This window comes from Orcinus orca, chromosome 18, assembly GCF_937001465.1.
Source record: "Orcinus orca chromosome 18, mOrcOrc1.1, whole genome shotgun sequence".
NCBI lineage: Eukaryota > Metazoa > Chordata > Mammalia > Artiodactyla > Delphinidae > Orcinus > Orcinus orca.
In genome coordinates this window covers 15,036,861-15,161,432 of record NC_064576.1, presented here as the reverse complement: position 1 = coordinate 15,161,432, position 124,572 = coordinate 15,036,861, and the positions used below count along the sequence as shown (strand labels likewise).

At 39.3% G+C, this 124,572-nt stretch overlaps 2 protein-coding genes, 1 long non-coding RNA gene and 1 other non-coding gene across 9 annotated transcripts; 2 read left to right on the top strand and 2 right to left on the bottom strand.

The window, feature by feature from the left end:
- Positions 1-3,960: 3,960 nt before the first annotated feature.
- Positions 3,961-21,758, bottom strand: LOC125961912 (uncharacterized). The gene is made up of 3 exons (XR_007473025.1): positions 21,581-21,758; positions 5,144-5,196; positions 3,961-4,186 (listed from the first exon to the last, which is right to left on the bottom strand). It is a non-coding gene; the product is annotated as an uncharacterized LOC125961912 (long non-coding RNA).
- A 5,085-nt stretch (positions 21,759-26,843) lies between these two features.
- Positions 26,844-26,916, top strand: TRNAF-GAA (transfer RNA phenylalanine (anticodon GAA)). Its single transcript has one exon. It is a non-coding gene; the product is annotated as a tRNA-Phe (tRNA).
- A 10,065-nt stretch (positions 26,917-36,981) lies between these two features.
- TGDS (TDP-glucose 4,6-dehydratase) lies at positions 36,982-55,958 on the bottom strand. Of its 2 annotated transcripts, XM_004273660.4 has the most exons (13): positions 55,809-55,957; positions 53,775-53,841; positions 52,655-52,723; positions 51,347-51,437; positions 48,124-48,266; positions 45,809-45,907; positions 44,784-44,843; positions 43,396-43,439; positions 42,624-42,789; positions 41,143-41,201; positions 40,292-40,389; positions 38,847-39,071; positions 36,982-38,625 (listed from the first exon to the last, which is right to left on the bottom strand). In XM_004273660.4, exons 1-12 carry the CDS (start codon positions 55,892-55,894, stop codon positions 39,001-39,003), a joined length of 1,053 nt encoding a protein of 350 aa, XP_004273708.2. In that variant the 5' UTR covers positions 55,895-55,957; the 3' UTR covers positions 36,982-38,625; positions 38,847-39,000. The 2 variants fall into 2 exon arrangements, with proteins under 2 accessions (XP_004273708.2, XP_033291037.1); XM_033435146.2 differs by lacking the exon at positions 52,655-52,723 and having other exon boundaries at positions 55,809-55,958.
- A 3,557-nt stretch (positions 55,959-59,515) lies between these two features.
- On the top strand, positions 59,516-99,277 carry GPR180 (G protein-coupled receptor 180). 5 transcript variants are annotated; one of them, XR_007473021.1, is made up of 11 exons: positions 59,743-59,958; positions 62,165-62,323; positions 68,657-68,857; positions 75,337-75,517; positions 75,660-75,709; positions 78,743-78,900; positions 82,070-82,261; positions 84,187-84,264; positions 85,293-85,616; positions 91,459-91,544; positions 98,007-99,277. XR_007473021.1 is itself a non-coding variant. In XM_004273659.2 (9 exons), exons 1-9 carry the CDS (start codon positions 59,591-59,593, stop codon positions 85,449-85,451), a joined length of 1,323 nt encoding a protein of 440 aa, XP_004273707.1. In that variant the 5' UTR covers positions 59,516-59,590; the 3' UTR covers positions 85,452-86,979. The 5 variants fall into 5 exon arrangements, 3 of the variants coding, with proteins under 3 accessions (XP_004273707.1, XP_049556982.1, XP_049556981.1); XR_007473020.1 differs by having other exon boundaries at positions 91,459-99,277; XM_004273659.2 differs by lacking the exons at positions 59,743-59,958; positions 91,459-91,544; positions 98,007-99,277 and adding an exon at positions 59,516-59,735 and having other exon boundaries at positions 85,293-86,979.
- The last annotated feature ends 25,295 nt before the right edge of the window (positions 99,278-124,572 follow it).

Below are 124,572 nucleotides of genomic sequence, written 5' to 3'. Positions count from 1 at the left end.
TGCAGACAGCTGATGCAAAACTGCTTCAGACAGTGTCTAAGAATGCTTTCTATTCGGGCATGAAGATACAGAATGTTATGTCCCAAAGCAAATGCCTAAGTTAAAAAAATTTTTATATAGCTGTTCCCACCCCATGTACTTCTGTGTCACCCCTATGATATTAAGTTGCTGTGACTAATTAACTGTTGGACTTACACAGAAATGTATGTTCTCAACTCTGACTGTAGACCGTTGCCAGTTTGTAGCCCAAGCCCATTGAAGTGGAATCTCTGAGCGTGTGACCCAGACGTCAGCATTTTTTCTAAGTTCTCTAAGCCATTCTAATGTGCAGTCTGAGGTGAGAGTCACTGGATCAGAATAAAGCAAGGCTCCAAAGGAAATGTTGGAATCAAGTCAACTGACATATTCCATGTGTGTTCATTTCCTCGGGCTGCCTTAATAAATTTCTACTAACGGAGTGGCTTGAAGTAGCAGAAACGTGTTCTCACACAGTTTTGAAGACCAGAAGTCCAAACTCAGCGTGTCGGTAGGACTGCGCACCCTCTGAAGGCTCTAGGGGAGAATCCTTTTTGCCTCTTCCAGTTTCCAGTGGCTGCTGCCCTTCCTCAGCTTCCTTGGTTTGAGGCCACATCATTCTAATCTCTGCCGTAGGACGTGACCTCCTCCTCTCTGTGCTTTAACATTGCTACCCTAGATGGAAGCCCTAAGCAGGTCAGAAGAGAGTTAAGAAACCCTCATCTTGATACAGGAGCCCAGCTAAAGTACTAATTTGGGGTCCCTCCTCCCATTACATTAACTGAGTTAACTTTTAGTATCAAGCCATAAGCCTACATTAAGGCATGTCATCGCAAAATACCGTGTGAAACTTGTAAGGCGTTTTTCTATCATCTCATATACGTCACAATGTCATTTTTATGAGGATCCATGGGAGAGATTTCTCTCAGGGTTCAATTTCCAGAAAAACGGTGCTTCCCCGTAGCAACTAGCTTGTCCTGAACTTTTAGATCCTATGAATTTTAGGATAGTGTCTCTTTCTTTGCCTTGACCATTTATGACGCTTAGAACCAAATTCATAGCCCCATGTCTAGCAACTGATTCACACAGTGTTTTGTTTGATATTTGCTTTCCCATATGTTCCTAGATATGGAAATTCTTATTTTATCCTTTTGTAAATTTATGTATTTCTCCAGTCTATCTCAAGTTCCTTGAAAAAGGAGGCGGAGAGATGTATAGATGCACACATACATTTCTGTGTAAGTCCAACAGTAATAAACTCCCAGCCAAGTTGTTTGTAAACAAGCCGAGGCTTAGAGAAGAATTCAAAAAGAATTCCTGAGACGCTGGTGTAAGTAATCAGACATCTAAGGACACGAGCCTAGAAGATCTCAGATCATGAGTATGGCTGTAATTAAACATTGCCTTATTTACAAAAAGGAAAGTCTTTGCTAGAAACCGAAGAGCAGAATCCAGGAGGAAATACCTCCTGGGTGCATTGAGACCGTTTGTTGTCACCGGAAGCCATAAAATCAAGGACTATTCTATGGAATGTTCTGAAAGCCAATAAAGAGAGGCAGCTGTATATCACAGAGGGAAATAATCTGAGTAGAAAAGTGCCTTATCAGAAAGCAATATATTTTACCCTTTTCTTTTACAGTTGAGGCAAGAATCTGAATGAAAATTGATGTTCTGCTCACTTTGATTTTGCATCTCAGCATCTAGTACCATCTTGCACATAAAAAGGACTCAATGCGCAATTCTTTAGAGAATTTGTGGACAATGCAGGGTGGACATGCAAAACCTTGGAGGTAGGATGCAAACCATGCCTTCGCTACATTCAAAGGAGGAAGAGACGGCTCAGAGCCTGGTAAGCAATCCAATGGGGTGGTAAACATTTTAGAGCCATAGCTAAGATTAATACAGAGAAATCAATCATCTGCCTCTTTCTTCTGCTTGTCAGCGAGTTGCCTGCTCCTTTTCCATGCCCCTGAATGTGAAAATCCTCCTTGTTTTCAGCCCTGCTGGACTCCTCTGTCTGATGCTTTTTGATCTATTTTCTGCAGCCACATCGTGGGGAAAAGAGATTATTTTTTTCCCCTGTGTCCAAATTGTTTCGTAAATGCTGGGCATCTGTCCTGATAAGGTTTTGCATTCTACATCTAAAAGCTTTTCTTTTCTTCGTGGTGTGAATTGTTCTTCAGAGGAATCAAGGGTTAGGAACGGGCTGTGTGGTTTCTGGTTATTTCAGTTGGATGCATTTTTTCCTTCTTGCATGTATTTTTTGATAGTCTATTCTTAAGGCTGTGTTTATACATCAAACAGGTTTTTTAATTTCAGATTTTGCATCACTCATCTTTATATCCGTCTCAGTTCCTTGTTATGCACACTTGTGCCTTCTAATCTTTATTTTATCATTTTGGCTTTTATCCTTCATCCTGGTAATGGGTATTCAATATGGATTTTTTTATGTGTACCTCTATAATTTAATGACTGACTTGGGTAAGTAATATAGCTACTCCCCCTTCAAAATACAGATCTGTGGAAGGGAGAGATTCACTCCCCTTTCTGCCCACTTCTGATCAAACCCAGCAAATACTACCTATACATTTGTAACAGGTTGTATGGCCTGAAAATGTAAATTTTTTAGACAATTTTAGTACTAACAGATCTACCATAATCTATAAATGTACAATTAAGACAGTTTGGGATCTGCAAGGATCACCAAAATATAATGTCAAGAGAAAATCATAAGATACATAACTGTGAATTCTCTATGCTAACACAGTGAGGGAGTGTATGTGTATGTGTGTGTGTGTAAATATGTAGAATATACACAAGAAACTGGTGGAGTGGCTTTCTCTGGGAAGGGGGCCTAAAGAGCTGGGGAACCAGAGAGAAAAAGAGATTTGTTTTCATTCTATATTTTTGTACATTTTGAATATTGAACCACTCACATGTAGTACTTACTTTTTAATCATAAATTTTAAAATTTAAGTTAAAAAATTTAGAATGATGGGTACTTGTGAGGATGACACTATATAAAGGAACCTCCTGTAAGTAGTAGAAACAATATGGCTTTGGCACATCACGATTTGTTTTCTCGGTCTTGGTACCGCTACTTATGAATTCAATGGCCTTGCACAAAGTAGTTATCCTCTCTCAGCCTCAGTTTCCTCATCTATAAATCACACTTACACACATACACACATCTAATCCAAGAATCTAATTAGAAGTCCTTTTCATAATATGTTTCCTCTGGAAACTAAATCAATACTTCTAACTTCAGCACATGGAAAATATTCTTATCTTTTATGCAATATTACTACCCAGAAATGAAGGGAACTGTTCTTTCCTAGATTCTGCTGAATTAATTAAATGATGATGTGCTATGTTTACAGGTATGCTATTCTCTTAGCCTTAGAACTTAGGAATCTCCATCATTAATTATAACAAATATATGTGTGGACAAAGCTTAAATAAGCCACAGAGACCGGGTAAACCAGATTTGAGGCAACTCATTAATTTCAAGAGCTGACAAAGATGAATTCTATCATTAAAAATAAAAAAAAATAAAATAAAATAAATCTTCAAAAAATACTTGACCTGAATCTGATACTTTATACCAAGCTCATTATTTTATCACTGCTGTCCAAAAGCATCTAACCATGGTGCCTGACGCCATCTTTGGAAAAGATTTCTTCTTATTTAATCTCATCTAAATTAATTTAGTTAATTTTAATAGGCCAAGTGCACACACACACACACACACACACACGAACACACAAATATACATAGCCCAAAAGAATAACTCTAAACTTCCAGTTCATTTTATAAGCTACAAAAAAGAAATACGTTCTTACAAATCACGGCACACAGCAACCTACTAAATTTAAATTTTGTTGTTATGAATTCTTCTTCTTTAAAGTGTTCTAATATAAGAAGAACAGACTGAAAAGTGTGCAAAAAAAGATGATTTATTGGAGATTTTGGTTTACTTCAATTATAAGAGGTGCTTATAATGACATAATATTTTATAGTCATAAAAATCAATTGAAATTTATGAACACCAACTGTCCATTTATGCCACAGAAATGGATTTCATCTTAGCAGGATTATTCGAAGCCCAAGTCAGAACTCAGAAATGATGGAGGGGTGAGCAGTCTTCTTGGTGGATACATGTGTTTCCTCCCTGAAGACTCAAGGAAACACAAAGCTGTAAGTGAAGAAGCAAAGTCATGGTGCACATGGGGACTGGGAACTACAGAGGGTGAAGCATTAAGGACTAAAATACACTTTAAAATGCCTTCCTGAAGCAGCAGCTGAATGCAGTTGGCAGTTTTCCCGCAGTCACAGGATGGCCTCTTCAGGTGCCCTCCAGACACTTGCACCAGCTGAGTGGCACCTCCTCCGCAGAACTTTGAGTTTCATTTCCGTAGAGCCCAGCTCTAGGCTCCTAATTTTAATAATCTTAACTTATTCCTTTTGCTACCGATACTGCTTCCATGATACCTTAGGGTTGTGCTTTTACCCTTTCAAGTACCTATCTCACAAGTTTCTATCATATTAACAGTTCTCTATATTAAATTCTCTCTGTTAAAAAAAAAAAAAACTTACCTACATTAAAAAAAAATAAATCTCCCTCTATGTCTTCAATTTTCACTGAAGAAATTGGACCTCACAGAATTTGTCTGAGTTGCCCAAGATCACACAGATAGTATATTAGCTTGCTATCATTGTCATAAGGAACTGTGAAAAGATAAGCTAAAGCATATTCAATTTTTTAAGGGTTTATTTGAGCAAACAGTGATTTGAATTGGGTAGCCCCAAACCGGAAGTTGTTAGGAGTGCTTCACCAGCAGGAGCTAGGGGCAAAGGTTTTTACAGAGAAGGTGCAGCAGCAAAGCAAGGACATTATTTGATTGGCTATAGCTTAAGTGGTTGCATTTTGGGGGAAAGCCTAGTTGGCTGTTTGTGATTGGGTTGTTCTTAACCTTGAGGCTTTTACAGGAATTCACTCTGGCTTAGGTTCTGATTTGCTTGCGTTGATGACCAAAACATTACAGCCACCTCAGACCAATGGCCTCCTTGTTTGGTTACTTTAAACACAAAGTACCACAAACTGAATGGTAGAAATGTATTAACTCACAGTTCTGGAGACTTGAAGTCCGAGATCAGGGTGTCAGCAGGGCCATGCTCCCTCTGAAAGCAAGAGGCAAGGATGTTTTTCAGACTGTATCCCAGCTTCTGGTAGTTCCTTGGCTTGTGGCAGCCTAACTCCAGTTTTCACATAGTGTTCTCCCCGTGTGTGTGCCTCTGTGTCCAAATTTCCCATTTTATAAGGACACAAGTCCACCCTAAGTCCACACAAGTCCAGAGGTCCCCCCTAATCCAACATGACCTCATCTTACATCTGATTAGATCTGCAACAATCTTATTTCCAAATAGGGTCACATTCTGAGGTACTGGGGTTAGGACTTCAACACATAAATTTGGTGGGGAAACACAGAGGGAGCACGGTTCAACTCATAGCAGATGGTAAATGGTGAAACTGGACATCAAAACTCATAAACCCAATATCTTTTCACAACCAGGTCACCCTCAACCATTCACATTTTGGCTTTTGAAGGAGGGTTGGTGTGGGTCACATGGGTGGGAGAGAGACACTGAAGAGATGTTGGGGAGACACCATTTTAAGCCTTAGCTGCTTAGCTGCTTTCTAGTGACGAGAAGAATTCTGCTTAATCTCATCGGAAATTCCGAACTGGGTGTTGGCAGCCTACTTCTTTAAAAGTTAGCATTTGTCGGGCAGTACCACTCTTATTATTCTACAGTTAGTCCTATACATGATCTCTTTGAGCCATCCTACCTCATAAATAATTCAGCTGATGAGAAGTTTAAAAATTGTTTGGGCCAATCATCTGAGAAAACCAATGCCCACACAGAGTCAAAAATAACTTACCCAAGATCACAGAGCTAGTTAGTGACAGAGCCTCAGTCTCCTGACTCATAGTACAGTGCTCTTTCCTGACGCTAGGCAACCAGGATGAGTAAAATATAAGATATCTCTTTCCTGATATGGACACTTTTTTCCCTCTCATCTTTGTCTCAAGTATCTTTTATTTAACAGTCACTCTTGGGACTTTCCTGGTGATCCAGTGGGTAAGACTCTGCACTCCCAATGCAGGAGGCCCGGGTTTGATCCCTGGTCGGGGAACTAGATCCCACATGCGTGCTGCAACTAAGAGTCCACATGCCACAAGTAAAAAGATCCCGCATGCCACAACTAAAAGATCCTTCATGCCTCAATGAAGATTCCGCGTGCCACAACTAAGACCTAGAGCGGCCAAAATAAATAAATTTTTTTTAATGCAATACCCTCAAAAAAACCCCCAAAAAAGTCACTCAATTCTCATCTTTCTGCCAACTCAACAGTTAGGGATGGACAGATAAAAAGTGCTCAGTAATATTTATTAAATTCGTGAATGAGAGCAGGGAAGCACTGTGCCTTGAAGGATAAACTCGTCAGCTGAACATCCAGATGGTCTCCTGACTTACTGGCCCCTCCATCTCTATGGAAAGGTCCAGGGAGCTCCTTTTTTTCCTTCTGAGTTGGGAGGTGCGTTGGGCTCCTCCTGGGAAAACTTTCCATCTCTTCCCCTCTCAGATTTTTCCCTTGAACTTAAGTCTTTCGAATCTCTGAACACGGCTGTTCCTCTTCTTGTAGAAGCAATAGAAGCTTCCTTGTATATGGCACTGTGGCTGGAGATTACATTCACTTCCAGGTGCCCCTGTGAAGGCCCCTTTGAGGCTGTGCACTGCTCAATAGTCTTCCGCCCATGGCTACAAACATCCTTACTGTTCATAGGTTAAGTTTTCTGTTCACAGGGTCCCCATAACCTGATGACTAAATGCTGTTCCTTCACATTTATATACTAACTTCATTCAAGAAAATAATCTAATTTAAGGAGATACTTGAATGTAACCCTTTAAGGAAATACTTGAATATTTTAAGATATAAAGAAAAAAATCTATCTTCAGGGAGGCCTTTACTAAAGTGTAAGAGAAAAAGCCAATGTTGCAGAATCCTGCCAAGAATGGCAGAGGTACCAGCTATATAGGAAGTTTGGTAAGGAGCCAGACCGGTCTCTTCTTCATTTTCCTAGGTATTAAAATCCTGAGAATGTGTGATATTATAATATAGTTTTGCAAGATGTTACCATTAAGGGAAATTGGGTAAAGGGCACATGGAATCTCTTTGTACTATTTCTTACGACTGCACGTGAGTCTACAATTATTGCAAAGTAAGAAGTTAACTTTAAAAAAATCTCTAGAATAATGGAGTCAGAAAACACATTGGTAGAACTGCAGTTGCTACTACACTCAAGTATTTAATGACCCTTCCAGTTCACTGATGGAGGCGCTAATACAATCATGCTGAATGACATTTGTCATTGGAATGGATTCCACAGTCTCGAGTACCAAAAGCAATACACTTCTCCTTCTCTTTCAAAACCAACTTCCTAGTTGAATTCTTAACCACCACCCGCCTCCCAACCCCCAACTTGACCAACCTCTTCAAATCAGTACACTGACCTGAATAACTAATCAGCTGAAGAGGGATCTTTCCAATGGAAGGGGATTACTGTTGTGTTCATCTTTGTATCCAATATCTAACACAGAGCCTAACACGTAATAACTGAGTAATAAATGTTTGCTGGAGGAGTAAGTGAATGAATGATAAACAGTGACTATTGCTACCTTAGTGTTGCAGGAAGGGGGACCCCTTCCAGGGCCCAAGAGTGCGCTCTTGTCTAACACTTGGAAATGAATTGTCCCAGGAGACAAATGTGCTGACAAAGCAAGAGACATTATTGGGAAGGGGCAGCCGGGTGGAGAGTAGGAGGGTAAGGGAACCCAGGAGAACTTCTCTGCCACGTGGCTCGAAGTCTCAGGTTTTATGGTGATGGGGTTAGTTTCTGGATTGTCTCTGGCCAATCATTCTGACTCAGGGTCCTTCCTGGTGTCACACGCATCACTCAGCCATGATGGATTCCAGCGAGAAGGATTCTGAGGGGTTGGTAGGACATACGGACTGGGGTCTCCTTTTGACCTTGCCCGAATTTTTCCGGTTGGTGGTGGCTTGTTAGTTCTGTGTTCCTTACCAGGATCTCCTGTCATAAAATAACTCATACAAATGGTTACTGTGGTGCCTGGCCAAGGTGGGCAGTTTCAGTCAGTAGTTCCCCTAACATTAGGGTTCAAGTTAGTTGGGCATGGGAACTTACTCCAAATAACTTGGTAATTTCTTGCAAATCAAAAGCCCAAATTTGGGGTTTCATATAAATTTTTTCACACTATTTCTGATAACAATACACACATTCATTTCAGAAAATTTGAAAAACATGGAAAAGTACGGAGAAGAAAATTTAAGTCACTCATAATCTCACCATCCAGAAGTAATTCTGATTACTCTTTTGCTGTTTATCATTCCAGAGGGATGTAATGAGTCATTCCTTCAATAGTCTTTTTTTAATCGAACTGGAATTATAGAATACACATTTTTATAATCTACTTTTATCCTCCATGTAATTATATGTCAAAAACGCTTCTCCATAATTTGCGGTTGTTAAAACAGAGAGCGAAGGAAGGCTGAAAGCTTCACTCCATCAAAACCAGGTCAGTCCTATCAAAAGACATCAGTCACAGGGAGTGGCAGTATGGGGGGAGGGCAGGGCGTTGTGCTTGGACGGCTCACTGCATGAGATTGTGACAGTGCTGCGTGTGTGGACTCACGAGAGTGGAGACTCTTTTGCAACATGACTCTGAAGGAAAGAACAGTTTGGGCTATTTTCATAACTAATATAGTGTATAAGGAGATATTGCATGGAGGGGACATTTGACACTAGGGCAAATCTCTGGCTGCATCTTCTTAGTTACCATCCTCAGGAGACATGCCAGCTTCTTGAAATTTAGACTTCTACAGAATCCAGGGGAAATACCTGCCCTCACTTGTGCTGAGTGAAGGAAGCAAGACAAAAAGACACGGCATGATTTCATTTATATAAAGTTTAGAAGATGCAAACTAATCACAAGTGACAGAAAGATGAGTGTTTGCCTGGAGACAGGGTGGCAGGTAGGGGTATGAGGAAGGGATTACAAAGGGGGCATAAGGAAACCTTTGGGGGTGATAGACACATTCATTATCTTGATTTTGGTAGTGGTTTCACTGATATATAGGTGTGTGAAAACTCATCAAATTTTCGACTTGAAATATGTGCAGGTTATTATATGTCAATTATACCTCCATAAAGCTGTCTTAAAAAAAAAAGGTACCAGAAGCAACCAAGATGCCCTGCAATAGGTATATGGATAAGCAAACTGTAGTACATACATAAAATGGAATAGTATTCATCAATAAAAACAAATAATCTATCAAGCCATGAAAAGACATGTAGGGACCTCAATGCATACAGCTAAGTGAACAAAACCAATTGAAAAGGCGACATCCTATATGATTACAACTACATGACATTCTGGAAAAGGCAAAACCGTGGAGACAGTAAAAAGATCAGGGTTCAGGGAGAGAGAGGGAGGAATGAACAGGTGGAGCACAAAGTGTTTTTAGGGCAGTGAAACTATTCTGTACGATACTGTAATGGTGGATACACATTATTACACATTTGTCAACACCCATAGAATGTATAACACCAAAAGTGAACCATAATGTAAACTGTGGGCTTTAGTTAATAATAATGTATCAATACTGGCTCATCAATTGTAATAAAGGCACTGCACTAGGGCAAGATGTTAATAGTAGGGGAAACTGGGGGGCAGGTGTAAGAGGGTATATGGGAACTCTGCTTTCTGCTCAACTTTTCTATAAACCTACAACTGCCCTAAAAATATAAAGCCTATTAATTTTTTTTAATTTTAATGGCCAACATTTATAAAATTAGGAGATCCCACTTAGAAGTTCAAGCTTACTCTGAAAGACTAGAAGCTCCAGCAACTCTCCATTAAACCCACCCCCAATACCCCAAACTCTCCCGGCCAGTTGCCCCACCTGCCCCCCCTAGGTCTCACGGTTGGTGACACCTGCCTTCTGGGGGTGGATGGCCTCTCAGGATCCTGACTCCTGGCAGGCCCCAGGAAATATTTCCTTAGAGATCTCTTCTTATTCCTTTGTCACTTCTTCCTCAGTCTCCATCCTTTTGTTTGGGTTCTGTAAGTCTCTTTTAGGTGCAGTTCGGCTCATTCATTTCACTGGGGGTTCCCTGAGACTAGTTCTTCCTCTTTGTCTTTGGAGAGTTCCTAGGCTGGGTCCTATGCCAGAATGCCTAATTGATACTGTTCATTGATCTTTGATTCCTTCCGCCATCACTCATGTACTCTACCCTGTGCGGCAAAAGTGGAGCAACTATGTGTGAAATCTTGTTTAACCCTTTGCTGTCTGGCTTCTTGGGGGTCTTCCCTAGCATTATCCTAGCATTTATCCTCTTATGAAGGAATGATCCATTTCATTACAGAAAGTTTCTAAACTGTTAAAGAGACCAAAGAAGAAAGTCATTCATGGATAAGTCCTTTACTCAGAGATAGCCATGGCTTACTATTTGACATTTATATGTTCAATCTGTTTTTGGTACATACACATAAATTTAAACAAAATTGTGATATCACGTTCTATATTATAATTTTTCCATTTAGCAATATATTATTCAAATTTTTCTCATGATTTTTAAAGGTACATAATAACTCACTGCACCATAAATAATTATGATATTATCATAATTGGTGTAATCGATTTCCCTATTTTTGGACATTTAGAGTTGTTTAGTTTTTCACCTGTATTAAGAATTCTGCAACAATCATCTTTGTTTAATCTTTGTACTCATCTCTGACCATTTCCATGGATTAAATTCCTAGAAGTAGGACTGTTGTGTCAAAGTACACGTTTATTTTAATGCTCTTTTTACACGTTCCCAAACTGCCTTCCAGAAAGACTGCAGCATCTCCACTCCCAAAAGCATAGCATGCAAGTGCCCAAGAAATAAATTCATCTTTAAGGCCAAAACTTGCAGAAAAAAATGTATTACACACGTCATTACAGTTTACATTTTAATGGATCAGGGACTGTGTGTCAAAATGCAAGATGCAAAAATTCGAAGAGAAAATAAGAATATAACGTGAGACCTTCATCGAATATGTCGCCACACTCATATTATAATACTTCTCTTAAATGTTCACGGTTACCCATTCTCTAACTATATTAATCACTCCACAATTGTAGAGGAGAGAGGATAGGACAGTAGCTCAAAAGAGAGAGAAATGTGGTTTAGCTGTATAAGTCTTTTTGGAGTAATAAGAGGTTTAACATGATCCCATATTTCAATTATGAGGAATTTCTTTTAAATCTGGTTACACATAATTTACTATAGCACCTACTCAGAATTCATGCAAAGATTACTCTGTAAGGCGTAGTGACACTGCCTGGTAAATCTGTTGTATAAAAGAAGCCAGATGGCAGTCACTTCTCAGAAAGGAACAATATACTGCCTGCCTCGGAGCATTGCCAACTGACTCTCCTCTGCCTTTCTCATCCCCCCATTCACTCTGTCGTCAATATTCACTTATCTTCAATGACACGTTGCTGTTACCCAACCCTATCTTCTCATCTTCTGAACCCTACAAAGTGCAACCCAGATGAATCACCTTGGAACTTAAGAGGTGTATTCTATACGAGCTGTCTTTGGAACGGATTCTGGTGTGTCATCAACATTTCCACCCATCTCAGAGATCTTACAATGGCAGGAACAGACCTTGTTGATCTTCTTCAAGTATGGACTGGTGGTAAAATACAGAATTTGGATGTGCTAAGGCATAGATGTGAAGGAGAAAAAATATTTTGTGTGTTATATTTTGATATGCTGAGCATCCCTTTTACCTGCTAAAGCACTAAGATTACAACGTTGTGTGAAATCAGGTTGGCTTTCAATGATCAAAATAGAACCTACTGGGCTTCCCTGGTGGCGCAGTGGTTGAGAGTCCGCCTGCCAGTGCAGGGGACACAGGTTCGTGCCCCGGTCTGGCAAGATCCCACATGCTGCGGAGTAGCTGGGCCCGTGAGCCATGGCCACTGAGCCTGCGCGTCCGGAGCCTGTGCTCCGCAACGGGAGAGGCCACAACAGTGAGAGGCCCGAGTACCGCAAAAAACAAAACAAAACAAACAAACAAAAAAAATAGAACCTACTGCTCCCTACAATTGCTCAGAGGTTTCCAAAGGTCACCAATTCAGTAGAATGACTGGTTGTATACCAGCCAAACTATCTCAGGATGGTTTCCCAACAACCCCAGATCACCATGATACCGAGGGCCCTGGGCCAGCCAGCCAGGCTCCAAAACCACCGTGCCAAATGTTGGCATGCTGTTTGCCAAAACATAGGTGGACCCTTCAGATTATAGCTAGAGCTAGATCCCCAAATTTTACAAAGAAAAATTCCCAAGCTTCCTTGGAAGTAGTCCAACTTGCAGAGGTGTTAGAAGATCTGATGAAGAGAGAAGAAAAGACCAGAGCCAGGCCAGCCCCCAAGAAAATCATCCAGAATGAGAAGGATCTCAGGAACGGAGCCAACTGGACTTGCCCATTGCCTGCATTTTCCTTTCGTTCAACTGTTTCCTTCTCAATACCTTTCTAATAAAATATTTCTTGAGTAATTTTCTCCTTACTATACCCATCTTCTCCCTTAGTGATGTTTAAAGAGAATCAACAGACCATAATATACTGGCTATTCACTCATTTATTCAGTCAACTAACACATACAGAGAGTCTGGTATGTGCCAGGCACCGTGATGGTCTGATAAGAGAGAAAAACACATAACAGTACAAAAGTGAGATGGCAAGACCCTCAAGTAGAAGCACATGAGAAGGGCTATGGGAGCCCAGAGGAGGGGGAACAACTGCCCATGTTTTGCTATTTATCCCCTCGTGTCTCTGCCTGAGATTCATGGCATTAAGGTTTGTTTGAAATAGCCAATCAGAAGTGAATATTGAATTAGGTTAATTCAGGGAAAAATACTTATTTTACCCCCATTGCAAGCAGACATCTTAGGCTAAATTTAGAATTAAAGTATCATTTACAAATTTCTTCCCAGGCACACTTTGTTTTAGTGCACTTCACAGATATTGTGTTTTACAAATTGAAGGTTTGTGACAACCTTAATTGTCAGATGATGGTTAGCACTTTTTAGCAAGAAAGTATTTTTTATTATAAACTATGGCTATATTCATTGGCTGTACAATATACCCTTGTAGCTTATTTACTATATATTGGTACATAGTAGTTTGTACCTCTTAATCCCCTATCCCTATCTTGCCCCTGCCCCCTTCCCTCTCTCTGCTGGTAACCACTAGTTTGTTCTCTATATCTGTGAGTCTGCTTCTGTTTTGTTATATTCATTCGTCTGTTTTATTTTTTAGATTCCATATATAAGTGAAAACACATAGTATTTCACTAAGCATAATACCCTGTAGGCCCATCCATGTTGCTGCAAATTTCATACTTTTTTATAAGTAACATTCCATTTTATATATATATATATATATATATATATATACACACACACATATACATGCACGCGCGCACACACACACACACACACACACACCATATTGTCTTTTATCCATTCATCTGTTGATGGACAATTAGGTTGCTCTCATATCTCGGCTAATAACGCTGCTATGAACATTGGGTGCATGTGTCTTTTCAAATTAGTGGGGTTTTTTTCCCCCTTCAGATATATATATATCCAGGAATTGCTGGATGATATGGTGGCTCTATTTTCAGTTTTTTGTTTTTTTTTTTTGCGGTACGTGGGCCTCTCACTGTTGTGGCCTCTCCCATTGCGGAGCACAGGCTCTGGACGCGCAGGCTCAGCGGCCATGTCCCACGGGCCCAGACGCTCTGCGGCATGCAGGAACCTCCCGGACCGGGGCACGAACCTGCGTCCCCCGCATCGGCAGGCGGACTCTAAACCACTGCGCCACCAGGGACGCCCCTATTTTCAGTTTTTTGAGGAAGCTCCATACTGTTCTCCACAGTGGCTGCATCAATTTACATTCCCACCAACAGTGTACGAAGGTTCCCTTTTCTCCAAATCCTCAACATTTCTTATTTGTGGTCTTTTTGACAATAGCCATTCTGACAGGTGTGAGGTGATATCTCATTGTGGCTTTGATTTGCATTCCTCTGATGATTATCGATGTTGAACTTATTTTCAGGTGCCTCTTGGCCATCTGTATATCCTCTTTGGAAAAATGTCTATTCAGGTCTTCTGCCATTTAAAAAGATTTTTTTTCTTGATATTGAGTTGTTTATAGATTTTGGATATTAACCCCTTACAGGTCATATCATTTGCAAATATTTTCTCCCATTCTTTTCATTTTGTCAGTGGTTTCCTTTGCTGTGCAACAGCAAAAAGTATTTTTAATTAAGGAGCTACATTGTTTTTTGGGCATAATGCTATTGCACACTTAACAGACTACAGTATAGTGGAAACGACTTTCACATGCACTGGGAAACCAAAAAAATTGTGTGAGTGGCTTTATTGCAGTATTCACTCTATTGCTGTGGTCTGGAACCAAACCTGCAGTATCTCTGAGCTATGCACGTATTTTGCCTTTCCTCACCCAAGTGACAGAATCCCTTGAGCTACACCCATACGAAGTACAATGTGTTCTTCTGCAAAAGACTAAGGACTTGGCTTTTGATGAACATCGTGTGGGAAATTTCTAAGACTATCATATAATGTACCAGTAGTTTTGCAGACAATATCCCAGTCTTGTGAAGCATCTAGTTCTCAAAGTCTTTGACAAACAATGCATTTCTCTTTGCCATGATACACTTAGCTCCCCCATACATTAGGCATTCTGTTACTATGTACACATTGTTTTCTCAGAGCAGGCCGAGGTGGCATTTTTAGTCTTTTATTTTATGATATTGAGATTATCCATCATTGTTTCCACAGTGAAATCGGCAATCTTTGGGTTATCTCAGGAAAATATTTAACCCCTAGGACTGAGGATCACCTTCTATGTCTACAGTTCCTTCAATTTGGTGAGATTATGAGTTGACTCCCCTGCAGGAGCTTGAGGCAAATGCATCTTCCTTCAGGCAATATCCTGCCCTTTCTATGGCGGCTCCTGCCCCGTGAAGCCTTGCGTTTCACGAACACACAGGTGAGCCTCAGAAGCAGATCAGCCCATCATGTGGGTAGAAAAGGCCAGATGCATGCTCACTGTGGGAAAACCAAAAACAATTGCAGGCTTCAGTGCACTTCTGGATGTCAGGGCTTCAGAGCAAGATGGACCAAAGGGCTTCTGCAAGTTCTGTGAAGGTCAGCCCTGTGGGCTGAAGAGGACAGCCAAGTCCTGGGCCTCCTTCGAGACACACGGGAACACACGAAGTGTGGGACCAGTTAATAAATGCTCTTCAGTCTGGTCCCTGGAAAACTTGCTGTGATGGTTAATTTTTTGTGTCAACTCGGCTGGGTGCCCAGATATTCAATCAAAAGTTATTCCATGTATTTCTGTGAAGGTGTTTTTTGGATGAGACTAACATTTAAATCAGTGAGCTTGGAGCAAAGTAGATTATCCTCCATAGTGTGAATGGACCTCATTCAATCAGTTGACGACCGTAACAGAACAAAGACTGGTCTCCCATGAGCAAGAAGGAATTCTGCCAGCAGATTCAAGGCCTTCGGACTTGAACTTCAACATCACCTCTTCCCTGGGTCTCCAGCCTGCTGGCCCACCCTGCAAACTTTACACTTGTCAGCCTCCATGATCACGTAAACCAATTCCTTTAAATTTCGGTCTCTCAGTCTCTCTCTCTCTCTCTCTCTCTCTCTCTCCCCCCGGCCCCCATCTCTCTCTTCCCATCTCCCTCTCTCTCCACTGGGGAAGATTCAAAAATTGTCAGAACCACAGATGAAAGAAATTAAAGATGATGCAAACAGACGGAGAGATATATCATGTTCTTGGATTGGAAGAATCAACATGGTGAAAAGGTTGATTACCCAATGTTACTACCCAAAGCAATCTACAGATTCAATGCAATCCCTATCAAGCTACCAATGGCATTTTTCACAGAACTAGAACAAAAAATTTCAGAATTTGTATGGAAACACAAAAGACCCCGAATAGCCAATGCAATCTTGAGAAAGAAAAATGGAGCTGGAGGAATCAGGCTCCCTGACCTCAGACTATATTACAAAGCTACAGTAATCAAGACAGTATGGTACTGGCACAAAAACAGAAATGTAGACCAATGGAACAGGATAGAAAGCCCAGAGATAAACCCACACACATATGGTCACCTTATCTTTGATAAAGGAGGCAAGAATATACAATGGAGAAGAGACAGCCTCTTCAATAAGTGGTGCTGCGAAAACTGGACAGCTACATGTAAAAGAATGAAATTAGAACAGTTCCTAACACCATACACAAAAATAAACTCAAAATGGATTAAAGAACTTCGGGAGAGCCTGGGCCTCAGCTTGCAGCTCCGGTGCAGGTCATGCCCAGGAAGTGGCCCGCAGCTGCACAGCCAGAGCATGTGGTAGTATGTGCTCATCTGGGAGCTTGGCTGGGGAAGGAAAAGTTGAGTTGGTATGTGCTGTGTGATCTCCTGGTGGGATGTTTGGTCTATGCATCCAGACCACAAGAACAAGCTCTGAACTAAAGGACAGATTTGAGAGTTGTAGGGCTGAAAAGTGACCTTTCCGAGAGAGACTGTAGAGAGGAAAATGAGAAACAGGACAACATCCATGGTGGCTGGAATACAAGGCAGTGATACGCAGCGACCCAAGCTCTTGTATGCCATCCACCCACCCTAACCACAAGAGCACCTTCATCTCACAGAGCAGGACTCAGGAACCAGATTCCATTGGTCCCAGTAGCTCCCAAGCCTCCTATTAACCAGGCCTGTGTATGGGAAGGGATGTGCTGATTTAGCGTTCCTGCCAGATACTGTGAGCCTGGCTTAGCTCAAAGGAGGAAGAGATGATGGTCAAGGGTGGGTGGGTGAAGAAGAAAACTGGCAGAGTTAGGGCTTGAGGTACAAGCTGGGTCAACTAAACCCTCCTAAAACTGCCGCCCAGAAGAGAAACATGTCTGATGAAAACCACATGATTCAAGCTAAGGGAACTAAGCAATGCTTCTTTGTGCTCAAGATTTCATGGTTTGTGTCATTTGCAGTGGAGGGAACAAAAAACTTTTCAAAAGAATAAATCTTTAGAAGCGATCCATGTTAATACCAAGTAATTTATGAGCTCATTCAAAGAAAGACAAAATAAACCAATATCAAAACTGTGTCCAAAAAAGCAAAGTTTTTACAAAGATTCGCTGTTGCAAATAAATGTCAAGGCATGCTAATTACATAGTTTCTAAAGTTTCCCCCCTAAATGTGATCATTTGCTAAATCACAAGAGGGTAAGTGGTGAAATAGGGGATCGAGGGGAATGATATAGGTTGGAAATAGCTTCCAGACAATTTCTCTTCTGCTCTTTTAGCTTTATTCCACCTGCCAACATCTCCTCCTTTTCTGTCCTCTTCTGACTTATAATAGCATTTCCTCATTCTCTGAGGACCTTGACAATTGGCCACTGATATTTCTGCCATCGTCCAATGTGACTTCAAGGTTTGTGTGAATGCCCATCTGGTATCCGGGCTCTCATCTCCTTGACCTCATCTCCAATATTCCTCCTTTCCTCTAGCTTAGACACCACCCTCATGGTCCTGTTCTTGCCTTTAGTATCACTTGAAACTGTGTCGCTTCCAAAAATGACAACTCTGTGTAATTTTGGAGGTGAAGTCCTGAAAACATGCAAATACCCAATTCTGTGATCATAACCTCCCATCCTTCCTGCTTCCTTGCTCAAGTACTCTGCAGTATGCTGAGTAATGCCCCCCAAAGATAACAGGTTCTAAGCCCTGGAACCCATAGACGTCATCTTATTTATGTTTGTTAACCTTTATTTGTCACCTGATGATACATTAGTCTATGGGACTGCCAGACCCTTGGCTCACTGGCCTTCTCCCTCCCTCTTCACTTTCCTTTTTGTCTTCTCTTCCCTCTTCATCCATCCTAAATTCCATTTTCCATCATTATAACAACGCAGATGCTCATAATTCCCTTTCCATAACCAGCTGACTTACTCTCCACCCTAGATCAACCTAACCATTGGCCATCTCTGTGCCAGCACCTGAGCAACTGTTAAACGATGATTCAACCAGGCAGACTGATGCCACCAAAAATTGTTGGTGTGAGCCTCAACCGGGCCTTCCACACTACCTACCCTCAGTCACGTGCCAGAGCGTATGTATTTAGCTGCCAGCTCAACCTGGAGGACACACAGGGACTTTAAATCCAACGCATCCAAAACCCACCTCAGGATCTCACTCTCCAAACCTACTTCTCAGGGTCCCACAGTTCAAGATGTGGCACTAATACTGTCCAGTCACCCATGCCGAAAGCAGTGGGTCACCCTCGGCACTTTTCTCCTCTAGTGCTCTTGGTCAATCCAACACCAAATCGTGTGGATTTTAATTTCTCAAGGTTTCTTAAAACTGTTCCCTTTCCCCTACTTTCCACCAGTGCCACGTTCAACTCACCAGGGTCTGTTGCCTGACCTGGGGTCATGACCTCTGCACAGATCTCCCTGCTCCCTTCCAGGTGGTTCCTTTTTCATGACCAGAGTTATTGTTTAAAAGACAAGTTTGACCAGCTTATGTTTGTGCTTAAGACTGAGTATCTGGATAGATTCCAGTTCCTCATAGGATACAAGTCCCAAATCTTTAGCATGGACTCAGAGCGCCCCCATGATTTGTCCTCTTCCCCTCCCTGCAGTTTCTTCTTGCCTCGTGCTTCTCCCTGATCTCCAAGCTTCAATTTTGCTGGTCTTATTTCAATTCCTAGAATGCACCAAATTCCTTCCAGCTTCAGTCTTTGCCCACACTCTTCTGATCGAATGGAAAGTCCTTTCTCCTTTGCCCCATCGTCACTCCCTCCCCCAATCTGGTTATTTCTTGGCCCTAGTAGCTGCTTATTCAATTTGGATAGAAGGAAAAAACTAGAAGGTCGGGGATATGAAAAATGAGCACAGCCTGGTTTTGCATCTAAGGAGTTCGCATCTGGACACACCTGTTCAATCTCATCTAACCTAATCTCATTTCAAAGAAAAGAAATTCTTTTACAACAAGAAGCATATTGAGACACATGGCTAAGAAATTTAAGACGGAAAGAGTCCTTTGACTCATGGCCACTGTCATCTGTTGTGTGCGTTCTGGCCAGCTCAAGGGAACATAGTCAGGAGGTGGGTAGGAGCTAAAACCCAGCCACACTTGACTTTCCAAGCTACGTGTCTGCGGGGACTGCATCGGCTGAAGCTGTGCCCTTCCTAATTTGCACAAAGTAGGGCAGGGGCTGGGGTCTTCCTTGATTCACACGCCAGAGATGTAGGTTTTCGGTGATGTTGGTGGTATCCAAACAAATGGAATAGCCTGGAAGCCAACCAGGGAGTAAAGGAACCAGGAAAACTCCAATGCTTGTGGCAGATCCATTAATCAACCATGGGACAACTCAAACAGTTAACTGTGAGGCACAACAGAAGAGCTCTAAATTCCTATTGAGTTCTGGGACGGCAATTAAGGACATCTAATAGAATCTGTAAGTGGTTCCTATCTGACTTTAAGATGTCTCTCAGAAGTCAAGAAGGATCACACGGAGCCTCCAAACACAAATCCTGCTGTTTCACGTTCCCAATAATCTCAGCGTTCACCACTCAACAGCTTTCAGATATCACACCACTGGCTGCAAATTAAAATTAGAATCAATACAATGAATACTCAGTTGGTAAAACAATTCAAGGCTCTATTGCAGCCTGAAGTTTCATTTAAGCTGTCCAAATAAAAAGAAAAGACAACCCTTTGTTCTCTCCATTTCACAGTCCTGCAAAAGGCCTCAGCTGAAATAGCTCCTCTAATCTTTAAGTTTTAATTAGCTACCCACAATTCATAAACTATCAGGAATTGAAATGCTGATACCTCATTCTCCTGAGAAATGGCACACAATTAACCTCTTTTTTTCTGGTCAAAGGCAGAAATTGAGAAAGGGTAATGACAAAATTAATCTATTCTAGTGGCAAGGGCTGCCACAGTGCTGGGACACAGCCTCCGACCCTGCGTCAAAGGGGAAAGTCATCTGGAGCGTGTGGGGAATGGCAGACGCCTCGCCGATAGCCTTCCGGGTTCACGACAGGGTAGATCACAAAACCATACTGGGCCCCCAAATCTTACCAAAATGTTAAATGATTCCCCAGTTAATTGACCTAACCCCCCACCCCGCGCTTTTTTTTTCTCTGAAAACAGATACATACACAGGCTTTTAATAATATCTGAAGCTCTGGCTTTCTAGGAAGGTGGAAGAAAAGGCTGAGAAACAAACACACACCTTCCTGGCATGATCTCAAGATCAAATATATGCCCGGCAGTAAAGTCAGATGGAGTCACTGGTACTGAGTTTATGCCTTTCTAGAATAACTATTCCCCGAAAGAGTTAGACTCTGCTTTTTTTCCCTCCCAGATGGCAAATTACATGGTAAATATTTAAATAGGACTAGCCCAAACCATCTAAGTTTAGTGGAAAGTTCATGGAGACAAAATTTTAGGGGAAAGTTCATGGAGTCCCAAACCTTTCAACATATGCTCTCAATGAAGATATGAGGAGGTGAGGGGCAGGATGGAGGCAGTGGAGCCCATCTGCCTGCTTTCAAACCCCAGCATGGCGACTCACTAGCTGTGTGATCTAGGGCAAGCTGCTTCACCTCTCTGAGCTTTTGTTACATATTTCTAAACTGGGGACCAAAACTTGTGTTGTGAGGATGAAACAGAGAGCCTGGCACCTCACAGTGCTTATCAAGGTGAGCTGCTACTATCGTTGATAGAGGAACCCAGATACCTTTAATGAGTACATAAAGAGAAAGATACTGTTTCATGTTCAGAACTCTTGGGTGATTGCAACTGCTGCTGTTTGTTTTTCAGGTAACAGTTTTATTGAGACGTAATTCACATGCCATTCAATGAACCCACTGAAAGTGTCCATTTCCATGGTTTTTAAGCACATTCACAGAGCTGTGCCACCATCACCACGATCAACTTTAGGACATTTTCTTTACTATACCAACCCCCATAGCCATTGGCTATCATTCCCCAATTCGTCCTTTCCTCCTAGCCTTAAGAAACCACTAATCTACTTTCTGTCTCTATACACTTGCCTATTGTGAATATGTCATATGAATTGAATCATATATAGTAAGTCCCCTACGTACGAACGAGTTCCATTCCGAGATCGAGTTCGTAAGTCCAATCTGTTCGTAAGTCCAACAAAGTTAGCCTGGATACCCAACTAACACAATCGGCTATATAGTACTGTACTGCAATAGGTTTATAATACTTTTCACACAAATACTACATAAAAAATAAGCAAACACAAAAAATAAAGAAAACATTTTTAATCTTACAGTACAGTACCTTGAAAAGTACAGTAGTCCAGTACAACAGCTGGCATCCAGGGGCTGGCATCGAGGGAACAGGCAAGAAGAGTTACTGACTGGAGGAGGGAGAGGAGGGGGGAGACGGTAGAGCTGAAGGATCGTCAGCAACAGGAGACAGAGGGCGAGCTGCAATGTCGCTCATGCCTGACGCTGATGGCACAGGTGCTGGTTCCTTGCTGGATTCAATTCTATCTACCCTCTTGAAAAAAGGATCCAGTGATGTCTGGGTAGTAGCTCTTTTTTTTCTCATCATAGATGATACGGTAGCACTGGATCGCATTCTGAATGGCTGCTGCAACCTTCGTGTACCGTCCTACGTTCCGGTCCTGTGCCTCAAAGACTAACAGTGCCTCCTCAAATAAAGAAAGTCCCCTTGCCATTTCCTGCATCGTGAGTCTCCTCAGTTCTTCAGTTAATTGTTCTTCTTCTTCTTGTTTCTCTTCGTCCTTTCTCTAGGCCTCCAGTTCCATCAGGTCTTCATTAGTAAGCTCCACGTTTGCATCTTTGAAAGTTCACAACTCGAAGGTCCGTATATAGGGGACTTACTGTAATATCTAGTCTTTCTGTGAATGACTGCTTTCACTTAGCATGTTATCAAGGTTCATTCATGCTCTAGCGTATATAAGGATTTCATTTCTTTTTATGGCTGAATAATATTCTCTTGCATGGATACACTACATTTTGCTTACCCATTGCTATTATTCCTTGATAGAATAATTGTAAATTCAGTGTTAAATAATAAAAGCATCATAACACATAGTACCAACAGTCACCCATACAGAGGCACTTTCTCTCTGGCAGGGTGTGTTGACACACATGATTTCATTTGAACAGGAGTGATTTTATCCACAGCTCACAACAATCCTGGGTGGCAGGCATTGTTTTCCATTTTATAGATGAGCCCAAAGAAATCAGGCATCTTAGCAAAGATTATGTCCTCACGCAGTTACCAGCAGAGCTGGGACTCAAACTCAGACCTTCTGAACAGAGTCCCTGTTTTTCCTCATACAGCTGAGCTGCAGTGAGCGTCAACCTGTCCCACGGCGAGGGGTGTGTGAATGGTCCACAGCCTAGGACACACTTTTTGTGCCGTGGAGGGAGTGGAGAGGAGATAAAAGATCTTCTCCATGAACTCTATTTGCCCCCCAAGTGCAGTCACCAGCGACCACATGGACAGGGGTGGAGGACCTTAGCTTTCCAACTTTTAGCTTTCCAACTTCAAACTGAATGTATCACAGCTTCTACAGGGGTTGACCCATTCCTTGAGGAAGCAAAACAATGGCCCCTCTGTTAAGTGTTCCATCGTCATATCCCCCTGGCCAGGCCCCTATCTGAGGTTTTATAACTAGGCCATTTCTAAGCAGCCCCATTGTGAGCAGACACGTATTTGCCCTGGCCTCACGGGGGAGGGATCTGTTCCTTCTTCTGTATTTACACCCCCAGTTGAACCCCCTAAGCTTTGCTGCAAACACATATGATAGCCTGCTCCTTCCTCTTTTGTAAATTTTCCCACCCCTTTGACTAGGCAGAAATGACCTCAAATTATTTTAGTTTTCAGAAAATGTTCTAAAAACTTCATTTTTTAAAATCATTTTTCATTTCCCCAAAGCCCAAATCAAAGTCACTTGTTAACACTAACCATTCATGGACCCAACTCTAATGCGTATGGATGTGTATACAAACGCTGGAAACCACTTTGGGAGAAGTGGAGAGGGAGGGAAAAAAGGGGGTTGGAATCCATCTGTGGATTTAAATTCAGCAAAATGAGCTGACCCCTCCCCCTTTATACCAGGACAAGATGATTTCCTTCCAGACTGTTAGGAGGCCCAGACATTAGGAGGCCCATGATGTCTCAGTGTCCTTCATTGGTGAGGTTCATCTTGGTGACCAGATCAAGGATTTGTCCAGTTTCCCCACTGTATAGTTTCAATTTCCCCCTTGAAACTATTGAGCAATCTGTGGAGAGATACTTTGAGACCATGCAATGATCCTCCTCATTATACAACCTTCCCCTCATACTTAGCATCCATTGATCAGTCTTGACCGAACCAGCCTTTACTATGATGCTTGGAAAATGGCTATTTCCAATGCAACCACTCCTTCCACATTTATCAGTTGATGACAGTTACCACCTGTAAGCCAGAACCCTCAATCTCATTCTCCCCCCATTATTGTACTCATGGAGTTTTATTTTATTCAAGGGGTAAATAATCTATTACTTCTCTTATTCATTTTGATACTGGGATTATCCTAGATTTGGCCAGTAAGAGCCCCTTTAAACTGGCTCCTATGTCCTTTTGATATATTCCCATCTTTTTAACACTTCTGAGAAATACTGATTGAAATCAGAGGCAAATAAAAATAAGTGCTACTTTTTTGGACTGTGGGGTCCCAGGAGCAAAGTTCAGGATAGATAATCAATTGATAGCTGTTCAAAAATCTATTCGTTACTACAACTACATGCAACATATTCTCTTCAGTTTTGTTATTCTTAGATCTTCTGGTTAGTTCTCATAATTAGTCTTTGTGGTTATCATAGGTAATTAGACTGGAGTTGGCCAGAATCCTTGGACTAATTTGGAAGACAGGACTACAGCCAAAGCTTCTTTTCAACATGGAGTCCTTCTTCAACATCCTTTCCCTGATTTGAATGCCAATTTCTTTATCATCTGTTCCTTCCGACTGTGAGTGTGTTCATAGATTTTTCACTTCACTTTAGCCCTTGGCGTTTGGTCTCTGTGGAAGTTCTGATGGCTATTCTTGCCTCTGTAATCTTGCTGAACAAAGATTTCCTCCCAAACTCAGTAATAATTTTCATTCCTGCTGTCAACACTAAGGTGCTAAGCTAGAGGTTTCCAAACCTTCTCTGTTCATAATGCTCTCAGTGTCTCAGTAAGTTTTTCCAATGCTCCCAGGCCAAAAGAAATACCGAACAGTTCCTTTTATGAAGTACTCAGGCCCAAACAATTTATTAAGTATTCATGTCCAATGACTTTGTTTGGAAAAACTTAGACACATAAAAGAAAAGAAAGGTATATTTTTATTTCATTCTTAAACAACCAACATTACTTACCAATGGGCTGTGTGTACCTGTTGGGGAGTGCACAGTTTCTCCAAACTTGGAAGCAGATTGGACACCAGTACTCTCATTTCCTGTTACACATTTATTTTCACGTGCACTTGCTTTTTATCACAACTGCTGAAAACCTAGCTTTGCAAAGAGATGATATCACTGAAAGAACTGTAGAGTGACCTATTGCTGAAACTATGAATTACCTAGCAGTTTGTGCAGTGTCCCACAGATGTCCAGTATCACTGCGTTTCCCTCAAAAATCTAACATATTCTGCAGCCCCCTGTGAAGGCACTGCAGCGTCCCAGGTTGCTTTCCTGCACAGAACAGAAACTATGACACTAAGTCCTGAAACCTTTCAGTCCCCTTTGTAAAACGCCAATGACAAATATTGAGTTGATTGTTAAAAATCTTTTCTCTTGTAGTGAAACTGGTAGAGTTCATTATGTAGCCCCAAGCTGTGACTCTTTTTCATAGTTTACAAGTTGGGTGATCACATCATTGATTTTCCCTTCATTCTAGGATACTTTTAAGAGTGAAAGGGGTGCTACCATGACAGGATTCTAGGAGGTAAACAGGGACTGTCCTGGGCAAACCGGGCTGTGTGACCACCCAGTTAATTCATGACATACGTCATAACACATATTCTGAAATCCACTTTTAGTCAATGAATGGTCACTATTACAATGTAGTTTCTCTTATCTTGTAATTTGCTGAAGGATCTTACATTAAATTCTGATAAAAGAAGTTTATTGGTTGTGCTCTTCCTTCTCTTATCTCTCCAGTCCTCTTCCTTCCATTTCCCTTCAGACACTGGACCTTTTCCTCACTCCTACCCGTACCCCAAATCCCATCAAAACTTAACTTTCCTAGTCACCCAGGTTCAAGCCTTGCCTGTGGTATTTTGAGAATATGAAAGGTAGTTACATTCACGACACACAAGAAAGGCTATAAAAGCCCCCTCTTTCCCCATCTCTTTACGTTTGACCCGCACAAGGCAGCTGCTCCAAGTTTCTTCTTCTTCCATTCTAACGCCCCTGCCCCCAAGCCTACACAGAACTTTGTTCATCCCCAAGCTCTCTTTGGTCCCTTTTCCTTCCTTAACCAATGACTTCTTTTAAATCTCAAGCTCTTCTGTTTGGATATGACGCAACGAAGGAATTCATAAAGTGACTCTACACCTTAGAGATTGCAAACACTTCCCATGTTCAAAACTTTTTTCTTTTTCTTTCATATTCGTACGCATGCATGCATCCATCCCTCAAAACTGGCTGTGAAACTTCCACTTACTTGGGTGAAAGGTAGGTGAGATTAACACCCCTGCCTTCAGAGAATTACAACTTAATTGGAGACGGAAAAACAACAACAACAACAGACAATAGGATGTTCGGACATTGCAGAATGTCTGTGCTCGGCAGGTAGTTGGTGCTTCAGAAACATTCGTCAACTGGTGTAGGAAGTAGTATTGACATTGGATGATCGTCCTCAGTGAGTTCGCCAAGCTTTTACGGTGCGCCTGGCTCTGTGCGAAGTGGTGGTGGGAAAGGGAGCATTTCGAGGACCCAGGAACACAGGGAGATTGCAGTCCTGCCTCCATGCCCTGGTCCACTTCTTGTCCACCTTAATCGTGAAAAGTGAGAGGTCAGAGCGGGAAGGGCCGACTCCTTGGGCAGAGGGCAAGCCAAAGGGACCACCCTGCACGGGGCTCGCGGGGACCAGCTGGGGGAAGACGAATCCACGCCCCGAGGAGCCGCGGAGCCCTGGGGGCGGGGAGTGGTGAGCTAGGGGCGCGCAGGCGTCGCCCCGCCGCACTGCCGCCGTCGCTGCTTTTGACTTCGCTCCGCCGGGCTGCGGGCCAGCCCGACCCCTGCCCCCCCAATCCCGCAGCGGGGACACCGGGTCGTTCACGACGCCTGCTGTCGATGATTAAACCAAAGGTTTGGATTATACTGAAAAAAGTAACGTACAGTGCACTTAGTCATGGCTTGTAAAAAGCAGGCAGAAGAATGTTGATACGGATAACCATTTAAATTTTTTTTTCTTTTCTTTTTAACATATAACCATTTAATAGGACAAGGAAGAAACGCTGTAAGTGATTAGTAGGAAAAGACGGAAGGGGCGGACGCGAAGAGTTCAGTGATAGTTTACTCCAAGCACAACAAAGCAGACGCCGAAATAGCTCAGTTGGGAGAGCGTTAGACTGAAGATCTAAAGGTCCCTGGTTCGATCCCGGGTTTCGGCAGGGTCTTTCTTTTTCGATTGGAATTTCTCGTAGGATCACCCGTTTAGAGTAACCTGGCTCATTAATTCCACCGCAGGTAAAAACTGGGACTTGAAGGGCGAGCGAGAAGTGGAAACAGCCGTTCTCAGTCACCCCTGAGAATGTGGCCGCTACTCACAGCTACTTCCGAGGCGCCTCCGTGGGAGACGCTGCTGCGCTTGCGCAGTGGGAAGCGTGGGGGTGGGGGCGGGGCCAGAGACGCCCTGCTGGAGATCCGGAAGTGCGGGGTACGGGACTCACGCCCGGTGGTGAGAGGGGCAGCGCGCTGGTGCCAAAGGAATAGTTCCGTGTCGGAGGGCGAGAAACAAAACTTCGTTCCAAATCTCATTCCCAAAGCATCCCAATTTGAAAAGCAAAACCCTGCTGTTTAATCAAATGGTCCCCCTCTGGCCTTGCCCGAGGAGGGAACCGGGCAGCTAGGTATTTTGGGTTAGAAGCGCACGAAGCGCGGCCCCCGGGGGTGGCATAGCCAGGGTTACTTAGACAGTGGGTAAAGGCATGGCAGCTTTACAGCTCTGTAAAATTAGTCTTGCATCGCAACAACTTTCATTAGAGTCTAGATCAGTGGTTCGCAAAGTGTGGTCCCAGGACCACCAGCAGTCTCGGCTTCACCTGGGAACTACTTGGAAATGCAAATTCCCGCCCGTGCTTCACACCTACTGAATGGGAAACTCTGGGGTGGGCCCAGCCTTAGGTGTTCTAACAAGTCTTCAGGGGTTTCTGAAGCAGTCAAAGTTTGAGAGCCACTTATCTATAGACATTCCTTTCAATGTTTAAAAGAGCCCTTTCCTAAGACCTTTTTTGTGAACAAGCTTTTACCTTGTGCAGTCTTTTGTCCTGCAAGTCTGAAATAAAACTTTGGCACGTGCTCGGAATTAATTTTTCTGAAAATTTTTGCTTTCATGGTGAGTGTGTGTGTTGGTGGTGGGTGTGCTGGGGCATCGACTCTGGTAGCTATCTGTAGGACCCACCCCAAGGCTAACCTAGGCGCTGTGGAGTAAAGAAAATGGAGCCCAGGGGCCTGATTATGTATTGTGTTGGCTCCTGGGAGCTGAGCCAGGACCCAGAGGTAGAAACTGAAGGATTAAATTAAATTTAAATTGAATTGAATTGAATTAAAGAAGGAGGAAATTTCAGTCTATTTTGGAGTCACTAGAAAAGGGAAGATTTAGTTTAGTGAGGTGATGAGTTGCTGGTCAGCAGATGAGAGACAGTCACTTGTGGGATTTATGCATTAAATCTTGCATATATTCTGCTTCTGTTGGTTTGAAAGGGAAGGCTGCTCACATTTATGAAATCTCGTGTGCCCTCAGGGTATTAATTCACTCGTCAATTAGACCTCAGTTATGTGCCTCCCGTTATGTGCCAGGCATTATGTGATCTTTGTAACTACCCTATGAAGTTACCTATTATTAGCATCTTCATTTTACACATAATAGTCCTTGTAGGAACGCAAGTATTTAAACATATGTCAGGCATCTAACTTCTGCCACGTCCTAAATGTTATGAAAAGTTAATAGTTATTGGGATGTTTGTGTGCATAAATATGAGAATAGTTTTAGGAGGAAATAAAAGCTTTTGCTGGTGAATCAGAAAAGGCTCTATGGGCAGAATATGCTATGTTCCTTTTACAAAATGAAGGCCTGATTTGTTGAGTAGTTTCAGCTGTTGAGTAAGCACGAACGAAGTACGGGTACGCACAGCATAGAAACATCTCCCTTGTAAGCATTTTCTTAGGTCAAGTTGGTAAACTGCTCGGAGAAAAATATAATCAGGTGCCTGTTTATTCCACATCTTATTCTGTTAGTGTCTCCTCAGTTCATGGCCATCTTTCGATTTCTCTCTCAAGCTTTGCCTCCTCTTGAAACCTTTCCCCGCAGATTGAGTTACTGTTGATCTCCCCATTTTGACCGCCCAGTGCACTCTGCACTCTGCACTCACTGGGCATGGGATTCTGTCCCATCTTTCATTACCTGTTTTGAACGTGTGCTCATTTCCTTATGGCACAATGCCACCTCCTCAGAAAAGGTGGTTTGGACGTCAGGAAGACATACTTCAGAGTCTCCATGTTCCAACGGGAACATGTGAGTATTATCGAGGAGCGGGCTCTGAAAGAGGTCGTGTGACCGGGAATGGCTGGCGGGATGTGAATTGATTCCCGGACAGGTTGTAGGAGTGCTGGGCTCGCAGAACAAAAGGAAAAGGGCAAAGACGACAGGGAAAACCAGGCAGGCTGGAGTAGGGGATGTCAAATCCTCCCCCCAGTGGCAGTGGGAGTGACGGTGGAGGGCGGACGGGCAGCTGGGACAGTTGATCTCGCCCCTGAAGGCGGGGAATCCTAAGAAGACGGCTTTTATCCCAGACCTCGAGAGAAATTTCAGGAGGGCCTGAATGCAGCTTTATCCTTGTAAATCTGACTTCTCCATCGTGTTCGTGGTAGCAGTGGAGCGCCCGTCACCGTCAACCAACCCGGCTGAAGGATCTGAATTGAGAGTCCCTGCAACAGTTTCTGGTTTATAGCCTTGAACTCTCACATTGTAAAAACAGACGGATGGTGCACCAAAGCCATGTGCTTTTTCCTCTGCAGTGGGTGAAGAGGAGGAACGCGGTCCAGCAGGAGGCGGAGAAGAAGGCTGAAACGGCGGCGCGGGCCGCTGCTCTGTGTACGCACGTGGCGTGGCGGGTGGCCAAGAGCACAGCCCCTGCAGGCAGGCTGCCTGGGCCTGAGCTCCGACTCCATCTGTTGGCTGTGTAATGTTCATAGGTTCTAGAACCCTGAGGTTTCAGCTTCCCCGTCTGTAAAACAGAGGGGGGTAAAAAATTACTTCTATTATAGGGCTCTTGTGAGAATTAAATGAGGTGATCCACGTACGGCGCTCAGCCTGTGGCACAAGGCATAGACTTCGTGCTCAGTCAGCGCCCCCTGCGGGCCGCTCTCTTCCTTCAGGAATGGGTTCAAGCATCAGCTTTTCCTGTCTCCCCAGGAAATCTTCCATGTTCTTTCCACTTGGTACTTCCCCGCACCTTATCTGTTTATCCATCTATATTTCCCGACTGGCTGCTGTCACCTCCTTAAGGTCTCCATCCATTCTGTGTATACATAGAGCTGATTCACTCCACTGTACAGCAGAAACTAACACAACATTGTAAAGCAACTATACCCCAATTAAAAAAAGAAAACTACCCATGTGCAAAGCAGAGAGCCCACAGTAGGTGCTCAATGCACGTTTATCCAATGAATGATAATACACCTCCCTTTTCATCCTCTCAGTGGTGACTCATCACCACTGCCATAGGCTCTGACTATACTTGTTTTTATTATGTTCGCTAACAAGAGAATGAACTATTTTGAGGGTCTGGACTGAGATTCCTGTTCCTTTTCTATGCCTTATATCATCCAGCCCTGTGCCAGAAACGTTTTGGGTTCTCAAGAAATGCTTCTTGACATCTATTGATTTGTCAATAAGCAACTCTTTCAGAAGGACTAAAAAGAGTTTGTAGTTAATTTAAAATTCCGGATGATTTTTAGTGTTTTCTGTTCATGTATTAAATTTTTTTTTCCGCTGGCATTATTTAAAAAAGGACGAAAAAAAGGGCTCTAAACCCCCTTCAACATAGGAGAGCAGGAAGCTGGACCTCTGAGTGAGTGCTCCAGAAAGAAAACGGGGTTGTCTTAGCCTAACGGAGACAAGTTGAAGCATTTTGGGACCAGGATCCGCCAGGGCACTAACCCGCATTAATGCAGGTCATAAACCCATGAGCTGGGATCACAGTCACACATTACATGGTTGACGTTCAATAAATGTCTTAACAACAACAATAACATTCTCTTCATCTTTCAAGTCCCTTAAGATATTCTGACTGCTATTCTTAAGTGGAAGATTTACATAACTTTCTAGATAAACAGGTTTTAGAAAACCTTCCAGATGTAACAGAGATTAAGAGCTAAATAAAGGTTTTGTGTTCTGAGAGATATAAAGAAAACAAACAGTCCAACACAAATAGAAACATGTCTTAATAATGGAAACGTTTTACTTAATCCACCAATTATGAGCTCATTCATTCTTGTGAGTTATGAGGCTGTGCAGGTGTTGCCCTTCAGTAGGTGTGCTTGGGAGCTCCCCTTTTTCTTATTTTTTTTTTTTTTGCAGTACGCGGGCCTCTCACTGTTGTGGCCTCTCCCGTTGCAGAGCACAGGCTCCGGACGCGCAGGCTCAGCGGCCGTGGCTCACGGGCCCAGCCGCTCCGCGGCATGTGGGATCCTCCCGGACTGGGGCACGATCCCGTGTCCCCTGCATCGGCAGGCGGACTCTCAACCACTGCGCCACCAGGGAAGACCTATACATGCTTTTTTATGGGCATGTTTATGCCTTTTGAAGTTCTCTGCGTATAGAAATAATTTCTTTCTTGATAGATAGAAAGTGATTTCTCCAAAACATATATATTAAAGTTATAACTTAGGGGAGAAGTGTTAAAAAGGTAATAGATTGTAAATATCATCCGTATACTGAATTGATCCAAAAGAAGTTAATTTATTTAAAGCCATTAAACCACAAGTCGATAAAGACCTTATTGGTTTTTGTTTTTGCTGAATCACAGACATCAATATTAAGCCTCCGGGTATACTTACAAGGCCAGAAACAATTAAGTAAATTATACTCAAGAACAACCTACAGAGCTTTTCCTATGTGCTAATCCAATCCTCCCACATCCATCAAGCAAAAGCCTAACTAACCATGTGGATTTTCAACAATGCCCTAAAGGCCAGGAAACTTGGACTCCAGAGCTTGAGTTTCAGAGGTTTGGGCGTTCGGCTTAATTGCCTGTCTTTTGTTTTGTTTTGTTTTGTTTGTTTGTTTGTTTTGCGGTATGCGGGCCTCTCACTGTTGTGGCCTCTCCCTTTGCGGAGCACAGGCTCCGGACGCACAGGCTCAGCGGCCATGGCTCACGGGCCCAGCCGCTCCGCGGCACGTGGGATCTTCCCGGACCGGGGCACGAACCCGTGTCCCCTGCATCGGCAGGCGGACTCTCAACCACTGCGCCACCAGGGAAGCCCTGTCTCTCGTTTTGGATGAACTGGGCCAGCCTCCCAACTGCATCCCTACTCCATCTTCCCCCCCAACCCCTATCCAGTGATTAAGGGGTAAGGCCTGGTTATTCACCCAAAGAAATAAGGCAGAATAAACTTAAGTCAGGACTTTCCTAAATCCCTTGTTAATTAAAAAAAAAAAAGCCAGAACCAAGAAATAAATCAGTCTCTCCCTCTGCACCACTGAAGATGCACAAGATGGTGTTAAGTGACCAGAAAAGGAGGCCACAGAGGCACCTGTGTTATTTGGTCCTGTGGCCCTCCAACCTCCCAGGTGCCTCGCACTCTTGACTCTACCCTGCTTCCATCCACTTCTCTAGTCCTGTTTGTTGTATCCTTACACCCCCAGCTCCGTGTGCCAGCATTGGCCACTTCCTGACACAACTTACTCGGGATGCTTGGCGACAAGTCAGCTCTTCTCTACCCTTCTCCCCTGTCTTCCTTGCACACACAGGCCGGAGTTTCTCTGGAGGACGTTTGTGGGCAGGAGGGATGCAGTGAGAGGGAGAGCTGAGTTTTGCTGCTTCCTGTGCTCAGGCTCCCCCAGTGGGAGGCCTCCTGGGACATGTCTCCTCTGTCCTGCAGGTGGAGCTGTCAGGGCATGTCTCCAGGGCTCTCCTAGGTTACAGGGACAGTAAGCAGGGCCCTGACCCCAGATTCTCCCACTCAACTATCCAGCCCCTTTCCATCATTAGCAATTGGAAAATTGACTACACCCAGTTTTCCCCAACGACACAAGGTTGCATAGGATTCAGAAGGCGCTGAAGCTCCACGTGTTCTCACACAGATGGTCCAGTGTCCAGAGCTTCCCTGAGGGACAGGAAGGAGCCCACCGCACCACACACAGAAGCGTCCTGTTCAGACTATTAATCTATTGCCCTTTAATAATGATTGGGTGATTGGAAAAAGAAGAATGCTTTGACTTGGGAGTGACTGAGTCTCCCCTGCTTGCCCCGTAAGGAATGTGAGAAGTAAAGTCAAAGTGTTTTTTTCTTGTCTCCACAAGAAATAAACACTGCCATGCAATCACATCGGTGCTTATGTAATAGTTACAAAATGATCTCATTTTGATCACCTGGGACAGCAGCCTCTATCCTATGTGTGAGTCAATAAAAGCCCAGAGCGGCTAATGATTCCCAGTGTTACACAGTCATTTGGTGACAGAGGTGGGACCAGAACCCTGTTCTGAGCCCCCAGGCCAGGGCTGTCACAATGCACCATGCTTGTCCCTATATTCGACCCGCTTTATTGAAATACGGCAGTTCTTTTAAATCTATGGTCCACATGCACTTTGGGGATGTTGGGTTTTGAGGCAAATGGCCTTCTTGACCTTAATGCAGAACCTTGCTACTTACACTAACCTGGCCCATTCCCCCAGCACAGGAAGAAATCTTATGCCAATGTTACTCTGAGAATCTTGAGGCCTAATTGCTTTCAATTCACTGTCTCCTGATAAAACTCTGGGTTCAGAAAAGGGCCTGCTAGGAATCATTTATACGTCAGTATAAATAGAAGTCCTTCAGCCAGTTTTTATGGGCCTCCTAGTCCTATAATACAACGTGCATAGAATCACCTACGAAGGCTTCTTGCCAAAAACTGTTTGCCCTGAAACTACTCAGGCTTCTAGGTAGACCTAACTTCCAGTTTATAAGAAATTCAGAAAATGGTGAAATATGTTAGATGACACCATGAAAAAATAACTAGACAAATCTAGAGTATGAGACATTCTCTAAGACATCTGACCTGCTGTCTTTAACATACCAATGTTATGAAAAACAAAATCAAAAAGATGGGGATAGAGCCCTATATTTAAGAGACTAAAAAGACATAACCCAAAGTAATGTGTGGACCTTTATTGGAGCCTGGTACAGGGAAAACAAAACAAAACAAGACAAAGAAAAAACAACCTATAAAGAGAATTTTGGGGATGTAGAGGGGGAAAAAATCTGTTTTCCCTTTACCCATTATTTTAGGTTCCCTGGATGGAAAATTATTCTAACAAAAGACAGATTAACAAGAGAAAAGCAAACAGAAGTTTATTAACCTATGCATTGCATATACTCATGGAAGTACCCAGTGATGAGTAACTCAAAAAGGTGGTTGGAACTGGGGCTTATATCTTACAAAAGAACAATAAATTTGTAGAGAAGTAACAAGACAAAAGAAAAACACCAAGTTTCTAGGGTAGCAAATTGTGGGAAGGTAAATATATAGATAGGGAAAGTAATGGATAAGGGGAACTTATCTTAATAGATAAGACGGGTTAGCGGACTTCCCCGGTGGCGCAGTGGTTAAGAATCCACCTGCCAGTGCAGGGGACACGGGTTTGAGCCCTGGTCTGGGAAGATCCCACATGCTGCGGAGCAACTAAGCCCGTGTGCCACAACTACTGAGCGTGTGCTCTAGAGCCCGTGAGCCACAACTACTGAGTCCACGTACCGCAACTACTGAAGCCTGCGTGCCTAGGGCCCATGCTCCGCAACGAGAGAAACCACTGCAATGAGAGGCCCATGCACTGCAATGAAGAGTAGCCCCCGCTCACAGCAACTAGAGAAAGCCCACGTGCAGCAACAAAGACCCAACACAGCCAAAACTAAATTTAAAAAAACAAATAAAAAAAAACTGGTTAGTAAAGTTTGTTACGTAGATTCCTCTGGTGCTATTTGTGGGCTGATCAGGGTGTACAGTTGTCTCTGGGGATTAACTTCTGTCCTTCCTGGTAGGGAGGGAAGGGGGGACATCTTTACAACTTTATGTCCTGCTTTTAAGCAAATAGAGAGAGGGCAGAGACTGGTCTGAATTCCATTTCTCCATTCCTCCATCCTAATCACTACTCAATTCTTTATTATCCAGATGCTCTCCCTCTCCCTCACCCCACACTCCACTAAAACGACCCTAGAAAATTTGCCTGCAGCGTGGCTGCAGCAAGTGGGTGCTTTTCAAGTCTTTGCCTTACTGAACTTCAACTGGACACCTGCTTGTTATTATATGTCTGTCCCACTGGCTTCTGTGGTGTTATTTCCTCCTGTTCTCTTCTACTTCTCTATTTTTATTTATTTTTTAAAAACGATTTCCTCTTAATCTCCTCCCTGGCTTCCTTGCCTGCAATTAAAACCCTGGTATTTCTCATAGCTTGCCTATGAATCATGCCGCCCACCATCAACTTTGTCATTTTGTAGGTTCTCTTTCGGGTGATTTAAACCCCTCTTAGGGTTTTAATTGCCATTTAACTCCCAAATATGTATCTGTAGATCTCAAACCCTGCCCACCAATTTGAACATCAGATTCATGAGTTTGTTTGCTAAATACTTCCATTTGGATATCCCACAGATCCCTAAAGCTCACCATCTCCCAAACGTGATTTACCATTCTCCACTCTTTCCAATTCGATATTCAAAACCTTAAAATACCCCCCAGGAGAGTGCACCTCCCACGTATCATCAATCAACGAGTTTTTTTAATCTGAAGAGTTCCCACGTCTGTCGCCGATGCTACCTGTTTGCAGTGCTGTGCTTCCGGCCTTATCATCACCAGCCTGACTGACTGCAATAACTTCGTACCTTGGATCCCTGCAGGAGTTCAATCTTGCCTTCCTTTAAATTTATCTTTCATACTGTTGCCAGAATGAGCTATCAAACACGTAAAATTCTGCAGTCAAAAAAAATGGCAAAAGATCTCATAATATGTAAAAATGTTCCTGATACACTGCTTAGTGAAAAAGAGCAGGCTCCCAAACAGTACGTCCATTAAGATCCCATTTTGGTTTTTTAAAATGTACATATATGTTCCAGGAAATGAAATGAAGAACATACGTCTGAACATTAGCAGAGGTTATCCTCCAGTGGTAGACAACGGCTGGTGTGCATTTTTTATTGATTTAATTTTCCAAGTGTTCTGTAATGAGCACGTTATTAGTTTTGAAAATAGGAATTAGATAAATCTCACAAATCTAACGATGTTGATTTCTTCCTTAAGATCCCAAAATAACTCTTTGCTGGCAGAATGAGGTCCAAGCACTTTTTTCATGGCAGACAAGGCCATCCATGACTGGGCCACCACATTTCTCTCTGGCTTCATCTCTCCATATTATAGAGCAGGGTTCTCAAACGTTAGTGTGCATCAGAATCACTGGGCCCTCTCCCCAAAGTTTCTGATTCTGTAAGTCTGGGATGGAGTCCAGGAACTTGCAGCTCTAGCAACTGATAAAAATGCTGTTGGTCTAGGTACACATTTTTAAAAATTATTATGCTAAAATATACATTAAAAAATGTACCATGTTAACTATTTTTAAGTGTACAATTCTGTGGCATTAAGTGCATTCAGTGTTGTGCAACCATCACCATTATCCACTTTCAGAACTTTTTCATCATCCCAAACAGAAAGTCTGTACCCATTAAACGATAACTCCCCACTTTCCCCCTCTCCCCCAGGCCCTGGTAAACCTCTATTATCCTTCCTGTGTCTATGAATTTGCCTACTCTAGGTTCTTCATACAAGTGGAATCATACTATTCCACTGTTTGTATAGACCACATCTTATTTATCCATTCATCTGTAGATGTACATACGGGTACTTTCCACCTGGCTATTGTGAATAATGCTGCAATGAACATTGGTGTACAAGTATACCTGTTTGAGATACGGCTTTCAATTCTTTGGGATATATACCTAGGAGGAGAATTGCTGGATCATATGGTAGTTCTATGTTTAAATTTTTGAGGCCCTATCAAACTGATTTCAAACTGGAGATCAGAAGCTCAGAAAAGAGATCCTGGCATAGAGATAAGGAATTGAAATTGGAAAAAGAAAAAAAAAAAGATGGTAATTAAAGCGATGAGAGTAGATGACATTTCTCAGGAGGGTTTCTGAGGCTGGCAACTACAGGGATAACTCTTGCAGCGGAGGCGGAATGGAAGCAGATGGCGGCAAGTTGAGTAGAGAGCAGGGAGGAAAGGGCAGCTTTCAGAGGGCTCTTGGAGACCAAAAGCTTTCAACTTAGCTGATTTCTTTTCTAAGGTTGTTCTTTTTTTTTTAAGACAATTTTTTTAGAGTTTTAGGTTTATCACAAAATTGAGAGGGAGGTAGAGATTTCTCATGTACTCCCTTGTCCCTACATATGCATAGTCTCCCTCATTATCAACATCATTCACCAGAACGGTGCTTTTTTTTTTTAGCCAAGGATGAATCCAAATTGACATACCATAATCACCCCAAGGACACAGTTTATCTTAGGGTTCACTCTTGGTGTTATATATACATTCTGTGGGTTTGGATAAATGTAAATTGACATATGGACATCATCATATTATCATACAGAGTATTTTCACTGCCTGAAGGATCACAAAAATATGTGCAAGAACAAATGACACAGAACAAGTGTTTTTATTTTGTCAGCTACCCTCAATGACCAAACTCCACCAAAGACTATTTGCTCTCAGTTGCTCCCATTTTCTGCCTGTAACTTCCTACAGTTGCCTCCCTGAGATCGTACCCCCGCTCCCTTCGGCCCTCTCCCCTCTCCATTTTCTCTAGAGCTACAGACTACCTCCAAGAAGCATTTCTTCCCTACACACCTAAGACCAGGGGACCATCATTTCAGTCGATCTCACTCAACTCTAGTCCCTGGGCCTCACACTGAGCCCAGCTCTGGCTCAATCTATTTCGACACATAGCAGAATTCTGCAATTACAGTGTTCGGCCTCAGTTTGTGTTTCACTCCTGTTTGGCAAATCCCCTTACTAATTTTCAATCTGCTTACTACACTTTTCCCAGGCCATTATGCCACTCCTATCGCCCTCCTTCAACCACCTCTGAGTTAATAACCTTGCTTCCTACTCCACAGAGAAAACAAGGCACCAGTCACACACTGAGGCCAGAAAGCTGGGCATAGTCTTTGACCCTTTCCCTTTTCTGAATGTAATATCTAATCAGTTACCTTTTCAAATCATCTTAAAGTCTTTAGGGAAGAGAGGAACTAAAAATACATGATAATCAAGTATTTAAAAAAATTTTTTACAGCAAAACAAAAACATACATTACTTTTAAAAAAGCCACATAATACATTAATAAAGTATCGATAATTTTATAAATAAAATCATTTTAAACAGTAAATACATGATAAAATTTCTCTGATACAAGATTACTTACATAGTTCAATGACCAATTTTGAAAATATAAAAACGACATCCTTCTTTCAAAAAATATTTAACTTAATTGTACAAAATTATCAAATAAAAAGTGCTAGATATGCTTCCATTTGTTCCATTTTTAAAGCAATTGTAGCACATCAGACCTTAAAAAGATAAATTAGGGTAAAAGGCTCATCCTATACTGCCTAAAAAACTTCAGAGACTGTCTAGGCAGTGGGAAAGGATGGGAAGCTGAGTTCAATGCCAGCGAAGGCTGTCATCTGCCCAGAGCTATTACCTGTCCTTGTTCTCAGAACCAGGAGATTCCTCCTTCCTGGCCCACACCTACAGAAGAGTCTTTCTATGCTTACTGGTTCCTAATTTTTAGGAGGGAAGGTTTCTGAGAGAATTTTGATATTTAAATCCTATGCTAATACTGAACCTCTTCTAAAGACTGAGGCACTTTACATTTGAATTTTTTTTTTTTTTTTTTTTTGGTATGCGGGCCTCTCACTGCTGTGGCCTCTCCCGTTGCGGAGCGCAGGCTCCGGACGCGCAGGCTCAGCGGCCATGGCTCACGGGCCCAGCCGCTCCGCGGCATGTGGGATCCTCCCGGACCGGGGCACGAACCCGTGTCCCCTGCATCGGCAGGCGGACTCTCAACCACTGCGCCACCAGGGAAGCCCTACATTTGAATTTTATACAAAAAGTCATAATCTAATTCCAAATGAAGAGGACACTTCATTTGGTCGCTTGATTTCATATCATTTGTTGAGGTAGGATAAGTTTCTTCTTTCTCTGAAAACTGTCCCGACTATACAAACGGTGGTTATACTGGAAAGGGTTCTAATGCCTTTTCTGCATTCTTCCAGTTGTGAAAATTCTCTCTGTACCACTCAACTGATAAAACAAAAAGACAAAAATAAAAAACCAAACATCAGTTAACCAATATTTACTGAGTTCCTGCTAAGTAAGAAAAGCCTTGCCCATCAGCTAATGTGTAGGCAAGGATTGCCTAATGACGAAAACAATTTGATTTTGAACTAACCAATGATGTTAATCAGAAGATATTTCATCACCTGAAAATGTAGATTTAAAAATCAACAATTTTTTTCTTTTGAACTTCAAAAGTCCTTCAATACTGAATTTGCTGGTACAAGTATTAAAACATTCGAATTTTAGGGAATTCAGGGGGAAAGGGAGATAAGTCACTTGTACTGGTTTTAAAGTCATAGGAAAAAAAGTGTAGTATTTTGTTCATGTAAACATCACAATACTGCATTATAGGCACAGTGAGATGATGTCAACTTCCTTTTGTTAATATGTAAAATTATTTTATGTTGCTATCCTATTAATAAAGTTTTTTTAGTTGAAAAATAATAAATTATCTTTGAATTTGCTTTTTTTTTGGCTGCGCTGTGTGCGCAGCTTACAAAATCTTAGTTTCCTGACCGGGGCCCACAGCAGTGAAAGCACGGAGTCCTAACCACTGGACCACCAGGGAAGTCCCTGAATTTGCTTTTTCAAATTCAACACAAATATTTTGTATGTCAAGCTCTGAACTGAGACTTTTTCCTACACTTGGGTATCTTTTCTCTTGAGTACATTTCTAAGCAGAATTTAACATATATGCACAGACTATATATACACTTATTTTAGTGGCTATTTCTGCACATACTAAATTTGCTTCCTATTTGTTTCAGTATAAAAAGACTCAAGACGCTCAAAGATGGCAACTGTCTCTATTTCACCAAACCTCAGATGCCTGATCTTAAGATGGACCATTACTTTACATATTAGTAAGAAAGAAAAAAAGGTGAGATAATAAGACACTAGTGATTGTAAAACACATACCTCTCAAGGATGTGAAAAAATGTGCATCTGAGAATCAATGAAATAGGCATCTGACAAATGCTAGTAAGACAAAGGAAGCCTAATCAGAAGTTAGCCTATGAAATTCAGGATACTTAATTACTATCGTTAGAAATACATTAAATGTAAACATTTGAAAAGTGAAAGTGATTCACCGCAACACTGTCCGTAGCGTCCTAACATAAATTACTGTGCCTTAACATTTTCCTGATTCTCCCCCTCCCGCAAACGATCAACTCATAACATACTTGTTTTCTTTATTCCTTCTTTCCACGGCACTTTAGGTCTCCATCCTAAGCCATGTATCTTTTCTGATTTCATTGGATATCTCATGTCATTGGTAGGTCTTGGAAAACAAAACAGATTTAAAATGATACTGTGGATGTAAATTTACAAATGTATTTATTTATTTATTTTTGGCCCTGCTGCATGGCTTGAGGGATCTTCGTTCCCAGACTAGGGATTGAACTCAGGCCCTCGGCAGTGAAAGCGTGGAGTCCTAACCACTGGACCACCAGGAAATTCCCTATTTACAAATTTAAATATTGAGAGAAATAATGTGTGTCCATAATTCAAATTTTCTCTCAAAAAATTCTCCCTGCTGACACACTTATATATTTGTAAAATAAAGTATATGTTAAAAATCCTCTATAACCCGGAAGCCTAACCCTCTCTGTGGCTTACCCTTTTCTCATTTCAACCACAATCTAGGTATGAATGCAATGTCTCATACCTAAATGTTTGATGAATTAATGAATAAATACACATAAACTTGTTAGGACTCATGTTCCATGCCCTGGGTCTGGTAGTTTATATACATTATAAATTAAATTTTAAAATACTTCCATAGGCAAGATATTTTTATCCCTATTTCACACTCAAGGAAATCTCAGACTTGGAAAGGGTCAATAACTTTCTTTAAGTCACACAGCTAATAATAATGCTACAGTTTATTGTTATGACATTTATTATCAGGAAAAAACATTCTAGCAGAAAACTCAAAAAAGGTAAACTTTTCTGGCTAAGTCCATACATTTTAAAATCTTATAAGTACCTAAGATTTCACAACCTTTCCCCAATATTTTAACTTGTTACTCACCTATCATTAACATAATCAACCCAGTTTTCCATTTCAGACTCTGAATTGGTCTCTTTGATCTGTCAAAATGGAGAAGACCTTCGAGTCAAATTATAAAGTGAGACCAGAAAATGGTATTCAACAACTGATTCAAAAGACAAGAAAAACAACCTCCTCCAAGTGGGGAAGACAGCTAAGACGAATAGCATTTTATTAACACTTTCCATACTTTATAACCTGAATTCCATCTGAAGCTCAGAGAGAATACACATTATATAAACTATAGGAGAAAATGAAATTTTTTGGCTTTTGGTTATTACTCAGTGTGATATTGTGATTTAAAATAAATATATATTTGGTGTTCATCCCTGCTCCTGGCACAGAGTTCCTAAAACCTTTGGAATTTCCTGGTGATGAGAGATAAAGGTGTCTTTTGCTGTTCATAAGTTCCTTTCAACCACACCAGAGTTCAGGTTAATACGTGATTTTTGGAAAGCACCTAAGGATGAAGACTGCTTGCCAAGGGAACCAACCATGTGATTGGAGAGATGGAACTCAGCCTCCCTGCCCCCACCTCCAGGGAGGGGAAGGGGACCAGAAGTGGAACTAGTCATCAGTGGCCATGATTCAATCAATCATGGCTACTTAATGAAGCCTCCATAAAAACCCAAGAGGAGAGCTTCCAGGCTGCTGAACACACGGAGGTGCTGGGAAGGCGGCACACCCGGAGAGGGCAGGAAGCTCCACACCCTTTCCCTCAGATCTTGCCCTATGCATCTCCTCCATCCTTTGTAATAAACTGGTAATCTAGTGGGTAAACTGTTTTCCTAAGTTCTGTGAGGCCCTGTAGCAAATTACCTCAGACTTATACCTCGTTGATCAAAAGCACAGGTGACAGCCAGGTCTTGGGGTTGACGTGTGAAGTGAGGGCAGTCTTGTGAGACTGAGCCCTTAACCTGTGGGATCTGACACCATCTCCAGATAGATAATGTCAGAACAGAGTTAAATAGTAGGACACCGAGCTGGTGTCTGAGAATTGCTGGGCGTGGAAAACTCACACGTTTGGAGGACAGAGTGTTCTGTGAGTAGTGTAAAGGAAAACAAGTTTTTTCCATTCGTTCAGTCGCTCTTTTTACTGAATCCTGAGATTTATAATCGATGCTCACTAGTACATAAAAACACTCATAACTATTATCTATATATCAATGTTCCTTGATTCTAGGACACACAATTTAACATTCGATTTTCTGAAACTGAATATGTCTTACAATGGGTATGCACATTTAACGTTGTGGAATTGTTTTCCTGAAAAGCTGCGACTAAATGAGTGATGCAGTTTCAAATAATGACACATCTCTGCATACATATGGAATTATGAAGTTCCTTTTTTTACCGGTTCACTTTTCAAAGGTGTAAATTGTTGATTTTGACAAAATTAGTGATTACTGCCACTAATTTAGTGACAATTTTGAAAATACTACCCTTTTATAATATATACATACCAGTTGTATTAGTTCTTTGGCAAGCTGGAGAACTGACATTTCAAAATTGGTTCCAATGTTATAAATTTCACCGGGTTTTCCCTTTTTGAGGACAGTGAGAAATGCTTCTACTACATCAGTAGCATAAAGGAAGTTTCTTGTTTGAAGCCCTGATCCATGAATGCAGCTAAAAAGGTGAAATGAAAGGGAATCATAAAGTGTAAAAAAAAAAGTAAGCTCTCCCAAATCAGGGTAAGGCAATGATTGGGTACAATTCCAGAGAAGGCAATTCCCATGAAGATCCTAGACACATCTCTTACTGAAAATACAAATTCTCATGACTTCCAGATTTTATCCATAATTCTTAACTGACCTCCAAACCCACTGTGGGTGCTCACTAGGAAAGCGGCAAACATGTAAGTGACCCCTGCAGAAATATTTATTCATCAATTTTATACCTTAAGTTCACTTTGAAGACTATCTACAGTTCAGTTAAATCTTTTGAAAAAGTAAAATTATATAAAGATAGATGACAAATTTTAATGCTATAACTCAAAGTTTTAGGATGGATTATTTAAGAATTAAAATTATCTTAGTAATCAAATTATAAAGATGAATTATACTTTATAATTATTTTTTAAACTATTACACTGACTGTAGAAGGAATTCTTAAGTTTGTTGGGACATTAAATCCTAAGGCCTCCAACTCTAACACTTTATGATTTTCAAGAAACACTGACACTAAATACTCTAGCATACCAGAAAAACATGGGTACAAAGGTAAATAACATACCATTTCCTGTTGTGTTGAAGTAAAGATATAAATTTTGGAATAACCTAAAAGAATATTTAAATTATCATTTCAGACTTTGGAAATTCATTCATTAATATAAACCTGAACTCATCATAAGATTAAAAGATTATTATTGTTAAGAAATACACTTATGGGCGAATTCTAATTCTTATCAGGAGTTCAAGAAACACTTATTATAATTTTGATAAGTAAAAGAACTGTAAGATCATTTCTAATTCACAAATACGAGTTATTTGCTAGATAAAAATGAAGATAAAATGATATAAATAGTGAAAAAGTTCAGAAGAAATCTTCCTGAACAGTTTTCTCTCACTGCAAGCTCACTTTTGTGTTGATTTCATACGAGCAGGAATCATATACTTTTTACTTTACATACAGTACTTATTCAATAAGTGCTTGTGAAATTAATAAAAAGTAATTCCAGTGCCACTGGATTCAAAGAAAATTTGTGTCAAACATGGTGAGATAAGAAATTATTAAATTTATAGTAAGTGTTAAAAAATTAAGCCAAATATATATTAATATCAACAGATCACGATCTGGCCCTTTCCTTTGGGCAGACAGATCAAGGCAACCAGCAGCTAAGAAGTGAGAAAACCCAGCTCTAAATTTAGGCAGTGAGATATATGTATAACTGATTCACTCTGCTGTACACCTGAAACTAACACAACATTGTAAATCAAGTATACTCCAATACAAATTTTAATAAATAAATAAATAAGTAAATTTAGGCAGTGAGACTAGTAGTTACTTAACATAGGGCTTAATGATACAGAATCAACCACACACATTTTCCGCCTTTTAACTACATTTCTTTATTTGCTAAACTACTTTCTGGATGACATTCAGGCCTGCAACAATACAGAGGAGTTGGGGAACAGCTAATCGGCTGCCTTTAAGACAAGTTTATGTACAAGCTTCCTGCATCACTCTCTAACTAGTGTCTACGTTTCTGTACAGCCTGACATATGGTCTGACTGCATACTAGGAAGGAGTCTTCACTGGTGTGACAGTAGTGATGGGAGTACTCTATAGTGTTTTAGAATCCTGCAAAGTACAAGGCATTTTCACATACATCATCTCACTGGACTCTTGAAAATCCTTCCTAAGTATTCTCATTACCCGTCGATTTAAAGACAATGCTCAAAGGACCTAAGGTCATCCCAGCTGCTGAGTATCAAGTTGAGACTTAAACTCAAGTTTTCAAACTCTAAACATGATGAGATTTGCATGTGGCCTATAAAGTATTTATAATTACGCTTAATTGCAACATAAATTCTTTGGACAAATAACTGAAGAGGGATTATTTTGAATAATGAGAAGTTACAATCACTAAAACACATCAGGAATTCAAAAGTAAAATGTACCTTTTCTGGATATTGATGTGGTCCATAAACATTACTGCTTCGTGTGATGACAACTGGAAACTTAAAGAGAGTTCGACATGAAGGTAATGGAAGGGTCCAATAATAATGATTATCTAAAGATAAGCAGTTTTAACATATGGGCACTTTTGACTGAATAATTCCACACACCTTAAGGACAGAAGCAAAGGGATTTTTTTTCTAATGTAAGGTTCCTGAAAAGACAGGAGAGGACGGGATTCAGATAAAGGCAGAGGTTCCAAAAGGAAGAAGAGGAATAGTGTCTTCACTGAGACAAGGGAAGGATGAATACAGATGGAGGCGGGTTTGTAGGTCTGATAGCAGGAAATTAAGGACATTTCTACCTGATTCTTTCAGAGACCACCTGAGATGTTAAACTTCAAGTTGGCTTTCTCTGTTGGACCAACCCTTACAAATAAAAAGAGCATCCGTGGAGGGAAAAGACCAGTGCTACTGGAACACAAAAGGCTAGAGAAGCTGAAGCAATCCCTTGGTTCGCCTTTCTGACCCAGTCCCTAATAACTCTGGAAGATCAGTGGGAAGCCAAGTGCAGGGGTTCCAGCTGATGATTCATAGTGGGCAAGGCTCCTGCACGGACACTGACACAGCCACTGGGGTAAATCTATCTCCCTTTCATGAGGGGCCGAGAGGAGCAGTGGCTGGTAAGGGAATCTGCCCTCCCACTGTCTTCCTTCACTCAGAGGACTCCTGGGAATCAGGACATTCCAACAGGGCTTTTCACTCTAGCTGTAACACTCTACCTATTAGTGAAGCAGAAAAAAATATATACATAAATTATTCCTTTAAATGATGAACTGGATAAGAAGAAGCAGGCCCCTGCTTTGTCCACACAATATTGGAAATCAGTTTTTAAAATTCCTTAATATATAACTTTTCTTAATCTATGTCTGCCATCCTAAAAATGAAATGTTGCTAATGCTAACTTGGAGTTTTAACACCTAAGTCCAAAGAAAAGTGATTCTAGAGTTTCTGAGGTCAGTTCTTACCCTGTATCGTTCCCAGTAAGACTGTACAAAACACTCAGCAGCTGCTTTAGATGATGCATAAGGATTTGTAGGTTGTTTGGGAGAAGATTCATCAAATTCCTAATTTTAAAAAGACATATTAAAAAATAAGTATAAGGTATACTTTCTAAGTAGAAAAATCGGAGAACATATTACAAACTTGAAATGTAAATCAGTACATTTAAAAAACATTTATTGAGGACGTCCCTGGTGGTGCAGTGGTTAAGAATCCTGCCAATGCAGGGGATACGGGTTCGATCCCTGGTCCAGGAAGATCCCACATGTCGTGGAGCAACTAAGCCAGTGAGCCATGACTACTGAGCCTGCGTTCTAGATCCCATGAGCCACAACTACTGAGCCCACACGCCGCAACTACTGAGGCCTGCGCACCTAGAGCCCACGCTCCGCAACAAGAGAAGCCACCGCAGTGAGAAGCCCACGTACTGCAAGGAAGAGTAGCCCCCACTCGCCGCAACTAGAGAAAGCCCACAGAGCAACAAAGACCCAACGCAGCCAAAAAAAAAAAAAAAAAAAAAAATTTATTGAAACCCAACTATGTGCCTGGCATTTTTCTAAGCACTTTACATGCAGTAACTTCTTTTAAGTTCATAACAACCCTGTAAGGCAGACAGACAGAACAGCAAGTGCAAAGGCCCTGAGACAGACTGTGTCCAATGGAACTACAAGGAGGCTTGTGTGAGGGAAGAGAAATGTGAGATGAGGTCTGAAAGCCAGAGGCCAGAGCATGTGGAACCTTGAAGGCCACTGTCAAAACACTGATGGGTTTTGATGACAGTAATATCATGATCTGACTTATATTTTAAAAAGCATTCTGGCTACTGTGTCAGATCTGATGTAGGCTGACAGGAGTACAAGCTTACCTGATAAAAACTGCAAAGAGAGTTTGCAAATGGTTGTTCCTCAGAAGTGGGATTGGGCACTGAGGAGAAGTGGTCAGGGTCTGCTTTTACTCATTATAAGTCTTTTCAAACTACTTGGTTTTTTTCCCACTATGTACGTGTTTTGGTAAATAAATGCATTTAAAAAATAAAACAAAACAAAATGAGGTCATCGTAAACACTGACTATGAAAAATACAGACTGGAGAATGGAGCCTCTCTTTGCATAAAAAGTATAATGTTTACAAATGATTAACAAAGGAGAACAGATTCCAGTTTCTACAACAATTTCACACTCACTCCTTGACAGTACAATATGCTTTGCTGAGTGGAAGAGAAGGGAGACAGGCCTTATGCTGCAGCGTAGCTTACACATGCTTTGGCCCATGGGAATGACATTCATGATGTAAGACTGGGTGATCAGGGAAAAGCTGCTGCTCGCTTGCAAAATATGTCGGTCAAATTACATATATAAATTTGTACCAGACTAGGCTGTCGTTCCCCATTTGGGGTGGTACTATTTGATTTGAACAGAAGACACAACGGAATAATATTCTGGGGAATCCCGTAAGTGTGTATAATCAGAAGATGAAAAAAGTCCAGAGTAGGTTTTCATAAGACAGGTTTGTATGGTGGTATGGGGTAAGTAGGTGAAACAGTCATTTTCTTTTTATAATATCTGTTTTATTTATTTTATTTATTTTTGGCTGCGTTGGGTCTTTGTTGCTGCGCGCGGGCTTTCTCTAGTTGCGGTGAGCGGGGGCTACTCTTCATTGTGGTGTGCAGGCATCTCATTGCGGTGGCTTCTCTTGTTGCAGAGCAAGGGCTCTAGGTGCGCAGGCTTCAGTAGTTGTGGCACAGGGCTTCCCTAGTGGCTCAGTGGTTAAGAATCCTCCTGTCAATGCAGGGGACATGGGTTTGAGCCCTGGTCTGGGAAGATCCCACATGCTGTGGAGCAACTAAGTCCATGCTCTGCAGTTACTGAGCCTGTGCTCTAGAGCCCGTGAGCCACAACTACTGAGCCCACGTGCTGCAACTACTGACGCCCACGCGCCTAGAGCCCGTGCTCTGCAACAAGAGAAGCCACTGCAATGAGAAGCCTGCGCACCGCAATGAACAGTAGCCCCCGCTCGCCACAACTAGAGAAAGTCCGTGTGCAGCAACAAAGACCCAATGCAGCCATAAATAAATAAATAAATAAATAAATATTAAAAGTTATTTAAAAAAAAAAGTAGTTGTAGCGCATGGGCTCAGTAGTTGTGGCACACAGGCTTAGCTGCTCTGCGGCATGTGGGATCTTGCCGGACCAGGGCTCGAACCCATGTCCCCTACATTGGCAGGTGGACTCCTAACCACTGCGCCACCAGGGAAGTCCGAAACAGTCATTTTCTAAGCTCACCTTATCAAGACTGCCTCCATAGACCTCATCTGTGCTGACATAAATAAATTTCTCCACTCTGGCTTCATGAGCAGCACTTAGCAAAACGTTAGTGCCATAAACATTAACATACGTAAACTCAAAGGCACGGACAAATGAAAGATCTAAAAAAAAAGAAGAAAAAGCTAGAAGAATTCCACTCAAGGGACAAAGCAAATATTAAACAGTAGACTCAGGCTTAAGGAAAGCTCTATTCACTTTTCTTCATTCACCACAACTGCAATGGTGTTAAAAATAACATAAGGTGCATTGCTACTTATGATTTCTTTAAACACAAATTACATAGTACATGTGAATTCTTAGAACCTAGAGAACTATCAGTGCTATATTGCAGGAAACACTTTTTTTTAATTCAAAAAAGAAATGATACATCTAAAATTTAAAATGCTCTTAAATTTAAAAAAATTTTGGAACTAAAAGGTAGGAGGGTTTGCTTTGCTGGTATCAAGAATTATTATAAAGTTACAGTAATTACAGTGTGGTCATGGCATAAGGATAGACAAAGACCAATGGAACAGAACAGGAGCCCAGAAACAGAACCATGCATATATGGGTACTTGATCTCCAACAAAGGTGGCAATGGGGAAAGGTTGATTCTTTCAATAAATGGTGCTGGGTCAAACTGATATTCATATGGGGAAAATATCTGAATGTAGAAGGCAAAACAATAACTTTTATGAAGAGAATATAAGAGAATATCTGCATGACCTTGGAGGTAGGAAAAGAGTTCTAACACAGAACGCAAAGAGCACTGACCATAAAGGAAAAGGCTGATAAACTGGACTACACTGAAATGAAGAATTTCAAATCATCAAAAGATATCATTAAGAAAGTGAAAAGGCAGGGAAATTCCTGGCAGTCTGCTGGTTAGGACTTAGCACTCTCACTGCCAAAGGCCTGGGTTCAATCCCTGGTTGGGGAACCCAGATCACACAACGCAGCTGAGGTGAGGTGAGGTGACGTGACGTGAGTTGAGGTGGGGTGAGATGAGATGAGATAAAATAAAATAGAAAGGAAGTGAAAAGGCAAATCACAGATTGGAAAAAAGGTAGTGGAAAAGGTTTGAATTCAGAATATATAAAGGACTTATAAAAATCTGTAAGGAAAAAACTGACAACCCACTTGAAAATGGTAAACAGACTTACACAGAAACCTTCTAAAGAGATATACAAATAGGAAAGGGAGGAGGATAATCCAGTAAACAAATGCAAAGGTTTTTAACATCATTCATAATCAGGGAAAAATATAATAAAACCACCAAAGATTGACAACAGGAAGTACTGGTAAGCATCTCATAAATTGTTGGAAGGAAAACCACTTTATCGTTAACCAAGTAAAAGGGTTTGTTCTACCAGATATGAAAACACTACATTAGTCAATATACTGTGTGATCAGCACAGGCACAGACAGATAACACAAATGGGGAGTTGAGAAACAGATACTCATATAGATGCTTGATACATGACAGAGCAGTGGAAACTGGTGAACTTTCCCATAAGTGGTAGAGGTCCAACTGGCATTCAAATAGAAAAAAATGAAATTGGATTCTTATCTAATACTGCATATAAAAATGAGTTTCAGATGGATTACAAATCTAAATGTGAAAGGCAAAACTATAAAGCTTTTCAAAGATAACACAGAAGAATATCTTCATGACCTTGGGGTAAAAGAGAATTTCTTAAGACCCAAAAAGCATTCACCATACCATAAAAGATATATAAATTCACTGAGAATTTATATAAGAACATCTGTTCATCAAAACACACTAGCAAAAAGATGAAAAAATAAGCCACAGAGTGGGAGAAGATATATATATAATACACATAACAAAGGACTAGTATCCAGTGTGTGTGTGTGTATATACACACACACACACACACATATATATACACACACACATATATATATACACACACATATATATATATTCCAACAAATCAATGAGAACTGATTTAAAAATTTTAAAATGGGCAAAAGGTTTCAACAGCATTTCACAAAAGAAGAAACTGAAATTATTAATAAACATATAAAAAGTACACAGCTTCATCAGTAATCAGGGAAATACAAATTAAAAGCACAATCAGATGCCACTCTACACACTACTCAGATTGACAAAAATGGAAAAGACTGACACAACTAAGCTTTGGTGAGATCTAGAATAACAGAAGGCCTCATATACTCCTGCAGGAGAAGAAACTGGTATAACTGCTTTGGAATACAGTTGGAAATTATCTCCATGTTGAAGTGTGCAGATCTTACAATTCCAGTTATATATTGAGAGAAATGTGTATTTATGTGTACCAAGATGCATGTGTAAGAATGCTCATGGTACTATTGTTCAAAATTGCTCCAATGTGCAAACAATCCAAATGTCCATCAAGAGTAAAACAGACACAGGAATTGTGGTATATACTTAGAATGGAATATTGTATGTCACTGACAAGGAACGAATTACACCTACACCCAACGGCATGGATGAATCTCCAAGGATGAAAAAGCAAGACCAAAAACCTTCATGTTATTTTATATATGCATTTTTATAAAATCTAGAAACAGGCAAAACTAACCTATACTGTTTAGAGATAAATACAGAGACAGTAAAACTGCAGAGAACACCAAGGGAAATTATAACTTAAAAATCAGGTAATAAGGCAGTAGTAATACTACTACTAAAGAGGGTTCAGGAACATTCTTTTGTTTAGGTGATGGCTACATGAGTATTCACATTATCATTATTCATTTAACCTTACTTCTAAATTCTTCTGAATATATATTACATTTCACAATATAAAATGTTAGACCAATTATTAGAAGATATCTTAGGACAAAACAGTACAGATAACAATATAATGTTCAACTGTGTATCTACCACCCACCTTAAGAAAAACAACATAAAAATATAGCTGAAGGCCCATTTCCCCAGAAGTAATCACTAATTCTGGATTTGGCTAAACTCAGTTTTAAGATAACATTCAAGGTTACATTCTACCCTATGCTAACACAAGGGATCTGAATAGCACCAAGTATCTAGATGACAGAGTGACTATGGGCTTTTCTGGTAAAACATGGTATATGTTCTTTCACATACATTAAGTACCTACTTGTTCAACCCCATTATTGGACCTTGATTTTGGCTAGTTAGCCACTGGAAAAAAACATCTGCCCATCATTAAACAATGCTTACCTACATGTGTTTGTGCAGCAAAATGTAGTACTATGTCTATTTTCTCTGTTTCAAAAAGTAGTTTCACGAAGTGAGAATCACATATGTCACCCTATATAAAAAAACAAACATGAAAAATCTAAGTTTCATTGAGCACTCCCAACCATAATAACCATTTTACTTCATGAACAAAAACATGATAAGAAAAAAAATTAATCCCCTCCCCCAGGTATAAAAGAGAATATCTTGAAAATTCAACTGACGGGTCAAATACAGTAATGAGGTATTTCTTCAGCATCCTAGGATACCAGATATTCAATTCAAAATATGTTTTTGCAAATAAGTGTCTAAAACAGTATTTTTTTGAGCACCAACTACTTCTGTGGACTGTGCCAGCTTTTTTTCTTAACATTCTTGCCAACCTAAGGTAACTATGTTAACAGGAAAAAATTTAAACATACTTTTAAAAGTTTGAGATAACCACTATTGAAATATATTCAAAGTAAGTATAACAACTGGAATGATGGATTTCACCACAACTAAGTAAACTTATGAGTATTTTTAATGTTATATGTACGTTTAGTTCTAAAAATACGTATTCTCAACAATTCTTCAGTGACTAAAGGAGACACTTTGAGATAGAAGAAAAAAATTATGAAATGTTTGCTTAGTATATTCTTTAAGATTTGTGGTTAAAAAGAGAGTTTATAGAATCACTTTAAAAAACATAAATCAGGGCTTCCCTGGTGGCGCAGTGGTTGAAGAGTCCGCCTGCCGATGCAGGGGTCACGAGTTTGTGCCCCGGTCCGGGAAGATCCCACATGCCGCGGAGCGGCTGGGCCCGTGGGCCATGGTCGCTGAGCCTGCGCATCCGGAGCCTGTGCTCCGCAACGGGGGAGGCCACAACAGTGAGAGGCCCGCGTACCGCGACCTGGCTGCTTGGTTTATACTTTGGACTACCATGGGCTTGTATGGTGGGGTTTTTGACTACTGACTGGCCCACGTAATACCCTACTTTATACAAATCTCTTTAAATACCAGCAAGGCCTTATGAAGAAGGCTAGTGAGGACCTAAAAATCACACACCATGGAATTTCAGTCAGCTACTCATAGATCTGCCAAGGCACCAAAAATAACATGTAGCTTTATATGCAGTATCAATCTACAAGTAATATTCTCTATAGCACATGGTACTACTGGAAATTAAAAACGTCTTTAATAAGCATGCTTCCAAGCCCATATTACACAAGTTTACAAAGTAGAAAGATATAATGTCTAAATGACTAAAGAGGCACAGTATAAAATAATTATATAAGAATACTTCCATACCTGTATAAATTTGTAATTTTGTTTATTAGAAATGGTTTCAAGATTCTTCAGGCTTGCACAGTAATCCAGCTTAAAATAAGTAAGGATGGGGGAAAAACAACACAAAAAGTGATAACAGCTTTTCCTATAAAATATCAATTTATTTAAAATACTATAGATTTCTGATCATAACACAAAAACGTGTCTTCTTAAAGTGTTTGCTCTCAGTGTTTTTAGAAGTTTCTGATATCTTAAAAGTAAAAAAAAACAAACAAAAATATGTAAGTTTTTACCTTTTCAAAATACAAAAAAATTAATTTTTATAAGCCTCTCCTTTAAAAAATTTTCCTGCCCAGATTTGCCTTCAGCCACTGGGGGCTGTAAGAGTTCACCATTCCTTACTGAAAAGGAATTAGTGATTGAATACAATTACACCTGTGTTACACATATTGTAACTCATTATGCTTCTTCCTGAGTTAACTGTTGGTAAATCAGTGTATACAGATGGAGGAAAAAATTACTGTCCATGATATTATGGCAGGCGAAAATTATTAAGACTTACAGATTATTTTTTGTCTCTCTATATTTTTTACTATTATGTTTTATAAAATTAAGGTAACTAATTGTATCTTGTGTTCAAAGTCAACAACACAGTGATTACCAATCATGGCTTTCAGAATCTCCAGGGAACTTCCAATTATTACAGAAAAATTCTCAAAACTAAATTAATTTACGTGCACTTTAGTTTTTAAAATAAATATATAATTTTCAGGAGGTGGCAGTTATCAAATCATATAATAAAATAATCAGAGTATCTCAATGCCAAAAAAGGTTAACAATCACAAGATTACACTAAATACTGAATTCAGAGTGAAGATTTTCTTTTAGTAAAAATACTGTACTTAAAACCTTTACGTTATGGGCTATCATAACAAATTTAAAAGTTTCAAGACTTTATGTAAGATCTAAAACTGTATGAACACATGACTATATAGGCTCCTAAGCTGCTAAAATGACTAAATAAAAAGCTAAGATATCAGCAGGACAGGATTCTAATACTTTTTTAAAATATAAATAAGTATCAGCACACAGGGCTCTTTTTTTTTTTTTTAAACACAGAGCTCATTTTTATAAAACTTACCTTGTCTAGATTTATGATCATATAGTTTGGATAATCTTCTACTAAGGAGACAATCACATGTGATGCACTATAGAGAAAAGCGTATCTTGTTAGCAGAAAATTTAACCTTTTCCTTAAATTCTCAAACGTTATCCTAAGTTGTTGAATATTAGGAAACTATTCAAAGATACCTTCAAATTGTTGCAAGATAACAGAAATGATATAACTATGCTGAATACATACACATCCACACTTTTCATTAATCTTCTCAACAGTACTGATATACAAAGTCTTACACTCCCTTTACACTATGGTGAAGAGAGAATTTACTGGTCCTGGGTATAAGAAAATAATTAACCAAATGATGCTGTCCATGCATACTTTGAGCGTGGTAGTAAAGCAGTATCATAAATACAATGGGTGGTGTTCACTGCAGATGGACTTAAATGACAATGTGCCTTTTCAGAGACTGCAGGTATAAACTATGTAAAAATTAAGCTGTTATGAGCATAGGAGTTGTCCATGTTCACAGTAGCCTATTGCAATTGCTATTTCTTGGTATAAGAATTTGGTGGTGTAAAGTGGTAAACCTAGGTTTCCAAGGCTAAGAACTGCTGAAACCATCCTGAAGTTAGTGGCACAGAGGGTTTTAGAGGACCCTGAAATGGAGCCAGAGGCATCTCTCAGTGAGATGCTCCACCAGATTTTTATCATATACACCAAAACATTGGGCTCCTAGGAACAAATTATGAATTCAGAGTTTGTACTTGACAGCCCTTTCACAGAACTTTCTAGGACGTACCTTTCCTGGACCAGCACTGTTCCACCCTTTTATGCCCACACTCCCCTCTTCATTAAGTGAAACTTGCCTGGTACCCTCCTCCAAACCACTGTCAGATTGGAAGAGGTGATCTAATATACTAATGGGGGAGAGAAGCATTCTTCCAGGTGTTGAGGGAACCACAGTCTCTGCCCTCACTCGGTTTACATCCTAGGGTTGGGATGCAGGCAATAAGCAAGTAAACACAAATATGCAATATAGTTTCAGGTAGTGATAAGTGTGTTAATTGGGAGAGGGGCTATTTTAGATAGGGTGCTCAGCTAAGGCTGGGAGGAGGTGACCTCTGCGTAAACATCTGAACTGAGAGATGCAAACAGCCTAAGCAAAGAGGAAGCAAGTGCAAAGGCCTCAAAATAGGGGAAACTAGCCTCCTGGGTTCCAGGAACTGCAAGAGGCTCAGAAAAGCAAGAGGTGGAAGGACAGGAGATCCGGTTTGAGCTTTGACACCTGAGCGTCTTCCAGACATGGTAAAGAGTTTACATTTTATTCTAAGTCCGACAGGAATCTTTGGAATGAAATTACGCACTTATTTACTTAATAAACACTGACTTGTGCGTGAGAACAGGCTTTAAGGGAACAAGAGTAGAAGCAGTGTGACCAATCAGGAGGCTACAGTAGCAGTCTAGGCAAAAGCAGACATTAACAGGGGCTAGGGTAGAACAGGGGAGGAGGGTGAGAAGTGGTCTCTTCGGAAGGAGTGAGAGAAGACTTGCTGATTAAATATGGGTGTGAGAGGGAAAAAGGCTTCAAACGACTAGTACAGGTCAAAACACCGACAGAGGATTTTTTTAAGTCTGCTGAATAAATGAAACCCTTATAATCCCAAAACCGGTTCATGGAGCCTATATGTCCAAGGCCTGTGTATCGTGGGCCCTTGGCTCGGGTTGAGGCAGTTGGTGAGAAGCTTACTGCAAAGGGGGCGCACTCAGAAGAGTGACAGGTACCTCTCGGGCCAGATAGAAAGGTGGACAGTACCACAGCACTTCTGCTTAGTTTGGGAGGCGTTTAAAAGACGTCGTTTCAAAGGAGCCACGCACGTCTTCGCAGGCCGGGAAGTGGAGAGAAAGTGGGATGATCCTAGTCGTGCGTTAAGACCCTCCCCCTGTCAATCAGATCCCCGAAGCTGATCCCAAATTACCAAGGGCAAGCAGAGGCGCAGGGAAAGGTTGGGGTTTCTGGGGAGCCACTACTCTGCCAGCGGCGCCGTTACCTACATGAAACCAGCACCCCCGGTCACCAGGACCCGCTTCGCAAAGCCGTTGGGAGGACGCAAGGGCTCGGGCCGTCCCGCAGCCGACATCTCCCAGCTCAGCAGGGACTGGAACCGTAAAACGCCACGTTTGTAGATCGTAGGGAAGTTCCACTACGACTTTTTGCGACGCGTCTCCCTCCCCCGACACGTTAACGGGGCAGGCAGCGGTCGCTTCCGGAGCTCGGGCTGACTTGTCCCCGCCCACTGACGGCTGGGCGGGGCCTCCGGGTGTGCGGTCCGCGCAGCGCCACTGCGCAGGCGCAGCTCTTCTCTGCCAACGCCTCGGAGGATTGGAGTGGCTGGGGAGGCTGGGAAAGTAGGGTCTTAAAGGTTCCGGGGCAAATGACACCACCGTGGATTAGGCTTTACTTAGCTACACATGTGGTCGGAGTTAGGAATGACTACCTTCTTTTCATTCTTGAACTACAGCGATCTCCACAGATTACTCACCGGTTGAGCTGAGAACTCCAGTTCTCTTAGTTCTCTTCTTGCAAACTGTGGAGATGGGAGGTTGGAATTGCAAAATGGCCTTTTACTTTCTCGTCGGCACCATTTAGAGACAGTGCGGGCCGCTTGCAGTCGTGGTAAAGATGTTACCTAGATCCTATCCTTAGATCCTTTCCTACTGTTCTCTCCCTACTGCCCACCCTGCCTCAGCCTCCCTGCCCTGCTTTGGTCTTCCTTGCATTTCCCAGGCATGCTTCTTCTCTTGGGCTTGGGTGCACTTTCCTCAGATGTCTGCCTAGTTTTTACCCTCAGGTATCAGCTTGAATGCCACCCTAGTGGAGAGTCCCTCCTTGATCACTCCAGTTAAAATAGCAAGCTGTACCCGAGCCCTGCTGAGCCACTTTACCCTTCTTTATTTTTCTCCATAGCCATCTTCAACATTTATGTTGAATTGCTCATTGTTACTGTTCCATTAAGGTAGGGCCTTTGTTTTGTTTCCTGCTATAATCCCAAGGCTTCAGGACCAGGCCAGGTACAGAATAAACCATCAGTAAATACTGTTTATTCAGATGAATAAATATCTTGGTTTTTTGTTTTTGTTTTCCACATAATGTGCTGGTGAAGTCTAAGAAGAATGGGAATACCCAGTATATGTGGATGTGTCATTTGTTACAACCATTTTGGGGGGCCAAGTGGTAACATAATGAAAAGTTCAAATGTACACACCAGTCTATGATCCCCAAATTTCATGATGTATAATATAGATAATTGCAGAAAAACATAAGTATGTTCATTGCTATAATGAAAAACTGGATACAATCTAAATGCCTACTAGTATTGTCTCACTTCTTCAATGCAATGGGCTGATATATAGCCTTTAAAAATAATGTACCAACATGGAATGAGGACCAAAATATATTGTAGTGAATACTTACTGTTCTATCTGACCAGACTTCCCTACCCTTTATCATCTCCCCAAGTTGACCCACCCAGGCAGACCACAGGATGTGCATCTGACTCACCATAGGCTAACTGAATCCTCTTCCTGGGATTTGGAATTGGACTGAGGTTTTAGCATAGTGTGATGTGGTTGCTCTTCTTGAACTCTGAGGACCTATAAACATTTGCAACTTGTTGGTAGCTATACTCATTCAAATGAAACGGGGAATCAAGAAGCCTGTTTTGGGGGCTTCCCTGGTGGCGCAGTGGTTGAGAGTCCGCCTGCCGATGCAAGGGACGCGGGTTCTGTGCCCCGGTCCGGCAAGATCCCGCATGCCGCGGAGCAACTGGGCCCGTGCGCCATGGCTGGGCCTGTGTGTCCGGAGCCTGTGCTCCGCAGCGGGAGAGGCCACAACAGTGAGAGGCCCGCGTACCGCAAAAAAAAAAAAAAAAAAAGAGAAGAAGCCTGTCTTCAGTGAGAGAGAAAAACAAAGTTGATTATGAAGAGAAGAAAGAGAAGAAGAAATATTGACAGTATTCAAGGCCAATGTTCAGACTTTTTTCAGGACCAATTTTATTCCTGTCCTTGGTTTGCAAACACCACATAATTTGTAAATACACATCTTAAAGGATCCACCCTAAACTATTAACAAGGAGTTACCTTTGGGTATCCGTATGAGCAGGGAAAGAAGGAAATGAGGACTTCAATTTTTACTTCATACTTTTTTTTCCCCGTACTTTTTTGACTGTGAATTTTTTTCTAAGCTGCATGAATTACTTTTATAATTAAAAATAAAATATTTTAATAAATATTTTAATAAATAAAAATCTCATATATTAATATCTCCAGTTTATTCCTGGTCATCCAGAGATATAGAAAACTCTGGGTATATATGAAATGTTCCCTCAAGATTTCTTTTTCTAAATGATGAGGTCTGTTGTGAGAACTTGATTATATGTAATAAAAGCTTGTTGTCAAATGAAAATAATTTATATACATTTATTCATGAAATGATTTTTGAGCTTCTGTTCTCATCAAGACAGACATAGTCTCTGACCAGCTGGAGCTTACCATATAGTAAGGGATTCAGATAAATCAATAGACATTTACAAAATAGTGTGGTAACTGCCCTGGTAGGGCAGTAAGGGATTCTGGTACCAGGGGTATCTAACACAGATGTGAGGGTTTGAGAAAGGCTTCTTACCGTGCCTTGGGAAAGTAAAGTAGGAAAAGGAGATGAAATGGAGGCTGAATGGTAGAATATGTGAAGTATTCCAGCAGGAGGAATCTGCAAGTGCTATAGGCCCAGAGGGGAGAACTTGGAGTGTGTTTAGCAAACTGACAGTGGCTCAGTAAGGATGGACATCAACTGTTGAGAGATACAAATTCGAGAGACTTGAAAGTCATATTCTGAAGAGTTTGGGTTACGTCCTAAGACAACTGAGAGACTTTGAAGGAAAGCGATACAGTCATACTGCACTTCCCAAAGCTTTCTGTGGTACTAGGCTAGAGATAGACTGTGTGTAACCACCTCAGGAAAATTGACTGTTGCCAGGTTAGTTGCCATAGGCCAAGTAAATAATGGTAAGATGGTGGCCTGCATAGAATAGTGGCTGGCACTTCCTAACCTAACCGTCCAGAAGAGGCGCTAATAAACTTGTTTCATTGAATTAATTGGATGTAGAGGTATGAGGGGTGGTGGTAAGGGGCGGGGGCGGTGTCGCTATAATTTTCAGCTGTCTGGTCTGTTGGATGATGGCATAGCTCAAGAAGACAGGAAACCTAGGAGGAAAAAGTCGGTTGAAGGTGCCGAGAGGCCAGGCGTTAAATGGACAGGGGCAGTTAGGTGCTTTTGAGACATTAAATTGGAAACGTCCAGTACGTTACATGGGCACGTAGGGCTTTCTTTGCTGAAGTATTCCTCGCCCCACCAGAAACGTTGCTGTTGCGTGTTTCTTAGTCCTTTTCGTATCCCACACATCCCTGGAAACCTTTCGGGTACGTTCCGCGCGTCCGCGCATGCGCAATGGCACCACGCGCGCGGAGGAGAGGAGGGTAATAATTTTTCCGTAACCTGAAGCAACATCTTCCTGAGTCTCCATAAAAAAGGCGGGAACTAGCCAAAAGGCCGGGGACTGATGGGACTTGCAGATCTGCAGTCCCGCCCATTTCAGCCTCTGATTGGTGGGTATCCTTGGCTCGTGGTGGAGGGGCCCCCTCATTGGCTGTTAGGCCCCCGGGGGCGGGCCCGCGACGCCGGTCCCTCTCCCCTCACCTCCCCATCTCAAGCTGTAGACGTGGGGCCGCGGCCACGGGCGGTTAGGGGCAGGGGTGTGAGTGCCGAGCAGGAGGCGGGGATGGGGGGACTGCGGCTGCTGGCGGTGGCCTTCACTTGCTGCTGGTGGCCACCCGGCAGCCAGGGTAAGACGCTGCGAGGCAGCTTCAGCAGCGCCGCGGCCCGAGACGCTCAAGGCCAGAGCATCGGGCACTTCGAGTTCCACGGTAGGTGCGGGGGCGGGGAGAGGGATGAAGGCTCGTGGGCCCATCCTGCGGCCCCTCCCTCCCCGCCTCGCGTGGGGAGCCGGGAGCCGGCGGCGGCGAGGCTGGGGACTTCACCCAGCTCACCTGCGCTTCCCGCGTGGCCGGCAGCCGCCCCCATCGCAGCTTCCCGGAATCGTGGGATGCGTTTATGGCCAGCCCCTGTGTTGCTGCTCCCCAGATCCTTGTAAGCACTTCCCCCGGTTGGTGGCTGTATTCTGCACCTAAAAGACCGTTTCCCCTTTCCTCCCTGTCCTAACGAATGTGCTGATGACTCTCCTGCTGCCAGTTTCGAGATCCTTCGCTTAAAGAAGCATCCTTTGCTCGCTCCGTTCTCAGCCTGATTGTATACACTAAGGCACCGTAATTCGTGAAGTCCCAGAACTTAGATTTCCTGGGTTTTGTTCTTTTTGTCTTAAGATCAGTTTGCTAAAACCTACTTGCAGCAGAGAGGTTTTGGAATCACCCACCCCTCCCCCAAAAGCACCTGATAATCTAGTTGTCACAATTGCTGGGACAGTTTGGTTACCTCCCTACGAAAGGAGTAGCTTTACTGTGGACCACGAGGGCTAGAATTAACTTTACAGAAATGCGTGCAAGTGTATCCTGGAAGCTTCATAATTTGTATCCTCTGTGGCCCTTCTGAATGAGATTGCATTCGATTCTTCCCTTCTGGTCTCCCTCAAAAATCCATAATTCTTCAATGAATGAATCTGCATTCCTTCTAATTTTTGCCTTATTTATTTGCACTCTCAAAATTTGAATGTTTTTCTTGGTATATACTACTTAATTTGACTACTACTATATCTCAAATAATTATTTGCTTTGATGAGGTTAGGATCCTTGATTCATAGAGTCTTTAGCATTAAAAGATGCAAGATCACAATACTGTCCTAGAGAGGATTCTTAGAAGAAGATAATAAAAACAGGAAGCTAATTGGTTGGGAAAGAAATTGAAAGTATTGAATTACAGAATTGTTGGTGTGAAGGGAAGGGAAACTTTATTATTTTTAATCTGAAGTTTTAAAAATAACTGAGAAAAGGAGATGCAATCCATTTAACAAAATCTATTGTGGAGTAGACCTTGGGTGAATGAAGAAGAAACTCGAGGGTTTTATTAGTTTTTTAGGTAACATTTTCAGTTACTTAATCAACTGGCTGTAACTATACTTTGACTATTGACAGTGATAGTAATGTCACTACAATAAATGGTACAGTCTGGACACTACCAGAAAATCTGGCATGTATGGAAGCTGTGACGCGGCTTATTACTCGTGACTCCCAGACAGGTTTAGACAACCCTGATATTTCATGGTGATTACCTGATAAACATAGAGGAGAAACATGTAGTAAATCCAGATTTCTCAGGTAAGATTGAGGAATAGAGTGTTCCAAGTATATTAACATACACACTTTCTATCTTTTGTGTGTGTGTATTTTACTATTACCAATTTTCCGTGAATTCGAATTCAGGAAAATAATATACTAAGACCATACAGTACTGAAATATGAACTCTAATTCAGAATGTGATTTAAGATGTTAATAGGGCCTTAGAGTCACTTTTAAGGCTGTTGATAATTTATAACGTAATTAGTTTATATCAGAGACTTAGACGGTTTTTGATACATACTATAACTTTAAATTTATTTAAAATGTTTAGTCAAAGTGATAATAGTAAAAACAACAGAAACAGGAGAATAAAAAGATCTTCAGATGAAAAAACAGCCCTGTTTTCCTTCTCCTCACCCAGAGTCCCTTTCCCTAGAGGCAACTACTTTTTGCTGTTTCTCTCCTGGGCCTTAAATGTAGTTGCTGTATGCAACAAGGCTCATTCTATAGTTGTCTTACAACATATATTGTTCTGAAAATTCCTTTGTAAAAGTCACAGATGTCAAATTTTGTATCAGGTCTACCCCAAAACTCATTTATTTAACCTTTCTTGCTATAAGATGTTTTTGTTTTTTATATTAAAAAATAATTAAATATTAACAGCCATGTTATATTAAAAAACAAAAGAAATTTTGGCAGGAAATTTCTATGGATAGTTTATAGGCAAGTGTTAAAGATGTGGAGTGGTTGTAAAATGAGGCAAAATTCTATCACAGTGAATGTCTACATACAGAAGTGGCTGTTTATTCAGTGAAAAACCATGCGTTATCAGCTGAAGTATAAGGAAACACCACACATTGTTTTGGATAATTAATGTGAATAATCTCTTGACTTACATCTGAATGGGATGGTCATTCTAATGTGACCTACCTAGCTAAAATGAGATTTCAGAAAAACTGTGCTCTTTTAATTCCCATTTTGATACATAGAGGTATTGAATTGTCCTACCGTCTCAGTCCCATACAAGACCAAACTAGTTGATAATTTTTGTTCTAATGTCCAGGTGACCATGCTCTTCTCTGCGTCAGAATCAATGACATAGCAGTAGCCATTGGAAAGGAAGCTAAACTCTACCTGTTCCAAGCCCAGGAATGGCTAAAGCTGCAGGAAAGCGGTCACGGTTATAGTTGTAGTGAAAAATTATCCAAAGCTCAGTTGACAAGTGAGTATATCCTTTTTTCTTTGATCGTTATGTATATATTTTTCTTCCTTAATGTCGGGAGTATAGTATTTACATATCTAGATGTTTCATGGCACAGCACATATCACACTCTGTTGAGTACATTTTAAGCTAAAGTTTAAGGAAACTAATCTTTTCCTTGATCAAAAGATAGAATGCCTTTTTCCCCTCTTATTCAAAATATTTGAAAAAATATCCAGATAATTTATAAAGGTGTACGTTCCTACATTCAGACTTCTCACAGGTCACATAATTCATACCAATATGGCAGATATATTTTGACCAAGTGGCAGCATGGAGTGAATGATAACATTTGTTGAATGCTTATTGTCTGGTAGCACTGAGCTAAACACTAAGCTTGCATTATCTCAGTTAATTGTATAATTTAGCCCAAGTGATGCTGTTTTGCAACATGTTATTGGGACTTGGGACCAAGTCATATGGTGACACAATGTGTCATTTTAGAATATACCAGCCCCACATCATTTATAAACCTCTAGGTTTGCCTCTGGAGAGGCTCTACTTTTATTATTCTAGTTGCCTGAATTCTTGAGCTGTTCCATTCTCATCAACACTGTCCCATGCATTAGGGTGTTTGCCATCCAGAGTGAGTGCAGATCTTTTTAATATAGACATGAAGAGCATATGCCATGCTACCCATTTTACCCCTTGGAAGTTAACTGGTTGTTAATTAGGAATATGAGACATCCATGAGAAAAAAATAGGAATTATCCCTCTTCCCTTTCCCCCCTGTATTTCCCCTACCATGTTCTGCGTAATGACGAGTCTCTGACTCTTCTTTCAGTCTAGTCAGTAAAGCACTGCCATTTCTAAACATCCAGTCTTAGTCTTAGCAGCTGTCTGGTTCCCTCATAACCTGAGTAGGGATAAGAGTACAAGTCCCCAGTCATTGCCACCCGTTGTGGGGATCTTTTGTCTAGGTTTGTGAGATGACATTGACAGTATGCTGAAGAAGCCTGAATGACTGGATTCAGATATCAAAGACAGTTACATAAAGTTATTCACCTCAACCCTGAATTTTAGAACTTATCTGGGAAATTCATACAAATGCTCATTATCAATTCTCTTTTCCTTTCTACCCCAATTTAATCATCTAGGTGTTGCACATATGTATAAAATGTTCTAGCCTTCTGTTCCCAGTTATCCCCTTCTTGTTTCGTAAGTTACCTCTCAGTATCTCTTGATTTCATCTACTTTTCTTCATCTCTAACCCCACCATGTTATTCCAGGCTGCCGTAATCTCTCGCCTGTACTATTGCAGTAGCTCCTACCTGGCCACTGCAGCTATGCCGGTCCCCCTCTGGAATCAGAGTGATTTTTCTGAATGGCAGGTTTGATCATGTCACATTGGCATCCTCACCAGGCCCTTCAGTACTTCCGTGGGTTCCTACTGCTCTGGGACAAAGGCGGCCCTCCTTAATCTGATCAGCAGAGCCGTCCGAGTCTGGCTGTTGCTTACCCCCGACCCCAGCTTCATCTCACAGCACTGCCCCGTTGGGCCTCATTTTATTTGTAGTGCAGGTGTTCTTTGATTGCCACCCTGGGCCTTTGCACAGGCTTTTCCTCTGCTTTTTCTTCCTTCCCCTCTCTGGCTCGTCCATCCACTAACACTTGAGTTTTTAGAGCCTGTTGTTCTCCACAGCATTTATTTTAGTTACAAGTTTACATTTTATTTATTTGTTATAAAATCAATCAGTGAGAGCAGCAGGGCTCTTTTGGTCTATTCATTCATTCATTCATTCACAGCACTTCCAGTACTATGCTAGGCACTAGTGATACATCAAGGGACCAAAATACTGACACTCTCACAGTCCTTAAGGCTGCTGAGGGTATAAATAAGTTCACTGTGAATAAGTGTGAAACTGCTATTGTGATAAGGACTATGAATGTTAGTTACATGGTACTATGAGTGAGAATTTATGATACACTAGTGCTCAGTTAAGCATTGACTTAGTATTTGTAGGATGAATTGTCATGGAACTTAGTGCTTGAGGGGTTTTTGGTTAGTAGGTCATTTGCTTTGTACTTCGCACCTCAAAGTCTTTTTCTTTCTCTATTAAAAACTTATCAGGGACTTCCCTGGTGGTCCAGTGGTAAAGAATCCACCTTCCAATGCAGGGGACGTGGGTTCGATCCCTGGTCGGGGAACTAAGATCCCACATGCTGCGGGGCAACTAAGCCCGCATGCCACAACTACCGAGGCCGAGCGCCTCAACTAGAGGCTCGCGTGCCTCAACTACAGAGCCCACGTGCTCTTGAGGCTGCGCACCACAACTAGAGAAAGAAAACCCACAGGCCACAACTAGATAGAAGCCTGCACACAGCAACTAAAGATCCCACATGCGTCAAGGAAGATCCCAAGTGCCGCAACTAAGACCCGGCGCAGCCAAATAAAATAAAGTGAAATTAAATGAAATAGTAACTTACCAGACAGTTTAAAGCTTTGAGCTATAGGAATCGATTTGTTTTCTTATATTACATGATCAGTATTATACCATATACTATATACGCTTGCAAAAACATAATTTTTTTTAATCAGTCAAATACCTTCAGTCACAGAACTTACGTATATAGAGAGACTTGCTGCGTTGCAACGACAGCTAAACTTGAGAATCACTGCTAGTAACTTGTAATAAGATCTTGTTATCTTTGAGCTGCACTTCACCTATCTGTATAACAAGGAAGTTGGACTAGTTTTCTCTAAGCTTCCTAAAAGTCCTAAAATGCTGTGATTCTAATTATGACTCTTTAGGTGGAGTTGCATATGTAGAGAGCTATAATTTATAAAACCTCTTGCTGTTGTTTCTTTTTCTGTTTTCCCTTCCTCTTCCCTACTCTTAAGTGCAAGGGTATTCTTTGGAATTGTTGGAACGGAAGATCTCAGGAAACTGGAATTTTTGAGGAATGAAGATTTTTTGTTAAATTTGGAGGTCTGAAATAAATTGAGTACTAATGACATATATATCACTTTCTACATATGTAATCAGTTCTTTTTCCCTTAACAAAAGCCAAGTCTTAACAAAATCTGTATTCTCCAACTTTTATATATTATTTTCATATTTATAGTATATTGTTATTTAGAAGCTTTGATGCATTGAAACAAAAAGCATATCCTTAAATTCATGACAGTGTAGTAGTATCACATATTTGAAAATAATTCCTTATAGAAATAATTCTCATTTCCTGACCATTAATGAGACTTTTAAGAATTAATAGCCTTTCACCTACTTGGTGATGAGCCCATTAACTATGCCTAACTCCTATGTAAAACCTTATTGCTGCTGTAAACTATGAAAAGATCAGTAGATTTGAAAAATCTCAGTGTTGAATGTTGCTTGTGATTATACATTCTCCCAAATTAATATTTGAGAAATTATTTTTCAGTCTTACTTTTTGCTTTTTTCTCTTTCAGTAATTCATAAAACATCAGATTTTATTAAATGATAAAAACTATTTTGTAGGTTTTTAAAGCAAACAAAGAAGATATTTAAATGCACAGAAAATGATGAGTTTATATGCAAAAAAATTTGCTGTCAGATTATAAGCATTAAATGTAACTTTGTATATAAAACATTTTCAGTATTATCTTTTTACATCATATGCATATATTTCCTCTTGTACATTTGGTATATTGTATAAATCGCTTAAAGGTGTTAGTATTTTATTATTCTGGTTAATTTTGTTAACAGTATTCATTTCCTCTATAATATTATTGGGCGATTAGCCTTTCAACACCATTCTCTGCAATTCAAGTTTTGTTAATATTTGAGGTACTCATTATATCAGCATACAGTAAGCGTGCTGTGCTGTAGTCTTTTGTTTCAAAAACAATGAACATGCAGTTTTGTCAAGAGGCTTATTTCCTAGGCGTACTGAAAAAGGCAGCAAGACAAAAACTGAGGCCAATATCACTTTATGAAGCACACTTTTGTTTTTATTTGATGTAGATCTACATAATTTAAAATGAAACATCAAAAAGTGTATTGGTGAAAATATAATGATTAAATTTTTATATTGTTTTATCTAAGAGAAAAAGTGCAAGTGATAAAACCTCAACACAGCAAAGCCTTTGTATAATGAAGTCCAGATTACATAATTTTGAGCTGCACATTTGAAAAGCCTTATTTCTGAGCTGCTATTGATCATATATTGAATTCTTATTAAAGGTCATCAATTTAACAGAAACTAGAGAAACTAGAGTCTTTGCTACTTTTTTCTAGAAGCTGTGCAGTAAGAAAAACAGTATAAATGTCAGCTAAATTAAGCTATCCAAAAAAACAATGCTGTGGTATTCTTAACAAAATCATCTTGTCCAGTTTAACTACTATTAATGAAATTCCCAAATGTAAAGTTTAAGTCCTCAAAATTTGAATTCTGACAAGATAAATCTGTATCTCATTTATAAAGACAACGTATAAATAATATTTCTCCAACTTTTTATTAGGAAAATTTTCAATTATACATACAAGTTGAAAGCATAGTACAACCAACATCTGTATATCCTTGGCTTAGATTTAATAATTTTATCAATACTATTTTGTTATATTTGCTTTATGTTTGTATGTGTGTGATTTTTGTTTTTAACTGAAATGAAAATAAGCTATGGGTGCCTTGAGCAGTTCACCGTATTTCAGCATACATCTTATAAGAGTAAGGACATTCTTCTCCATAACCATTACCATAACAATACCATTACTGCATCTAAGAAAATGAATAATTTCATAATAACCTCTAAAATCTCTTCCATATACAAATTTCCAGTTATCTCAAGAAATGTATTTTATTTATTAAAAAGTTTCATTTTTTCAGTTGAGGAAAAGATCAAGACTGACTGGCATGCAGTGGGGGCAATCTAGACTTGGGAATTGCACCCAACATAATCATATATTTTAAGAATACTCTACTTTATAGAGAATCAGACTCTCCACATAGGACTTTCATATACTGTCTCATTTGCTCCTCACAAGAACTCTGAGTCAGATAGGGCAAGTATCTTAAGTTTACTACTGAAGAAAGAAATTTAGAGAGGTTAAGTAATGAATATGATTCGTAAGACTTGCTTCTCTGACTCTTCCATTGTCTTTATTACACATAGTGTTTGAGACGCCACTTTCCTACAACATTCAGGGTAGTAGTGAGTTTCTCTTGGGTCAGAATCATAGTTTTAGATTGAGAAGGGATCTTAGACATCATTTAGTGTTTCTCAAAGGGGGTGCTACTGGCATTTTGGGCAGAACGGGTCTTTGTCACGTAAGCTTGGATTGTATGAGGTTTAGCACAGCCCCGCTTCAAGTATCTTGAAGTTGAGAACAATTGCTGTGACGACAGAACTGTCCCTACGCATTTTCAAATGCCCTGCCGAGGAGTAGCATTACCCTGGATTGAGAACCACTTATTGGTATAATCACCATATTTTAAAGAAAGGAAAAGGACAATTAACCTTTATTCAGCAACTACTATATGACAGATACCATGTTAAGTGACTCATATAACTTAGTCCTTGCATCAGCTCTTTGCTGTATTATCTTCATTTTACAGATGAAGAAAGTGTCATTGCTTATGTAACTTGCCCAAAGTCATATAGAAGGTAAGTATTGGAGCCAGGATGCAAGCACAGGTCTGTGTGAGGCCAACATTCATGAGTTCCCACCCCAGCCCAACACACTATATAGATGTGACCCAGTATAACAACTCATATTCCTGTAACTTCTATTTTTCGACTTTTAGTACCTTTTTAAAGAATAACAAATCAGGAAGAGATTTTGGGAAATCTTTTGAAGGTGTTTGTCAGTCATAGTTTTTAGATATAATAATTTCCAAAGTTGAATGCTCCATTTTAAATTTAACTCAAGTAATTTTCAGAAATGTTACTGTGATGGCTACACAGCATTGTGCATATACTTAATACAGAACTGTACACTTAAAAATGGTTAAAATGGTAACTTCTGTATTGTGTACATTTTACCACCACAACAAAAAAATGTTTAGTGTTGCTAACTCACTTGAAAACTTTGAAAATACTTAAAATTGAAATTCAGAGTTTCAGTGAAACTATTCTAGTCATTTGTGGTATCTCATAGAACTTTTATAGTGATTCCTTTGGTTGGTTAAAATACATTATTTTTACCTGCTTTATGACTTACAGAACTTATTCCAATACTACATCAGGGCTTGGACTACTGAGACAATAAGAACTAAACGAAAGAATTCTCATTTCAAATTGATTATGTGACTAAAACAATGAATACATTTGAGAATTTTGCTTTGAAAGTGCTATTTTTTTTCTCTTTAAAGTAGCCATGAATCAGACTGAACATAATCTGACAGTGTCTCAGATTCCATATCCACAAATGTGGCACGTGTTCTATGCAGACAAGTATACGTGCAAAGAGGACAATGAGAATTCTCAGGTGGAAGATATCCCATTTGAAATGATGTTACTAAACCCGGATGCTGAAGGGAATCCATTTGATCATTTCAGTGCTGGAGAATCTGGTAAGAATATGTATTTAAATATATATCCTAAATACAGAAAAAGATTTATGCACAAGTATCTTCATGTTGTGTTTTTAGAATACTGAAAATTAAAAACAACTTGTGTCCAACAGTAGACAAATGGTTAAATAAATCTTATAGAATTGTAACAGCTGTACTATTAAGTTTTAAAGCAGAACTGGAAATTTTGTATTGTATGGTTTCAAGTGTGTTAAAAAATGCGGAGAATAAACAGAAGTACAAGAATAGTAACAGATTGTTTCCATATTTTGGGTGGTAGAATTATGGATAATTTTCAGTTTCTACATTCTAAATCTTTTTGTTTTTATGATAAGCAAGCTTTATTTTTATAAACAGAAAAATGTTAAGAAACTGAGCAGTCTAAATTAGTAACCCAGTGATTAAGTGAGATAGAAACTCCACTACTTTGTATAGCTGTCCTTTACTAGGTTGTTTGAACATATTTAGGGGTTGCCTTTATTGGAGATTGCAACCATTTTTGAAATGATCAAAATTGATAAAACTTTCCAAAATTAAATCTACTCCCATAAAATATTTCATCAAAATTTTAGGTTGACAAAATTTTATGTTCTGCCCTACTGAAGTGAATTCCTAGCCCAAACAGAAATGAATGACTTCTTGTGATTAATGGTGGACATGCTATAAAATATTATGGATTTGTAAATTAACATGTCAGAATGAAAACTAAAATCTCTAGGCCATCTGTCAAAAAAAAAGGGTTAGGTGTTTACCTCTTCATGAGTTCATTACCCACTTGGAAGAGTTAGTCTGCTTAGAGAAAAGTTCAATCCCATTGCATTACATTTGCCATCAAGGTGAGTGGGTGGAGGTAGGCCAGGAGTTGAGGCCACATTAGACTAAACCAGTTGTTAAGCTCAAAGTGTAAATTGCCACAGCTAGAAAAGCAACTCAAGGAGCTTGTGTTATAAACAATAAGTCACAAGTGACTTAATGTATGAAGAAAGAAACTTTTTTAAAAATATCCTTTAGTTTGAGAAAATACTTACATAGTGACAGAATGGGGTCCTAAACATTTAAAAATAATTCATTCTAAAAGTCTTTACTAAAAAAAAAAAAAAAAAAAGTCTTTACTGTGAAGGAAATGACATAATTGTTTTTGAGTGCAAATGAATGTAAAGGTTAAATTTCACTTGATACTATTTTGGATCAATGTAGATCATTATTGAAAGTTAATTCTGTCCTACCATTTCTTTTATCTTAGTAAGAGATATTGACATTTATTTTACATAGTTTGGAAAGGCATTGATGAAACCCAGGTCTAGTGATAGCATTGGATGGGTGGTTGGATTAACTTGCTTTTAAGATTTCTTTTAACTATAAGGCTTCATTATTTCATATGACACTTATCTTTAGGACTGGTCAGGCTTCAGCAGGAAGTAATGCTCTTCTGTAGTCGCTGTACATGCAAACCCTACTGCCTCTAGTGGAGTCCACATCTGGTAGCCCTTCCCCCTCCTGCCTTCAGGCAGGAGAGTGGAGGCTCGAGGTGGTTTTGTTTATTGTATGGATCCATGAGACTCACTGGATCCTGATATTCTTTTTCTTGCCTCCTTATTAGGCTCTCATTTCTGGACTCTTTCCGCATTCCCAGTTTGATATCTGAACTTAGACCGTAGGCCATAAAGCAATGACATTTGTGCCCTGTGTGGTGCTTGGAGTACTGAATGTCAGTCCTTACCCTGGCTCATCCTGAACCTTGCCCATGTCTTCTAGTGTTTTTTTCAACACCCTGAATTATGGCTAGCTTTTTCTTTAGGGTTCCCACTAACCATTCTGACTCAGTTCTTAGTCCTGACTCCTTTTGACCTGTCTTCTCCTGTGACTGATTTTGATTTGATACTTAGAGTATGTCTAAAATCTGTCTTTCTTATACTAGAATGGGGAGAGTTACTTTGGTCATGTCACCAAGAGTCTTTAAATGAGGGAAGAAATTTCACTATAACATGGATTTTCATTAAGCATGGGATTCTGTGCAAGGCTAATCTGTAGGGATTGATTATTAAAAAGTGCCATAAGTACTCAGAAGTATTCATTGCTAGATGTCTGGCATAATTTCCAAGGATCACATCATTTTATTATTTAAATGCCTTAAAATATGATTAATTCTACATTGAAGTCTAAATCGGTGGTTCTCAACCTGTCACTGTGTATGCATGTGGAGAGCTTTGGAAAAAATACAGATGTCCACCCCCAGAGACTGAGAGAGAGACTTGGTTTTGGAGTGGAAGCCAGGCACTTGTAGTTGGTCAAAGCTCTGGAGTTGATTCTAATGTGCAGAAGCACTTAGCTAAAAGTCCATATTCCACATTGTTTTGGTAATGTGCTGGTTTCAACGTAGAGCCTTAAGAGGGATTCTTCCTATTCTGTAGCCTCAGGTATAGAATTTGTTTCCAGGGAATAATTCCCAGTTAGTTCATTTTAGAAACTTTTCCTCATTTGACTAATTTTCTGCCCTAAGTAGAGAAAATTGATTTGCTATGCTTTTTACTGAGAATTGACTGCTAAAGCATGTATCTTAGAGGTTTGAATTAGAATAACCTGGTGCAGAAAGCTACAATTAATGTTATATGCTACTCTGGTTAAATCTTACAGTTTGTTTTCTTTCAAACCAACTATGTATTTTATATCTACGAGACTTTAGTTAGTCCTGTATTTTACAGACTTAGGTTTTTTTGTTTTGGAGGGGTTTTTTTTGAATGTAGACTAAGGCAAGTTTGATGCTACTTGACAAAATACTACATAGGAATATCATGCTTCAAGGTAGAATAAAATAAAACTACCTCTTAAAAACTTAGAATCCTTGTTAACTGTATTTGTGATTGGTAGAGACCAAAAGAAGAAGTACTCAGAATCATTATTGTCTAAAGTAGACTGGTTTTCATTGGAATGGTATTACAGGCTCTGTCACACCTGCCATCTCACTGTTCTGAAGATTCCAGATATGTTTATTATTTTCTCTTGTTCCCTTTTCTCCTCCGTTATCCTGAAAGATAATGGGTTGGATCTTACCTTTGGCTCTGTAACTTAAAGTAACAGAAAACTCTAATGCAAGTGGTATAGACAATAAGGAAATTAATTCTCTTACATAACAATAATTTCTGAGGCTTCTTCAGGGTAGTTTATTTAACATTATCCTACTCTGTTATCCTCTGACTGTCAGCTTTGTCAGCTCCCTCATATTCAAAGTTAACTGCAGCAGTCTGGGCCGTACATCTAGGCAATTGCAAAATTCAATGTCTCTTTTTTAAGAGCAAGGAAACCTTTCCCAGAAGCTCCCTTATTTCATTGGCCAGAACTCGACACGTGACCTTGTTGTCTAACATCATAAGAGAAATGTAAGTGAAGGTGTCAGAAAGGTGATAAGGGTAAACCAACATGTCGAAGTAAAGGGTTAGGTTTACCTCTTTGGGAAAGGGGAATATTGGAATTTCTCTAATTGGTTTAGACTAATCAGGATTTATCTTGAGACCCTTGAGGGTAGGATGGACATTGGGGTTCTGAGACAACAAGCATCACAGGTAGGCGAGAGTGTTCCAGGGGCTGCCTCATGACCCATTGACTCTCTCCTTTTCTTACCCTGTTTTCTCCCATCTCCCATCATTTAGCCGGAACTGAATATTTTTAAAGCTGCCCTGGGAGTTTTCTTCCTACTGAATTTTGCCAGTGTTTCCAGTTAAGTTTGCCTTAAAATCTGCTCATTCCCTTATAACATAAGTGTTTGTCACCTACTGCATGCTCATTTAAGAGTGTTTTTCTTCTTTTGTGTATATGTAAGTGTTAATACCTAGTATCCACCTGTTTTTTTTGTGTGTTGTTTTTTTTTTTGCGATACGCAGGCCTCTCACTGTTGTGGCCTCTCCCGTTGCGGAGCACAGGCTCCAGACGCGCAGGCTCAGCGGCCATGGCTCACGGGCCCAGCCGCTCCGTGGCATGTGGGATCTTCCCGGACTGGGGCGCGAACCCGTGTCCCCTGCTTTGGCAGGCGGACTCTCAACCACTGCGCCACCAGGGAAGCCCTCCACCTGTTTTAAAATTAGATTTTAATTTCAAGGTGAACGTAGATTACTTTCCTGTGAAGGATGGTGGCAGAACAAAAGTAAAGTTGATTGAAGAGAAAAAAAAAAACAACAGACTTTTTTCCCTAGAGGTGGTTTATTTAAAAGAACACTTGAGTGCAGACCCAGAGTTTTATCTTTAAAGTATCAGGGTCAACGTAGGAATAATTTATGCACAATGCAATGAGCAAAGTGTAGGACAAATGTCCTAGTTCAAATTATTTAATATATTATCTCAATGAAATAATTTCTTGGTTACCGTGTTAGCTTTTTATGGTAGATACATTTAATCTTGAATAATCCTAAAACATTTTTTGCTAGTGACATGTGTCTTATTTTCAAAAGTCCCTTCCTCCTATATTATTCCGGTTCTCAATAAATAGTCTGGGATTTTCTTTTCATGGTGCATTTCTAAGCTAATAGCGTCTGAAACCTTATCTTGTAATGAATATTTTGTGAAGTATTATAAATAAATAAAAATTTAAATAGAATGCCATATTTAAATCTTTATACTAAGAAGAAAAGGTAAAAACAGATTCAGAACACAGGATAGCATACTTTTACTGACACACAGTTATAATATGTTTAGCTTATTTTCTGCCTTGTTCCATTACTATAACAATCCCAGGTTTATTGTCCCATTATTTCTAAAGCTAGAATACGCCTCTATCTCAGGAATTTTAAAAGAAAATATGCCCATTCTGTTATTTGATATCCTCTTCCTGAAGTCTAAACATACTTTCTCACCTAGACTAGAGAAGTGGACCATCAACATTTATGTACGTAGAGCAAGAGAGACACCCAGTGGCTGAAATACTTCTTTCTCTCTCTCTCTCTTTCTCCTAACAACGCCAAAAACATGATTGAGATTGAACTGTTTATTGAGTATTTTTCCTACTGTTTGCATCTTCAGGATTACTTTTCTAAAATTATTTTCCACACAATGTAAATATTCCCTTCTCTGCATGTTGTTTGGAGTTTATCCCACATGGGAAGCCAGAGCAGATTCAGGGGTCACAGTTGGAATGGAAGTGAGTACAGTTTAGACGTTCATACACAGATTCAATGGAGACAGCTACAGCCACTGTCACGATATCCAGTGTTACTTAGATAGAATATAAAAGCCCTAATATTAGGGACTAGGTTTAGATGTAACCAAGTAAATGTAAGCCATTAAACTCAAAGCTGGCCCCTGGTTCGTTATAAAATTTTCTGAAATTTCCGAAAAATGAAGACATAGTCAAAAGATTCCAGGTAACACAGAAAAAGGGGTGTTTATCTTGAGGATGTGTGAAGACTACTGAAAAGCTGCTGGTAGAAACTGGAGGCTGCTTAATGACTGGGACCATTTTTAATATAAAATCTGCACATTCCTATGCTCTGTTCTTGTCTCTACCAACCAGCTCCCTCTGCTCATTCAAAATTTCTGCTTGCCCAGAATTTTGGTTTCATCATGGCCTGGTTTGACTCCTTTGGCCTGCTCCATCATCAGCTCTTTTCAACTCCAGTTTCTCTTGCCTCATCCTTTCTATGTTTTGTGGTTTGATGTCCCAAGAGAACATGACTGGCTTCGTATCTGAGAACCAAGTGATGCTGCTGGCCAGTGACTAGTCTTTGGATTGGTAGCCACTTGGTCAGGTGTTTCAGTTTCAGTCACCTGTGGAGTGGAGTCCCATGGTCTCCATAGGTTTTCCTCTTTGACAGAGCTGAATGCCATTTACTTCAGAAGGAGGGCTGGTCGTGACAGGTATTTTGACGCTTTGTCCAAATGGGAATTTAAGGTTATGATACATTCCAGGGCTTGGTTCTTAGGATTTAGCTGTATCAGAATCACTGAAGGACTTATTAAAACCAGAATGCTGGGTCCCACTCCCAGAATCTCTGATTCAGTAGATATGGGTTGAGTCCCAAGAATCTGCCTTTCTAACTACTTCCGTACTGATGGTGCTGCTGGCACAGGGCTCACACTTTGAGAATCATTGTCAGGGTATATAAAACTCTTATTGACTGACTAAATCTATTTTTAAACGTCTTATAAAAGAAATCCACTTTGGGGGGTAAAAAAGCATATCTAACTGAATGCTGAAATCATTGTTTTAATTTACTGTTTCGACCAAAACTATGATCTTGTGGTTAGTCTTTGGGCTTATTCCCTGACCAATATGATTTCTTATAGATTGACTTCAGTTTAATCTGCGTTCTTTTAGTTAAAACTGTATCCTAAAGTAGAAAATTATTTGTTTCAACAGTCTTCCTTTTTTTTCTTTCACAAAAGTAAATGCTATGACTTCAGTTAAAAAGCAAGTTCTGGAAATATACTGATGGGAAGGTTTGAAAGCAACCCAACACTATAACTGGCTTGTTCCTTTCTTCTCTTCACAGGGTTACATGAGTTCTTTTTCCTCCTAGTCCTAGTGTACTTTGTGATTGCTTGCATTTATGCGCAATCATTGTGGCAGGCTATTAAGAAAGGAGGACCCATGCACGTGGTTTTAAAGGTTCTGACAACTGCATTGCTGTTACAAGCTGGTTCAGCTTTTGCTAATTACATTCATTTCTCCAGGTAACTCAAAACCATTAAAACTGTGTTCATCATTACGTCTAATTAATCCTAATTAGTCCACCAAAATTATGCTTGCTTTGATTATGAATGATTTTTTTCACACTTGTAATTGATGCTAATATTCTCCTCTTCAATTCTTCAGTTACTCCAAAGATGGAATAGGGGTACCTTTTATGGGAAGTTTGGCAGAATGTGAGTATCTTACTGAGCGTTTTTTTAAAACATAAACTTGCTGTCTGCTTCTTGTATGTTTTCCTTTTTTGTCAATTACTTTTTGTCATAATACAGTTTTTTTATCCAAGGTTGGTTAGATTCAGCTCAACTGGAAACAAGGTTATACATTTAGTTTCCACATATCCTATTTAGTTTCTTCTTAGTCATAGGTAATGTGTAGAGCTCTTCATTGTCTTTAGAGCATATTTATATGCATTCTCTCTTTTTTTTTTCATGTGGACCATTTTTAAAGTCTTTATTGAATTTGTCACGATATTGCTTCTGTTTTATGTTTTGGTTTTTTGGCTGCAAAGCATGCGGGATCCTAGCTCCCCGACCAGGGATCAAACCCGCACCCCCTGCATTGGAAAGGCCAAGTCTTAATCACTGGACCACCAGGAGATTCCCACATTCTCTCATTTTTGTCCTCAATAAAAACTCAGTGAAGTAGATATGCTTATCCCTATTTTGCAGATAAAGAATCTGGGCTCAGTGACAGGAAGTACGTTCCCAAATGTCAGTCAGCTAGTGAATGGTAGAGCCAAGATTTAGACCCAAATTTTCTGACCACAAAGCTAAAGGTTTTTTTTCTCTTTTTCATCCCTTTTGTGACTCTTTTGTCTCTATTTCTAACCCAGAGCCATAGAGTATACCTGTAATTGAGCTGACCTCTCAGCTTTGTTCTTTAATTTATAAGAGGAACTTTTGTGAAGTAGTTTTTCAATTAAATATGAAGGTGAAAAACTAAAAGTTCCTATAATCATGACTTTTTAAAGGGAACTTTAGAGGGACATCAGGTCATATGCCATTCTCAATCCTGAAAAACAAGTTAAGATTTGCTCTAAAAAAGCAGATTCTGAAAACGAAGACATTCTAGGATTTACTTTCCTTATATTTCCATATTTCTCTTCTAGTCTCCTCACTCTTTAATAGGGTATCTTATGGTAATCTCCATAAACATCTCAGGACCCACTTATCCTGATCTTGCTGCCTATTTTAAGATTCTAAAACTTCTAGAACCTTTCCTTTTCCTTGTGAAGAGGATGGATACTGTTTACCTCTTGGGCATGAACAAGAGTTGCTTCTCCTTTTTTGACATTACTAGAACCCTGGTTTCAACCCCTGTTTTCTCTTAGATGACTCAGGATGTTTAAGAGAATCCTAGAGTTTTAAAGCTGGACAGAGCATAGAAATAATTTAGCTTATGCATTTTAGATGAAGAAATTGTGGTCCAAAGAGGCAAAGCACACAGAGACCCATCAGTAGCAAAGCTGTTACTAAAATCAAGGACTTTTGAAGTTTTGTGAGTGTCTACTGTATTCAAAACAGTGTTTTAGGCTGTCTGGCATCTTCATGGTAAGTTAAAAGCAAAAGTCTTTTTTAAAAAACTGCAATAAATCAATGTTGATCATTTTTGGTAGTTCTGACAACAGGTTTGGTTAATGAAGATTTTTAATCAAATTCCACAGAATGGGGTTTTTGTGTCATCTGTGTATTTTATCTACATTAGTTATTTTTCAAGAACAGATAAGCAGTGTCTACCTACCCTCACAGTTATGGTATTATATCAATATGTGCATTACTTAGTATGTAAAGAAATGAGCCAGTGTTCCCTCCTCCCCAGTATTTGTTTTTGCTAATTAGCAACTTATCTAGGGATATTCCTTTGGCTAACTTCTTTAAATAACTGAATATGTATTTGTGAAATGTTTAATAAAAATAATTAGCATCACAGTCATTTAAAATCTATGGTGTAAGAAAATTGTGCTTGTTCTGAAAGGCCATGACACTTTATATCATTAAAGTGTAGTGACAGTTCAGTATTAGAATTCGCTATTACAAGTATATAAGCATAAATGTAAAGTATCTGGTTTTAATTTGGGTGGCAGAGCTGGAGAAAAATATGGCAAAATAAAGCTGAAAAGGTCTATTATTAATAAGTTTTTGGCTTGTAACTTTTAATATAAGTTTGATACTACAGCTAGTTTTATCTGTTTCTCTAAGAATATCTTTATATAAAAGAAATAAAAGTCATAGACATCAAAGTTATAAATGGCAATTTGAAGAAAGTTTTATTTTATTGAATTGTGATCACATGTTTATCCCAAAATCCACATCAAAATACACTCCGATGGAAAAGTAATAATTTTTTAAAAAATCAGTTAATAGAACTTCTAAAATGAATACACATGGCAGTTGAAGTATTATTGCTTGTTATTTTCTTGTCACACTGAACTGGGTGCAGGCGGTTTCGTTGCGTCTTTTCTACCACAGCCAGCTTCCCCTGCAGTGTAAGCGATGGCCACCAGGTGGCACATCACACTAATGCATGGAGCGCTTCATTCGTCTTCAGGACTCTTGACACTAGGGCCAACATAATTGGATGTTACAGCAGCTCTGCGTTTTATTGTCATGCTATTTCTTATTGATAGGTTTAGAAAATACTCTTCATATTATAGGTCAGCCACCAAAAAAAATTAACAACCCAGAAGTATTCTCCACATTGCAGAAGTTATATTTAAAATTTGTTTCTTTTCATAAGCAGTGAGTTATAGATTATAATTAGAAAAACTAAGAAGAATAAGAAACACAAAGAGATTTAAAGTTGGCCTTAATAAAGATATGATATGGACACATATATATTTTTAAAAATAGGAGTATTGCCATTGTTTTAACTATTTTCAGAAAGTTTACAAATTTAATGGCAAAATTTTAATTCTTTAGAATTATTATACATGAATATCTCTTATTGAATTTCATCAGTTTCTTTTTTAAAATGCCTGTCTTTTGTGGTTAATAAAATAATTATATTCGCAATGCAAAAAGGATAAAATTTGGGAATTCCATGGTGGTTCAGTGGTTAGGACTCCATGCTTTTACTGCTGAGGACACAGGTTCAGTCCCTGGTCGGGGAACTAAGATCCCGCAAGCTGTGCAGTGTGACCAAAAAAAAAGGATAAAATTCTTTGTATTGTGAAAACTCAGTTGACTTTGCTTTTCATTTCCCATTAGTTTTTGACATCGCTTCCCAAATTCAAATGTTATACTTACTTCTGAGTCTATGCATGGGTTGGACAATAGTCAGAATGAAGAAGTCTCAGAGCAGACCTCTCCAGTGGGATTCTACTCCTGCGTCCACTGGCATTGCTGTCTTCATTGTCATAACACAGGTTAGTAGTGATACTAAATGTTTCTGCTTTGCAATATTGAGAAATGCAAATTTGAACATATCTCATGTCAAGAAACCTGGGACCCATGAGGAATTTGTGTCATTTTAAACTATGAATTTAAAGAGTGATAGATCATATATGAAGTAAGTGAGAAAGAGAAAGACAAATACCATATGATATCAGTTATATGTAGAATCTAAAATATGACACAAATGAATTTATCTACAAAACAGAAACAGACTCTCAGACATAGAAAACAAATTTATGGTTACCAAAGGGGAAAGAGGGAGAAGGAGGGATAAATTAGGAGTTTGGGATTAGCAGATGCACACTACTATATATAAAATAGATAAACAGGGTCCTACTGTATAGCACTGGGAACTATATTCAATATCCTGTAATAAACCATAATGGAAAAGAATCTGAAAAAGAATATGTATATATATGTGTAACTGAATTACTTTATTGTACATCAGAAACTAACACAACATTGTAAATCACCTATACTTCAATTTTTAAAAAATGGGAAAAAAAAAAAAGTGATAGAGGGCTTCCCTGGTGGTGCAGTGGTTGAAAGTCCGCCTGCCGATGCAGGGGACGCGGGTTCGTGCCCTGGTCTGGGAAGATCCCACATGCCGCAGAGCAGCTAGGCCCGTGAGCCATGGCCGCTCGGCCTGCGCGTCTGGAGCCTGTGCTCCGCAACGGGAGAGGCCACAACAGTGAGAGGCCTGCGTACCGCAAAAAAAAAAAAAAAAAAAAAAAAAAGAGTGATAGATAAATAACCTGTTAATTTTCTGAGTGCTGATATATGTATATTGTAGAATTCCATTGTAATTTACCTGAATCTGAGCTTCCTATCAGATTATTTCAGTGCAGTATATTTAATATTCAGTTAGATTCTCATTTCCTAATTAAGAGCTTTCTTTCATATTTTCTAACACTTAGTAAGTACTCAATATTAAATGAGTCAGTTAATGAATTTGAGATTCATTCATTGGCCAGAATCTACTTTATACATGAAAGAATTCAAGTGAATATCAGATTAAAGAAAAAACAAAACATAGAATAAAAAAGAATAGGATCTTGTTTTTGAAAACAAATGTAAAAACAAACTTGGTCTTTTAGAAGAGTCCTCTATGCCTTTTTTTTGTTTTTCTCTATAGTGACCTATAGACATTATTCTAGGATCTCCATATGCCTACGTACAATGGATTTATAAAAATTCAGAAGAAAGCTATAAACATAAAAATTTGTATTGAGTTTGTGACCATCAGCTATAGATGAAAATGAAATATACATCTGGGCTCTGTAAAGGACATCATAATCTAAGTTTTAATGCATTAAATAAATTGAAAAACTCACTAGTGAAGGGTAAGGCCTGTGCCCATCTACCTCTAGTACTTATTTTAGTACCTTAGGTGCTGAGTGAAGGTTTATTGAATTTACATGATTGATTTAGAAAGAGACCATATCACAGATATTGATATTTAAAAAGGAGATAATGCCAGGATGGGAGGGCTAGTGAGAAAGAACTGAATTAGGGGTGATTAAAGTAAGGGTAAGTTCTGCCAACTTAATGTTTTTGATCCAGGATTTATGGAGAGTAGTGTTAATATCAGGTTAAATTCTCATTTCTCAATAACTGTTTTAAAAATTGAATTTTCATTATTTCATTGCAATTTAAATTCATTATCATAAACAAATACAAATTGACATTATAACACTACCCTAGAGTTTATGTGAGCATTTGTGAAGAATGTATTAGACATGGCCCTGACTCTCAACAGCAGCCAGACTAGGGGGACGAGACAGGCAACAAGAGATCACGTAAATGTGTACAGTGTATTCCACAGGTCCTGCGTTAGCATACGTATGTGGAAATATGGGAGTATGAATATGTAAAAATGTGAATCATGGGAAATAGTAGTTTGGGGGGTTTTTTTGCTTTATTGGGTTATAATTGAAAAATAGAAATTGTATAGATTTAAGGTATACAACTTGATGTTTTGATATATTTATACATTATGAAATGTTCACCACAATCAAGCCAGTTAACATATCCATTACCTCACATAGCAGGAAATGGTAGTTCTATAATAGCACTTCTTTGTTGTAAAAAGTTAGGTTTAGAAATGCAAGTTAAGGAATCAGACGGGTATAATTTGGCGTAGAGGAATGAATTTCTGTAATAAAGATCTAATTTTTGTTTCAAGAAGGAAATTTATGTGTGCAAGATGAGAAAAGAGTTCACCTAGCAAGAATGGTAGCTGGAGTAAAATTAGGGTGGAAGATTTGAGAATGAGGAAAGGAAGTGGTTGCTGGTAAACCCCATAAAGCCTAAAATTGGATTTAATAATGGAGTTTCGACCTAAATTCTTTGGAAGCCACTGAAGACCCAATTCTGAAGGCTGAGTTGGCAAATGAAGGGAGCACAGAGGGCTACTGACACGTGTGATGGTGAAAATTATCGTAATTGAAGTGATTGCTGTTTGGTAAAGGTGGAGGCAATGTGGGCACTGATTTCTACTGAATAGCAGTAAACAGAACAGCTTAATGAAGAACTTGCGAGCTTTACACTGGGATAGTAACAATATGGTAAAAAAGGTGAACAGACAAATAAGGATAAGTAACTGTGCCCTGGATGCTATGTTGGACATTGAAAATCTCCTCTCCTTTACCCAGGGAAGTTACCGTGGGAAAAGAATGAGGTCTGAAATCAACAATTCTGACTTGTTAATTTCTGGATTACAAAAGATACTGAGATATTTGAAAGTTTATCCTGAGATAATGGGCTTGAATGCAGAACGGTTTGATTCCTAATAAGGTGTTGAAGTAAGAAAGAGATTTAGAAGAAAGTTTTATGTTTATTCTCTTCATCTTTTCGACTTATTTTCATCATTAGAGCTGTCTTACTTGAATCCTGGTAACAGTAGCATTTTTTATCTCTTGCATGTGGTCTCGTTTGATTACAATCCCTTTTCTCCAGCTGAGGGTATCAGTGAAGGAAAAACTGCTTGTGCTTTATTAATCAACACCTTATATAGTCTGATAAATCTTAGAGCCTCTTAGGAATGTTTATATACTGGTTAAGGGGATATAGAAAAGAGTTGAAAAAAGTACCTTACTGTAAGTAGACATGACTTTTTTCTCTAAATATTGTTTTTTACAGAGTATTTTGCTACTTTGGGAACAGTTTGAAGATACCAGTCCTCACAGCCACCATTCACACCACAACTTAGCAGGGATCCTTCTAATTGTTTTAAGAATTTGCCTAGCGTTGTCATTAGGCTGTGGACTCTACCAGATCATCACAGTGGAAAGAAGTACACTCAAGAGGGAGTTCTATATCACTTTTGCCAAAGTATGGGTTTGGTTAGAAAATGACTTCTTCACATTATCAACTTCATTTTGCTTTACTTGGGAAGTTAAGGAGCCACCATATGCTAATATTTAGTAAGGTTTTATTACGTGCCAGGTACTCTATGTGCTTCAAATCATTTAATCTTCATAACTTATGAGATATAGATGATATTATCCCCATTTTGCAGAACTCATGAAACAGTAGTTTCCATGTAATCTTTGGCAGGTCCGTTTTGCCTGTATTATAATTTCTTTATCAATAGGGATTTTACATTTTTTCTGTAGTATCAGAATTTTTTTAATAAAAAAATTAGGATACGGTTTGCATGTCTCAAAAAACAGTCATTAATGGACTATGAACTGTTACTCCCAGAATTATGCAATGTTTTATAACAAACTATGAAGAGCCGTCCTTCAGCATAAGCAGAGGGAGCCAGGAGGCTGAGTATATACTATGTTTCAGCCATTTCATGTCATCCATATGAGATCATGTTTACTTCATTCCCCCTTGTTGTGTCCTTCTTATGCTAGTGAGATCTAAAGGCAAATGGATTTTTTTCTGTACCCATTTAATAAAGGAAAAGATCAGGAGACAGGTTGAGTCAGTAACGTTACAGAAGCCTTCCTTCCTAGAAAGTTATATTTTTTTGGTCAGATTGAGAGAATCCATAACCCATCATCTTGGCAACTCAAAGCACCATTCTGATAAGCAGTTTGGTCAGCCCACCCTAGTTGACAGTCTCAGTAGAACGAGGCTGAGACGGAGGAGGGCCAAATTCCTTCTTTATTCCAGATGTGGAGCATTTTAAAGCTGCTGCTGCAGCCCTAGGAACCCATGTCAGGCCTCTGAGTACCAAACAGGCAAGGATATGCCATTTCACTTTGGAATTCTTCCCAGAGACAGTAGTGCTTATTGTTTCAAAAGTTAGTATATACCTCAGGTATTTAAAAACTAAATTTCTTCTTTTCTTCTATGTTTAAAACAGTACAAAATTTTTTTCTTAAACTTTAATTTTTATATGTTTTAATATAACTATTTGAATAGGTTCAAACATCCAAAAGTATTTAAAAAGCAGCAAACGTGTTTCTTCTCTCCCATCTATGCAGTTATCACCTCCTCATATAATCACTGTTATTAATTCCTAATTTATTTTTTAGAGAATTTAAAATATATTATTATATACACTAATATGTATAAATGGATAACTAATAAGAACCTGCTGTATAAAAAAATAAATAAAATTCAAAAATATATATATATTTATATTTCCCTTCACTTTTATACAAATAGTAGCATTGTGAACACATTTTTCTATATCTTGTTTTTTTTTCTTATAACCTCAATATACCAAGCATTTCAACAGCTACTAGTATTAACTTATTATTTTATTTCAAATTTAATTTTGGAAAAGGATAAGTTGCCATGTTCTAGGATAAATAGAACATATATATTTGAAAAGTATAGTGTTAAAAAGTTTCCCATTCCTACTCGCCTAATTCTGTGTCTTTTGTACTAAATCTCAAACAGGTAACCGCTGCTAGTCAGTTTTTTGTGTATTCTTACAGAATTTCTTTGTGTATCTATATGCAAATATGAATGTATATTCTTATTTGTTTTTTATAGAAATATTACACATTTGTACCTTGTTTTTCTCAGATTTGTTACTTATATATCAAAACCTCAAAATATATGTATGAGGAAGATGTAAGATTTTAAATACTCCAAAAACACCCATTTGATTAGAAACAGAATATCATTGTCACAACAATAGCAGATATATTTCTACATTTTATTGCAAGTTCTACTGTACAGGCCAATTGAGATCAATCATGACCTCCTAAATATGCTGGTAATGTTATTTACCTGGTACATTCTGAAAACAAAGCATAGCTGCGCTTACTTGACTTATTTTTCATTTGTTTCAGGGCTGTATCTTGTGGTTTTTGTGCCATCCAGGTCTTGCATGCATTTCTATCATTTTTAATGACTACCAAAGAGATAAGGTAAATAATATACATGATCAAAATAGTTTTTTGTAGTCTTTATTGGGAAATTATTAAAGTAGGAAAGGCCTGTTTATCAATTCAGCGGTTTCTTGGATTCTTTAAAATAAAACTTTGAAACAAAATATTGAACCAGTGAGTATTTAAATTTAGTTTATAAGCAGAATGATGGAAAATAGCTTTTGTTATTCTTAGCCAATTTCATAATACTGTTTTATAAATTAAATTATAAAATTTATAACTCATCTTTGTAGTTAAGAAAAAATGATTAAAATTTTTTGCTACATAATGTTAAAAATCAAGACAGCTTTCTAAAAGTCAGTCTAGTTGCTTTAACAGCCTGCAGACTGGAATGCCATGCTCAAGTATGCCACGTTTTGGTTGTATTGATACCTACCTTCTTAGGTGAATTACTCCATCATTTCGAAGTGGAGTTCTGCCAGGAGCCCTTTACAAGCAATGCAGTGTGCGGTTGAACACACAAATGTTTCTTGAACCTGAGGTATTTACAAAGGGTAAATAGATAGGAAGGTAGTCTACAAAAATAGAGAAGTGACTTGAGAATTTCGGAAAGGGCTTTTAGAGCACTCTCCAGCATTCAGGTAGGGGCATGCTTTATTCCTATTACTAGATTATTATTCCTATTCCTAGATTAGGAATATTATTCCTATTACTAGATTAGCCAGGAGTCTGATTTTTCCTATTACTTTCTTTAGTGCATGCACCCTGAGAAGATGGTTTAGCAAATTATTCTTTTGTGTCTTATTTTGACATCTATAAACTAACTGTTAAAGGAATTTTACTTTTGAACAATTATAGTTGAACATTAGTCTCATTTTCCTATTGAAAATTTCTTGTACAAAATGTACACACAGTAAAGATGGGACAGATACAGTTTTTTATTTATATATATTTATATAACATATATATAAGTTTATATATGTGTAAAGTATTTATAGGTCCATGATAAAATGAATATAATTTCTGTTTTTGCATGCAGTAAAGCATTCTCTTTCTTTTCTTTTCAGGTCATTACAGTAGGCGTTATCCTTTGCCAGTCTGTTTCCATGGTGATTCTCTACAGGCTCTTTCTATCCCACAGTCTTTACTGGGAAGTTTCTTCACTTTCCTCAGTAACACTGCCACTGACCATATCATCTGGACACAAAAGTCGCCCTCACTTCTGATACTTGATTTTCTTTAGAGGAAAAGTAAATTTATTTACCAGAGTGCAATAAGGATTCAAATACAGTGACTTTTCTTTTCATACTTTTGGTATGAAAAATTGAACAAAGAAAGCAGAGCATGTTATTTATACGACTGCATTTAAGCAGTACCAAACTGAAAAAAAGGTAATAAATGTTTTGAGATATACGTAATAAACTTTCAAGAAAGAGTGTTGTTATAAGGTCATTTATGCAATTTCCATATGGAAATAAAGATGAAAAGAATTATATGATATTTTGGTAAGAAATTCACCACTTATAATGCCTCATCTTATATCAATAATTAACTCAGGTTTGATAGTCTTATAAAAAGTAATAAGTTAAATGATTACTTGCTTATACATGTCTAAACCAAGTCCAGTTATGAAATCAGTGTAATACACTGGTTAAAAACTGCTTCTTTTTATGCTTTAAGGAAAATGCATTTTGTATTGGAGTTAAAGAAATTGAAAATGAAGTTACTTCAGAAAATCAGTATAAAATATATTCATAGTTAAGTGAATAAGCTTTTGTTTATTTGTGGGTGGGGTTATTCTCCATTTTCTTCTATTTTAGCTCTAGCTAGGTTTTAGCTTGATTAGCAAAGCGTTTTTGACAGATAGTTTATGAAAAACTTAGATACATTGCATTGGTTTTACAAAGGGTTTTAAAATCTGAGCACTTAGGTGAAGGGACAAGCTGGTTTACATGTTGAAAAAGAAAGGAGAAAGTACTCTGTGATATGGTACTAAAGTTTTAATCCTGATATAATTCATTTCTCTTACACTGAATCCCCAATCATAATTAAGCTGTATACACAGATTAAATTAACAGAAGCATTTCACATAAATGCTGGTTTCAGTCATCAACTACCCATGAATTCCTGCCCAAGGATACTTAATCAGGATTAAATTTTCTATGAATAATTGAAAAACAAAATACTCACTGGATTTGTTATAATCCGTGTTGGCACTGGATTCTAAGTAGTTGCCATCTTGAATCCTTTGTAATAAAGCCATATTTTTGCGTATGATGCCCCAGTATTGAGTATACACTCTATCAAGTGCCTGTTTAAAAAATTGCTGAATTGTTGTTGTTACCTGCTGTATAAAATGACTATGCCCATTAATAGTCACTGATCAGAAATTATTCTGTTTCTGTTTTTCAAGTCATTCAGGCCTTTACATTTTTACCTCTGGCTTATTTTAAAGATATTTTTTTATCTACTTGCAAAGGTATTATGTTTTTAAGCAAGAGATGGTACACTGATCTGGTAATTAACCTTTTTAAAATTAAACAGTTAAAGCAACATAGCACAACTTAAAAATCTCTTTGATGTTGTCTGTTTTTCCCTTACATCTAGTCTCATTGGAAATGAATAGTATTCTGCTTCATTTTAAAGGGAAAATACGTGTGTTCATGACTAGCAAAATGGCAGAATGACAGAGTTCAGCCTGCTCATTAAATCCTCAACAGTTCTTTGTAAATTATTTAATAAATGAGAGCTACAGGATGAGACTAGAAAATCTGAGGTATATCTTAGGTTTAGGTGTTGTTCTGAGTGGTCATGACCTTTGCTTTTACCACATCTCACTAATAACCCCAGTTATTGTCTGTTGTGTTCAACTGAAGTACAGTTAACTGAGCTGGGGAAAAAGAGTGAAGCCTTTTCATAAATTTTGTGAACTTGCAACAGTGGGAAGAGAATAATCTTTGTGTTATTTACACAAAGAACATGGAAACTGTAATCAACATATATGAAATATATTGCTGTGCTTGCATTTATGAGGCGCGAACAGGGGTTTTTTTACTCTATTTTTTAAGTTATGGTTGAACTTGCTGATAATTTATTTTGTTATTTAAGAGCCACTGTTAAATGAAAAACAGTTAGTAAATATATAAGGCAGTTGTGAATAAAGGTTCTAGGTCTAGTGCTGTAACCACACTCCCCTTTAACTGAGTATAAGAGAGAGGATAAATGGTTCCCCATAGTCACCTGACTTTCCTTCACTTTTCTACTTTACCCTCATGATTTAATTAGCACCTATTAGATGTTGTGTTAAATTTTAGTGAGAATGAATGGCTATCCATAGTTAATTTTAGCTGTTGGTTTTTAACATTAAACCTGGAATTGTGCTGAAAATCAGAAATGAGCTTGAATATCTGTACCCTCAATATTTGAACACTTGGCTTTCAGCCAGACAGTATTGCTAGCAGGGAGAGATAATCCAGGCAGACGAGCTTGCTTTAGGAAAAATTTTCATGATCTCAAGTAAAATAAGCCATGTTTGATGAAAATGGGAGATATACAAGTCCAAGACCAATTCTAACATAAGGAGACTAGAATCTATACATCAGCATAAACATTGGCCCCTTCACCATGTTTCCTTTAGGCAGTTATGCATATTCTCTGGAAATTCTTTGGAAATCTGGAATTATTTGTGACACGTTCACTTTAAATAGGTTCAGTGGTGTCAAATCTTTAAGGTTCTTTGTTTTTGAGAAGTGATTTGATATAGCCAATAAATTTGAGACTAGATCTGAAGAGGTAATAGCAATTTTTGTTCCAACATGTATTTATGAATTGAGACTAAAATAATGAGATTGGTTTTCCAATGAGATCTGAAAACTGAACTTGTGCAGTAGTTCTGTAATATTGCTGTTTCCACACTTGGGTGCCTTCTCTGCACAACTCCAAGGGCATCACGCACATTGTGCTCTAGGAGTGACAGTTACATAGAAGAGCAAGAAGCTTGGAGTTGTGGAAGGGGTGGTCCTGCCCGCTACAGCCCAGTCTCCACAAAGCAAAGGGAAATCACCCGGATGATGGAGTTCTTTGTGCTAACCTGGTGCCTTTTATGTTTGAAATTATTTTAAAATAGTTTAGAAATGTAAATCAGATCAAACTACTGCTGTCTTATTAAAAACTCTCCACTTGCTTCTCGTTGCACTTAGAAAAGAGTGACTCATGCTCATTACCATGTTCTACAAGGCCCCACGTGATGTGGTCCCTCCCTCTATCTCTGATCTTATTTCATACCACTGTCCCTCTCACTATGCCCCAGTCTCATCATCCAAAAATACCTCATTTACATCACTGCCTCAGAGCCTTTGCACTAGCTATTTCTTCTGCCCGGAATATTCTCTTCCAAATCTTGATGTGGTTGTATGGTTGAATCCTCATCCTTCAAGTTGTCAGCTCAGATATCTTTCGGAGACCTCTGACCATCGGTGGTGGATTTATATGAGGCCAATGTAGCTAAGCTGGAGATGTGTTTCTCAGAATTACCTCTGCATAATTCCAGAATAGCATGGGTCAAAGAGATGTTTGGAGTAAGATTTATTGGGCTGAAGTAAAGTAGCCAGATCCAGATTGTTTTTAAAACTGAAAGGTCCAAGCAAGGCACGCACTGTTGCTGCTCACCCAGGTTATTGCTTATCTGCTGGTTCATCTTCTTGGTGTGTGGGCCAGCAGCCAGGTCCACAGAACACCAGCTCCTACTGGGTCACCTCCTTCAGCTTCTCTGACTCCTGGACCAGATGTGTGTATTACTCTATGACAAAGGGTGCTGGGTTGTGCAGGACAACCCCACTATCGAGGTTGGAGACTTGCAGTCCATTCTCATGAGTTCCACCCAATTCCCATGGGTTTTGCTCATCCTGGCAGGTCCCAGTGCATCTTTGCTTTCCCCGCTTCACATTCATCTTCCCTCTCACTTGCCAGACACAAAAGGAATAGCCCCCTAGAATCCCTATAATAAATGCCTTATTTTATATATTAAAAATGGAGTGTGTGTGTGTGTGTGTGTGTGTGAGAGAGAGAGAGGAAGAGAGAGCCTAGTGGTTTTCCTTTTCTGAACAGACCCTACAGATACACCATCCTGTCTAATGCTGCACCCCATCCTAATCACTCTATTACAGTATTTTCTTTTCTCTTTATAGTACCACTTTATCTTTGCCTCTTGCCTCTCTCCCCAACTAGAATGTAAATTCTGAGGGAGTTTGGCCATGGTCTGTATTGTTCATTGCTGTATCCCTAGCACCTAGAACATTCTCTGGTGCACACTAGATGCTCAAAAATACTTTTGAATGAATGGATAAAAGCAATTCTGGAAAAGTTTCAGGCATGTATTTAGCAATACCAACTATATAGTGACTTCAATAATGCCTTGCTGTTCTTTATTAAGTTATATGGAACTGAGAATGTGTAAAAATCTTGAGTGGTCAAGTAGTTGTTAAATAAAGTCTAACCTCGAAAACTCATCAATTTTAAGAGGATTCCTCAAGTTGTCAAAGAGCCAGTTTCCCTTTGTTTTAAATAGACCGTATTGGGACCATGTGACTGGCATTTTAGCCTACCGCACTAAAAGCACCAATTTAAAAGATGTTTAAGTTAGCTAGAGGAAGGAATGTTGACAGTAGTCAGAAGCAGCTGGGAGAAAGAAAAACGAAAAATGACCCTAACACTCAAATCACAGCAGCCTGGGGTCATTTAATATGGGTGAAAACAGCCCTGTGTGCCTCGATTGGCACTTAGAGCTTTATTGTTCAATATAGCTCATGACAGTAGCCCTTAGGATTCAAAGATTAAATTATAAATTATGTTCAGTACCCCCATAGAAATGTTCAAATACATTGTTAATGTTTTATTCTTGTTAAGTTGGTAATATATGTCATTGATTGTACAAAAATTAGAAGGTTAAAAAGGGTAAAAAAGCAAGTCCTTGCAGCCACTTATTTCCCTCCCCTGGATTCAACCTGTTACCAGTTTCTTGTATATTTTTCTAGAGATGGCCCCATGTATATATAAACATGTGAACACAGATTGGAGCATCCCATACAGGTTGTTTTGCACATTCAGCAGTTTATTTTGTATCCCTAACTACTGAGTTGCCCCATCTTTTCATCGATTGCTTAGAATTCCATTATATGAATGAATCTTAATTTTTTTAATCAGTCCTCTGTTACTAGACTTGGTTTCCAGCCTTTTGCTATTACAGGTAGCCTCTTAACTCTTGGAATAAAAAATTTGCCTGGCCCTCTTCCCCTACTCCCAGACTGTCCTGCTCGGCCCCCACCCTCAATCCCACTTTCTAGGATCTAAATCATTGGAATTTTCAGAGTGCTAGAAGTGTCTTTGTTATTCATGGTGGAAACTGATAGTTTATGCTAATGAGATGACTCAGTATGAAAGCTGACCACACCAGAAAGACCAAACATATGATTAGAGGGTTGGGGCTTTGAATCACAGTGATATCAGCCTGACCTCTGGGGAGGGAAAAGGGGATGGGGATTAAGTTCAACCCTGTGGTCAGTGAGAGACTCTATCATGCCCATGTAGTGAAACCCCAACAAAGACTCTGCACACTGAAGCTCAGTTGAGCTTATAGATCTTTTAAATACAGGTAGAATTAAAAGTTTTTTTTTTTTTTAATGGCCACTGTGTTTTACCTGTGTCATAGGTAGAAAAACCTTACCTCTTGGAGATTATGTTTAAACCCCTCATATTTTCTTCTAACAGTCTTTTTTTTAAAATATGTTTAAAGTTTTGATCCACCTGGAATTAGCTTTGCTGTAAAATGTGAACTAGGGATACAACTTAATTTTTTTGAGATGGTTGCCCCCTTATTGCAACATCATATATTGTATAATCCACCTTTTATTTATTGATTTGTAGCTAATCTATTTGGGGACTTTTAAGCCTTTTCAATAAACTGTTGATTCATGGTCTAATACCACACTTTTAATTATTATAGCTTTAAAATATGCCTTACTGTCTGATAGGGATAATTTCCTATTAATACTCTCCTTTTTCATAATTTTTAAAATTATTCTTGCCAATTTTTTCATATGAGCTTTAGAATCCTTTTTTTCTGATTTTTTTAAAAAGAAAAACAAATCCTGTTTACTGTTTTTAGTGAGATGTATTAAATTTCCATATCAACTTAGGGATTTGACTTCCTTAACATGTTGGATGTTAATTTCACAGATGGTAGCTTGTCCTTTTGGCTCCTTAGCCAAGCATGTCATCAACTGTCTGAACTGTGGTTGCTTCCATAGTGATTCATGAAACTGGTATGAAATACCTTTCTATTTTTTTTAATATGAGTGTGTGTTTGTCAATCACTTTTTAAAGACTTCTTTATATAGAACTTATACATTTCTTGATAATGCCTAAGATATTTTAATGTTTTCTTTCATTATATGTTGTATATGGCTATTGTTTTACATGTGAAGACTGTTGGTTTCTGTATTTTAATTTTGCTTTCAATCACCCAACTGAAATCTCCTAACAGTTGTAATAACTTTCTAGTTGGTTCTTTTGTACTTTCTAGATAAACAGTCATGTCATCTGCAAATAATGACAATTTAACTTCTCTTCTTCCCTTTTATACCTCTCATTTTTACTCCTTATTGCTAGTATCTCCAGAACAAGGTTAATTAGTTTTGGTAACATGGTGGTAAGAGTTCTACATTCCACATGAAGTGGTTCCAAGTAGACTTGGAAAAGTTAAATATTTATACTGTAATCTCTAGAATAAGAACTAAGAAAAAAACAAACTATATATTTTTTTTTGAAAATGCAACAGGAAAATTAAAATGGAATAATAAAAAATGTTCAAAAAAGAAAAAGAGGAAAGGGGAAACAAAGGAATTAAAAACAGAGAAAAATAGAAAAGCAGAAAACAGAATGATAGACCTATATCCAAACACATCGATAATTACGTTAACTGTAAGTATTCTAAATCACCAGTTAAAAGACAGAGATTGTCAGAATAGATTTTTTTGAATGTCCCAACTATATGCTATCTGTAAGAAGCTCACTTCAAATATAATGATATAAGTAAGTTGAAATAAAATAATGGGAAAGATATACACATGCAGACAATAATCAACTAAAAGCTGGAATGACTATATTAAGATCAAAATAGACTTCAGAGTAATGAAAATTACCATGGATAAAGAAAGGATTAAAAGATAAAAGGGACAATTCACTAAGACAACATTGCGATCCTAAATGTATACATCAAACAATAGATCTTCAAAATACATACATCAAAAACTGACAGAACTGAAAGAAGAAATAGACAAACTCATAATTATAGTTGGAGACCTGGGTTCTCTTAGTGATCAACAGAACTAGTAAAAAATCAGCTAGAGGGCTTCCCTGGTGGCACAGTGGTTGGGAGTCCGCCTGCTGATGCAGGGGACACAAGTTCGTGCCCTGGTCCGGGAAGATCCCACATGCCGCGGAGCGGCTGGGCCCGTGAGCCATGGCTGCTGAGCCTGCGTGTCCAGAGCCTGTGCTCCGCAACGGGAGAGGCCACAACAGTGAGAGGCCCGCATACCGCAAAAAAAAAAAAAAAAAAAATCAGCTAGAATATAGAATTGAACACCACCACCAATCAACCAGATCTAGTTGATAGTTACAGATCACTCAACCCAACTGCAGAAAAATATACATTCTTTTCAGGTGCACATGGACCATTCATTAAAATAGACTGAAAAAAAAATGATAGACTATATCCTGGGTCATAAACCATAACAAGTCTAAAAGAATTGAATTTATACAAAATATGCTCTCTGATCATAATCAGGAGCAGAAAGATAACTGGGAAATCTACAAACACTTGAAAACCAAACACTTTTTAAATGAACCATGGCTTACCAAATATATTTTGAATTGACAGAAAATGAAAATACAGCATATGAAAATTTGTGGGAGGAAGCAAAAGTATTTCTTAGAAGGACGTTTATAGCACCAAATGCTTGTATAGGGACTTCCCTGGTGGCGCAGTGGTTAAGAATCCGCCTTCCAGTGCAGGGGACGTGGGTTCAATCCCTGGTCAGGGAACTAGATCCCACATGCATGCTGCAACTAAGAGTTCACATGCCACATCTAAGGAGCACATATGCCACAACTAAGGAGCCGGTGAGCCACAACTAAGGAGCCTGTGAGCCACGACTAAGGAGCCCACCTGCTGCAACTAAGACCCAGCGCAACCAAAATAAATAATAAAAGTAAATAAATAAAATTAAATAAAAATTAAAAAAAGAAAGGAGCTACAAGCATGAAAAGACATAAAGAAAACTTAAAAAATAATGCTTGTATAGAAAAGAAGAAAAGTCTTAATAATCTCAGCTTCCAACTGAAGAAAATAAAGAAGTGAAAAATAACCCCAAAGCTATCAAAAGGAAGGAAATAATATAAGAACAGATATCAATGAACTTGAACACCAAAAAACCATGAAGAAAATCAATAAAACCAAAACTGCTTCTTTGAAAAGAATCAGTAAAATTGATAAACTGCTAATAAAATTGACAAAGAAAATAAGAAGAAACACAAATTACTGTTATCAGGAAAAAAAGAGGAGATATCAGACTCGGCAGACATTTACAGACTAACAAGGAAATACTGCAAAACAAAACCAAAAACAAAACCTCTGCTAACATTACTATGACAATTTAGTTTAAATAATCATTTCCTGAAAACCATATGTAAAGAACTATGAAGGGTCTGAGATTTTACCCTACTTACTACCTAACTAGTTAACCTGTTACTGCTTCATGGAGGCTGCAGAACACATCAGACTCCTAGGTCAGAGACAAAGGACTTTATTACTCAGAACACAGCATCATGAGCTTCAGGCTGTTTTGCATTGGTTACACATACCTCTAAGTCCATGGGGGCAATACTGGTAAGACTAGATGGATGTTACACATGCAGTGGATTTGTGTAGCCCCCAAGGAACTCTGAACTTGGGGAATTTCTCTCTTTTGTAACTGGCTTTGTGTTGAGAGGGAGAAGTTACCTCACCTTTCTCACTGCAAACACAATCCTGAGAAAGACCCAGACAGAGAGTGTTTGGAGCCTTGCATTCTTGACATACCCAGCAAAGGCATATGCGGGGATTCACTGGGCTCATGATGGAGTACCTCTTCCAATACCACAAACCACCAAAACCTACTCAAGATGAACTAAATATCCAAAATTGTCCTATAATGACTAAGGAATTCTTGTTTAAAAGGTTTAAAAGCCTTCTGAAATAGAAATCTCAAGGCCCAGATGGTTTTACTAGTAAATTCTACCATGCATTTAAAGAAGAAATAATACCAAATTCTACACAGTCCCTTCCAGAGAAATATAAGAGGAAAGAGAGAAAGATGCCAAGGCAATTCAGTGGAGAAATGAATGTCTTTCCAACAAACAGTGTTGGAACTATCGGACATCCACATGCAAAATAAATGAACCTCAACATAAACCCCACACCTTATACAAAAATGAACTCAAAATGAATCATTGATTTAAATGTAAAACTACAAAACTAAAACTTTTATAGAATACATAGGATGAAATCTTTGTGACTTAAAGTTAGTCAAAGAGTTCTGACATACCAAAAGCACAATCTACAGAAGAAAATATTGATAAATTTGACTTCATTAGAATTGAAAACTTTTGTTCTGCAAAAGACACAGTTAAGAGAATGAATAGACAAGTTACAGTCTGAGAGAAAATATTTTAAATCACGTATGCAATAAAGTGCTCTATATTAAAAAATGTGTAAAGAGCTCTTAAAACCCTACAGTGTGAAGACAACCCAATTAAAAAATGGACCAGGGAATTCCCTGGTGGTCCAGTGGTTAGGACTCAGCACTTTCTCTGCAGAGGGCCCGGGTCTGATGGTTGGGGAACTAAGATTGCACAAGCTGCACATGCAGCCAAAAAAAAGGACCAAAATCTTGAACAGGCACTTCACCAAGAGAACACATATAGATGACAAATGAGCACATGAAAAGATGTTCAACATAATTAGCCATTAGGGAAATGTTAATTAAAATCATGGTGAGATAACCCCTATTAGAACGCTAAAATAAAAATACTGAAAACACCAAGTCCTACCAGGGGTGTGGAGCATCTGGAACTCTCCTGTGTTGCTGGTGGGAATGCAAAATGGCACAGCCACTCTAGAAAAACTGTTCTGCAGTTGCTTCTAATGTTAAATAAATTACCATATGACACAGCAATCCTACCTCTGGGTAATAACCCTAGAGAAGTGAAAACTTATGTTCACACAAAAATCTGTACACAAATGTTTATAGCAGCTCTATTCACAATCATAAAAAACTGGAAACAACCCACATGTCCTGAATTTATAAAGTATGATATATCCATGCAAAGGAATAGTGTCAGTAATAAAAAGAAACAAACTTAATTCACACAACTTGGATGAGTCTCAAAGGCATTATGCTGAATAAAAAAGTCAGTCTTAAAAGATTATATACTACATGATTCCATTTAGATGGCATTTTCAAATAAACAAAAACTATAGTCATGGAGAAAAGATCAGTGGTTGCCAGGAATTACAGGTGGGAGAAGGGTAAGACTATGAAGGGGTAACACCAAGGAGATTTTGGAGGTGTTGGAACGTTTCTGTATCTTGACTGTTGTTGTGGCTACATCAATCTATGCTTGTGTTGAAAGTCAAAAAGCTGCACACTAAAAAAATCAATTTTGTGTCATAATTTAGAGAATAAAATAAGTTTTTAAAAATGGATGTTGGATGTTGTCTAATGCCTTTCAGCATCTAAGAATATGATGGTAGGATTTTTCTCTATTGTTCTATTAACTAGTGAGTAGTAGTATCAGATTTCCTGATGAAGAACCATATATTTTCGAAAGTCTTACCATCCCAAACTAATGAGATTTTTAAAAACTAGGATAGTTAATAGGGTATAAACTTTAGCAGTTTAGAGAATGAAAACATTCAGGTTCTCTCATTCTTTGAGAATGTCTTTTCTTATTTTTTTTAACACCTTTATTGGAGTATAATTGCTTTACAATAGTGTGTTAGTTTCTGCTGTATAACAAAGTGAATCAGCTATATGTATACATATATCCCCATATCTCCTCCTTCTTGCGACTCCCTCCCATCCTCCCTAACCCACCCCTCCAGGTGGTCACAAAGCACCGAGCTGATCTCCCTGTGCTATGTGGCTGCTTCCCACTAGCTATCTATTTTACATTTGGTAATGTATATATGTCCATGCCACTCTCTCACTTCGTCCCAGCTTACCCTTCCCCCTCCCCGTGTCCTCAAGTCCATTCTCTACGTCTGCATCTTTATTCCTGTCCTGCCCCTAGGTTCTTCAGAACCATTTTTTTTTTTTAGATTCCATATATATGTGCTAGCGTACGGTATTTGTTCTCTTTCTGACTTACTTCACTCTGTATGACAGACTCTAGGTCCATCCACCTCACTACAAATAACTCAGTTTTGTTTCTTTTTATGGCTGAGTAATATTCCATCGTATATATGTGCCACATCTTCTTTATCCATTCATCTGTTGATGGACACTTAGGTTGCTTCCATGTCCTGGCTATTGTAAATGTCTTTGAAAGACAAGAGTCATGTGTTCTGAAAAGTGCATTTAAAATCAGTTGTATTATTTTGAATTTTTGCTTTATGCAACACTTATATTTCAGGGTTTTTGCCACTAGATGCTTTAGAGTATAGCTGGTTAGTTGTAAAAGGTGCCAAAATCTTTCATATTTAGAAGGTAGTATTACCTACTAGAAGGAACAGGGACTTTTTAACAAGGCAGACTGATTTCAATCCTGGCTCTGCCATTTTTCAGTCATTTTCTCATGTGTAATCTGGTTTTGGAGCAAACAGTGATTCCTTTAGCATGGAGAAGGGGTCTTACTGAATAGAGTAAGGAGTGTCCAAAAGTGAGAGATGGGTTCTAATATTACTAACTCATAGGATTGTTGTAAAGATTATGTATGGTGCTTGTGCCTACTCAGTGCGATGTTCTTTATTTATAGACCTGAAGGTTGTGTGCAAAACTTTCAGCGAACCTGAGGTTCTTCCTGATCTATTCATTCATAGAGATAATATTTAAATGTCCATGAGATGAGAGTGTTTGTTTTAAATAATTGTACATATGTGGTTAGAACAGAAAGTAGGTGTGACTGGAATATATTCAAGATTCTATCTAATTCACACGTGACTACATTCCAACATACACCCACACAAAATAAACTTTAAAATCTCTTGCCTAGCCTGTGAGCCTCATAGATCTTTCAGAAGATTAGCTTTTAAGACTTATCCAGAAGTTAGAGTGTTTGTAAAAGATTTTTTGGGGGGGAGGGGGGTGTTAAAGTAGAAAGTGGTTACTTCTCAGATACACCAATTTCTATGACCAAAGTTCCTTATCAGATTAGTAAACTATAATATTCTTTTCTTCCTTTTGTAAAGATATCAGGGTCTGTAGAAATAAATGGCATTCAATAGTTATTAAAGTTTACTATTTCCAAACTAACAATCCTTTTAAGCCCCTGTAAATTCTATCTTTGATTGTTCCTAAAATCATATAGAGCGGTTCATAAGCTTAATTTGAGAATTCTAGATGGAAACATGCTAAATGTAGTAAAGTCAGGCTTTAAGAACAATATCAAAAATCACAAATTATGGCTCATATCTAGATTTCAAGGTCATAGATCTCTCACCTTTTTAAATATAAATTCCTTTCCAGAGAGCAACATTTCACCGCCTGCTCTTCAGCTTCCGGGAACCCATCTCTCTCACTCTATCCAGTAGGACCCCTTCACAGTGTTGAAAGAATCACTGTGCTCCGAACCAGGTGTCTTCCCCCAGGGCTCTGCTTTAAGTCGGTAAGGCAATATTTCCTGCCCTTTGTCTTCTTTTTTCTCATACTCTTTACCATAATGTTATTTTGCTGTTTCTAGTTCTTGATGATACACCACTGTCAGCTCAAGCTCACGCTATGACTTTCAACAGCTATGACATGTCTAAACCACATTATCTTGAAAGTGTTGGCACAAGTGAAAAATAGAAAGGAGCCAAATTAATAAAACAAAACATTTCAAAGGGTTCCTATGGATACACCCTGAAACCAGGAAGTACACTTCGGGTTGAGTTGACTCATTCGCCTATAATCACCTCTCCTATGCTCGCTGCATCATTTATGTACACACCGTGTAATACGGGCTTGAGGAGAATCAGAGCATCTGATGATTGCGATCACATCACCAAAGGTGTGCCTCTCAGCCTATAAAATCCATTCTTAAATGGGTTATTGTATTTGAAGTGATTTATTACAATCTTTAGAGATAAAATATGAATACTGTACAAGAGGTGTGGAAACCGAGGTACAAAAATGGCATGTTCTATGTAGAGGAGCAATCAGAAACTAATGAGTATGCATTCTAATAAGAGTAAAGGCACTGCAGCAGATTGAAAAGACTTCCTTTGATTGAGAGTTGAACCTGTGCAGAGCTGGACTCAGTAATAAAGCGGTGTTATGTTCCTTTGCATCTGATTTTATGAGACCTTTATGTGTCAGTGTGACTCTCCTCTTTATGTATTCGTATTTTAGTTTCAATATATTTGCTTAGAGTTTGGTTTCCTTTAATGAGGTAAAGCTTCAGGGTATAAATGTAAACGCTACTGTATGGCCCCTGAGTTATGAGTGGCAGGCGAGGAGTCAGGAAAGGAGGAATATAGTCTGAAGTGAAGATCAGCTTTTTTTCATTTAAAGAGGAAATGCTTTTTTGTCTCCATATATGTAGTGACTTTTTTTTTCTTGGGTGATTTACCTATACCTGACCTTTTCTATTTAGTTCTTCATCTTTTCCTTTATACTTCCTAAGAGCTTTACCTATAATGCATATTGGAAATATTTTTACTAGTTTGTGGTTTGCTTTTCCGTTTTGTTTGTGATTTTTTTGGCATTCAGAAATGTAAAGTTTTCACGCAGCTAAATATATGAATATTTTCCTTTGATGTTTCTGCCTTTAGAGTTCTTTAGTACCCTAAGATTATATATACAGTTACATTTTTATTCACTATTTACATGGTTTCTTTTTTTTCACAATTTTTTAATTTACTTGGAGTTTATCTAGATGTAAAACAATAGTTCTCATCCAGGGCTACACATTAGAATTACATGAGAAAAAAATTTGTGTGTCTAGATGCCATCCCAGACTAATTAATTCATTTAGACTTTCTGAGGGTGGGGTCTGGACATTGTATTTTTCTTAGAATTTCTGCAGGTGATTGACGGTGTGCAAACAGAGTCAACAATCACTGTTTAAAGAGTCAGGTATGAATCCAATGTTTTGTTTTTCCAAATTGTTCCAATCTACCTTACCAAGATGTTTTTGAAGAATATTTACTAATGTGAAAATGGTCATGATAAAATAAGCGTAAGTGAAAAAAATTGACATAAACTTTACACATGTGTGGCATATATACCAATACCCTCTGAATCCAACTTTACACTAATGTATATAGAACTATACCAAAGGCTGAAAAAATACATTCAGATCTTAGTGATGATTATCTCAGAGTGGTGGAATTCAAATTATTTAGTTTATTCTTTTCTGCATTTTCCAAATTCTCTACAAGGAGCATGTATTACCCTTTATAATAAGAAAAATTAAAAAGATTAATTTCTAGTCTTATTTAATTTTTTAAAAGATTTTTTAAAAGATTAATTTCTAGTCTTAATTATTTTTTAAACAGTACGTAGTATAATAGGAGAAATGTTTCAACTGTGACAATTTTCATTAGATTAGGTCTGTGACATGGGAAGGTGGCTTGTAAGATGAGGACATTGCACTTGCATACATAAGTTTTATTGTTTGCTGCTTATATTTTTATAAACAAATACATGTTTATTTTATAGACAATGATTTAAATTATAACTGATTTTAAGTTTATGAAATGTTTGCTTTTTAAAAATTTATTTATTTAATTTATTTTTGGTTGCATCGGGTCTTCATTGCTGCGTGCAGGCTTTCTCTAGTTGTGGTGAGCAGGGACTACTCTTTATTGTGGTGCATGGGCTTCTCATTGTGATGGCTTCTCTTGTTGCGGAGCATGGGCTCTAGGCGTGTGGGCTTCAGTAGTTGCAGCATGCAGGCTGAGTAGTTGTGGCACGCGGGCTCAGTAGCTGTGGCGCACGGGCTTAGTTGCTCTGCAGCATGTGGGATCTTCCCGGACCAGGGCTCGAACCTGTGTCCCCTGCATTGGCAGGCAGATTCTTAACCACTCAGCCACCAGGGAAACCCCAAAATGTTTACTTTTTAACATCAACTTATCTCTGAGAATAAAATACAGTTTGGGGAAGACTGATAAAAAGAATCTGTAGAGTTCAGCATCTGATTTCTTTGGCCAATGAGGAAATCATAGTGGCCAGTATGGTTTTATCTTAGCTTGTGTTGGCACATTTCCTCATTCTGCAGAAGGGATTCAATTTAATACTAAGACCTTGCATTCATGTAGGACTTCTGTAGACATTAGGAACTAAGAACTTTAGACAACATTCAGTCCATTCTCCTATTGACAATTAAAAAAAATTTTTTTTAATTGAAGTGTAGTTGATTTACAATGTTGTGTTAGCTTCAGGTGTACAGCAAAGTGATTCAGTTTTTCAGATTCTTTTCCATTACAGTTTATCACATGATATTGAATATAGTTCCCTGTGCTATACAGTAGGTCCCTATTGTTTATGTTGACAATTGACGAGACTTTTTGAAGACCATTTATTACATTGGCGCCTTACACAAGTTCCTGTATTCAGTTGGCGAGATTTTACTGTATGTAATTGAATCTAAGATTCCATTGTTTTTAAGATTTACCGTTAATTTTACTAAGAAACAAATTACTGCTAACCAAATTATGACACAATGCTTTCCAAACACATCGACTATTAGATGCATTCAATTTCAAGATCTTAAAATTTGAAACATAGATGCATCTTAGAATCGAAACACAGGCATTTTTCTCTTCAAATGAGAATACAGAAAGATGAGGAGACTTTATTTTCCAATACATCCAGGATTTAAACTTTAATATTCAAATGTTCTATACCATGAGGACAACTAATTTGTAGAAGTTATAACTGAGATTAGTGAAGAAAGGATTTGTATGATAATTTGTTAAGAGCTGTACTAGTCCAAGTGATAAAGGTATTATTGTGGGAGGTCAACCTGAGAAGGATCAGAGGCCACGTCTTCCTACCAATCGAAGTGACACTGGAGACATTTGTTTCTGCCATATTAAGTGTAAAGTCTTATTGCTAGTAAGCGTTCTTCTGCAAAAGCTTTCTAATTAGTTAAATGACTCGGGCTCCCTCTTTGCCATAGCTTTGACATCTTCCCTAAGTGCTAGAGGGGAGTGAGGGGATTTGAAACGTTTTATCATAAATATTTGACTAGTTTGACTCTGAACAGAGTGGCAATTATATTAATTAGTCAAATCTTACAATCACAGATTTGAAAAGGAGTCTTAGAGATTCTCTTAAAACAATCCCCTCATTTTACAGATAAGGAATCTAGAGGCTCTGGGCAGGGGCAAGGGGGTGTAAATAATTTGCTCAAGGTCACATGGTCACATAGAGGCAGACTCAGGACTGGAATCTAGGCCCAGGTTCCCAGTCTAATATGCACTTTCCACTGTTACACATTCCCAGTATTCAGGGATATGATGATTGTGGTTTCTAAGTAATTTTAAATGCACTGAATTTGTAAATCATATGCTTATTTGGACATATTTGTTTTGTAAGTGTTTGCTTCATCTACTCTGGGGAAAATCTAAAAGAGAAACCAGCAGTGGTGACTTATCACTTACAGAGTTCAAGGCATTGGCCAAGTACTTTCTCTAATGTAATCCTCTCAACAACCTTAAGAGGTAATGCATTCAAATAGATTAAGTAATTTACCCAATGTTACACAGTTAAGTGACAGAACTGAGAGTGTGTCAGGCTCTAAAGCTTATTAGCTGCCACATGATACTCCCTTCTTTTGATTAAAACAAACTTCAAGTGAAGTGTTTTATACTGCATAGAAGATGGACATCCTGGGCCTCTCACGTTTGCAGAAGATACTTTCACAGACTTGCCAAAACATTCATAGCCCCAGCCAGGAGAAGAATAGGAAGGGCATTTGTGGGGAGGAGTCCTTCACTGATGCTGTTGTGCTGTACTTGTGGGGAGGGGAAAGAAAAGCATTCGAATCTCCTAGGTCAATCAGCCAGATAGGCTGATTTTTATTAGTAGCATAGCATCTTTCTCATCAACCAGATTATTCCTCATTTTTATTAAATATTATGCTTTTTTGAGGTGTGTTAAAGAAAATAAGGATCTTTTATTTTATTTTGTTATTATGTTTTAAGTAGTGTATTTAGTCATCTCATTATTAACAATTGTAATTTTTAAGCATGTTTTCATCCCTTTGCAAATACATCCCATAAAAAAAGTATTAAGCATGGCCTCAAAAATAGGCATGTCATTGGTAAGAGCTATAAAATGCTTTCTTCAGGAATAGTATGTAGCACTTACATGTCGCTCTGTCATCGCAACATTTTCTTTAAAAAAATTTTTTAATGAAATTCTAAAATTTGAGTTAAAGTTTGTTCTGTTCACACACATTCCTGCATGATTTTTTTCCAGGTTTATGGGGTATAATTGACATATAGCACTGTATGAGTTTAAGGTATACAGCATAATAATTTGACTTACATATATTGTTAAATGATTACTGTTACCGTAGTAAGTTTAGTTAACATGCATCATCTCATATAGATACAAAAAAGAAATAAAGAAAATGAAAAGAAAAAAAATATTTTTTCCTTGTGATGGGAACTCATAGGAGGTACTCTCTTAACAATTTTCAAATATAGCACATAGCAGTGCTAACAATGGTCATCATGTTGTACATTACACCCTCAGTACTTACGTATCTTAAAACTGGAAGTTTGTACCTCTTGATATCCAATTCCGCCTCTCCCCACCCCCTGCCTCTGGTAACCACAAAGCGGATCTCTTTTTCTATGAGTTTGGTTTTGTTGTCATGTTGTTGCTTTAGGTTCCACATATAAATGAAATCATACAGTATTTGTCTCTGTCTGACTTACTTCACTTAGCATAATGCCCTCAAGGTCCATCCATGGTTTTGCGAATAGCAGGATTTCCTTCTTTTTTATGGCTGAATACTCTAAGTGTATATATATGAAATCTCCATTCATCTATTGATGAACACTCAGGTTGTTTCTGGTCTTGGCTATTGTAAATAATGCTGCTGTGAACACGGGAGTGCAGAAATCTCTCCTTGAAGGATTTTGTGTACACATGTCAACACAAGATATAAGACTGCTAATCTATTTAAACAGACTTGTCAAGACCCTCGCGGCAAAGAGGGGCTGTGTTGGCTATTGTTTTGTTGGCCAAAAGATCCATTTTGAAATGTTTTATTTAAAAAAACTGACTTTTTTTCAAAAATTATATTTATTAGTATTAAACAGTGTATAATTTTAAAGAGGTAATCAAAATATTCTTGAAAAATGAGAACAAAATTGGATTCACATGAGTTGATTTTAAGACCTACTATAAAGTTACAATAATCAAGATGATATGGTTTTGGTGTAAAGACAGACAGATCAGTGGAACAGAATATAGAGTCCAGAGCGGACCCACACTTACCTAATCAAATGCTTTACAACAAACATATCAAGGCAATTAAATGAGGAAAGGAAAGTCTTTGCAACAGACGGTACTGAAATGACTGGATAGATGTATGTAAATAATAATGAACTAATGAACCTTGAACCACCTACCTCATACCACACCCAAAAAATTAATTTGAGAGGAATAATAGGACTAAGATATAAAAACTAAAATTACAAAACTTCTAGAAGAAAACTTTGTGACTTTCAGGTTGGCGAAAAATTTCTTCAGACACAAAAAGCAGTAAGCTTTTTGTGAAGCTTAGAGAAAGTTTACAGTGTCTTCATCAAAATCAAAACTTCTGCTTTTCAAAAGATATCATGAAAAAATGAATAGTAAGACACAGACTGGTAGAAAATATTCACAATGCATATATCAAAAAAAGGACTTTATCCAGACTAAAGAAACCCTATAATCAAATAAGAAAAGCACAACCTAATTTGTAAAAATGGGAAAAAATCTTGAACACAGAAAAGATATATGAATGATTAATAAGCACATGGACATATGTTCAACATCATTATCATCAGAGAAATACAAATCAAAGCCGAATACCACTTCACACCCAGTAGAATGGCTGAAATTAATAAGGCTGTTTCCAAATAGTAAGACTGTGGAGCAGCTCAAACTCATATACATTGCTGTTGCGAGTGTAAACTGATACACCCACATTGGAAAATTTATTGGCAGTTTCTTATTTATTTATTTATTTTGGCCACACAACGCGGCTTGTGGGATCTCAGTTCCCCAACCAGGGATTGAACCTGTGCCCTCGGCAGTGAAAGCACAGAATCCTAACCACTGGACCACCAGGGAATTCCCTATTGGCTGTTTCCTATATGGTTAAATGAACATTGATCCTAGACCCAGCAATTCCACTCCTAGGTCTTTATCCAGAAGGAAAAAACATATGTCCACAAGTCATTTGACTTAAATAAGAATGTTCAGAATGGCCAAATCCTGGGAACAACCCAAATATCTGTAAACAGGGGAATGAATTAAAAAATAGTGCTATATTCATGTAATAAAATATTACTCAGCAATAAAAAGGAATGAACTATGATATACGCAACAGCATAAGTGAATCACAAAAACATTATGTTAAACAGAAAAAGCCATACGTGAAGGAGTATGCTCACATTCATAGGAAGTTTTAGAGCAAGCAAAACTAATCTGTGGTGATAGAAACATGAACAGTGTGAAATGATTAGAAGGGGACAAAGAGAACTTTATGGCGTACTAGACATATTCTTATCTTGATTGGATGTTTGTTACATGGATGTACACACATCAATATTCACCAAATTGTACACTTAAGATCCATGCATTCTACTCTATATAAATTTTACCTAAAAAATATTTTTAAAAGATACCATTGTAGGGCTTCCCTGGTGGCGCAGTGGTTGGGAGTCCGCCTGCCGATGCAGGGGACACGGGTTCGTGCCCCGGTCCGGGAAGATCCCACATGCCGCGGAGCGGCTGGGCCCGTGAGCCATGGCCACTGAGCCTGCGCGTCCGGAGCCTGTGCTCCGCAACGGGAGAGGCCACAACAGTGAGAGGCCCGCGTACCGCAAAAAAAAAAAAAAAAAAAAAAAGATGCCATTGTATTCATAGCTATGAAGGTAGCTAACAAAGTTGTTTCACATAAAATGGGGGTATAACTAAGTAACACAGGGTAGGGGCTTCCCTGGTGGCGCAGTGGTTAAGAATCCGCCTGCCAATACAGGAGACACAGGTTTGAGCCCTGGTCCGGGAAGATCCCACATGCCGCGGAGCAACTAAGCCTGTGAGCCACAGCTACTGAGCCTGTGCTATAGAGCCCGCGAGCCACAACTACTGAAGTCCGCACACCTAGAGCCTGTGCTCTGCAACAAAGAAGCCACTGCAAAGAGAAGCCTGTGCACTGAAATGAAGAGTAGCCCCCGCTCACCACAGCTAGAGAAAGCCTGCATGCAGCAACGAAAACCCAACAGAGCCAAAAATTTTAAAAATTAAATTAAAAAAAAAAGTATGCACAGGGTATCGAAGAAAAATTCATATTGGACTACTGTTGAATATTACTAAACAATGGAATATATTTTACCCTACAAAGCGTGGATGTACTAAATGTTTAGAAACATTACATGGAAGAGCTGGAAATGCATTATTTTGTTACTGAAACCAGTTCAATTGGATTTTAGTATTTTGAGAGGACTATGGACATATTGAAGAGCGTAGAAGACAAAGCAAAAGTGTGGTCGTTTCTATGAGAAAATGTGAAATGAGTGACAGTTACAGATTCAAGAAATGGCAGAGGGGCTTCTTAAAAAACAAACAATAATGTGAATAAAAGAGTCAATGGAGGAAATAGCTCTTTTATATTTCACAGATGACACTTAAATGCAATAATTCAAAACTATAGTAAGAGCAATTTAGTTTAGACTTTTAGAAAGAATTTAGTGATTGAACATGTTCGCGCTGGCCAAAGGTTAGACACTGGAGCCTTAAAAGTTCAGTGTTGGTAGTTCTGCCTGCAAGCGCATGAAGAACTACTGGACATTTGAGAGCCCCTCACGGCCCTGATCTGATGAACCCAGGATATCTGGGATCAGTTAAAGGAAACCCCTAAGTCAGTACACACCCTCATTCATTTCGGTTCTCATGAACTACAGAATAAAGGAAGGTGTTTGTTAATGATTTTTTTACTAATAAGAATCCCCTGACTTTTGATCTTTGGGCCTCAACTTAAGTGTTAACTCCTCTGGGAAGCCTCTCTGGCTCACCCTTCTCCCAGGCAGTGTTAGATGTTCCCCCCTTATGCTTCTGCTTACAGGTTCTTGCCTTAGTATACTGTATCGAGTTTTCCAATTTTCAAATTATCACAAACTTAGTGGCCTAAAACAACATACATTTATTATGTCAGTTTCCATGGGTTGGGAAACCAGGCATGGCTTAGCTGGGTCCTCTGCCTAGAGTCTTATAAAGGTACAGTTATGGTAGCAGCCGGGCCATCTTCCTTCCTGGAGCCCAAGGTCTTCTTCTAAGCTCATGCGGTTGCTGGCAAGATTCAGTTGCTTGCACCTGTTAAGACTGAGGTTCCTATTCTCTTGCTGGCTGTCAGCCAGGGGTCACTCTCATCTCCTAGAGGCCATCCACATGTGGTCCTCTCCCAATGTATTACATCTGAAGTAGCTTCCTTCTTCAGAACCAGCAGGAGAATCTCTCTGACTTCTAGATCCTCTTCTAAAGGGCTCACCTCATTAAATCAGGCCCATTCAGTTTCATCTTCCTTTTGATTAACTCAAAGTCAACCAGTTAGAGGCTTTAACTACATCTGCAAAATCCCTTCACCTTTGACACACAGTGAGTGTGAGTGCTATCCCACCATACTCACAGGTCCTGTCCACACTCAAGAGTGTGGGTCATGGGCGTTCACCTTAGGATTCTGCCCAGCACAGGTAATGTGTCATGAATTGAAATAGAAAATACATGAAGATGGGCAATTTTATTGGGGTTAAATATTGAGTCTAATATTTGAGGCATTGAGTTTGAAATGCCCGTGTGTCACCTGGGTGTAGAATACTGTGTTTGGTGACTTTACCAACAGTCCCCAGGGACTTTGGCAACCATTCCACTCCAGTACAAATACTGCAAAATCATCTTCTGAATAACTGTACCCATCCAATGGGACAGAAGTAGTAGTTGCATGAATGATAAGAGCATCTTAAAATTTCTTTGACTGTGTCATTACAACCTTGATGTAAATTTTCAATCTTATACATTTTACTTATAGTTTTGTGCATATGTGTATATACACATATCTCAAAATAACGTGAAGTTCTTTCCCATGATATATTTGCTTCTAAGTAGTGTGAGATATTCTTATGAAAAATGGATGCACAGACCACATGTTTAATGTATTACATCAACAGTATACATTTATTTCCTAATATTTTCTGGGTTCTCTGGCTTTAGGACAGAAACCAAAACACATTCTTTCTTATGCTTTGAATTCTAAGAAGAAGCATCCTTATAATGATATGTTATTATGTCCTTCTACAGACTGTGATCTCATGCAGTAAAGTGTAGTTTATGTGATACCTGATATTATATAGTTGGTGTCCATGAATACTGTTGTATTTTGCATTTGCAGCATGTGGGTTGGCATTTTATGGGAAGAGTCTGTGTTACAGCTACACAGTTGCCCCACAAGGATAAGACGGCTGCCAACTGAGAGTAGGCACTGCCTGAGGCCTTTCAGAGCTCCTTTTAACTACAATAACAACATCAAACAAGATGGTGGATGGCTTCATTAACAGCCTGTGTGAATAGCATTTTCTCACTTTGAGATAAAAATGTTCTGAAGAGTTTGTTTAGGTCTACTAATGAATATTTCATCCCTGGTGGAGGGAACACACAGGGGACTGCCGCACTAACAACCCTTCCGTGAACTCACCCACCCTTTGTGTTCAAGTGGTGTGTGTATCCAGAGAGGACGGGGCTGCACATTTGAGAGCACTGACTATTTTCGAACGTGGTTTTCTTCTTGTTTGGTTTGGTTTGCCATGTGAAACAATAGAATTCTCACTTGCAGTCTAAAAGTGTGGTACATATGTGAGAAATCAGACTAGAGCAGTATTTATTCAGTAAACATCTAACTTCAGAATTTTAAAACCCTCCCTCCTGAAGACTTTTATTAGGGTGAAATTTCACATGGAATATAAAATTAAAATGTTTACAAATAAGTATGTTTTGCTGTGTCTCATGATGACTTTAATATTTGAGTTTTAAAAAAAAATCTTTGAAGTGTATCAGCCTTTACATATTCACAAGATCTGAAGGATCAGGCCCTTCATTTGCATTTTTGAATTTTCTTTAGCTCAGAATAGATTTGATTAAAAAACAAAATTTGGCACAAGATTAATCCGTAATAGGATTTTATTGCCTCTGTTATTTAAAAAAAACAAACAATGTTATGCTTTGAGGTGTGATTAGCACATAAGTACAGCAGCTACTTTTCAGATATGTCTCATTTCATTTTATTATGTATTCACTCATTGGATTCCACATTTGTGGAATTGTGTGTTGGAAGTATACAGTTTAGTTCACTCTCCTTACATCCACCAAGTGACACAAAATTTAATAACATTTGTTTTTGCCTGATTGTAACAAATGTGTATTCATACTTACTAGGTGTGAGGTCTCATTTATTACGAAAACTAATAGGTTTCCCTAAAAGTACATCCAGTAGATTTTTGAATTGTGAGAAATTTAAAGTTATGGTTGAAATGCTAAAATTAAGTTGCCCCACCCTGCCCCAGGGACCAGATTTTGCACTATTAAACATCTACATAAGTAAGGATTTCAGAAATCAGTACACTTCCTTTCGTGTGTAATCTACTTGGAACATTGCTCTTTTTTTTAATAGTCTATCTTGGTTAGAAAAGTTAAGATCACAATGACTGTTGCTTTTCCATAAATGACCAGTTTAATTTTTTCCTTGGTATGACCTTTGATTTTGAATTGTTCACTCTGTTTCCTGTAACGTTATGGTAACAATTTAATATTTCTTGAGCACAAGCTGAGATTTAAACAAGATTCAAGACTGGAAGGTAAACTTGGTGCTTGGATTTATGATCTAAAATAAGCATATACTTCAAAGACAAGCTGTTAAAACATGTAGTTAATATAAAAAACTCATTACCTGAAGAGACTGTGTCAGCCATATATATGTATTGGATATATCTATGAATTATAGAAATGCCTGACTTCCTACATACTTATCCTTTATCTTATTTATATATGAATATATGTATGTATAATATATGTACATGTTCACATATGTGTATATATGAGTTTATAGCCATATACACATGTGTACATATATATGCAAATATATACAAGATACAATGTGAGTATGTAGAGAGCTAGGCATGTGGATAGTTCACATATTTTATTTTATTTTTTACTTTAAAAAAATATTTATTTATTTGGCTGTGCCAGGTCTTAGTTGCAGCATGTGGGATCTTTCATAGCGGCGCACTGGCTCTTCTTCGCGGCGCACAGGCTTCTCTCTAGTTGTGGTGCAGGCTCCAGGGCACGTGGGCTCAGTAGTTGTGGTGCGTGGGCTTAGTCGCCCCGCGGCATGTGGGATCTTAGTTCCCCAGCCAGGGTTCAAACCTGCGTCCCCTGCATTGGAAGGCAGATTCTTAACCACTGAGCCACCAGGGAAGTCCCAGTTCACGTATTTAAAAATCAGAACAGTTTATCTTAGTGGAAAGAACATGTGTGGACATTGGCCTCTTATAGCTTAAGGATCATTCCATTGCCATCACTTAGTGATATAACTCTGTATACATTTAAATTCTTAACTTTCCTGAAGGAAGGGAGAGGGGCCTGCTTAGGAAGGAACCCACCCTTCAGGCATTTAATCCTAGACTGGCATTTAAGCCTACCTCCCCACTAACCTGCTCGGGAGGGTTGATAAAATTGTTATTGTTCCAGCGAGGAACTGAAAGTTTGGGCCTATCTTTTTATGTGTTGACGCCATTGTAAGCCATTTCCAGGCTCTCTCACAAGACATTCTTTAATACAAAACTAAATAATCATTGCTCTAATTTAGTATCACATGTTTTACACAGAAAGACATGTGGAATGTGTGAACAGAAGACTTATCTGATTAAATTTGACTGAAAGTCAAAAGTCATGTTTTTTTGAATTTCAAGCCCCAAACAGGAAAATACTAACATTGCCAACATTACATATCACTAACATTACTAGAAGAGAAGTGGGATATCCCATAATGTTTTTTTTGTTTTTTGTTTTTTGCGGTATGCCGGCCTCTCACTGTTGTGGCCTCTCCCGTTGCGGAGCACAGGCTCAGGACTGCTGGGTCAGGGACAACACACATATTCAACTTCACAAGACAATCCCAAACTATATTTTACAGCAGTTCTACCAACGTATACTCCAACCACCAGTTTATAAAGATTTCTGTCACTTTGTAATTATTCTTCATGTTTTTCTATAAAGAAATGACAGTGGCCTCCTCAATTTTCTGTTAGGAAACCACCTCCTGCTTTTTTTTCAATCACAATGAAAAAAACAGTGGGGGATTGGCCCCCATCCCACTACCCAGACACACATGTGGCCCAGGCCTGGCCCATTCCCCAGGCACAGGTCAGGAGGGACAGGTGACTCAGGTTGTGCCTCAAGTTGGCCCAGTGACACAATTTTTGTTGGAAATTTTTGGGGAAAAGGAGTTTTGTTGTTGTTTGTTTGTTTTGTTTTGTTTTTACTCTGGGGCTTCTGTGCTAATGGGATATATGCTTAGAGGTTCTGAAGGTCGTGCTAGTGCATGGGTTAGACGTGCCTGCGAGTGAATCCAACACAGAAGACAGTGGAACCAATGATGGAAGAGGTTGATGTCTGGGTCTAGCCCATGCCAGAAGCCAGTTAAATTCCCCTGGCTTCTTTAGTGATAAGCCAATGGGTAGCAGTCTTCACCCTTCACCCCTGTCCTGACTTATGTATGACTTATTCAAGAAGTATTTATTACCCACCCATTCAAAGTTTAAAGATGCAGCAACGAACATGCTCCAGAAATGTCTGCTTATTTTGATTTTTATTTGAATGACCTTGGGATTGGGAAGTTATAATTTTAGCCTCTAATAATCTTTAATATTGATACCTATAAATAAACAATTTCCAACTTCCTCAGAAACAGTCAGCTGAATGTTTGTTCAGTACATTTCAAATAGTAGACCAACACTTTGATATTCTGGTACAGAATGTAAAAAAAACATAGTCTCTACTGTGGAGTCGTTCACTAGATCATCTTTTGGAAAAGATAGCTTAATCACAGGGAAAAGCCCTCAACCTTCTAAAACTGATAATATGCACAAGTGAGACATGTAATTCAGAGAGAGGATGAGCTGGCATGTGTGTAGGTCTTAAGAAGCTTCTGGACTGAGTGAATGCTCACATCCAGGTGCAATGATGAGGGGCTGGGGCAGGTACCAATTTTGTGGAGCCTGAAAGTTATGTAATTTGGTGGGGAAGGATCCTCTTTAAGAAACAAAGGCAAAATTAGGTATAAGTTCTTAGAAATGACCGAGGTGATAGGCCCTGAGGCCTAAGCGTCATTAGACTGATGGTGACTTTGTCTCCACAGGAGGGGTATGTGTACATGTAAAAATCTAAGTCTTGGTTCAAGGAAGAGCAAACAGGTTTATCCAATTATGGTCTAACGTCTAGAGGAAGGTGACAGTTTTGTTACTAAATGGTTGATTGAAAAGGCCACAGTCCTTTTAAGGGGGCCTCAAAGCTAAGGAGATTAAGTTTCACGATGATGTAGTTGGGAACTGGAGCATACTTCTGAGAAAGAAAGTTACATGGTTAGGTAGATCTTATCTTGCAACTGGGGTTAAGATGAATTAATAAATAAATAAAAAGAGGCCTTGGGGCTCCCAGAGATGTTTCTAGCAAGAAATGATGATTTTGTAGACCAGGACAGAGACTGAAGAAACTGAAAGGAAGGAAATGAAGCCAAGTCCAAGTGTTATTGAAAAAAATAGTCTAGACGTTTGGGAGAAAACCAGACTTAAAAGTCTGCAAGCTTTAAGGCTGAAGTGCAAGGAGGTTGGCAATGGATTTGTTTTTTGATGTTACTTTTTTCTTATGTCATAAGCTTCTTGGGAGTCAGGGCTTAGGTTTTTAGGATTATCTTGCACTGTTTTTGGTAGATGAATATTTAGTAAATATTTAATATTCTTCTCCTCCCACGTTCCACTGCTATGCTCTGGATGTGTGTCCTCCCCACCCCCCGACAAATTCATATGCTGAAATCCTAACTCTCAATGTGATTGTATTAGGAGGGGGGGGCCTTTGGGAGGTGACTGGCTCTGCCCTCATGAATGGGATTAGTATTCTTATAGAGACTCCAGAGAGAGCCCTCCCCCTTCCACCATGAGTGAGAAGTCAGCAGTCTGAAGAGGACCTTCACCAGAACCCGACCATGGTGGACGTTGAGCCCCTAGGACCGTGGGCAGTAAATTTCTGCTCTTTATAAGGTACCCGGTCTGGGGTATTTTGTTGTAGCTTCCTGAACAGACTAAGACGTCCAGTAATATAGGAAATCTTGATACTCTCCCCATCTGAGCTGTCCAGGGGCAATGCTGTATAGTCTCTTCCATGATCAGTGGATGTGCTAGATTCCATTTCTATCTAGTCTGGAAAAGGAGCGTGACTGGGAGCATGGCCGACGGAAAGGAAGCCAGCGCTCAGGAGAATGGGATGTCTCCTCATCTCAGTGTTCAGAGCTTGAAATGCTTGGGTGACCTCAACCCAGTGAGAGCTGGCCTCGTGTGTTGGGGGGCCTAGAGGGAAGCAGTGGAGGATGTTAGGCAATTCATGTCGCCTGCAGACACTGACGGAAGCAGGATTTCCCACCTTCGTGCACAGAGTCAACAGAAGGATGGGACAATGGATGGCATCAATGACCAGGCATTTTCTTAGCAGTTACACTTGAGAAACAGGGTTCTTTAATCATTTAAAGGTAATTCTATCCTAAAGGATTGAAATAATCCAGTTGGGGCCAAACCTTCTAGAAAAAAAGGCACAGGCCATTTCCATGATTTACTCCTTTTCCCTTCAGAAACCCAAACCCAGCACTTTGAGTGCATCACACCCCTGGTCTATTCCTTGATTTCAGCGAGGGGAGTGTGAACACCAGAGCTCTGAGGTTATTTGTCAGTTTTGAGAAAACCCTTGAGATAGAAAGCTGGCTTTACAGTAGGGTTTAGCCCCATCACTTTGTGGGAAGTTAGACTCTGTCTGGGTGTCGAAAGGACGAATTCAGTGAAAGCTCATCTCAATTCTAAATAGTCTGACTTTGGTGGTTGTTTTTTTTCTTCCAATTTCTTTGCTATGAACCTATAAACAAACCAAGTGGGCAGTTTTGGAAAGGAGAGTGTTCATAAATCACAGTAACGGGAAACAGACCACTAGGGGGGATTGTTCAGCCATTTTGTGCAAAAAGAATGACTCTTAACTTTTGAAAATGACTGCAGTTTCGCTCTTTTAAATTGTCATTAGTCAACTTTAAGCGGCGCCGCACACCAGAACTGGAATTCAGTCTTTGTAAGCAAACTCGTATCTCCCCCCCGAAAGCGATCAAATGCCTGTAAACATCCCTTTCTTGTTTAATTGCGAAAGGATTAATGCAGGCTTTGAAGAAATAGCTGTTCCCTGTACCCAGTACCAGAGGCAGCTGTTCCCACAGCATCTCGGCAGGTGCAGCCCAGAAGCTGGCCCTGCCCTTATCATGTGGCAGGAGGTATATTTGCAGAGTCCAATGTGTGTTCAGCTCTGAATTAGTCAACTTTGTTATCTAAATTCTCCTAAACCCAAAGCCTCACAAGAAAATAGCAAAGAGTAATTCCCCCACAACGATTACAGAGGGACAGGGATCAGAGGGGTATGGGAGAGCCCAGACTAAATAAAGCATTTTTCAGACAAAGAGGCAAAACTCGAGATTGGCGGGGAAAGGGAGAAAGAGAGAGAGAGGAAGAGGGGCAAAAACACACACGTGGGGATTGTTTAGAGCAATCATCGTATTTTTAGAGTTGCTTTCCCATCGGATAAGAGATCTTGCTTGCAGTGTGTTAATAATCATTTTCACATCGGTAGCTGGAAGTCGCTCCCGGCAGGTCCCGGGCTTGGTGTCAGTGAGGATGCATTGGAAGAGAGCGTATTAACAAAAGGCGCGAGAAGGGGCCGAGGTTGCGTGAGGGGGCAGATCCTAAAGGCTCACGATTGTTTCAGTCATTAAACACCGATATTTCATTTGAGTTTAGTAATCCAGGGCACTATTATTTGGGCCCAAGCAAAAAAGGGGGAAAAAAAGAAAATTAAATAAGTATAATAAAAGACCGAGGAGGGGCCAACCTGCTTTGGGCCAGGAAGGGCAATAAAGGAGTCTTTATAACTGCCGGATGGTGGAATACGCTTTTCTCCCCCCAACCAAAGCAGAATGTCAGATTCTGTCCCCCTTTTTTTCCCTCTCAAAGCATGCTAAAAGGAAAATTCTTCACAGAATCTTAAAGAACTTTTTCGACACAACAGCTGCAAAATCTATTTTCTAAACAAAGATTTATACATATTTATATGAGCTTAATCCAGATTTTTTTTTAATAAATCATCCTCAGAACTGCAGAGGTAAACTATATGTAAATACCTCAAGTAATAGGCTTGTAGTGCAAATCACATCATTTTATCTTCAATTTTGCATTCGTTTTTCTGGCTTAAAGGTGCATCAGAGATATGCATTTTAGCATATTCAGAACACGGGGCGTGAAATTAAATGTTTGACAGAGTGAGAAAAATATACAGACTTTGGAGATGCCTTAAAAATAGTAATTTATGCAGATCTAGAGGAGTGAAATCATTTGCAATGGAGTGACCCTCTCTCCAGGAATTTTGTGCTCAGTGTTCTTCCCTAATCTCCCGCTGTATCTTCATTTTTCATTGAACTAGCCAGTTTTCTGCGAAGCCGTCTTGTAGATAAGGGGAGTGCTAAAGAAGAAGAAAGAGGATGCTCGGTGGGTCCGTTTCCATTGCACTTTTACCCAAGGCAATGGGCAGAATTTAACGGATTCCTTCCAACATATGTTTTTGCCAGATAAGTAAACAGTGTGTGTCGGAAATGAAAAAGCATTTGCAATTTAATGACATTACAGCTCTCAGCTTAGGCTGGCGTGCTGCGAGGCGAAAAGCAGAAAAAGAGAGGAGAGTAGAAAGAGAAAAAGAACAAAGTTCATCTTCCCTTTTGTGCATTTTTATCAAGGAAAATATTACTTCTTTCCCCTTCTTGTTCTCTTTTTCTTTTTTGTCTTTTGGCTTTTTTGTCTCACTCATTTACATTTTTTTCTCTTCTGCCTTTCTGTCGTCTGTTCACTTTTGCCTTTTTCTCGTATTGCCACTGACTCATTTTTTTTTTCCTCTCCATTGTGTGTCCTTATTCATCTATTTTGGCCATTCAGTTTTACCTTATAAGAAGCTGTTTATCCCACAATGTATCTTTTTCCCTGTGTTGTACTCCTAGTGCTATAGCTCATAGTCAACAGGATTGTCGGAGGGATTATAACGTTTCATTTCAAAGCACTACAAATCTGCTCTCTTGCCTTTGGTCCCTGCCCCTGTTTCCTCTGATACTTGTCATTTTATTTTGCATTCATTTCGGTCTTTAGTTTCACCCCCCGACATCACAGCACCCCGATGTCTAACCACTGATACCCACTGTCTTTACACCATGTGTTAGTACTGCAAGGTTCCAGAAACTTCCCCTTGGAATGGCAGGACCATTCTCTCACCCCCTTGGTCAGGTTTGGAGGGGTGTGAACAGTGAACGTATGGTCAGAATTGGTCCTTCCAGAGCCTGGTGGCCAGGACAAGGTGTCCAACAGTGGATGCTTGTAATGAGCCATCTTCCGCTAGAACATGAGCCCCACATCCTGCGGCTACATTTGCTGCTACTTTTCTTTTGTGTGAGGGCGATTACTGAAATATGCGTATATTTGAGTTCTGTGATTGTGTAATTGAGTGTGTATGTGTGTGTTCATATATGTGTTTGAACCAGACCACGTGGTAAGTGTGTACAGGTTAAGGCAGTGTACTGTTAAGTCTCTGAATACAGGCATATAGAAAGACATGACTAATCTTTCAGATTTGATTCTACTTTAAATTCCAGCAGTAAAAGTTGAGTGGAAAACCAATATTTTCTCCCCACTCAGGTCCACAGCATTTTTATTTCTAGGGTGATTTTGACTGCCCATTTTACAAGGAGGAATAAGATTTTGCACCCGGTCTCATCTTTTTAAGTGACAGACTACTTAAACGACCAAGCCACCCTGTTTAGGAGAAGGGAATATCTCTGAGTCATTTTTGCTATCTCGAGTTGTCTGTCTGTCAATCGAAGCAGTTCCTGAAGATACAACTTTTTTAACATAAAGATTAGTATTCATGGTTGCTGTATATTTTTGCAAAACAAGTTCGCATTATTTTAGATATTGTTATCATGAACATTTGAATATTAGTACTTCAGATGTTTAACATAAATTCCGTTCCAAGAATACGCTTGAAAGTTACTGGTTAACCTGCAGGTTGAGCATAATTGAAAGGCCCCGTAATCAAATTGCAAGCCCTATCACAGAAATACTCTACAGACTTTAAAAAGATGCTTAAATAAAATGCTCTTGTCTAAAGACATGTGCATGTTTTTACCATAAAATTACATCTTCCACATCTTCCAGATCCAGCACTTGGTAAGTAAAAAGAAAATCTATTTGGACATAAGGATGTAAAGTGGCTGGAGGTGGTAATTTAATCAACCAAGGATATATTTCAATGTTTTTCTGGTCTTCTGGGCATTAGCACTTTAAATTCATTATGTTGGTTTGACAGATATATGCAGCCTTAAGGATCAAAAAATGAAATCCTAGAAGTCTAGCCTGCTAGAGGATATATATTGAACTTAAGAGATTAAAATGGTATAACCATTGCAACAGAATGGAACATACCGCGTTTCTCATTTTTTTCCCCACTAAGCATGAGTATTTTGCAGATGTAAAATACAGTCTTGTCTAATTATAAAACCTGGCTCAAGAGCTGCAGCTTTCTAACTTTTATACTGATGAAGTGGATATTAGAAAGAAAATGTTGGCTTCCCATACAGTCTGAAGACGAAGAAGTCTTCCATTTGGGGTTTTCTGTATCAATAATTTATTAGGGAAAACGACACAAGTAGTTACATGCAGCCTACTGTTAAGAGGCTTGCTTGCGTACTTTTCCTGTGTAAGGCAAATAACAAAGGAGCCAAATTATAAGCAGGTCTTAACGTAACTAGGACGTTAAATCTACTGTATCATTATGCCAATTTAGTAACGTTAATGATCTGTAATATTAATGCATCATCCTGGAAAATGGGGAAGGGTTGCCATAATTAACTATATTAAGCCACAATTAGAAAGTCATCCAAGCTGTTGTAAAGATTCGAGTGATGATAAGGGTGTTCATTATACTGCAAACCTTTCTGACAGTGGATATTTTGTATATAAGACTTTGTTACCAACAGCCTCTCGCTCCGAATTCAGATGTGTCAAAAGAGCAGCCACCCACGGAGGCGATGGCACCGACCAGACGCCTTATCAGCCATTTCCATCGCCTTCTGAGGTTTAGCACTTTCTTACAGGGAGAATCGGCTTTGAAAGAGGTACAACCTTTTAGCATATCTACTTTAATTCCTCACGGGGAAGCAAAAACGGGCTGTCTAGCGAAATTCACATCGGTTGGATGGACTATCTACTCCCTAGAGATTAGGGTCATCTTTGAAAGTCACATTTCAAACTGCACAAAATGAACATTTGGATGTTTTAAAATGGAGATCCTATAACGTCTAAGCCTAAATCCAAGTCGCCTATCACCAGGTGTCTAGAAGCCCCTAATTCTCCTCCCCACCTATCTGAAGTCTCTATTGTGGATGGGAGTCTTTGAGTCACGGATAATATCAGGGGGAAGATAAATGGGACCAGGCAAGGGGTGAGCTGCAACCAAGATGACAACTGATGCAACTGTCCAGCCCAAAGGATCCCCTTATCTCTGACGGGGCAGATCAGCTGGCAATAAAGGACTATTTCCTCCCTCACCCCAGCTTTTCTTTATACCCAGTGTTATTAGCCTTGCCATTAGTGATCATGAATTCTTCCTCCCTAAAGCAACATTTGGGGCGCTGCTCTCTCTAGGTACAAAACACCCCCTAAGTTGCATTTGCAATCAGGGGCTGATGCTGCTGTGGTAGAAGCTGAGGGAATGAGGAGGTGCAGGTGGTAACTTGCACACACGTGTAGCTGAGAGTCATTTACGACAACCGAAGAAGGAAGCACATCACCAGCTTGGTGGGAGTAAAGGACTAGGGATTTGCATTCGCAGAGATTCATAAAGGACTCCTGTGTATATTGGTGTGGCTGTTTTCTGCCCATGAAGCCTAGAGCTGCATCGTAAATCCAAAATCACGCCTGACACAGGAGTGCTCAGCATCTGATCAAGATTTTCAATGAGTAGAAACTGCACTGAGTCCCCCCAGCAGATTTTTTTTTCCCACAACGTGTGCCTTTCTATCAACAGTATGGTATGTGCTTTTGTAAAAATACACATATGCTCACCACTCTGATTTCTCCAATGTGTCATATGCCAGAAGAGTCCTGACAGAGGCATCAGTGTGCGAGCTCAGTGACAGGGGACAAATCACTTGACAATCTCAGCCTTACTGCTTTGAGTAGTGACATTCCCTTCCAATGTTCTCACCCAGCAGGAACCAACAACTTGTTCTCGGAGAAAAATCTCTGTTCCATCCTCATAACCAAGGAGTCAGTCTAAACTTCCAGGCAAAGAAGAATCATTTCCCTTCATGGAATGCTGGAAGCGTTATGAAGCTTCCTATCTGGAAGTACCACACGTGGTACTGGATAGGACAACGGCAGCTACTACTTCTGATATGAGAGGGCTCTTATATCACCCCTCTGGAAATTCAGAGAAATTCACCAAACCAAACCTAACTTGGTTCCACCTCTCTGGAGTAATTGACATCAAGAAGCCTGATTTACCCTTCCTCGGCAAATGATGTTCGGGAATATAAAAGTGAAAAGACACAGGTTTCCAGACCATTGTACAAAAGTCCTGAAAGTGGCCTCGCCGAGATGTTGGAAAGGAGAGGGTCTTGCCAAGTCTTCATCCATAGGTGTCCGTGGGTCCAGTTCTATTCTGTGTGTTTTGAGGAGGTGTTCAAGGATTCAAAGGCAAGCCAGATTTGGGGTAGTTTTCTGAGGCTTTCAAGACACTTTCCAGTCGATATGAACTGGATCCTTGTGAAAACCGGTTAAAGCAGTCATTCGGCTAATGACCGCCATCAGTGTGTTCACAGTCACAAAAACCTGCATGTGCTACCAACTGCTCTGTAGGATTGTTGTTCTGAAAAGACGAAAGTCAGCCTCTCAACCTCGCTGTCAGGCATCTCTGAATCATCCTGGTGAAAGTGGCCAGTGTCCCCGGACCTCACCGCTCTGTAGAGTGGCTCTTCCTCTGTACTTACGTGGACACTTTTTAATGTGTTCATGATCCTTTTAGTTCAAGGATGCCTTTGTTGGTTGAACCTTCTACATAAGTCAACCAAGCTGTCAAAGGCAAAGGCCTTAGCTCCCATTTCCCTTGTAGGACTGTTCACAGAGTGACTCCCCAGTGCTGGTGAGCGAGTGGAGAGGAAGTTAGTTATTACGAGATGAGAGGAACACCTGGACATGCTGCCTAGTAAGAGTTGCTCTATGTTTTTCATTTCATGTGATCAAGGCCTTGATAATTCCATCACCCCATCCTTTCACTGTGTGTGGGAGTGAAAATAGCATTTATTGGCAGGTCAAAGTTAAATCAGTGGAGCACACAGTGTGCACACAGCATGGCTTAGGGCCTGAGGATCTCACCTTGGAGCGCTGGAAAGGGCTACTTCTTGCCCATCTCAGGGATGCATGGGTGTATCTCATCAGGTCGTTCAGTGTGCAGTGGTGATGGATACAAAAGTCAGCGGAGGAATTTAGGGATCACTTGTCCAACCCCCTCATGAGGATGCTGAGACTAATAAAAGCTACAGTCATCCTTCCGTATCCAAGGGGGATTGGTTCCATCCTCCCATACCCCACCTTCCGCAGATACCAAAATCTGTGGATGCCCAAGTCCCTTATAGAAAATGGTATAGTGTTTACACATAACTTATGCACATCCTCCCATATACTTTAAATCATCTCTAGATTACTTATAATACCTAATACAATATAAATGCTATGTAAATAGTTACTGGCAAGCGGCAAATTCAAGTTTTGCTTTTTGGAACTTTCTGGAATTTTTTTTCCTGAGTGTTTTCTATTCATGGTTGGTTGAATCCAAGAATGCGGAACCCACAAATACAAGGGCCAATGTAATTATCTGCCTAAAGCTACCAGCTATCTGAGGAAACCATGACTGGAAAGCAGAACTCTGCCTCTTACTTCGTCCTGTGTCCCTTTTCACCACATAACTAGGCAATGTCTTTATAAGGAATCTTGACTTGTCAAAATCAGACCTTACTAGTAGCTTTTTAAATCAATATTTTTGAAGCTTTTGATAATTTATTTTTGGTCACTGGGTCAGGAAAATGAGTTGTAATCATCTCCCGTATGGCTGTCTGATCTAATAGCATCTTGTGTTGTGTCTTGTGGTGTGACACTTGCCTTCCTGTGACTGTCTAGATTAAGATGCTCTTGAACCCAAACATCAACTGTTCTTGAATCAAAATTGAGGCTAAGCAAATCATACTAGCTTAGCATGGTTTCCTTTTCTTAAACCCAGAGGTATTTGCATTGTTGTCCAATACCCCCTATTCTGAGTTGAATTGTGTTCCCCGCAAAGGTGCTGAAGGCCTAATCCCCAGTATTTGTGAATGTGACCTTATCTGGAAATAGGTTCTTTGCAGATAATCAAGTTATGATGAGGTCATTAGTGTGGGCCTTATTCCAGTATGACTGTGTCCTTATAGAAGGGGGAAATTGGGACAGGAAGAGGATGTGAGGACACAAGAAGGATGCCAGGTTAGGACAGAGGATTGGAGTGACACATCTACAGGCCAAGGAAAGCCAACGATGGCCAGCAAACCACTAGAAGCCAGGGGAGAGGCCTGGAACAGATTCTCCCTCACAGCCTCAGAAGGAGCCAAACCTGCCAGCACCTTGATCTCAGGCTTCTGGCCTCCAGACCGTGAGACAATGTATTTCTATTGTTTGAGTCACCCGGTCTGTGGTACTCTGTTACAGCAGCCTTAGAAAGCTAACATACCTCCCAAAAGGAATATGAAATGCAGATTTCTTTTTGTGGGTTCCTTCATGTGTGTTTGTTTTTTTCTTTTGCTGAAGGCAGTTTTGAGGTTACAGGTCTTACATGTATTTGGAGAAAGGCACCCTTGGTGACCTTAAAAGGAAATGAGATTTGTAACCCTTAGTTTACAACTATTTAAACCCTATTCTTCAGGGACTCTTTGAATTTCCAGTATTATTTCATCTTTCTTTCTAAATGTGATTCAATAAGTATCCCTAGAATTTGTCATTGTGCTTAGTTTTTAACTTGATAGACTCTCAAAAATGCCTGAGTTATTTAGTAAATTTAATAAGGCTCTATTTGACCTTCCTTTTGAAAGTGCCAGAAGATACTTCGTGTAGCACGTGAGAGCTTTATCTATATTGAGTGAATGAATTACGGAAGAGGCACGCATGCACACATATGACAAGCCAGGAGACTTTGTAGCAGCTAGTGTTAACATCATTGTATTTTAGTTCTTTGCAGAGTAGAGACAGTTTCGTTCTTTGCAGAGTTTTCTATTATTTTCTAGAATATTTCAGGGTTGGGGCAAAAGACTTTGTTATATTATTTAATTGTATATTGACAAAAAGCTACCAGCTAAATGTTAATGAATTTGGAATACATGATAAACAAACGTTTTGACACTTGTACACACTTTTGAGGGGGTGGGGGAAGATGGCAGGGGAGGTTACATAATGATATAATTTCTAATACCAGGTAGAAATTGTAAAACAGAAGCTAACATGTTTACTTGACTCAGAGATCTGAGAAGGCCAAATTACATGTGCTACTAAGAGAGGTTTATGTGAGAATACCTAAGGGGGCAGAAATGGACAGCATTTAATAGACGAGAGTTGAATCCTGTGCCTCTGCAGGACACCTCAGCCCACCAGTACAATAGGTTTCCCCAGACAGCATCATTCAGGACCCCCTGCACGTACCATGACAGACTCGGCCAGTTCAGGATGAAATAGCCAAGTGGAAAGCAGAGATTGAACATATACATGCTTTATCCACTGAAGCCTTATTTAACCTTTCTTTCAAGAGAATAAGCAAATCTTTCTGGAGTTTACAGCACATATATTTCCTAAGAATGTTTCTCAGGTTTTTCTATTAATTGAAAAGTTATATTAAATTGAAATTAGCCTGTGGTTAGTGTGCTGTAAAACTTTGCTTTAGGCAGAATAGAAGGCATGACAGAATGATACCTATAGGTCATACAGAGAACTTGGTTTCCTGGCTCTCCCATCTCAACTCACCCTCTGCCCCTTCCATCACCTCATGTCAGCCACCTCACTTCCTCTCAAGTGGTGGCAGCCTTCCCACCCGCTTTGTGCTCAGGTGCCCACCGGGCATTGCCAGATAAAATACAGGATGCCCAGTTAAATTCATGTTTCAGAGAAACAACAAATACTTTCTTAGTTGAAGAGTGTTCCAAGTATTGAAAACTTATATTAAAAAATTACCTGTTGCTTATTAAAAGCCAATCCCACCTCACTCATCACCTGGCTGCTTCAGGTTCATCCTTCAGCTGATTTAAATGTCACCGTTTAAACAAGTTTACAGAGAAAAATGAGATTCTTTAGGAAGTTAATGGAATTTTCACAGAATATGTTGAGAGTAGTGTTGAAGTATCTCAGATCCCATAGTATGTAATTACATGTTAGAAAGTAGATGTTCAAAGAATTATATATGAACCAGAGATTTATCTCATTCAGATAATCTTGATAATAGCTCTGCTGTTTGTTTAAGGTAAAATTCTGAATAGAAAGGTTATTAGCTCCAATCCAGTTGTTAAAATGGTCAAATTGAAACAGTCACCATTCCTATCCATTAATTGGAGAGTGAGCTGCAAATGGTTCATTCAGTTGGACATGTAAACCCATCTACTAAGTGGTAAAATATGTCTTATACAGTAATTTTTTAAAAGAAACTAGGTGTAATGTTTCATGGAGAATGTTAGGTTCTCCTCAGCTGTAAGAACTAAGTAACCAAAATGGCTTGCACTTTTAGAGAAATAGCTTCAAAATCACATATATACAAAAATAGCATAAATTTTCCCATATTGCCAATAGCTCTAGAAGACGAATATGTTCTTTTTTTTTTTTTACATCTTTATTGGAGTATAATTGCTTTACAATGGTGTGTTAGTTTCTGCTGTATAACAAAGTGAATCAACTATGCGTATACATATATCCTCATACCCCCTCCCTCTCGCGTCTCCCTCCCACCCTCCCTATCCCATCCCTCTAGGTGGTCACACAGCACCGAGCTGATCTCCCTGTGCTATGTGGCTGCTTCCCACTAGCTATCTGTTTTACATATGGTAGTGTATGTATGTCCATGCCACTCTCTCACTTCGTCCCAGCTTACCCTTCCTCCTCCCCATGTCCTCAGGTCCATTCTCTAGTAGATCTGTGTAGAAGACGAATATTTTCTAATTGAGAATCCAATAAAAGTTCTGACTGTTTTGTGAGGTTTTTTCCCTTCTTAATGACTCGTTACCAAATATTGGATTGCGGTTCTTGCTGTAAGAACAATTTTAGAACAGACAGGTTTAGGGCTGGATCAACTCAGATGGAATGAAGAGAATGGCTGGGCCAGCAGTTGCCATGGGATATTGGCATGAGTTTAATTTACTGGAAGATGGTTCAATTTC

Excerpts from the sequence above, each read along its gene's own strand:
- GPR180 (XM_049701024.1), top strand. The coding sequence starts at position 59,760 with ATGAAGGCTCGTGGGCCCATCCTGCGGCCCCTCCCTCCCCGCCTCGCG. Across the intron at positions 75,518-75,659 it reads AATTACATTCATTTCTCCAG|TTACTCCAAAGATGGAATAG; the intron begins GTAACTCAAAAC and ends TCAATTCTTCAG. Across the intron at positions 84,265-85,292 it reads ATGACTACCAAAGAGATAAG|GTCATTACAGTAGGCGTTAT; the intron begins GTAAATAATATA and ends TTTTCTTTTCAG.
- TGDS (XM_004273660.4), bottom strand. The coding sequence starts at position 55,894 with ATGTCGGCTGCGGGACGGCCCGAGCCCTTGCGTCCTCCCAACGGCTTT. Across the intron at positions 51,438-52,654 it reads AAAATTACAAATTTATACAG|GGTGACATATGTGATTCTCA; the intron begins GTATGGAAGTAT and ends TTTTTTATATAG. Across the intron at positions 39,072-40,291 it reads AGAAGGAATAAAGAAAACAA|TTGAGTGGTACAGAGAGAAT; the intron begins GTATGTTATGAG and ends TTGTTTTATCAG.